This window comes from Corvus kubaryi, unplaced genomic scaffold (assembly GCF_017639235.1).
Source record: "Corvus kubaryi isolate FWS band 111438036 unplaced genomic scaffold, C.kubaryi_AGA036_p1.0 76, whole genome shotgun sequence".
Lineage (NCBI taxonomy): Eukaryota > Metazoa > Chordata > Aves > Passeriformes > Corvidae > Corvus > Corvus kubaryi.
The window spans coordinates 15,142,396-15,270,434 of NW_024582063.1; the positions used below are offsets into that span (position 1 = coordinate 15,142,396).

General features: G+C 47.1%; 1 protein-coding gene and 1 non-coding gene across 6 annotated transcripts; one reads left to right on the top strand and one right to left on the bottom strand.

Moving 5' to 3' along the window:
• Positions 1-16,380: 16,380 nt before the first annotated feature.
• TRNASTOP-UCA lies at positions 16,381-16,467 on the bottom strand. The gene has a single exon. It is a non-coding gene; the product is annotated as a tRNA-Sec (tRNA).
• A 15,168-nt stretch (positions 16,468-31,635) lies between these two features.
• LOC121675791 lies at positions 31,636-106,817 on the top strand. 5 transcript variants are annotated; one of them, XM_042051533.1, is made up of 6 exons: positions 46,335-46,537; positions 46,620-46,924; positions 65,529-65,604; positions 66,865-67,355; positions 89,811-89,864; positions 104,427-106,817. In XM_042051533.1, exons 2-6 carry the CDS (start codon positions 46,820-46,822, stop codon positions 104,553-104,555), a joined length of 855 nt encoding a protein of 284 aa, XP_041907467.1. In that variant the 5' UTR covers positions 46,335-46,537; positions 46,620-46,819; the 3' UTR covers positions 104,556-106,817. The 5 variants fall into 5 exon arrangements, with proteins under 5 accessions (XP_041907469.1, XP_041907471.1, XP_041907468.1 ...); XM_042051535.1 differs by lacking the exons at positions 46,335-46,537; positions 46,620-46,924 and adding an exon at positions 31,636-31,695; XM_042051534.1 differs by having other exon boundaries at positions 46,334-46,924; positions 89,814-89,864.
• The last annotated feature ends 21,222 nt before the right edge of the window (positions 106,818-128,039 follow it).

Here is a 128,039-nt window from a genome sequence, read left to right on the forward strand (position 1 = left end):
ATACTTCAGCAAAACAAACCCCCTGTCAAAGGAGTGCATACAGATGGACTTTTGTCTCTTCACCCTCTCTTCTCGTCCAGTACAACCACATTACCACACTACCAACTGACTCGAGCATCCTAACCATTGTTCATTCATATTTATTTCAGCTCCAAGCAGTGTTTAGTCTAGAGGCTAAGAGCTCTCTGCAAGATGGGTTCAAGTAGATACACAAAGAAAGGCAGCTGAGCAGTGGGCCTGTTTCCCTTCTAGCAGCTTTTGTTGTGATTTTAGATGTGAAATCCACTGACAGGCTGGAGACTGAACTGCCATGCTGAACTGCCTTGTTCACTGATTCGAAAATCTTCTCTCTTAAAATGAGTCAGACCAAGCCCTTATGACATTATCCCATGATCCAAAGAGTGACTTCACATTTGGTCACAAGAAGAACAGCATTTTTACTTTTTTCTAGCTACATGGAACTGGGAAGGCAGTTTCAGGCAGTGACTCTATTCAACGAATGATACACAGTCATCACTGAAGGAACTTTCCATCTCTCTGTGAATTACCAGATGAAGCAGCCTTTTCTAATCCTTGTTCTAGCCTTTAAAGTCAGGAGACTTAATTTTTTTTTAATTCTCTGCCAAAATCTATTTTTGAAGCTGTTATTGCAGTAGCTGCCAGATACAAGGAGGCAAGTACCTGCCCCCATTTGTCTAAGAGAATCAGTGAGTGGGATCACACAGGAATAGACTGAATCTCCCAAATGAGGCTCCTGAAGCACTGTGCAATCATTAGTGAGTTAAATCCTGTCTGAGTTAGTGTTAAGTCCCTTTTGCTGATGGAAGGCAGAGAAAGACAGGTACGGCAAGGGGCAAAAGGCATCTGCAAAGAGGACTTTTCTCCTTGAAGAACAAAGGGAGTGAAGGTGTGTCTTGTAGATAGTGCTTTACTCAGGTTGATGTTGTCACTAGGAGTCTTTCCATTGATCTCCTCAGTCATTGCAAACATCATAATTAGAGCCTGCTGAATAACATTGACAAACGGTGTATCTGTTCAGCTACTTACCTTCTTTGAGGTCTCTTCCAACCTAAATGATGCAATGAATCCACATACAATTCTGCTGTCAGTTTTGAGTAACTTGCTCATTAGTTTAGAGATTGCAAAATGGGAAGGGGCCAGTGATATCATTAGTCTGAGCTCCTGCAAACCATAGGCTGCAGTATCACTCTGAATTGCTTTTTCTTGGAAATGCAGAGTGACTTTCAGGGAATTTTTTTTTTTTTAATATTGCAAATGAATGGAGAAATCTACCAGAAGCCTTACATAAACTGATTAATTACTCTCACTTCTAAAATATCAAGGTTTTTCTCTAGTCAGAATTCATCCAGTTTCAGTTATCAAATCTCTGGTTTTATGTCATCACTAAGAGACTGTGACCAAGTCAACCCTTCACATGACCTCTGTTTGAGCAGATTGAGCTCCTGGAGTCTTTCACTCTAAGGCCTGCTTTCTAGTTTCTTAATCAGCCCAGTATCGCTTCTCTGTACTTTTCCCAATGTGTTACCATCCTTCTGGAATTATTCACAAATAACTTTTTCATTAGTCAAGCTGTTCTTCAGATGGTTGAATAATATTTGTCTGATGAATTTACAGTAACCTTCCTATTGGTTAGTTATATTATTTGTGAGTTGTTAATGTGGACAGCTGCAGAGGTCTCTTTTCCTACAGCTCCACTGGCCATGGAAGGCATTTTCATGCCTTGTTAGTCCTTCTTCTGGACAAGCCCCGGTGCCATCTGCCATTGATCCCAGCTGTGCTACAGGGAGACACCAACATGCTAACTTGTAAAAATGTTCCCGTGCCTCAGGATGGAAAAGGACATAAAACCCAGCTCCTCTTGGGTTAGCTCAGTTCTTTTCCTGGTTTCCAGCAGATTGCCAGAATCTTTTCATATGCAAGAAATTCTGGAAGAGATACTATACATCAACTGTACTCCTGAACTGTGGATCTCCTAAAAGGAGGGGATGTGTATCACCCCCAGAAGCTCAAATGTCTGCTTCAATGGATGCTAGTTACTGTATCTGGTGCTGTCTAACCTCTCAGTCCCAGTGATTTGTCTCAATTGCCAGGCTCCATGGTCAGTGACTGACGTGCTGGGTTATTTGTGAACAAACAGAAGGCTGGTGTGACTTCTGGGCAAAGTTTCAACACTGTAGAAGGCTGTCCTCTCCCCAGAGTGTCCTCAGCCATTCTGATTCACATTTGAAAAAGGTAGATGCCCACAAGAAAACTGTATCTATGTAACAAAGACACAAATTTTAGCTCAGCAGAGTATCCAGTCCCTCTGGATTTCAAATTAACCCGGTTCCCTTCTCCTTGGCTTGCCATCATTTGCTGCAATGAAGCAGACTCAGGAATTTCCCATTTAGCTTTTTGTTAGAAAGCCACCTGTTCAGTTTCATGTTCTAGGCTTCAGCTGAACTCTCCTTTCTTGCCAGCTTGTGTTTCCACTGAACACACAGCTTGGTGAAGAAATAGCCCCTTCCCTATCCTGTAGCCTCCCCTGACCCTGCTGCAAACAGATAGGCAATTGTGGTTGTGTTTGCTCTCGGTCTCCCTGAAGCCTTTGAGGTACTGCAGCCTCAACTCTTCCCTGCTACATGATACTCAAATCCCACCAACCTCATCCCCTCCAAATGAAAATCAAGTGATGGGAAAGCTCATATCCTTGTGGCTCTCTTCCTGAGATTTTGGACTCTTGCAAGCAGCTCTCAGTGCTGTCAGTATCATAAGAAAAAAAGCCTCTGCTACTTTGAGCTAGAAGATCAGAAAGCCACAGCCACCTTCAGGCTTTGATCTTGAGCCAAAGCCAAAGCCAACCTCCTTTATTCCCCAGACCTTTTAGTTTTGGTTTGATAGACATAAGTGCTCTTCTCTGTTCTTTCCTTCTCTCTATTCCCTGATTTCAGCCTCCTCACACTCCCCAGACCTTGGCTGGAACCTTATCATCCCTGTAGGAAAAGGTGTGTATGAACTTCTGCTCCATAGGTCACCAAGGTAATGCTGGACTGAGGGAGTCTGGGTGATTTGTCCCCAGATGTTAAGACAATGGGCTTTTCTGTCAATGTTTTCCACTACAGGAGGTGATGCACACTGTCCTGGTGACTGAAAATGCCCAAGATTTTCATCCCTTTGCTACAAGGAAAGGGCTACAGCAGACATCTGGGGCCAAAGGAGAAGCAATTTGTTAACCAAGTACAGCCATAAATCTTCATTTGGAACAAGGGGACAGCAAACTGCAAACTATTTCTAGATGATCAAAGTCAATTCAAACATGTCACCTACTGGACCGGAGCTTGGAGCATTGGGAAAGATGGGGCAGATGACACTGAAGAAACAGGAAAGATGAGCTTCCACACTCCACAAGGATCTCTTGTAAAAGATGGTCCCTCCCTCACCTCTGCTGGTGTCTGGACTTTATGGCCAGTGTCCTCAACTCTACTTTGCCAAAAGCTGAAGAGAGCAAGGCAGAGGGCCTGCAGAGCTTCCCGTTAAGCTCTGTGAGAATAGTCTTTCTTGTTTTGCTTTGAAGAAGGAAAATATTTAAAAGCAGCAAAAGTCAGGCTTTTTAATGTGGAAATCTTGACTCTGCCCTCCTCTACCACAGCCTCCATCATGGGATGCTGAGCAAATAGGGCACATGTTTAAATGTACTCCCTACTATGGGCTGCTCTAGCTTCAAATGTAGTGGCCTGCAGTTAAGAGGTTCTGAGCAACCGTCAGAGTTTCAAAATATTGAGTGGTCAGCACTTCTTGCTCTTCATGTGCCAGTTTCTTGACCTCTGAGGAAACCTTGGGAGTGATGACAGAGTGGATGGTGAGCCATTTGCCCTGGGTAGGGGAGGTGGAGAATGACTCATGATCTTACTGCACATCTCAAGGTAGTGCAAGTCACTGCTCGTGAGCTGCAAGTGAGCTGTAAGCCCTGAGGAACTTTGTGTCCTCCAGATCTGATGGAACATAAGAAGGTAGAATTGAGGGGCACATCTGAAGTGCTGCCATGAATCTCTCTGTGTCTCAGAGCTTTTTCAGTCTGTTCACCTGAAAAGGGGGCAAAAGAAACCAAAGGAAAGGAGAAACCTACCTAATACCAAGGCAGGTAAATGTTCTTTCATACTTCTTAAGTGCCACTGAAGGCAAAGTTTTATCATTGCAAAACCAGCTTCTATTTGTCTAATCCTTCCCTAACATTTATGGTAAATCACATTTACATTCCAGTTCTTCCTTCAAGCTTTGTCACAGGGATTTGGGCAGGAGTTCAAGTACCTGGCAGCTGGAACCATGCCCCTACTAAGCCACCTAAAGACTGACATTCCAGGCCTCCTCTCATGGAGAAGAGCCTTGCTCCCCTAACTGAGCTTCAGCATCCTGAGTACAAAGCCTGTCAGATTTCATTGTTAACGAGTGAAGAAATAAATTGGCTCTAATTATTCTATGAAGAGCTTAGATGGAATTTTACAGGAAAGAAGCTTTGTTCAGAGATTATAAGAGGAGACTCTGAGCCAGGATTCCCAGGTTTTATTTCTGGTTCTGCCCCTCATTCACTGAGTAACCCTGAATTCTGAATGTTATATCTTGTTTTCCCCTCATCTGTAAAAAGGGGTGGTGATATCAAACTTCCCGGTGTAAGTGTTTCTAGGCATACTTAATTAACAGCAGTGAAGCAATCTGAGTTTTCTGTTGGAAGACACCATAGTAATAATCTAAGAAATATTTCTAGCTGCTTTGGTATTTAACATTCTCATTCTTTTTCATGTGTAGAAGACAGCCCTCACAGAGAAAACAGAGCTTTCAATCTCCTAACTGGTTACTGGGCATTAAGGAAAACTAGTGTTTAATTGGGTCATAAATTCACTGAAATTGCATTTCTTCTCAGGCAGTGAAGAACAGACAGACTTTTGCTCAACTACTTGTTAGTCTAAAATTTTCAATCAATTGATTTATGCAAACAAAACTTTTTGCAAATTCTGTGACTTTTGTTTGAGTAGTTTGCAAATTCACTGTGGCTTTTGTTTGAGTAGTTTCTGCTTGCAGAATGATTGGCCAATCAGTTCACATAGTATTGTGTCTGCTCCTTAAGTGGATAATGCTCAGGCTCCCAAATACCTTACAAAACCTTCCAAATACTCAGGTTGCTTAGATTGGAAGGGACTTTGGGAGGTCTTTAGATTAACCTCTGGTTCAAAGGAGAAGGTCAAATAAAGGATGAGGATAGGTTGCTCAGGGCTTTCGACAGTTGGGTACTGAAAACCTTCAAGGATGGTGGCTGCACAACCTCTTTGGGCAGTATTTGGCTGTTCTCATGGTGAAAATGCATTTCCTTAAAGCCAGCCTAAACATCTTCCATTTTAATTAAGGTCTATTGTCTCTTGTCCTCCCACAATGCCCTATGGTGAAAAGCCTGGCTCCATCTTGTTGATAACTTCCTTGTAAAAGCTGTCAGGGTGCTGGTTGTCTCCTTCAAAGCCATCTCTTCTGAGGCCAAACAAGTCCAGTTCCCTTAGCCTCTCCTCAGAGGGCTCTTGCCCTCAAATCTCTTGGTGGTGTTTGCTGAACTTGCTCCAGTGTGTCCATGTTTTTCTCGCATTGGGGATCCAAAACTGGGTTTGGTACTCCAGTGCCATCCGAGTACCTAGGGAAGCTGGATAAACACATCTGTCACCCTCCTGGCTGTTCAGCCTTTGGCTTCTTTTGCTGCCAAGGCACACTCCTGGCTCACACCCAGTGTACTCTCTGCCTGCATACCCAGCTCCTTTTCTGGAGAGCTGCTCCTCTTCCCATCAGTCCTAGCCCGTACTGCTGCAGGGGCTCTTCCTTTCCAAGTGCAGGATTTTGCATTTATCCTTGTTGAATTTCATAAGGTCCCTCTCAGCCCATTCCTCCAGCCTGTCCAGGGCCCTCTGAATGGCAGCTCTGCACTCAAGCATATCAACTGCCCTCTAATACTTTGATGTTGTCTCCGGACTTGATGAGCAAGCACTCCACTGTCTCATCCAGACAACTGCTAAAGATATTTAAACAGGACAGGCCCCAGGACAGACCGCTACAGTACCCAGCCTGTTACCAGCCTCCAGGTAGGGCATGACATATATTTGGTCCTCTCCAAGTCTGACCATCTAAACCAGTATTTTACTGTCTGTTAGTCTACCCACCCAGACCATAACATCCAAACTTGAATACAAGAATGTTGTGGTAGGCAGCCTCAAGCCTTGCTAAGGTCATGGTAAAATGCCTGCCAAGAAATCACATATGGATAAGCACTGCATATATTATATTTACCTGTATGTGTGTGCATGTGCAGGCCCTTTTTGAAAACAGGCTTGTGAACTACTGCGTAGTCATAGTTTAAAAGTCAGTCAGCATGGTAGTGAATTGAATTTGTGTCTTAGAATTCCACTTCTTAAACATGTGCTCTGTTGTCTTTCACTTTATGGTTTTCTGGTTTACCTTTGACTGGGAATTTTTAAAGCAACCATCCTTGTCCTTACATCCAACTCCAGCTATGAGTCAAATGGGTCTCTGCATTTGAATGATGATCTACTTCTAATTGTAAGTCATTCTCTAAAGTTTTTCTTTCCCGTAACTTCAAAAGGAGTTCCAATCTTTTTAACCTCTGCATTCCCCAGTAATGTCAAACATATGGTCTACAGAAGATACAGACCACCAATAAAACCATGGGAAGCTCATGGACTGAGAGAAAGGATGTGAGTGAGACACTCCATGAGAACAGGATTGATTACTCCAAGCCTGTGTAAGCTTGTCAACATAAGCAGCATGGATCTCAGGCACTGTCCATTCTGTATATATCTAGGCTTTAAACCAGATCTCCAGCTTCGATCCTCACATCCTTGGTACTGATGTTCAGCTCTGTCCTGTGCCCATCATCTCATCTCCTGTTGTTTGGAATTGTAGCACACGGAGTTTTCCCCCACAGGTGGGAAATGGAAGCTGTGTGTGCTCATCATCATCTCTTCTTGCTAGAAACATGATTTTCTTAATGAAGTTAAGAATTTGCTCTGAGAGCTTCTGGGTGCAGAGTGAGGCCATGCATGGAGGAAGCGGAAATGTGGCCATTTTTTAACTGGTTTGGGGAGTTCAGTCCCTGTGAAAACCTTGAGCTATTGAAGGAGGATGTTGCCTAAATTAACTGCTCAGATGCAAAATTGGAGCCATCCTCTGCAGTACCTCAGTGGGTGCTGCTGAACTCGAATGCAGCCACACTCAAGACCCTTGTTAATGGACAGTGCAATGTTACTTATGCCATGCTGAGGTGTGTACTGACCTATCCCTAGCTGGAGAGATGACTTTCTGAACATCTGGTTCCTCTATTGGAGATCTCCCATCCAGGTACTGAGTGGCTAAAAAAGTTATACACAAAGGCTGGTGGTGGAGCAGCCAGGACTGGTGCCAAAAGGCAGGCCTCATCTCTCTGTACAGTAGACAAATTTCCAAAATCCCATGTTTGGGCAATTTTTCTAGCTTCCCCTCCTTGGACAGTGCTAGGTATGTAATTGTACCTTAGGCCAGATAACTTACAGGGAATTGTTTTTTCAGACTGGCCTGTCAACTCATGCCATCTTGGGCAGTGTGCTGGAGATGCACATGTCCACAAGTCAGGCAGCCCTAGAGCAATGAAATAAAGCAGGGGAAAACTACCATATGTGAAAAATGCAGAGGCTGCTATTTGTGTCTGACACAGCCAGTGCAGCTTGGGTGAGTGGACGGCTAGATGTTTTTTCTGGCTGATCTCCCGCCCAAAGTGCACAGATGACCTTTCTTTGGGAGCCACCTTCTCCCAACAGTACTCATGTGAATGTTGTGGTAATCATTATTTCCATTTGCCAAGAGGTGCAGTAACTAGCCTAACTAGCCCAAATGTGGAGGAGCCCAATCCTATGACTCCTAGACCTCTGAATTTTCTGTGCAATTAAAGACAGAAATCCTTCCTTTATCAGCTCTGTGACAGCGTTGGTGACAATCAGGCAGTTGCCTGAGTGGTGTAATGAGCCCTCTAAAGCCCCAGAGAGAATGGCTGAATTTACTGTTAGACTTTTGCGCCTTGTTTTCTGGCACAGAAAATCCATCCTCTTGTAATGATCTTAAGTGTGAATGTAGGTACCGCGGCCTGCTTTTTTATGCCAGGGTCATTTACCAAAACTAGGTCCTGTTGGAGTAGGAAGGGAGGCAGTCTCTTTGTGCAGCCTTCCTACCCATGCAAGAATGTATTTGTGTGGTGTAATCACTGTCTTGAGCCAGCTAAACCTCCTTCCCTTCCAGGATGGCATCTGCACCTCTAGGTCAGAGACATTATTTTGGCAACAGCTGAGGATGTTTCCTTGTGTGTGGGGAAAGGTCCTGCTCTTTACATGGTGGGGCCTTGTGACTGCTGTGAAGTCAATGTTGTGTACCTCTTTGGACCTGGAGTAGTGACAGCCAGGAACTCCTGAGAAGCCACAGGGCTTTGACACGCTGCGGACAGCAGCAGGCTTGGCCAGAGATGTGTCCCACATCAGGAGTGAGAAGAGCCCCTTTTGCCCCGGCTGTCGGCAGAGTGTCTGCAACACAGAGCCCAGCCAGTGTTGCCAGGGCCACACTGCTCACCCAGGACCCATGAACTCTGATCACTTCAGTGAAAATAATTTGGTGCAATCAACAGAGAAGTGGGGTTTGCAGTTACCAAACCCACCTGCACAGACACACGTGCTCCTGCAACCATGGTCTTTGTGCCACAGTTTCAGTAAGTGAGCAGACAAGCCTGCTTGCAAGACAAAGTGGCGTGTCAGCCGGTGGGGATGGCTACAAATGTGGCTTTCTCCAGCTCTGCTCAACAAGACCTCCTCCTGCTGCTTGGAACAATATGTGGTTACCACAACATGACATCTAGTTAAGAAAACAAAGCCAAGCACAATCCACCCAAACTTCAAAACTTCCCTCTCTCCTTCAACAACAGATTTTTCTTATCAGGTTCAAATTATTTGCCAGTGAGTGCTGGAAAAAGCCATTGCTCTGGTTTGGCCTGTATTTATTTGCTGCACTGAATCAATAGAAGGTGTTTCTGGGAAATGAACATCAGGGGGTGCAAGAAAATGACATTGGCCTGGCTTAATTTACTAATTAAGGCTAGCTTATTCAAGAGTTGGGCCATGGTGATGGGTATTTCGTACTACTCCATTGCAGCTCCTCTTCCTGAGCTGATGTGCCCAGGTGGCATGCTGTAATTTCTGGTTTTGGTGAACTGAGAGCAAAATCCCAAAACCCACAGGCAGCATTACCCAGCCTTTGTGGGCAGCTGGCTGGGTCACCTCTCCACATCCCAGCCCACAGGTGAGGTACACTGGGAGAGCAGAGACAGACACTTGGTGCTTGTGCTTGCTCTTACTGTTGTTTTTGAGGAAGTCTGCTACACGTTTGCAATGGAGCCAGGTAGTGGATGGATGTTGTACAGAACTTCAGTCTCCCAGTCTGTCAAGCTTGAAAGTTTTTCCAGCTTTCAATTTTGTCTAGAGTTTCCTTCTTAAGACTCCCCCCTTCTTCAAACAGAGCCTCAACTCTGGCTGGGTCCCAGAGATAGATACCAAATGGTGCTTTTTTCCCTTTCTTTTGCTCTTTCTTCCTTCTCATGAAGCTGGCAGACTCTCCAAACACACATCCAACCAACGCACAGTGCATTCGAAAACAGGCCATCTGGCTGAGCACTCCTTGAGAATGAGAAGACAAGAAAAACAACCCTCTTGGAGCTGGCAGTCGAAAGGCAGGCAGCCCGTACGTGGACTTGATCTCGTGGTGCAATCCAAGAGCTGTCCAATCCAAGGGCATTGCAAAAAAGCTCTTTCCTAATGAGCAGAATACGGCTGTCTCCAGAAGCGGCTCCAAGTCAACAATTTGAGTGGGATGCTGTAACTCTCCTCGCTGCACATGTGCTCATTAATTAAAGCCACTTTGGAAGATGCCCCGGACACCCCCGCCAGGGCTGCCAGCCTACCCTCCCCGAAATCCTGCTTGCTGCTTTGCAGCCCCCTGCTGGGCCCGGAACTGCAGAGCCCCAGGATAAGGATGGGGCCATCAGCGTCCCGCTCTTAACCGCAAAGGGGACCCGTTGCGTCACCGGTGAACAGCTGCGGGGGGAGCACAGCCCTGGGAGAGAGTTGCACTCCATTTGCTTTGCCATCATTTTTCTCCCCTGAGCCAGAGTGCTCCAGGCACAAAACCACTCTGGGCAGGTCAGCAGGCGTCAGGGTCTGAAGCGAGCTGAGCAACCAGTATTGCAATGCTTCCCTATTTTTCTGGTGGCTAAGGACTGGATTCACTAAATCAGGGTGGCTGAGATGAATGCAGAGCCATTAGAAGCCAATCCATCAGCAGCAGAACAGGGAGCACTAATTTCTTAAATTTTTTAAGTTTAAGAAATTACATCACATTAGGTAGAGAACTTCTGGAAGTTGCTGGCCTGGAAGGCTGCAGAGGCAGAGAGCATCAGTGGGCTCAAAATGGGATTAAACAAATTTGCAGGCAACAGGTCCATAAAACGACACTAAAAGGAACAGGCAAAGTGTGTAATCTAACATCCCAATCCAGTAAAGGTGAATCCTGAGAAAACAGCAAGGGGAGGGAAGTGTCCAGGTGTGTGTGTGCTCCCTGGACCCTGCCCTAGCTGGGAGCAGAGTGCTGGGTGGGGAGGACCATTACTCTGCCCCAAAGGGCCATTCTTCAGTTTTTATTGTAGGATTCAGTCCCTGTACCAGCCCAATCTGAAGGTCATATGAACAGATTGTTGCCTCTTTAAATTACCAGAAGGAAAGTAGAATCCAATTTTTCTCTGAAAGCTGAATTTGTGGAACATGTTTCCGTGAATGTTAACAGTCATAAACCCTGGCTTAATCTGTTTGCTCTCCCAGTCATTACATTTCACACAGTGACAGAATGATTCATTTGACTCTTTATCTTCTTATTTGGGATCTCCTTGTTTCTGCATCTTCCCCCCTAGTACTGATGGGAGCAAGAACAGCTCATAGCTACATCTCAGCTATGTGTGTGTGGCTTCTCAATGGCTAGTTACAGCTCTGCAGCTCCAGATGGCACTTCCTCAGGTTTCTGCCATGGCATCTTGCATGCCATTGTGTTTCCAAGGTCAGGGGCTAAAACTCTTGATCTTTTGACTTTATTAATTCAAGAGTAAGGTTCTGTAAGTGAAAAATTGCTTATCTTGAAAAATTATGAGAAAGCATGTACAGCACCAATGCAGATGCTTGGGAGCTCTGTATTTCTTGCCACTAAGTTATCAAAGACATTCAGTGCCTGTTCTTTTTATCAATATGCAATTTAGTTGTCCCCAACCAACAAAGGTGAGGTCCAAAACTGAGATTTTTGCATCATTTTCTTTCTAAACCCTCTGCTTTATGTGGTTTAACAATTACAATGACATGTTCCTAAACTGGAAAGAATAAAAACCAGGGATTTGATGAAGTCAAATATGCCCCTTCTTTGGTGCTGACTGAATTCAAACACAGGTGGTTAGTTCAGAAAAACCTGGGAGTGACAGGGGACAGGGAGCTGTACTAAATCAGAATGAAGTGCAGCAGTGCAATTGCTAAATCATACCAGAGAGAATATAAATAGTAACTGGGAAGCTTCAGCGTGGAAAATAATGGGGTAAGTGGCACGATAAATTAAAAGGGTTGTCTGTGTGATCAAATCTATTCCTTTGCTGTCATGATATCCCACAACTGATAAAGATCTGTCTTCAAACATTTGAGCTTTTTATTCCCATTGCTTTTCTTTGGAGGTTATTCTGAACTTCACTCTGCTGTTGTTTTGAAAGTTTCTGCAAGTCTGGAGCCTCAATTTATTTATGACCAGTGTATGCCCATTTTGAGATCTTTCTTTTTATAAACTCTAACCTGCTATTAGCCACATTTAGTGAAGGTTTTAGGGCATAATTAATCCCCTACAAATATGTGTGTTCTGTTATGCTAACATTGTCCCTTTTCTTTTTTATTTTTAACTTACAGGAAAGCAGAATAATATGCAAAACCAAGATGAAACATGTTTCAGGTCTACATTACAATTCAGACAGAAATTTAAATCAGCTGAAGACACCAGAATAAAATGCTCTGTAAGTGTTCTACGCTATCAGTTACTCAAGGGATACTTGCAGGTAACACGGCTTTCAGTGCACATTGCTTCCTTTGCAGCCTTTGATGTGAACTTGTGAAAGGTAGGTTCCCTTCAGGAATGTGCTCTGAGGTCTGAGGCAACTCAGCTGGAACTGTGGGAGCATGGTGTTTCCATAGACAAGGTTCCAAACTTGCTCTTGCTCTTAAAAAAGAAAGAATATCACGGTATAGTCTGGTGATACTGAGAATACAAATACCCAGTATCAATTGTGCTGTGAGAGTGTCATTTGTGCCTTATATTCCAATTAAATGAATTAAATTTTTTTCAGGTCCTTTACAAAATTAGATGTAGAGAGTGTCCAAACCATCACCAATGAAAATGATGCCAGTTGGAACACTTCTAGTGAAAAATTTGGTTTTGAGAGAACAGGTATTTTCGTTAAAAAGTGTTCACTGACCTCCAAATATGCCTTCCTTGCATAAACCCAGAAGCCTTAAAAGCAAAAGAGACTTGACTGTTGGCAGTTTGGGGATTATTCCTCTCCCTTTCCCCCAGCGTTTTCCAATGGAAAATATTCAGGGTTTGGGTTTTCAGCCCTTTGCTGAAATGTCAACATTTTCCAAAGGGTGAAGGAGGGGAAAAGAGAAGAAAAGAAAAACATGTTCTGACCAGCTCCAGTCAGAGCCAAATGGCTCAGTCCTGGATTTGGTCAGGGAAGTATGCTGGAGGGGAGAAAACGGGAGTGTCTTGGTTCCACACATAGCCTGGCTGGGCTGAGGGCTGCACATCACGATCCATTCGTGTGAGTCATTACGGTCTCCATTTCCCCAGGACAGTGTGTGGAGTAGCTTTTAAGCACTCCAGGTCAATATGTCACTCGCAAGCCACAGCCACAGCCACTTGGGCTCTCTGTGCGCATGTGGGATGCACACAGGTACACTCTGGTCAAGACCTCCAGTATTTCCATGACATCTTTAACTCACAGAGACAGTAACACCTGGCACCTATCCAGACCTGAGAATTCAGCTCTCCTCCATTCGTAAAAGAGGAGAAAGGAGAAGAATGGCATTTGCCTGTAACCATACATGATTGTCTGTGTCCTCTGCCCAGGTGACACTGTTTTGTGCTGTGCAATGCCTGGAATTTAGCCTTTGAAAGCCTGGGCCATCTGTGGACCAACTGACTCTAGGTAGGCAGAAATGCTGGAAGAGCCAAAATAAAGGCTGCTAACGTACTCGTGCACATACATGTGCCATCATCCTTCTGAGGGAAAAGGAGTGGCTTCATGCAGTCCCCACCTGCATGCTCAGCCTCTGGAAAACTCTCCCTGCAGGTGGGCACCTTCAAACCTGAGAAAGACCAGGGCCATCTCTGCAGCTGCCTCTCCAAGGTGTCTCCCACAGCTGCAGTTGGGGGAAGTGGTAGATGGATACATATTCAGGCTAGGTCTTTGTCCCCCTCTAGTGACTCAACTGCAATTCCAAGTCCTACTCCCTCCAAGCAAGATGGTAATTTTTCTAGGCCAGGATGTTTCCTTTCTGAAGGCCAGTAGGACATCTAAGCACCACTGGCAAGTCATGTATTTCTACACACTCAAACATTATCCATTGCAAATGTAAACAGTAATTTAGGAGCCTGACTTTCTGTTCTAATAGGCCACATGTGCCTGCTTCCCTCCCATGGAAGATGGCCATCACAGGCTTCACATGAGACCCCATGCCTGATCTTCCCAGGAGGAGATCCAGCTAGGACCACTGCTACCAGTGCAAAAGCACATGCTGCCAGTCTCTTGTAACCAAACCCTTGCTGAGTCACAGCCCAGTCACCCGTACGTTTAGCAAGTCGTGTCAGCCATCTGTCACCAGCACATCCTCCTCACCGTGCTGTGACTCCATGGGGAAAACAACAGGAGGCAGATTATGTTTGACTAAGGATCCAGGCTCTCGTGCATTTTGGCTTTGAGTAACCCCTGGATTGCCTTCTAACCAGTGGTGAGGCCTTTGGCTCCTCTTAATTTGGCCCTTTGTCAGGGAAGAAAGTGACATTCAGGTTCAAACACTGGAAGCTTTGCCTGACTAATAGTGACTCCAAACAAAGCTGACTCAGATGAGACATGGATGGCATTGTACAAAATGTCCCTCCTACAGACAGATCATCTACACGGGGCTCCACACTGGTGTTCTCCTCCAACCAGTGTTTAAAAAACAGCACTGAAATATAATAAAATATATATAAAATATATATAACAGCACTGTTTCCTAAGGCCCTGTCCCACCCACTGTGTCAGCTAAAGGCTGCAAGAGCAGCCTTGCCATGTCTCTTGTCCTAATGAACATCCGTGCTTCTCTGTGTTCAGCCATGTGCTAGAGGTGCAGCCCTGCAGGGCACAGCCGAAAAAGACAGGATTGCTTCCTGCTTGTGCCTGTGTAACCCACCGGATGAGGCACTGCCCAGCTACAGGAGCCAGACTGGGGGTGTGTAAGCAGTTCAGAGTAAGGAGTCACAGGGGATTTCACAAAGCTAGGTCCCTGCACTGCTTACCACAACCTCCCCAGGCAAGGCTCCCCAGCCTCTTCTCTCGTGCCTGAAAGTCTCATGCCTGGAACTCTCATGCCTGTCAGCTCCATGAGGGACAAATCACCCACACCAGCAATCTGACCATCCTACTTTTTCCTAAGGCAATGAAAGAGTACAGAGTAGATGTGGCCTTTTTGTTCTGGTGGAAAAAAAAGGGAACTCAATGCCAGGCACAGATCCCAGGCTGTATAGTTCAAATCGCGCTCAGAGCACATAATTTCCATTTGTGTTTGTGTGCACGCAGGGCAAGGGTGGGGGCTGGCGGGGGTGTGTGTGTGTGAATATAAGAATGTAATTGTCATAATTTAATCCAAAACTACTTCTTGGAAGGAAAAAAATCAGGCTGACACAAAACAGCATGTTCAGTTATAAACACCACATGAAAGAGCCGTATTATGTTCTGCTTGGTAACTGACATAGAGCGCTAACATTCTCAGCTGCCCACTACTGGGCAAAGGCCTTTCCCAGTCTCCCCCTCACCCCCAAAACAAACCCCCCCAGCCAAACTGCAGTGCAGATACCAATTTCTGAGGCCGCAGAGAAATTCCACATAGAAAGTTCATCATGGGCAGAGCAGGCTGGCTGGCAAGCAGAGCGGCACGGAGCACATAGATGGCCATCTGGGACTCGCTCCCAGCTGTGCACGCACATCTGCAAGGCCATGGAGAAGTTGGCACGCACTGTGGGAGCTTCAGAGGGGCTTTTCCCCCTAGATTTCCCGTAATGGGACAGTGTATTCCTGGAGCAACATGCCTTGCTAGCGTCAAGGCTGCTCCTCTCCAACCAGCTCAGGGGTTGCAGAAGTAGCAGCCATCAGGAACGGTCTCAGGGCTCCCAGTGCCCATCCCTTCTCCTCCTAGGTCTTCAGCTGGAGTGACTCATTCCATGTAAAGGAAGCACAGTCATTCTGGCTTAGATCCTCAGGGGTGCTTACCTACCTAACTCTGGATGGCACTGCACCCCTCAAAAAGCAACCAGGAACACGGGAGATCTGATAATTCAGTCAGTATTCTGTAATTCACCAGGCAGAATCACCCTTCTTACTTGTGGGGCCAGGAGATAATGTGAAAATGCCCTTCCAATCCTCGCTGTCCCCTGTGGTGGGGGTGGTCAGGGTGTTGTCCTAACTAGGGGCTCCACAAATCACTGACTGGAGAGTTGTCGTATCAGAATATCACAAAATAAATGCCTTCTGCTTGCAGAATATGTTTTTTAGCTTGATGGTAACCTTTATTTTTCGTGGGGCTGGGTGACATTATTAGCACCCGTGCTCACTGCTGAAGTGAAGCATCTTTGTTGCAGTGTGGGTGGGAGATGGGTTATCGTCAATATGGAGCAGATCTAGAGAATGACTTCTGTTATTTACTTCTTTTCTGTTCTTGTAGGACATGTGACACAGTTTAACAAAGATCTGCTTAGCAGAAAAATCCAATTAAAACCTGAACTGTCCTTCGGCTGTGCTTGGCACACTGTCACTTCAGCACTCGAGTGCCGTGGGAATAAGGTGGAAGAAGAGTAAAGTGGCGGCACTTGGGGATGGCGTGGCGGGCGCTGCCTTTTGCCCCTGGGGATGGTCGGTCTTGGCGTTGCCGGCCGTCTCCCGGGACAAAAGGTTTCGGCACACCAGGAGCTCCACTCCCCGCACCCCGCCCGAAAGGTGGAATTGAACCACTCTGTCGCTAGACAGCTACAGGTTTGAAGCCTGCACCCCAGACCACTGAGGGTCATCCGGGCAACTTCCTACATCTCCTCAACACCGTATATGAATTCCCGTAGGTAATTTGCCCCTAGGTAAGGGTGAGTAGTGTTTTCCCCCCAGAGCGCGCCCTCCGCCCTTTCCCAGCGCGGAAACATCCCCCACGGAGCAGAGAGCGCGGCGGCGGCGGGACAGAGGGAGGGGGCGGCTGGCGAGGCCCCGCCGCTATCCCAGAGACACCCGGGCGCTCATGCAAATACAAGGGCGCTGATTGGCTGTCCCCGAGGGAGGGGCGGGGCGCCAGGCGCTCCGGGAAGGGCCCGGGACGGCGGGTGAGTCACGGCGCTTCCCAGAAGGAGCGGGGCCGCTCCGCGCCCTTCCCGGAGCTCCGGGACCCTTACAACATCGGACGGGGCAGCTTGTGCAACAACGGGGGCGGCCCGGGCCCCGAGGTGTGATGCGAGGAGACCAGGGCACGGGCTCGGTTTGAGCAGTACCTTTTTTTTTTTTTTCTTTTTTTTTTTCCCTTTTTTTTTTTTTTTTTTTTTTCTTTTTTACCTCCAGTGGCTAATGCCAGATACTTTAGAGGATGTGAATCTCCCATGAGATACATCTCAGAACAATAATATCCTCTGGGAGGAAATTCCTCCCTGGCCCCCAGCTGAGGATCAACTTATGCCCCGAAGTATGAGGATTGAAAACACTTGTAATTTTATCCCAGTGAGTGTAACTATAGAGGCTATTTTCATAAACCCTTGAAGAATTACTCACTTATTTGCCTCGAGAGATTCCTCTGAAGCAGAGCCATTTCTGCAAATGCATGTGGTTTCCAGTGATTTTTAATTAGATAATTCTTTTTGGTGTAAGCAACAAAAAACCCCCTAGGCCCATTCCCCCTCTTGCTCGCCCTGGGGAAGCTTAGACTCAAAATTGGTACTCAGTGGAGCAGTATCACAGTAAAAGTGGTACAGAACAGAACCAGAGCCGCAGCCCAAAGCTGGGAGCAGTTTTGTAGATGTCAGCAAAAGAAAGCAGAAAGTATATGGTGGGGCAGCACCGTTCCCACTCACACCCAGGAATGCTGCTGGGCACAGCTTTGCTTTCAGTGCATGGCTTCAAGTCATGGCTTACCCTCTTGGAGCTGAACCAGCTCAGGTATGACCTGGCCTGCTGACTCCCCAGACAGACATGAGCATATTTGAGGCCTTACTGTTTGTAGTGAGCAACTTCTTTAGCAACTTAAATGGGTTTTTTTAAGAGCACCCCAACCTAGAAGCAGGGCTCTTATCAGAAGGAGATGGTTTGAGAGCTGCTTCTGTGCCTGCCAATGCAGGGCAGAAATTTTTCTTTGTTTCCTTGGTTTGTAGGAGTCACATTCCTCAGTACATTCCTATCTCTTTACCTGATACTTACCCCAGTAGCAGGTGGTGTAATTTAACAAGTGTCTTTTGTGCATAAAAATGCACGGGGTGAGGATCTCGGGGTGTGCATAGGAGGAGGTGGAGGGAAATTAGTCATGAGGAGGAAGAGAGGAAGAGGTTAGCACGGGGGTTGAGGAAATCAGGTGTCCGAACTACCCTGCAGGCTTCCAGCCAAGTCCATCCTGACGTCTGCCGGAAGAGGCACGCCAGCTCAGAGATATGCTCCTGTCAGCCCATCGGCATGTGACCCTGCTGACCGATTCAGGCTGAACGAGAATGGCTGCCAGGGGTCGGAGCAGACATTCCTAGCTTCTGTGCTTCGCGTTCAAGGCTCGGCTTGACACCACTTTCACTTTCTCTTTGCTTTCCTCTCTAGCATCAACCTTTTCTGGATCTCTTTCCCTGCAACACTTCATGGGAAGGCTTCTTAGTGTGATAGTGCTGCTTTCATCTTCTCTCTCTTGCAGCCTCCAGTATTTTTAAGCAGGGATGTCTGTCTCTCATGGCTTATGATAAATCTGCCTGTACTTTCCAGAAAAAGTATGCCAAGCACTGAAGTCCAAATTAAAAATAGTATCCAGACAAAATAAGTCCAGCCGAGGAACCAAAGGATGCACCAGAAATGCCAGCTCCTAAAACTTCCCTTATTCTGCAGTGAAGGGAGATGCGGAGATAATGAGGGCAGCAGTTGCTAAAGATCAAGCAGTAGAGGAAGGTGCCTGAGAGGGTCAGCAGCAACATAGGAAATGATGTGGACCTCGGAGATGATGGGGAAGCAGTAACAAAGCAGTTGTGAGAGTTTTCTCCTTGACCGGATGCTGGTCTGTCTAGCTTCAGGTCTGCTTCTGGAGCGGAAGCTGTGCTAGCCACTGACTTTCCCAGCAGAGGCTGAAAATAGCATTTCCAGGACCTCTGTGTGTCTGGTTTTTAGTGGCCTTTGTCACCTCTGCCCAGAAGGGACTGTGGATGACTTGCTGTGCCTGACAGAGGTGCCATTCTCCTTCTGTGAGGAATGGGGGGGGCAGGTACCTATAGGCAATACTTGGTGCAGTTACTGCAGCTGCTGCTCCCTGTGCCTGTGAGGGCCCAGGCCTGACCAGGAACTGGTGAATAGACCTGGCTGCTGGCTGCAGGTAATGGTCATCTCATAACTTCTGATTAGATTTATAAGCCTACAAGAAAGACCAATTGGTAGCTCCTAGGATTTCTGAAAGCGTGTAAATAAGTGAAGAGACCTGTTAATGCTTCTCAGCATCTGATTTGCCTTATAACATTTCGTGGAAATCCTGTAAGCATTTGGCGTCATCTTTAGATCAAGTGTCTGAAAATCTGACCCTTTGCTATTAAAAGTTATAGAACAAATTCAGTTTATCAGCTTAATGATGGAAAAGCTTGCTCTCCTCAATAATGCTCCTAATTAAAGCATTTCTCAGTGTCTTTGGACCTGATTCTCTACCTTATGCAGAGAACTACACTGTGCCAAATGGGTGCAGAGCACTGCCAATTTAGGTTTGATTCAATGCCCATTCAAGTTAATAGAAATCCTCCCACAGAAATCGACAGGATTTGGTTCAGACCCCAAAGTCAATGGGATATTGTGATTTGGCAGAACTTTATGCCCACGCTGCACCAGTATAAGCACATATTCAAGGTACAAAGCCTTGGAGAATTTGGAAGGCCATTGTAAGGGACTTCTGGGGCAGACTGTAGCCTAGGCTAGTTAGGCAATTCACAATGCCTAGGACTTTCTGACAAAGAAGCTTTAAAACAAATTAGTCTGAACTTTTCCTGTTCATTTTTTATAGCACTCTTACAGCTTAGCAATACACTTTTTATCTTTGTGTTGGGGTTTTTTTTCTGTCCTAGGCTGACAGAACATAAAAGCATCTGCAATGCTTTGCTCTTACTACTTCTTCCAACCACCAGAACCTGATTTGTGTCAGAAAAGATAAGCCTAGGTCCCTACAGTATTAAAATAATTATTTGGTGTAAGGTGGGGGATGAGGAGGGCTGTTATTCTTAGCAGCAGCAATGAAATTTCAGCAGCTGATGACGTCAGTGCTAAAATGTCAGTGTGAAACAGGCTGGAACAAATTAGGAGTGTGGTGTCGTCACTGCGAGAGCCACGCTGCCCTCCAGAGGGACTGTTGTTGGATGCTGCAGATGCAGTTCAGGAGATTTGGGGGGGGGGGGCCCCACGGACAGACGCTTGTGAGAGCTTCTCAGAAACTTACAAAAAAGGGCAACGAGCATCTCAGTACCAGAAAGGTCAAAGAAGATGCTATTCGAACACTCCTGCCCACTCAAAGCATGAGCTCACAGCAAGGGAAGGGCCACTTCTACAAACCAGATTCCAGGAACTAGAACAGAAAAAAGAAAGACAAAAACCAAAATAAAATTGGACATCTTCTACTCACTTAAAAAACTGAGCTAACTCAATCTCTGATGACACTCCTGTGACTCAAACTGAAGAGAAATTTGGCCTGAGATGACTTTTGTCATGGTGTGCTGCTTAAAAGAGGGCAATGTGCTTGGAGTAGAGGTGATCCTGAGGCATTTTATTACTTAACTGTGCTGTTGCATTTGAAGAATGCCTTCAGTCCATCCAAAAATGCTGAACTCAAGGTGCAGAGAGCTTTAATCGAAACGGGGTAAAATTCCAAATGCATTCATGCTCGTCCTCAAAGAGCCCACATTTCTTGCAGATTTCTTGGCTAGTCTCAGGTGCTATTGTTAGACCCAACCCCATGTCAGCGCAGGGCATGGAGCCTTGCTTAGAGGTCCTGATAACTCGGGGTCTTGAGGCCTGCATCTTTTTGGTCCAGCAGTTGAACTGCCATATCTGCAGAGGTTGGTGGGCTGTGGGATGTACTGTCTTGGGGGACTGACAGGGAGGGTTGGGACCATCCTGGCTTTCTTCATGGAGACCTGCAGTATTTTGTAGGAAATATGGGAAAAGTCGGTATGCCCTGCATTAGTGTTTCCAGAGTACTAGTACTGGTACCAAAGCTGCTCTGTGTTGTTTCACTCCTTTTTAGAACTGCCTGTCTTGTAGCCGCAGGGATGGATGTGGTTAGAGCAGACAGATCCATCGAGATGTGTGCTTATCTATCAATCGTACCAGCTGTTTCTGGCATGCAGCAACTGACTGACCACAGCAAGGAAACGAGGATGTAATCAGTTAGCAAAGCTCTCCTTTCTCAGCAAGGACGATAAGGATTGTTGGCAAACCCACAGAGAGTTACGGGAATAGAGGAATTGGTGTGCTGAAGTCACTTCCTATCACTTGGGAGTCCCTGTGCTCAGAGCATTGTGTTTGCTTTCCTAGTATGGGTCTCGGTGGTTGTCTGCATTAGTTCAGACATATAAGTGCACTCACCCTGTCCCAGCACACAGAAGCCCACCTGGGGAGATTGCCAACAAGTGTCGTTTACATACTTTCATGGGAAGGATTCAGACTGGCTGTGAGCAGACAGAGCGATTCTTTACACATCTTCACACCAGTAAAACACCTTGCTGCAGAGATTTTTGCAAAAACAGGCATGACTTAATCAATTCTGGGAAGAGGCATATGCCAACAGAAACACTCTTTTGCCAACACTGTGCTGCCACTAGAGGAGTATCAGCAATCCCACTCTTGTCAGTGTGGGCACTCTGCTTCACTGATTAGGTGCTGCACGGGTGGACAGCACAGGAAGTTCCCAGGTGGTGAGGTCAGTGCTGAGGTGAGCCCCTGCTCTCTCATGTCAAGAAGAAGTGGTGGCCATTTCAGCTGCACCTGTATCAACAGAGAACTTATAGAAACTGGAGGTGAGCTCCTGAACATGCAGCTGGTTGCTGTTGCAGTCTGTAGATGAGACAGTTGTCCACTGTGCTGTATGTGGTCAACACAGATCTGATGATACCTTGTGAGTTTCTGGTGTCTTCTCTGAGGTCTTGACAGCCAACTCACAGAGTTGCTCACAGCCAACTGAGAGGGGCCCCACTGCAGCCCTGCATGGAACTAGTGCCTAGCACTGAAGTTAGGAGAATGTCATTAGATCAAAGCTCCCTTACCAGGAATGCTGAAGAGCCTGGACAGGCAGGTACAATGCCAAAAAGCATTGTGTTGCCACAATGTCAGCATTTCAGGTCTAAAAATGTGACTGACAAAAGCAGGGGAGCAAAAGGTTGAGTACTACCTGTACTGCATCCTGTTTAGCCCAGATTTGCTAGAGCTTTGGGGATATAGGAATTAAATGTCCACAGAAAGAAAGAAGACTTATACTTTTCCTAGATTTATTGGGTGGGATCTGTATGAAATTGAGCTTTACTACAAATCCCCAGAAGACAGTATTTGAGACAGAATGACTTTGTTCTGGATGTGTTTGTAAATATCTGTCTATATTTTTAAGACTTACCACTGTAAGAGACCCAAGATGATCTGTGATTTCTGCAATCTCATCAGAGAGCAAGTGAGTGATTCCATGCGGTGGAGACATACAGGCCATGACTCACAGCCCTGAGTCACAGCATTGGGACACTTCAGCATTCAGAAACACTAGTAGTGACAGAAATCAGGATGATGAGCAAGCAGCTGTTACTCATTCTCAGCTGGACACTATAAGCATGTTTGTACCAGTCAGTGTGGCTCTGGCTCTTCTTTGCTTCCTCCTGCAGACCTGCAGTCATCTGGATAGCACAGTGACATAGCTCACTTAACATTTGCCTCTGGGCAAGGGATGATCAAGTCTAGTCTCTGGCTCCCAAAGTGTCCTGCTTGACTCTATTAGGCTCAGCACAGAGTTATCATGGCAATTTTCACTTTAGATTACTTCTTTCAACTCTGGAGATCAGCTCACGTTACAAACACAAATGCATTGATCATCACACAGAGTTAGAAAGTGTATCCCTATTTTCAGCTGGGGGGGCTGAGGCACCAAGCAGGTAGGCAACTTGCTCTTAGTGACAAAGGAGGTTTGTAGCAGAACCAGGACAAAACCGCAAGAGCCTTAAACTACCTCTCTTAATCTCTAACAACTGAGCCATATGCTCCATTGCATTCATCACTTCCTCATGAGGTGGCAGTTTGGATGAGAACAAGTGCCCAGGAAGTCACCCTGTTTATTCAGTCTCGGCCTCTTAATGCCTGTGGAACTTTTTATTGAATTCTTTTCATGGCCATCAACTTTGGTGCGGGAAATGATTCCAAGAGACAAAGACTCAGTTGTGTGTGCGCACGTGCATGTGTGGCTGGGAGAGTGGAAGAATAAAAAATCCATTTCCAGATGGTTGAAAGGATGCATAGCACTTTGCTATTGGCAAAAACAACCTCTTTCATTTTCAGGATGTGTAAGTCACAGAATTGCAGCTGGAAAAAACTGGGTAGAGAGGGAGGCAGTGGGGTAAAAATAAGAATGCGTTATGAAAAATAACCTGGCCAATATTTGAAAATCAAAGTGCTTAATTTTTATATAAATTGGGGGGGGGGAGGGGGCGGGGGGGTTGGAGGGGGAAATGTGCTTGCTTAGGAGGATCTGTATAAAGCAGGTCCAAATATGTATCATCTCATTTTCTTCTTAGCTTCTTTGCTTTGCATTCCCAACTGTAGCCTCACAGGAAATTCAGTCCCTGGCAAGCTTCAGCTCCAGACAGGAAACATTCTGAGGAATTTCTTCCATACAGGTACTATATTTGCTTGGAGGGTTAACATGTTGGAGATATTTACCATGGCTGGATTTAACTAGCAGGATATTATGCATGTTGATGGAGTTGCTGGGAGTGGTCTCTGTCTGCAGCCACCAGCATGCCATGTTTAAACAAATCGTGCTGCTCTGCTTGCCTGTGGGAAGATTTGCATTAGATCTGGGCCAGATTCTCCTTCCTCTGACAGCAGCATGGCCCAGCTTATGTCAAAGATATTTGCTGATGTCAGGGAATATCAGGATCAGGCCTGTGCAGCAGGTTTTTATCACACTACAAACTTGGTCTATTTGCATGTACAGATACTTGAAAACAGGCATTTTGATTGTAGTGACTGGAGCAGGGGGAGGCTTATGTGTGTGTGGAGATGAAGGAAGGTCTTTGCTCTTGCCTTTGCTCTCTGAGGGGACCAGACACTGAGAAGGGGGAACTCTGGCAGCACATGGCCTTTCAGATAAGTGGGAGGTGCTGAGTGTGGCCACCTGAGACACAAGCCTCCTGCGCCCCTTGGGATGCTTTCCTACTGTTCACTGCAAGTTCAGTGCAGGCCTGCTCTGCTTATTAGTCCAGAGGAGTCTAAAAAACAAGTGTTATACATTTGGCAGCCACTCATCAGTGAACAGTGATGTGGTGGGTTAAACAGTTCTTGATGCACCCAAGAACAACATCCCTTTCTTATCAAAACACATGAGTGCTTTCAAGTCTTTAATGCAGTTCTCAGGATACAAAGCATGAAGAGAAAAGAGTGATCAGTCTGAATCACTGTCTCCCAAGAGAAACGTGAGGGTTTTAAGTACATGGCTGGGAACAATCCTATGCTGGCAAGGAAATGGACTGCATCACCCATCTCAGAGATCTATGATTCACTGCAAATACAGAGAACAAGCAAGAAAATGTGTAGTAACATGTAGTGGTACCTTGCCTGCTATTACAGCGCAGCCTCCAGCCAGAGACAACCCAAACGCATTTACAGGTGTTCTCTGGGAACAGGCTTTTTCTGTGGGGAGCCATGAAAGACAGCAGGAATGCTTTCAAAGCCTTAAAGGTCTCTGTGACACCATGCCAAGCTGTGGAAATGTAACTGTGTGTGCAGTGCTGAAGCACAGATTTTTTTTAAGATTGTTTTTTTGGTTTCTGAGGCAGGAAGCACAAGTGCAGATCCTCCCATTTAATACTATGGGGGGAAGAAAAGATTCAGACTCCCCTGCAGTGTTGGTGAAAATGCAGCTTTGGCCTTTAGTGCCCTTTGTTACATAAATACAAGTATCGTAGACATATTAATCACCCTGCCATTGAGGGAGGAACAGAGCAGCAACCTCAAATGCCACCCACTCCCCATTCTCGCTCCCATTTGATGTTGCTATTTTAAGCCACACATTATTTCCTGCTGTGATTTTATTTTTTTTACCCAGCTTCTAATTCTGGCTCTGAGGTAAGCTGTGACATACGTATCCCTCCTCTCCCCCTCCCCGCCTTCCTCCTCCCCCTGCACCCACGTCCTCTTTATTGCTGTCTTTTAGAAATTTTCCCTCTTGTAAGCAGCCGGGTCCCAGAGGTTAGTTATTGACTGCCCACAAAACATAGGAAGAGGGTGATCTTCTTCCTGCTTTTGGATTTCAGTGCAAACAATATTGAGGTCATGGTTTACAGGACAGACTGCTTTAAGAGTGCTATTCCCCTGCTCCATCCTTCTCAGGGAGTTTAGTGTTGTAGAGAGGACACCCAGCTGGGAAGCGGCTAATGATGGGCCACGGCCAGTGTAGCCATCTAACGAGAAGGGTCGTACACCAGTGGCACGTGCTTTGTGGCATAAAGGAGACAGGACAGAGCTCAAGTACTCAACAAGGGTTTTCTCTCCTGAGCCTGCTTCTGTGTAAAGGCCATCAGCAGATTTCTAACCCCCAAGTAGTTTCCCCCACCAGCAACCACCTCATCCGGCTTGTGCCAGAGCACAACTTCAGTCTGTCTGCATCCACATGTCTTGCTGTGGCTTTCAGCTGCCACCGCCTCAGCCCTGAGGAAGGCTGTAACTGTGTCAGTCTAGGGCAGAGAAAGAATGGAGCCTGCAGTCCCAGGAAGGGCCTGGTGCACCAGGCAGTGGTGGCTCTTCCCCTGTGTGCGAGCGTGGCTGAGCACTGATAAGAGCTCTGCCGAGGTAAGTTTGAGCCCTAGGAGGAAATCTGAGGCTACCGCAATTAAGGAACATTACAGGTTTATCCTCTTCTATACCCACTCGCCCCTTCCCTCCCTGCCAAGCAACCCATCCTGAAAATCTCTTCTGACTGGATGTTTGCTGCTGCAGATGAATCCTGCTAGTATAAGAGCAGGCAGGGTGGCAGCAGGCTGCTGGCAAAACCCCAGGCCTTGCTTCTACTTCCAGGAAAATAGAGGTCTGGGCTGCCTTCAGCCAGTCCTGATGTATATATTTCACATAAACAATCTCACGCCTTTCCCTTCCTGTGAGTTGCTTTTGGAGCTGCTGCACGTGGCTCTTATCTGCGTGGTATAAGCAATAGCTGTAGGAAATCTCAGGCTGGGCATCTGCATGTTCTTTGTCCTCCCCTTTCCCAGACAGGGATTCCAGTTATGCCCTTTCTGAGGTTCCCGGAGAGTAGGAAAGGCAGAGAGTGAGAGTGAGAAGCCCTTTGCCAAGTGGTTTAATGTTAGTCACAGCCGCTGAAAGTCTTTGTTGTGCTCTCACCAGAACTGTTATTTTTATTTTCACGGTTGGGTTTCCATGTGGGTCTGCAGAAAAGGCTGGGCAGTCACATCCCTTCCCAAGAGCAGGCTGCACACCGGCTTTGCACACTTTGCCGCTGGTTTGAAGCAGCAAGGAGCACCGTGCAGCTGTCCTGTTGCAGGCCACACTGTGGCCCTCTCATCCTTGCCTGCAAAGAGCTCGCAACTGAATTGAGCAAGCTAATTTCCAGTGGATGGGAGGGAGGGAAAAAGCCAGGCTCGAGAATTGAAGTGATCACACCAGAATTAAATGACTGTTTTTCCAGCATACTATGTGCCCATGGGCAACTCTTTTAAAGTTCTGGCAGAATAACTTCTCCCACAACAGCAACACTGGAAAGTTTCCCCCTCAAGAGGGGGAGAAAAAGGACCTCAAAAAGGATGAGAATAAATTGTCATTACAGAAAATGACCCTGCTCTTGGGTGTCACACCCAGCACTGCGCAGCAGGAGCCAGCCAGCAGCTGACAGGAGTCTGGTGTCCTGTGCTGGATTAGGACAGCTCTCCAAGGACTGATGTCCACATGACAGCCAGTATCCTTGCTGGCACAGACTCACAGCATCTTGTTGGGGGTCTGTGTGGTGGAGGGAAGAGCTGACTGGGCACAGCGGCTCACAGAGGGAGAAAAATCCAGTTTATACTGGGTGTTGCCTGCTTGCCGGGACCATCCACCGGAGGTCAATGCTGGTATAGGCTCTGGTGGTCACTTGAACAATAGGAATACCGGGAAAGAGCTTGTGGTTTACAGATAAAATGGCTGTGGTGTAGGGGCAGTTTAGGGGCACTGGTGCAATAGGCCATATGTGTCACAGCATTCGAGGTATGTGATAAATAACCCATTTTCAAGTTTGGTCAGGCTGAGAATTGCATAAACAACAACAACAACACAGAAATTAAAAAGCCCAAACAATCCTGAATACCCACAGTTTGGCATCTGGGAATGGCACAAAATGGCAGAGATTCCATGCCCTGGGGACTAGCTGATACTATCCATACAACCCCGAAATCTTTCTTTCCTTGCAGAGCTGGTCTTTATGATCAGCACTGCTGTATGCTCCCTGGCATGGTAGCAACCAGAGAGGCCCAGCTCATGGGAGATGGACCTGGCAGGAGCCCTGACTGCCTGGAGAGCCCCCTTACTACTGCCATTGTTCCCTGTCCTTGCAGCTCAGAGCTCATCTAGGTCAAGAAAGGTGGCTCAGGAAGACATTCTGTGCGAGCTCTGATGAGATCTGCTCCTCCCAGGGCCATTCAGCTGGGCTTGCTCCTTTTTCTCATTCTGCACATGGTTTAAAAGACTGTTTGTAAACACCAGTCTCTGACTCTGCCTCTGGGGCTCTGGGCAGAAGGCCAGGGAGGGATCTAAGAGACAGCAGACAGTTTTAAGAGGCAGTGGCGTCCGATTGCTGCGGTGGAGAGGATACGCCTTGCAGTTAATAGCCATGGTGGCGGGAGTCACCTACAGTACCAGCAGGTCTCAACACTATTTCATGATTCCCGGAGGCTGAGCTTGGGTTTTACTGAAATGACCTCTTCACATGCCAAGGTAAATTCTGCGTATCTCAAGCCAGCTCTGCCAGAATCAGTGGGGAGTTAAGCTGCGTTGCCTCAAGTGTACATACGAGATCAGGGCCCTGTGATGATAAATACCACAGTAGACATGTGTTTGCATTTGACACAGCACTGCTAAATATTTACTCTGTTCAACCTCTCCTTCCCATAGATTGCTCCAGAGATCTTGGCCACGTACATGGTCTGGGGCACTCCTATCTAATTGGGCAGTCAAGGGCCTGCTGTGGCAGAGCACCTGCTCACTGAACACAAGACAGATGACCTACAGTCTGAGCTGCTAGCAGAGAGTCTGCCCAAGCCTCCCAGTCTCCCTTGGCTTTATTCCTTTTGAAAATTGGTTAACAAGTGCCATTGTTTGGCATTGTAACATTATGGAGCAGTGACAAAGCTCTGCTGTTGAAGGGAGGCCAGAGCTGGTGAGAGTTAGAGCTGTGCTCACCTCTTCCTGTCATCTGCAGCACTTGGTAGGCAAGGGAGGCAAGGAGAGATCTTCAAGTCTGAGCCTGTTTGTATGTCCAGAATTGCTTCTGTCCATACATTTTACCAGCAGGCATGTTTATGCACAGATTTAGATGGAACTGCAAAGCTCCTGAAAAGGTGAGAGCCAGTTCTGGGCAGAGTGGGGAGCACTAGGAGCCCAAGTATACATAGATATCTAATACAGAACTACAGCTGGGAAGCAGCCAGTGGTCCAGACAGGCTGTGCATTGACTATAGGGTTGTCCTGTCTATACCTGAGCTCACACCTCACTGCACAGATGAAACCTCTGTGCCCTGCATCCCGAAGCCCTGGAGCTGGGATGGCTCATTTTCCCCATGCAGGTACCTCTGCACTGGGCTCCCAAGGCTTCACACTGTGTGCGACAGCTTGTACCTGGGTCATGTGTTACACCTGTGCAAGGGACTCCATTGCTCCCCTTGGTGGGAACAATGTGGGAAGTCAGGCCTGGCTGGTGGGGCTGAGGGAGGAAGAGAAAAGCTGGCGGCTCCTTTAAGGGAGGAAGCCGACAGGACTGCAGAGAAGGAGCTCTGGAAGCTGTGTTTTTCTCTCAGCGCCTCAGGGGCTGGTTACTAAATTTGGTTACTGGGCTTAAATAATGCAGCGTGGCAGAGCCCAGTGGGTTTGAACATTGTCATATCCACATAATCCTCTCCTAGGTGGCAGAGATCTCTTGTTCTCTGCCGCTGCTATCTGCACAGGAGCTTGAATGTGATGTGAAACATCATCTTAAATAATTATAACTAGCAAAGAAGAGCCAAAGCTGCAAAGTCCCATCTATTTCCACTGTGCTCTGTCTATCTATGTAATTTCCAAGGTGCCAATCACCAAAGCATCCAAGCACTATCTAATCTGGATCTGAATTCCCTTGGTGCTCATGGAGGCTTGAATCTTAACATTTTGTGTGAGCCCATCTCTAGCAAGCATAGGGACAGAGCTACATACTGTGAGCGAAAAAGCCTCCTATTGTTTTGTGATTCACTGAGCAAAAGCCCATTTCGCTTGGAGGAGTCAGGACATCATGGTCAGCCCTGGCCCAGGAAGCGTTAAATCCCCTCTGTTATTCTGGCAGGAGGCAGGGCAGGTTTACCAAAGGAGGGCAGGGAGCTGTGGTGAATTGCCTACCTTCCAGGTCACACAGTGTGGAAGTAGGGGCAGAGCTGTACAGCCTGCACAGTCTGTACACCAAGGCTGCATCCAGCTTGGGGGCAAGAAGGCCCTCTGCCACCCTTCACTGCAGATCCACGCCTCCCCATGCAGGGACAAGGGATAAAAGCACAAGACAGGAGCCAGTGACCTGCTCTGCACCACGTAGGAGAAGGGGGAAGAAAATGATGCACCCAGCTGCTCTCTCAGCTGACCTATTGCCCCACACTTCCTACAGACTTTGTGAAGTAGATTAAAACCTGCCAGAAGACCACTCATAGCTAACATGAGTGCTAACAGTGGCAAAAGGACTCACTGCAGCTGCACTGAACATACTCACCTGGAGTGAAACGAGATTAAACCTTTCCTTCATTACCAGGGAAAGAGTATTTGTTTTTAGTGAGAACCTGACAGGTTCAGGCAATGCTGGAGCAGAACAATTACTTTCCATCCATTGGGCTGCTCTTAGGAAAAGGATCTCTCTCAGTCTCTGCCTATAGTCTCCCTGATTTGACATGACACTTGACAGCAGGTTTTCATGGCAGAGGATACTTAGCAGTTATTGGAGAGAGTCTTTCCAAATCCTGCTTGTTAGCATTATGTTTCAGTCTTTACAAAAGTGCAGGTCCTCTCCACCCTCCCCCATCAATCAGCCCTATCCTCCTTACTCTGCAACTGCTGGAGTATTTTTAGTGACATTGAATAAGTACATGTTAAATCTTTTTCCATTAGTGACATGTCAGAAATTAAAATGGCATTAGCTGTAAAGCGTGAAGCAAAGCCAGCTTCATCTAGGGCACTTGCACGTGGTTGCCCAAGAGGCCAGGAACAACAGTACCAGCTTTGCTTTTCCTTCAATCCATCCATATCCTCTGCACATCCTTTCTACCTTTCTTCCTCCAGAAATACTAATGGCACCTTCTGCTGCTGTTTACTCACAAACTATCCTGAACTCTGCCAAACATTATGGGTAGGAGAAGTCTCCACGTTACAACATTTCATCCTCTCCAGTCACATGTTAGGTATGTCCTCTCCAGACACCATATCAGAGATTTCTCAAGCCCCATTGTGAAAAGCAGATGAATTTTTTTGCCCTTGCTAAGGCCACTGTATAGAAACTCCAAAACTGCTTCCATAGCTGGGACTTGGCTGGCAGGAACCTAAGTATATCAATAACTTGATTTTCCATCCATATCCATGACTGCCTTTGTCCACATGATCTCCATTCTTCCATATACATTGGCTCCTCAGCTAAACTTCATGTTTGACTCTAAGCCATGCCCACTCTGACAGTCATCCCACTCCTTCATTTCAAACCTTGTTTCTTCCTAGACATCCTGCCTCTCCCCCACTGCCTTTCTTGCTTCAGCCTTCCCCTGCCATGTTTCCCCTTGTCCTTCTCCTGACTACTCATCCTATCCCCTTCCTTCCTTATTTGCTTTTTCAGTCTACCCTGCCTCCCAATCCAGTGCATCTTCTTCAGTCAGAGATGGTTTGCAGGCTCTGATGGTTCAGGCAAATGGTTTGCATCTTCTCTGAGTTGCTCAAGGCAGGAGCTTGCTCTCCTTTGTTACTACTCCTTTAGGTATGTGGTATGGATGAGCCTGGAATCCAGAGCATGAGGAAAAGTCTACACTGAGCTCACAACATGTGTAGCTTAACAGGAGGAGATCAGCTCAAAAACTCTGCCACAAAGGAGCAATGGATAATGGTTGAGGGAGAGCTCAAGGTGAAAGACGCTGAAATGCTACAGCTATCAAACAAGCCAAAATATTTATAGCTGTGATTTGCAGGGTGGCTAATTGTGCAGGGCAGGGAAAAGCCTACCATTGCCTGCCATTAAGGAAGAGGGAAATTGCAAGACAAACATCCCCTTTGGATATTTAGTAGCACGCCCAAAAGATTAACATTGATTATATCTCCCTATTAAGAAGCAAGATACTACCCTGCTTTAATTAACAAGGTGGGTTCTCAATCCTCAATTGCCTCTTTGCAAGTATCAGGTGAAACATCAGGGCTGGTATTCCCAGTGGCATGAAGTTAGACTCTTCTGGTTAGCAGGCGAATCCTGAGGCCCTGCTCTTCAAAGGTATTTAGGTTTCAGGCCGCTGATGATATTTAGATGCTTAAATCCTTTAAGGCTCCAGGCCTTTGGAGCTAAGGGGATGGCTACAAACTCCAGATTGCCTCGTTCAAGTCAAGTCTATGTAAGTCCTGACTGATAAATGTTACTGTTAGGTATCTGCATGATGTCAAATTTCTCCCTGAGGCTGGGTCATTCTGCAGTTGCCTGATGTAGCCTCTGTGTGCCTTTTTTTTTTTCTGAACAAGGGGGTGATAGCCAGCATCAGTCCTGATAATGGCTTTGATGGACCTGTGTAGAACTCAGGTTGTTCTACAGGTATTAATTCATTCAGACAAGCAAGCCTGCTGCTTGATGGGTGCTTTGTTTCACTCGGGGGGGGGCGGGGGAGAGAGCACAGGGAGAAATGGTGCCTTTCCCAGACTTGCACAATAGCAGGGCTGGAAATGGGCCCTGTGCAAATTCAATTACCCCGAGTTGCCAGCATTAACTGCTGGGCTTCTCGCTTTATTGTAGCTAGGGAAGGAGGTGCAGAGAGCAAACTGGCTGCTGTGCTTTGGATGTGATGGAAATGCTGTCAGATTTTAGCAGTTCAGTGACCTTTTCTTAACAGTTCCTGAAGTCACAGCTTTCCCAACACTTGGTAATAGATAAGGGCTGTGCACAGGTAAAGACTTTTGTTTCATGGTGCAAGAGGTCTATGGAGACAGGAGCAGGAGAGAGAGATTGAATAGATTGCTTCCTCCAGCCTTCTGCTTAATTACTGCCTGAAGAATGACATTGAACTCAGATTCTTACTCCAGGTCAAAGGCTTCCCAGAGAGAACATAGATATCTTAATGATGGTGTATACTCCTTCCCCAGACTTGCAACCAGCCTTTTGTTAATGGCAGGATCCTTCCCTCCCTCTCATTTCAGCTTTTTATCTCTCTGGAGTCAAACCAAGCTCCTCAGATCTAGGAAAGCAAAGGGACCAGTTTTCCCTAGTGAGTCTTTGAGCCAGGAGAAACAACAGCTCTGATATTCAGGCTTTTCCCATCATTTTACACCAGAAGCACTCTGCCATCAATCTGGTGAGCCAAGCTTCTGGGAGAAACCAGGCTGTATCCTTTCTGCCTCACGCATCTCATTAAAGAACTGTGGGCAGTTTGGTTGGAGATTCTTCAAGCAGGATGGGGTAAGATCACACCCCAACTACCTGGAGGCATGAAAAAGCCTGAAGTGCTATCGGGTTTTCTCATGTTTTCTGGGTTGGTCTACTTCCCCCAACCATTCAAGTGTGGAGTCTAGAGGCTCCCACTAGTCCAGTTCTCCATAGATCACAAATACAGTGGAGAAAAGGGGAACTACAGGGCCTGTTCTTAAACTGTGAGGTCTTCTCAGACAAGGAGGGGTCCTGAGGTTCCAGAAGTGCATGGAAGATGCCGAAACTGGAGCAGAATTTACTTACGGGCGATGACTGGGGCTGTGAGAGAATTTACTTACGGGCGATGACTGGGGCTGTGAGGATGACTTCTTGTAGAAAAGTTTTAGATGGGGGTAGGGGCTTTGAATCCACCTGCATTGTGTATGCTGTGCTACAGGGACGCAGAGGATTCTGAATTGTGGAGGAAGAACGGAATGTTTTAAAAGCCATTAAAAAAGCATGTCAGGGTATTGCTATGTGTGTACCTTTGCTGGAGTTACAGACAGAAGGGAGATTTCCTATTTGCTTTCCAGTTCACACAACTACAGGTACTGTGTACAGAGCTGGCTCCTTGTGAGCTCCTTTGTGAGGATACAGTGCAGCTGGCCAGCACCACTTAATTGTTCTCATGTGTTAGGTCAGTGGGGTAGAGCGACTGCCTAAAATGTGACTAAACCCTGTAACTTTTGTCTGCAGAACGCCCAGAGACAGAGAAGTCTTGGTAGGTCTAGTGGGGCAGGCAATGGTGGGGGGAGATGTGTATGGTGGATGTTGTCTCTCAGTGCTGTTGTGGGCAGGGAAAAAGCAGCACTTGCCTTAAGGGTTCAGGTAAGGCTGATGGGGAAAGCCATCCTGGGGAAAGACACCAGTTCAATAAAGGGAGCTGGCATGAACAGAAATGCCTAAAGCTTTTTTGTTGTATACAAAAACCACCCAATGCCTTGCTCCCTGGGGAAGAGCTCCAAGACAGTTGTCAGTCTGAACATGCCCAAATGGGCTAGGGGCTTTATTTTTGTATTATTGCATTATCTTCCTCCCACTCACTTTCCTCTCAGATGCCTGTGGCTGCTTTTGATACTTCTCTTCCCTGTTTTGGCCTCTCTGTTGGGCAAACTCTGTGGTTTGCCACCTTTTCTTGCCCCTTTTTCTACGTCTTTGATGGTACAAGAAAGCTTCTGGTTGTTTCTCTGTTTGCATTTCGTTCTCTGTAGGGTTATGTCTGATGTGCTATGACAAAAACATGTGAGTCCTTCTGAGTTCTATCTAGCAGGGAATGCTCAGCAAGAGAGTGAAAAGCACAGTGTAAAAAGGCTGTTCATTCCTTATATTTCTCATCATCATAAAGACTAAGATATTTCCTACTTACTTCACAATAGAGCTATTGGCCCTATTTACTTTGTTCTTATGTGACACGCTTTATCTGTCAACTTCTAAGAATCTTGCCAGTGTTATTTATATAAATAAATCTCATGTTGCTTCTGTGCAATACGCGTTTTCCTCCATTTTGCAGTTTGGGAAGCCAAGGCATTTAAAAACTAATTGGCTTATGCAAAAGTACAGAATAATCTGTCCTTAAGAAAGAGAACAAGAACTTCACAGTCCTGCCTTCCATGCCTTCATTAATGGAGTGTTCTCCACCTCTAGTTAATAGGCAGTCTGGTTTTCCTTCAGGTCACGATCATAAAAAGATCCAATTGTCGCTTTAAACATGTAATTAAAGTGCCTGCCTTTATAATGACCTTCATCAGAATGCACCAGCCACTGCGCAGGTGGGTAAGGTGGTACTATATTGAAAACTATGAGGCTCAGAGGGATTAAGAAATGTGACCAAGGATTTGGAAAATGAAAGTTCACTGTGTAGTACAGAAATTTTGACTCTTACTGTTCTGAGTCCTAGAGAATATTGTCTCCTCAGATTTTTTGGGGGTGGTTTTTTTTTGTTTATTTGTGTGGCGTTCTTTTATTTTGTTTTGTTTGGTTGGTGATGTCCCATCCTGTTGTGTGCGTCCCCCAAATTTCCTAAGGTTTGTGGGGAGGAGGAGACACTCTCTAGGCAATCTGCACACCTGCTGGCTGGTCACCATGAAGTGACAGAATTAGTGACTGGAGTGGGTTTTATATGGAGTAGGCTGGCTGGCTTGTCTGTGTCCTGGAGCTTGAACAACACAGATCCACCAAACTTTATTTATTTATTTATTTATTTATTGTCTTTCTAGTAACTTGTGTACCACCCCGTTTCAGGAGTGGAAAAGAAGCAATTTCAAGTGGCAATGACTGTGATTGTGTTATGTGCCTTTCCTGGAAAAATCCCTTTATGCGATAGGTGGCCTGAAGACACTGGTACATTTGGAGCGCAGCTTTTCCAGTAACCCAGCAGGATTTGGTGGGTGGAGGAAGGGGAAGGAACTCAGTGAGCTGTGACAATGGGAAAATCTTGGCAGGGACTTGCACACGCAGTCTTGCAATCGGCCTCAATGTCCCAACTGTTACCAGAAGGGATTGCGCCGGGATGAGGAAAGCTCAGAACAGGGTGTGTGAAGGCAGCCACAAACCCGAGCGCTGGATCCGCGCGTTGGGCGGAGGAGGCGGCCGAGGCCACGCTCCCCGTGGGCTCAGTGGCACCGCCCTGCTGTGGCGACGGGGGCCCCGGCCGCAGTCCTTCCCGGCCGCAGTCCTTCCCGGCCCCAGTCCTTCCCGGCCAGGGGAGCGCGGCCGAAGGCGGCTCTGGCCGCGCGGTGCGCGCGCCGCGGCTGCCCCCTGGCGGGAGCGGCGGGAGCGGCGCGGCCGCGCTGCGCCCGGGGCTGCGGGCACGGCTCCGCTCTGACAGAGCGCCCTGCCCGGGCCGGGCCTGCGTGTGACTGCATCCCTGCAGCACTTCCTGCAGGGATAGCTAACTGTGGGTCATTTCCTTTTGACTCAGCGGCATCAATCACGGACTGTATTGCTCCGGCTTTTGACTCAGGTCTCCAGCTGTGAGGATCTGCTCTCCCACTCACACACGAGCTGTGGGGCAGCTTGGAGACAAGCCCCGGGCTTTGCTTCTGCGGGTCCCTCAGAACCACCAACTGCGGCTGGAAGGGTGCTATTCCCCAGCCTGTCCACTATACATCCCCATGTATCTGCTGGTATAGTAACACATCCATTATATATCTGCTGGTTTAAAGGCATTGGCATGGCTGGTAGGCCTGGCAAGTCAGCTCCAGGGTCCTGCTGAGCAGACTTTCCGAGCTCAGACTGCCATACCAGCATGAAAGATCCACTGCACCGATAAACAGGCTTCTGTGAGCGTCCCAGCATTGCACACCATGGCAGTCAGGTCTTAAGGCAGCGAGTTTTAGCTCGTGCTGATTCAGACACCTCTGGTACAGTGAAACATAGCCTAAACTCAGGTATTGTCCAAACCCTTCAGAGGCTCTGCTCTGCACCTAAGATGTGTACAGTGTACAGTTTTCTATGAACAAGTACATGATGAAATTTAATGGACAAGTTGATGTGAATGAAATGTTTCCTTTCTAACAGCATGGGATTTTGACTATGTAGCTGAAACTCTTTCCTGTAAAAGTCAAGACCAGCAACTGCTCATGTGGCACTGCTGAAGCAAAATCGCTGCATGGACACAGGATGCCATCCTATTCATGGATAAGTAGAGTGGTCTGAAAGCTAAGCCTGTAAATAAATACCCTATGCCTCCACATGACTTGGCTGGACTAGTTTTAGGGAAAACCAGCTATTACTGCCAGGGGATAGTCAAGTGTGCTTTGTAATTCGGGACACGCTCAAGGCCCTATATGTGCAACAGGAATGGTCCCACAATTGCTGTGCCAATCCCACCATGCCTGTGTGTCCCGTTTGTCTCTGCGAAAGGGACATCACGTGACTGACGTCAGGCAGACAGGACAGAACAAGTGCTTTCAGCTCTGAAGAGCTGCAGGGTTGTTTACCATGAGGAGCAGGTAGAGCTGGTGGTTCAGGTTCTTCTCTGTCAAGGTGGACATGAGGTGCTCAGTCACAGTAGAGTCCTGGGCTTTACACTGGGAATTGCCAAATTATGTACAAGATAGGAGAATCTTAGAGATTCACGACCTCAGAAGCCTCAAAAAGCCAAGGCAATTTCTAAACAAACACCTCTAAGCATGGACAAATAGACAGTCCAGTTGTGAAAAACGATGTGAAAATTGCCCCCAAATGTTTCCAATTATTCAGAATAAAACTGCAGTGTCTGAGAAGCTAGAAATTCCCATTAACTGGAAGGGACACTTGGAATGAAGACACTTGAAAGGAAGGACTGCTGATAGCTGGTCAACCAGCAACATAAACACCTATATGCCACACTTTTGCCGAGAAATGCTTCCTATGCTGACCAAACTTGATACTTGTAAGTATATGGTATGAATGCAAAATATTCTACATAAATGTATATTATATAGATAGGATATAAGTATATATAAATTATGCATGTCCACACAGTAGGATTTTAGGGCTATGTCTTATCAGTAAATCTGTATCTGGGGCAGTACAACTCTGTCGTCTAGAAATTAATAGATGATTCCATTTAATTTATTCTTGCCATGGTTTTGGCCTGTGCCAGTTAACACTTTTCCAGACAATTCCCAGGCACGACTGAGGGAGTTACTGTGGGCCAGGGGCCGTTCCCAACAACCACTTGGATTCAAATGCCTTGCTTGAAGGATAAAAGAGTTTAATGTTACTGGTGCAAGCCATCCTGTGCCAGGGCTCTTGGTGCCAGAGAACAGTCCTGGGCACGTTTAATTTACTGGTATAGACATAGTCTATGAGCCCAGGGGATTAGGCAGGGTTTTAAGGGTTGCATGCCTGGACTTAGGTAGCTGATTTCTCCCAAGATCCATTTTAGGGAACCTTGGGTTTTTTTGTGGACATGGGCCTTGAGCCTTTAAATCTTCTATCACCTTAGTTAAAAAGCCTTGCCTTCTGGTGTTCATGACCCTTTATAGTGTTTTCCCTAAATAGTAAAAATCTGGTGGAAAGTAAAGTGGGTTGTAATTATGTAGTTTTATTATCACTGTCTTCATGACAGTGGCATATAACAATAGTGAGCTCTGTTTAATTAACACTTTTTTTATATTTTTAAGGAGAAAGTCACATAAAACATAGGAGATAAAAATGAAACCATACAAACCAGTAATTTTTCAAAGCCTGGCTAATTTTCATCAGACTTTGTAGAAAATAACTTCCTTTGTCTTCAGGTAAAACCTGGAGATTTTGAGATTACATTAATATTGCTGTATGAAATTATGGAGGGACTGATTACATTTTTAAAGGAACACCCCTGCGGGTGTATTCAGTTACACTGCTCCCTGTGGTACTACATCTCTTGGGAATGGTGCTCTTGAGTTTCTAGTACGTGAATGTACTTGAGCCTTGAGCTTTTCTATGTCCTCTGAAGAAGAGCACAGAAAGGTATCTGACTGACAGCAGCAAACCTGCACTGAAACGCAGGAACAAAACTCCTTTGGTCAGGACGCTAATTGCAGTGCTCCGAGTCACATACTTCTCCTGACCCATCTGTCTGGTCTAATCATAGCTCTTTCTCCTAACTCCTTCTGGCTGTCACCCACTTAGCCTGACTCTTACCACAACTTGAGTTTCATTTCTGTCAATGCAGCCACCACATTAGTGTCAGGACACACGGGCCAGGGCTGAGATGAACACTGACATAACGAGTGTCTCTTCTTATCTGTGCGGCTCCAGTCAATCTGTGGGACTGCTGCTCTACTGTGCAATATGTGACCTGAGTATCCAATCATCCCAACCACAGGCCATGTTGGGACAGCTCTGGTACTGTGCACTATGGTGACGATAGCAGCAAGGAAGTGGGCAAAAGTATACTGAAATTCCATTTATCTGTGGGTATGATGAGTGTCTGCCATATATAAGCAAATTAGGCTGGCTCTTCAGAAGTCATCCTTTGGGTTTACGAGGGAGAAAAGAGGAGGGCTGGGAACTGATGAGATGAACATCTGATCCTTTGGACCGAATCTGTCTGTCCTGGCTTTTTTGCCATTTGCTACACATGCCTCCCAGAGAAGGAGTCACCCACACCTGCTACATGTGTGGCTTTGTGATGCGTGACCAGGTTTATTCAGGGGATTTGGTGCTGTGTATCTGGGCCCATTATCCATCTAGAGGGCAGCCAGAATACATCTGAATAGATATGGCTAAGAATGAGGAGAGTTTTTTCAAAAACAGGCTCCAGAAAATGACTCATCAATACCTCTAGGAATGCTGGCTGTGGTGTGGAAACTGAGATGAAGAATTTTTCTCTGCATTGTCTCCTCCGAGTGGAGTCAGGTGTGTGACTTGGTTTGCCTTTGAGAGCTAGGAGCCTGGTGTGGGGCTGTAACTTGTGTAAGGCTCTGGTGTCCACTTCTCAAACACTCGAATGAGGAGAGGTCATCCTAGGGTGGGATTCGGAGGCAGGCCTGATCCTTTCACTCTGGTCTTCTGCGCCAAGGGGGCTGGCAGAGCCTGGGATCAGCAACCTGGCTGGATATGTGTGCAGAGTGGGAGCAGCAACGTGGCTGGCTGCGTGAGACACCCAGACCTTTGGTTACTAAAGTGCCATTTCCTGCATGAGCGTGTGCTCGCCGACATAAAGCAGCTCCTTGCTGCTCCGTGGTAATGCCGGTTGTGCCCTTAGCCCAGCCGGGAGAACACACCCTCCGGCAGAGCTGGGGCAGCCCTACATCCCTGCAGCCCTGCATCCATGCATCCCGCCGTCCCGGTTCCCGGCAGAGCGGCCGGACAGGGAGAGCCGGGACAGCGCCAAGCCGCGGTCTCCTGCGCCCCCTGGGGCCGGCCGGCCGGCAGTGCAGGCACTGAAGGAGTCGGGTCCGAGACAGGAGAGGCTTTTCACGAGCTTGGAAACAAAGAGAAATGAGGGAGTGATGGATGATAAGGCCTCCATGAAAACATCTCACCCCCCACTCTTTATCAGCCCTTTGTCTTAGCCCATCTTTTCTTGCCACCCCCTCCCCCCCACCTTTTTGACCATTTGTAGTGCTAGCGTGACTGCATGCAGAGCTCATGGTTTCTGATGCCAAATCTCATTTCCTCCCTCCCAAGGCTGTTTTCATCCTTGTTTACACAGCCTAGAGAGCTGTTTCAAGTGGAATTTCTGGTGAATTGCTTGCAAATAACTGTCCCTAGCTGTGGGAAACTGATAAAGGTTGCATCATTTGGTCTTGGCCTCTAGAAGAGGTGGGGAGGAGGTACAGGTGCAATGTGCAATCACAGAGTTTAGAAAGCAAGGAGTAAATAGCGTGCTTGTGATTTATGCTCATGTCAAAATCTTCTAAGGCTGCTCCTTGGCCAGTCTAGCAATCTGAGCCTTTGAGGCAGAGGCTTGTGAAGACAAGTTATCTTTTTCTGTTCCTCACAGTGCAGTTTTATTGAATGCTTGGACCCCTTCCATTTGCTTATGGCTGGTTTGTGGCCACAAGTCCTCAGTCATTTACAGTTATTTTAAGGGCCATGTCTTTTACCTGCAAAACTTTCTCTGAGGATTCTGCTGTGCTGTCACTCCCACAGAGGCCTCAGGCAGTGCTCCTGCTCCTCTCCCAGCTTTCCCTCCGTGCTGAGCCACAAAGCAGCACAGGTTCACACAGTGACTTCAGCAGACCTAAAACTGTCTTCCCTGCCCAGTGATGAACTGGAGCCTGGCAGCAGCTGGAGATGAGGTGCAGGGAGGCAGATGGGAGTCCTAACAGTTCTGTGAAATATCACCAGTGCTGGCTGGTGTTTTCTGCTCATCTGATGGCAGTCTGAAAGGTCTGGCCAGGCTCAAAGCGGGGTACTGTGGCCAAGAGCTGCCTAGGATGGGCCAGCCAGGGTACAGCATGGGTGTGGCTTGGTTGTTGCACTCCTTATCCGTGCCTTGTGCCCGCATTAAGGCAACAAATTCAAACATGCGTGTCCTGGAAATTCTTCCTAGAATTTCTTTCCCTGGTGATACTAACCTGGCTCTTTTTTCACTTCCCTTAGAAGCACTGAAGCTGCTCACAAATACATATCTAGATGGGGTGCCCAACTAGAGGAACTGGGAAACCTCTCTGATGTTGAAAGCTGTGTTTTATTTATACACTTGGGATAAGCCCAGAGGCTGTCTGGGCAGCCAGGAAGTTCCAGAAAGGAATTTCCCCCCATCAAACCAGGAACCACAATAATATTTTCTCCCCTCCTCTTCAGAGATTGTGTGTGCTTGTTTCCTAGCACTTTTGCTTTAGAAGTTTCCCATTTTTGCAGGACCCTAGGACCATGTTGCTGCCCTTCTAACCATTATAGTTTGAGGTTTCTTGTCTTTGACCTGAAGACCTCAAGTCTGAGGCAGCTGATGAGCTGGTAGGCTCTTTCTGTGGGGGTAGACTGGATGTTTCTTTCATCTTTGGACTGTGCTCCTGGCTACGTGGCAGGGCTCAGAAGCACTCTGTGATTCCAGCTGAGGACTGTTATTGAGAAGGCATTTGAAAAGGAAGAGATGCAAGTGAGTTGCAGGGGCTGTGTTTGAAGGAAAGAAGGTCAGATGAGACAATTCCTCTTCTCCAGGGATTAGAAAGAAGCTATCCAAAGCAGAAATCATTACTTCTCTTTGCTTGTGTTTCTGAGGAGCCAGGCTGCCTGCTACCCTGGAGTTTCTGGCTGGCCAAGCTAAACTGTGAGTGCTGTCCCAGCAGCCTGTTACCGAGTGGGTGTCATGGGGCCCTTCCAGGCCCTCTTGCAGAGGAACAAGTGTCTGCAGTACCAGCAGGAGAAGCACCGTGTAAATGGCCTGCTCTCTCTGGTTCTCGTTGTATCAGCCACATGCTGACTTTCCAAGCAATTTGCAGGGAGAGAATGGGCAGCAAGGGAATTATAACAGAGATGGGGCTGCCCAGCAGTGCTGTTAAGAGGATTGTCTCTTCTTCTAATGTATGTCACGTGGCCTGTTATCGGATGGTCATTGTTTCTCTGTTGTATAGCATCTCTTCAATTTCCTTTTCCTTCTTTTCCTCTTTTATGGCAGTCAAAACCTGCATATGCCAAAACATGTATCCTAGGTAGTTCATTGCTCAGATTAGCTTAAAAGATATGTATCTAAAAGAGAACAGATAGCTGTTACCCTCAGCCACCTCTAACCAGCCCTTCTTGATTCTCCCTGAATGTCCAAAGTGTTTGCATGACAGCAGCTGGCTCAGTTCTGGGACAGTTTGCAGCCTTTAAGGTAATGGTGGGCAGTTCTCACCTTTGGTTGCTTATAGCCTTACTGAAGGGCTCCTTCATGTGTGGGATGTGGGATGTTTCCCAGCTGCCTGTCCCATACTCCTGATATAGTCAGAGCTTGGAGAGCCCTTGTGTATGCTGCAATTTCACCCCTGCAGCGGGGTCATGGGGTGTTTGTGGTTTGTGTGGTGGGGACACAGCTTAGTTTGGCCTGTGTTAGGGCAGACATCGTGCAGAGGCCGAGTCAGAGATGATCCCTTCTGGACGAGCCCACGGGCTCAGCAGTTCACACTGGGAGGAGGAATGCTACAAGTGATTGGTGGCTGGCTCAGGGACAGAGCTTAGTGCCCTTTGTCTGCTTTGTCAGTCAAACTGTTCTGGGAACAATTCTCGTTATTTTTGTGGATTTTCCTTCTCTCCTGCTTTTACCTACATACATTGGACTGTGTTTGAATCAGCTGGCGGATGGCTCTGCTCTGGGACACCAAGATGTGCCTGGCTTTGGGTCCACATCTTCCTCCAAGCAAGCTCCAGGCTCAGCTTTCAGCCTGCTCCTGCCCTGCTATTCTCTTTTAGCATTTTCCTTGGGAGATGCGCCTTCCCTGCCTGGCACTGGCAGTACCTCCAGTGTCTGTCTTGGACATCACCCAGTTAGGGTCATAAGCAAGAGGGGATGGATGGGGTTTTTCCAGCTCATCCTTGTCTCCCTTGGTGTAATGAGGGGAGATCCCCAATAGATGGCACTTGAACCTCTTCCCTGGCTGTTTTTTTCCCTCCAACCTCGGGATGTTCAGACCAGTGTATGCACGGGTGCAGTGTAAGCCTGCTATGGCACAGTGTGTGGAAAAAGGAAACCAAAGAGCAGTTCAGTGTGTAAGAAGGGGCAAGCAGATCCCCAGGCGACTTCAAAGGGTGAAAAAACCATCTCTTTCCTTTTGAGAAGGCTTGGCCAGGCCTGCCTAATGAGGCTTTCTGCACCCACACACATTCCTGTTCTTGCACCTGGCAGTGTCAGTGGTACACCTTGGGCAGGATAAACTGCAAAAGGCATTAGCTTGTCCTCCGAGCACAGCAGGAAACACAGCCCAGAGGGAATCTGTGCATTAAACTAATCCTCACTGCATTGTCTTCACCCCTAGTGCCTTTCTTCCCATTGCACTGCTTGGTCAGGATTCCCACAGAGGAATGTCTCTAAGGGAACGTTAAGATGTGGCACAGCAGACATCCAGGGATGTCTTCCCCATGGCAGCAGCAGGCAGGAACACGTGGAAGTGACCAGCATCCTGCCTCTGCGCACAGTCCCCTGCCCTCTCCCTGTCACCTCAATGCCATGTGTTCTTGCAGGGGAAACTTGCTGCTTGCCTCCTTTCTGCTCCTGGTCTGGTCACGAGGAATTTAAAGAGATCTTCAAGAAATGCTGGAGCAGGCATGTGGGCTTATCCTAAATGTTGTGTGATGCATTTTTCATGCTTTTATCATGTGACCAGAGGAAACTTGGACTAGATTTGAGATTTGGCTTGAACCCAGTAGGCAGATCAAAACTCCAGGGGTAGAAACCCACAGGAACCAAAACCAGAACAGAGTGATCACATGAGATGCTTGGGAACAGAAACCACTGAATTTTGCATAGCTCCAGCAGTGTGATCTAGTAACAGGCTAGATTACAGTCTGGGAGCATACGGCTAGGGGCCAGGAGGTACCACTTCTATTCTTGGATCTTCCACAGCTTTCCTCAGTGACCTTCAGAAAGTCAAGTAACCTTCCTCTGACTTGGGTTTTTCCTTGGGAATAATACTATTACTTACCCCTGGAAAATATTTTGCTATCTTTGGATAGAAGTTACTTGGTAGTGTTGTGCAACCTGTATGTGGAGGAGCAACACCTCCAGGCCGCTCAGGAAGCCTTCTTTCCACTATGTGATGCAGCAGCATAACTTGTCATCTACTGGGAACCCATTTAGCATGTTGAGCCTCATCCTCAGGGCACAGATCACCTAACACAAGGGTTGCAGCAGTAGGTTGCAGCTCTGCTTTCTGTGAGGGTTTCTTGTCCTCTGGGGGGTCTGCTAAATTGCTTGTCGCTGGTTACAGCAGTGTGTCACCGTGTCTCATTCAGAGGAGATGCTGGATGCTGTGATCAACGCAGAGATTGTGATCTGTCAATCAGTTGCTGCTGGCATTGCAGTTGTGGTCCGAGAGAGAGGTCATGGTACTTCACCAGTGAGAGGTGCAAGGTTAGCTGGGGAGGAACCTGAGAGTGTGATTTTCTCCTGAGTCTGCTGGAACACAGAGATGCTCATGGATACACAGTCTGAGAAAAGAAGAATACTGGGAGAAGGTATCTATAACTAGATTTCCAGTAGAACTGGGTGTACCCAAAGTTGGTGTTTCTGGCTATTCTGGTCATACGAAATACAAAGCAAGAAAGAAACAGATGCTCTGCAGGTATTTGCTGAAACACATGTAGGTAAAGGTTGCAGAAGCAGGATTTGTAGTATTAGTTTCTCTCAAATTACAAGTGCCCCTAAAAAGCCTTATCAGCACTTGTTTTTGCTGCTTGCCCTGAAAAGGCCTGGCCCTGCAGCAGGTTAGGAGGCCTAGCAGGAACCCTCCACCAGGCTGTGGTCCCCACTGCTGTCCTGTGCCTTAGTGGGGTGGGGTGAGCTCAGGTAGAGGCTGTGATGTGTTACAACTGGGATGGCAGATTCTGCTCTTCTCTGTTCCAGGGAGCTTTTTCAGCTTCATCTGATCTGAAACAAACAACTGGGCCCTGGCATGTGCCTGTCCCAGTGCTTGAACTCTGAATGGGAAAGCAATCATACATGTTAGTTTAAGCTGACTGTGGTTTATGGGTCATATCTTACAGACCATTACGAGGACAGCCAGTGTCTCCAGAGCTGAAATAAGGAACGAATAATGGCTTGGGGAATTTTGCTTTATATGAAAAAAAAAAAAAGGAAAAAATTTTAAGAGAGTCTCAAGTGTTGGACTGTGGGATATACCTTGGTTATTGGTTAGGGACCAGGAGTAATTATTATCTAAAATTAAATATATTATTGCATATCTCTGTGGAGGATTTCTGGTTTCAATTGGCATTTTACTCCCTCCTGTTGGATGCAGCATGCCAGAGTAGCAATCTGCTCATGTGCACTATTCCCTGTTTTTTTTAATACATGCAATAAGAAAAGCAGGAGTATCTATAGCAAAGTGTGGTGGCTTAGAGTCATAAGGTTGGATTGTGATTTCAATTTGGTGTGAAATGGGGGAAAAATAGATGAAGAGCAGTCCACAGTGTGAATGCAGAACTCACAGAGCAAGTATGGTTTAACAGCTGAGACAGTTTTCTATTGCAGACTTCTTCTAAGAAGGCACTATCTGGAAAGCAGAAATTTTGTTTTCTGGCTCAGACTCTGTGCTTTTTGTACTCCTTCAAGAAAAAATACTTTGCTAACTGGAGCTGAACCGAGACCCTTTCCCCTGCAGCGAAGATGTTCTCTCTCAGTCAGCACTTTAGGAGTGCTCTTTCCTTATCTTGTTACAGGCCTGCTGGCTGAGAACTGGGAACCCATACGTTAACCAGCCTGTGCTCCTCTGGAATTTGTACACAAGCAGAGACCTCTGTAACGCTTCCTAGTTTGTCCCAGAAGGAAGGATGGGACAAAAGGCTCTGTTGACCCCAAGGGACTGGTAATGGGCAAAAGGGACCTTTCACCTAGACACGGGGAGTTTATCGCTGGCATGGAGTTGGCAGTGGGTGAAAGCCCTTTGTTGTTACTGCCGGCAAACGTGTCGGCGGCTTCCCATGGGTTCTAAGTGGCTGGGAGCCTATCAGTCAGTCCCTGATAACTTTCCTGACTGTTTTGCCAGGGAGGTGCTGGAGGACTGGCCATGGGAATGGGGCACCTTGCTTGTGCCCGAGGATAGCTGGTGCAGCAGGAGCTGGTGCTGGTCTGGCCTGCGTTTCTGTGGGGAAAGGCTGTGGCGAGCTTCCCTGCTGCCGCAGGCCCCATGCAAGCTCCCCGGGTGGCTCAAGGGACTCGAGACAGAACACACGAGCCCTCCCTGTGGATATGTGCTCTGAATCGGAGGTCAGGACAGACAGGTCAGCGCATCCTTTTCCCCTCCTGGGCTGAGCGGGTTGCAAGCCAGGATGCGGCAGCGCACAGGCAGCGGCCACTCCACTACATCCCGACCAGAGCCCGCCCGGATCGGAAACTCGGGGAACGCTGACCGGCCGCGAGGAGCCGGTGACCCTTTAAGCGGAGTCCCCGCCCCGTGCCGCCCTGTCCCGCCCCGTCGGGCCAATGTGCGCCGCGGCTGCCGCGCCGCTTGTTACAAGTTTCCCGTGGCGGCGGTGCCGGAGGGACCCCGGGGCGGCGGCGCCCGGCGGTAGCGGCGGGGCGCGATGCTCGGTGCCCGCCTGGGGCCGAGCGGGCGGGAGCGCTGCCATGAGCGGAGCCCGGTGTCCCGCCCAGGGAGCTCTGCCGTCCCGCAGTGAGCACTCTGCGCCGAGTGTCTCTGTCCCCTGCAGCACGCTGCCAGCTGGTACCTCCCTCCTTTCTGAAGCGTAACTGGGGAGGGGGTGGAAGGCAAAGGAAGTTTGGTGCTCGTTTTTTTTTTTCTGTAGGCTTTGGAGGGGGATTCCCTGTGCCTCCCAGCGCGGAGGGCTGTAGGACAGAGTGCGGCGGCGGAGGGGAAAGGGGCACAGCTGGGAGCGGCTGTGCGGAGCCGTGCCCCCACCGCCGCGTACCTGGGGTGCTGGATGCGAGCTCCGCGCAGCTCCGCCGAGCGTAGCGGCGCGGCAGATGCAGATGCGTGTGTGTGTGTATGCTTAACCCTTTCTTGGCTCCTCGGATTTGTACCATGCTGAAGATCCTCACCAAAAAGCTCAGGAACCAGAGTTTGAACGAAATTCAACCTTTCCAGCTAAAGGTAAGAAAACCCGTTTTTGTCTCGGTTGTTTTTTGTCCCCTTCAGGTAATTACTAAGGGGGCCTCGAGGAGCTGGAAGCTTGCAGTGTTTATTATGCTGGGTCGGTTTCCTCTCAGCCAGTGTGCTCAGGAGGAACTGGCCTAGGCTGTATTCCTGTTACTTAAAGTCCCATTCCTTGGCATCCAGAATTACCCTGCACAATTCAGATAATACAGAAAGGTGTATGAAGACAGATGTATCTGTCTGGTTTTTAGAATGTTTTCCTTTAGATGGGATTCACATTTAACTGTGTAGGCATTTGCCTAGATACCTTTGTATGTGTGCAATCTGTGGCCTCCCAGTCCTTGCCAGGCTAGAACCCCATAGTGCTAGGTACTGTACAAACATGATTTACCTAAAATGCCTTTCAGCTCGTTATTTGCATTTCTCTCTCTTCGGGTCCTGAAGGCCAGAATCTGAGCTGAAGTTTGCAGACTGGATCATTGCATTGACCCATGGCTTTCCAGATTCTTCTTACATCCGTTTTTAATGTTTAAAATAAAACTGAGGATCACAGATTCAGGATAAGAACTGTCTAAGCCTTTCCTGCAAAATACAAAGAGGAATTTTTGAGCCATATACCACGGGATAAAAATGGATCTGTGACGAATGAGAAAAAAATACCAGATCCTGGTTTGGCAAAATTGTTGTGAATCAAGGAATATCCCGTGAAATCAGCAGAGTTACTCTGGATTGGCACCAGTGCTGCGGGAAATGTAGCACCTGGCCCCAAATAAAAGAAGGGATCTGGGAAAAGTAGCAGCCCTCGTTGCTTGAGTTGGGGGCTGGGGATCCGTATACCAGACTCCAGTGGAGTCTTTTGTATGTGTTACACAGAGGCTCATTGCCGTGTGGCTGCACTTCTGCGCAGTCACTCTGGACAGGCTGATGGCAACTTTGATGAAACATCAGCACTGTTTCTAACAAAGTTTGCTGTACTTCTTCCCCTGGGGATTGCACGTTCTGTGGCTCTCAGGGGAGGCAGGGTTAGATTTTATTTTTGGAAGTAAAATAAGGACAATGCTTTAGGTTGTAGTGGGTTGATTCAGTGCAGAGTATCTGCAGAAGCAGTGAGGGATTTTTTTTTTAACACTGTGTTTCTTGGCCTTATGGCTGCAATCTCCTTTAGCTTTATTGTTTGTCTCTTGGAGCCTCAGGTTGTGAAACCATGAGAATCTTTGGAAGGCGCTCTCAGAGGTAGATACAGCCTTCAGGATGCTTGGAGGCATGCAGGAAAATGTGCATGAGTGGGCATCTGCAGCCATTTTGTTCATATTAGTGCCAAGGTTTTGTGCTGCAGACAGGTGGTCTGCATTTTTGCAGGCTCAATGGAGAAAGTTAAGCTTGCACTGTGCTTTGCTTGCAAGGCTAATGCATAGCCCATCAGAGCTGTCTTTGCAGCCTGCAGTGGGGAGTGGTACAATGACTGGTACACATGTGTATGGGCAGAAAGCCAGACTTGCAAACTCTGGGTTTAAATCTGTTTTGTAGGCCTTTGGGGACCATGTACAGCTGCCTGGTCTTGGTTGAGCCTTGCAGCAGCATACTAATTGCTTAATGGAGTGTGCAGTGCTCTGTCTTAGGTGTCGGACCAGAGCTCCTTGCAGGTATAGACCTCTGGGGTAGGTGTCACAGGGGGTGAGCAGTGTGGAAGCTTCTGGTGCCTGTGCTGTGCATGGACCCTGTGTCAAGGCCAAGTGTCCTGTACCATTTTGCACTACTGCCCTCCTGATGTGGGGCTGCCAGGCACTGACCAGACTTCTGCTTTCTTGGCCTTGGTCTGTGTCTATGCAGGTCTGTACGTATTCTGGTTTGTATGGTACATGCATTATTTAAAAGGTCCAGTGTGCTGTCGTTGAAGCCTAGTGAAAAGTTAGGTGAGAGCATAGAATCAGGTCTGTAGTCCTGTAAGTGGAGAACGAGCATCAAGTTTGGATAGAGTAAGAATTGATCTGCATTCACCACCCAAACCAAGAGCTTTTTGAGCTTTAATAACAGTGTGCTTAGCTGCTCTTCTCCTTCATTGCCCACTCGCTTTTGCACTTTATGACCTCTATGGGAGGTTCCCAAATTCAAGGAAAAGCAAGCTGCTGTTGTGCTTCTAGCTTACAACTGTATTGAAATCAGCCAAAGTCCCAGGAGACTGTCCTTGGGTAAACTGTCAACTCATTTTTACAAGTGTGGAAGATTTGACCAACCTTGGATTGGCAACCAGGCTCTGGCAATCTTTTCAGGATGAAATTTCTGCCCACTGTAAGGTTTTATTTTTGTATGATGTGTCCTGAATTGGTTTAGTGTGGCTGTGATAGGTCCTCCTAGTCTTTTCCCACTTGGAGAAGCTGAGAGGGTGCCATGGCCTTCTGTAAGTGAAACCAAAAAAATATGCAAGTTTTGGGTGTTGATGTAGTGGACTTCTCTTTTTCCTTACTGAAGCTTTAGGCAGTTGACAGCTAGCGCTGCTCAGAGGAGTTTGACTCAGGAGATGTGCTGGTGTCTCTCAGAAAGTGTCCCTTTATTTCCCTTTCTCCAGAAGTCACCATGGTGGGAAGGGAGGGACTGTGTGACACTTCACCTGATGTTGGGTTAGCATGCTCAGCCAGCAGTTTCTGATAAGGGTGGCTGGGCTCTCAAGTGTGATAGTTGGGGTTCAAATTTGAGCCCCTCACCTTGGAAGATAGCTGACCTTGCTGTCTTCACAGAATCCCAGAACAGGTAAGGTTGAAAGGGACCACAGTAGATCATCTGTTCCAAGCTCCCTGCTCAAGCAGGGTCATGCTAAAGCACATGGCACAGGATTGTGTCCAGATGGTTCTTGAATATCTCCAGTGAGGGAGACTCCACAACCTCTCTGGGCTTGGTCACCCACACAGTAAAGAAGTTCTTCCTCATGTTCAGGTGGAACTTCTTGTGCATCTGTTCCTGCCTGTTGCCCCTTGTCCTATTGCTCAGCACCACTGGGAAGAGCCTGGAGACATCCTGTTGACCCCTCCTCTTTAGGTATTTATATGCATTGATGAGATTCCCTCGCAGTTGCCTCTTTTTGAGACTGACCAAGCCCAGCTCCCTCAGCCTTTCCTGGTAAGAGAGATATTCCAGTCCCTTAACCATCTTTGTTACTCTCCACTGGACGTGCTCCAGCAGCTCCATGTCTCTCTTGTACTGGGGAGCCCAGAACTGGACACAGCGCTCCAGGTGTGCCTCACCAGGGCTGAACAGAGGGACAGGATCACCTCCCTGAACCTGCTGGCAGTGCTCATCCCAGTGCACCTCAGGACACCGCCGGCCTCCCTGGCCACAGGACACGCTGCTGGCTCACGGACACCTTGTCGCCCACCAGGACCCCAAGGTTGTTGTCCACAGAGCTGCTTTCCAGCAGCTGAGCCCCCAGCCTGTGCTGGTCCATGGGGTTATTCTTCCCCAGCTGCAGGACCCTGCACTTCCCTTTGTTGAATTTCAGGAGGTTCCTCTCTGCCCATCTCTCCAGCCTGTTGAGGCCCTTCTGAAGGGTCACACAGCCCTCTGGGGTATCAGCCACTCCTCCCAGATTTGTATTATCTGTGAACTAGCTGAGGAGGCGTCTGCCCCTTCATCCAAGTCATTGATGAATGAGTTAAACAATATTGGGCCCAGTATTGAACCTTGGGGGACACCACTAGTGACAGGCCTTCAACCAGACAGTGTGCCCCTGATTATGACCATCAAACAGTTGTCAATCTACCTCACTGTCCCCTCATCCAGTCCACACTTCCTGAGTTTGCCTATGAGGATGTTGTGAGAGACAGTGTTGAAAGTCTTGCTGGAGTCAGTGTAGACAGTATCCACTGCTCTCCCCTCATCCAGCCAGGTAGTTCTTTCACTGTAGAAGGCAGTCAGGTTTGTCAGGCATGACATTAGTAAATTCATGCTGACTACTCCTTGTCATCCATGTGGATACACAGGGCCTTCAGAATGAGGCACTCCATCACATTTCTAGCGATTGAGGTGATGCAGACTGGCTGGTAGTTCCCTGACTCCTAATTCTTGCCTTTTCTGAAGACTGGGGTAACATTTGTTTTCTTCCAGTTCTCAGGCACCTCTCCTGATTGCCATGACCTTTCAAAGATGATCATGAATGGCCTAGCTATGGTATTTTCCAGCTTTCTCAACATTTGTGGAAGCATCCCATCAGGGCCTGTGGACTTGTGGGTGTCAAGTTTTCCTACATGTCTTCCCACTGGGCACTTGTGCCCCTGCAGCAGGGGCAGCGTGTCCGCTCCTGAGCTCTTGTAGTTTGTAGCACAGCCTGTTAGCTTAAGAGCTTCAGCTCTTCAACCCTCAGCTTCTGTGGCTAAATCCAAGAAAGGAGAGGGTATTGCCTGGTGACTCAGTCTTTGGTCTACCTCTTGCTTCAGTGGTCTGGTGTTGCTTGCTAGAGATTAGGCCAGATTCAGGAACCTTTTTGGCTGTTTTTAAACCAGAAGCAGATCTGACTTAACAGGTTAGGGGTCATCTTTGATAACAGCTGGCAACTGGATCTGTTCCAGAGCAGTTGGGACAGGAGAAAAAGAGTGAGAAGGGGGAGTGTCCCATATTGTAGTGAAATGCTTCAAACGAGGAAAGTGAGAGGGACCTGTAACTGAGGGCCTGATTTTTTTTTTTTTTTTTTTTTTTTTTTTTTTTTTTTTTTGTGTGTGTGTTAGTTGTCCAATATTACAGTCTAGTACAGTTTTTTGTTATTTCCTTTCATAGTTTTGGACTGGTAGCCCTGAGAAACACTTTCTGAACTATAAGTCAGGCTGATCTAGGAGCTTTTAAAATGCATATCTTGGGCTTGCATGTGGGTTTGTGATGGAGTACTGATATTGAGCCCTTAGAAGTATTCTCTGACCAACTCTGTGAGCTTTCTGCAAATCAAATGTCTTGTTCATCCCCACAATTTGGGGTAGGGATTTCTCACACAAATGTGTTTCTTCCAAGTTTCTCTTTAACTCTTGTGGCTTTGCTATTTATGTAGTGGCTAAAGTGTGGGTGTCTCTTTTCTGAGCTTTGCTTGCAAGCAAGGTCCTTGGGGTATGGAGCATCTGGCTGGAACAAGTCTGTGCATTGCCAGTCAAACTAAGCCCTTAATTAGTGGCCCTAGGTGTTATCACAGTGAAACAGTTGGATTGTGGTGTGTTAAAAAATTAACTGGCTGGAACATGCAGCCAAAAAAAACTGAGCACTTTAATTTCATTCCAACTTTGCTGTTGACACAAATAACTTTGGAGGTGATACAACTGATGTTCTAGTCCACAACAGTTGTTAAATTACTTATGTACTTGGCATATTCATTTTGGTCCTGGGCAGAAGTAATTCAGACATGTTTGTCACTTCCTTGATCAATGGTATGAAGTCATATGTGAGTGTTGTGGTGACAGAGAACTGCATTTCTCTTCCACATAATTTTAGCCTTATACTTGCTTAAAGGGAATTGTGTGCTAGGCATTAACAAAGCCACTGTGTCAGCTCTCCTCATGTACCCTTGCAGCTTGTATGTGTGCATACACAGCACTGGGGACCAGAAAGTCATCTCAGTTATTTTCTACTGGCATGTGTATCTGGAATCGGCTATGAGAGTCTGGGCTGGCTGGCCAGCCCTGACGGGCAACTGGAAATCATCTTCATCCTCCTTGTATGAAGGGGATTCAGCTGGCCGTGCAAAGTGAACCTCAAGCTTGCAGGCAGTGACTCCTGAGTCACTGTCCCTGTGGTAGCTTGTTACTCTGCAGAGCCGGGCGTGTTATTTTTTTCTCCTTAGACCAAAAGAGAGTGGAGTGGTGTTGTTACTGATGCACAGTGGGTGTGCTTTCAAAGGTCTGCATAAGTGCTTGTGCTTACTATGAATGACCACAGACTGATTTCTGTCTTTCTTTGGGCTGATTGCTTGTCATGTGTCACAGGTCTTCAGCTTGGCACAGGGAAAATTTAGCTTTGTCTGCTGTGGTGTATGCAGGTTTTCTCTCCTTTCTGGAGTTTTCAACAGATCCCACCAAACAAGTTCATTCCTCTAGAGCTGGAGGACTCTGTTTTATACTGAAACTTTGCTTTTCTTCCTGTTACATCAACTGGTTGCGTTAGATGCCTCTGGTTTGTTGTAATCTCAGGAAAGACACAAGCGCACAAATCTAAGTGTGTAAGTACAGTTTTGACTTTTGGAGTATCTATGAATATGCCTGAAGTTATGTTTGTGATAATTTGGACTAAAAATATATATGTTAGTGGGTTTGAAATGCTGTGGTAGATACTTAGCTAAGGCTAAGAATAGAACAGGCAATCCCAGACACTTTAAGCTTTGGGTTTTTGAAACTTCTGCCTGAGGCATTGTAAAATAATGGCTTTGCAATTCTTTCTACTTGGCTTCGAAGGTCTGAATCTTTAAGGGTTGTCATCTTTTCTGTGCAGACATTCAGCACTGATAATCTCCTGTACAGACTTAATTCCAAAGAGTGGTACTTCAGACAAGTTGCAGATACTGCAAATACAGCATGATAGGCCATTCACTGACATTGGGGTAGTTCATTGAGACATTCAGCTTGCCTTTATGACTGATAGGAAACTATGGCCTAGCTTGAAAAAAAGTCCACCTCCCAGAGGCACAAAGAAATCTCATTACTTTTCCTTGTATTTCCCAATCTTTGAATTTTATTTGAATGAAAAACTAAATTCTGAAAAGTCAGTGCTATGTATTTAACTTTGGGATTTCAGTGAAAACTGATTATTTTTCTTTGCTGGATAGTGCAGTTCTTCATTTCCCGCTGTCATGCATTGTCCTCCAAGTTCCAAATTTGCTGCACTGTTTGGGATGCTAAACGTTTTCCTGAGCATGAAAAGAGCTCATATTTGAGGTGAAAATAGAAAGCAGAACCAGGTCATTATTTATTTTAATTATATGGCTGTCACAAAAAAGTGGGTTCACCTTTTTTTACAGCAAAAAGCAAGGCTTGCATCCGCTTAGGAGAATTCTGTGGAGTGGTGGGTGGGCAGGGCACCACTGCTGTAATGTGTCAGCCTGGCCAGCTTCTCTGTCTGTTCCTGGAGCATGCCTGAGGTCACAGAAGTGTTGTTTGGATTCCTCAGAATGGGGACCAAGGGCTGTATTCCCTTTTCAGTGGGAAGTAAGACTCCCACACACATTGTAGGCAGCACCAACCCCTCCTACCCCCGTGCCTTTATCTGTAGCTCCTGTTCTCCGGTTGAGTGGGATTCAGGTTGCTGGGTGACCCAGCTCTTCCTAGCAACCAGCATCACAGGTATGTGTGTGCTCGGGCCGTGTTCTGCGGCAGGAGCTGTTGTGCGTGGCCGTGGGCAGAGCCTGTTTGTCCTCCTGCCACCGGTGACCAGCAGTCAGCCAGCTAAGCTGTTTGTGAATAGGCACCAGCACCACCCACAAGTACTCAGCGTGAACACCCAGGCAAGGATTTCGAGAAAAGCCAATTAGTTGTGACCTTTATCTGCACTGAAAGCCTTCCCTGTGCAGTGAACTCTGCTGTGACCCAGGCCTAAAAGTCGATGTAAAGGACATACGGTCCAGCGTGACCTATGCAGAGCTGTCTCCGTGCCAGGCTGGGCACAGGGCTGCCCAAGCTGTGGGGATGCAACAAACAGGTGAAGCACAGTTCAGAGAAGGTTTCTTCTGGATCAGCGTGGTCGCTCCTTGGGGGTGGACAGCTCAGGGTGTCTCTAGGCATTTCTTCCCTCTCTTGCTATGTTCTTGGTTTTTGTGCCCATTATAACCTCCTTTCTGCCATGGGCTGGTCTGTTTGGACACAGACCTGGCATCCATATGTACCTCAGTCTATATGTCACACTGAATTGTTCAGTCCTTGTAGGATAGGTGTTTTGAGGGTGGGGCGTCTTGGGAGCTGGCTGAGGCAGAGGGAGCAGATCTTACATGGTGAGTAGTTTGGTTTTTTTTTAAATTTTTTTAATCTCCTCTGTAATCAGTGCAGCACACCACGTGCTCAGCCAGGTGAACTTTTGCTGTTATCCCGTTGAGAAGCTCTAGCACAATGGGAATGCCATAACAGAGTACCCATGTGAAGAGCTCACATGATTAGTTCTCTAGTCCATCCTTGATGGCTTCATGGAGAGTGAAATACCGTGGATGCTTCTGGAAACTTCCTGTTGGATGTGTATGTGAGAAAGTATCTTGCTTAGTAAGTTTACACTGAAGCTGCCACATGGCTGCATGTGCAGTAATCCAAATCCTGGTTCTTTCTAGTTGTTCTGTGTTAGCACAGCGGAGTGTTATCTAAGGGTGGCAGGGGCTAAAAGCCCAAAGAAGATTCTGTGTGTGCTTTACAAAGCAGCTGGTGTGGACTAGCCCCTTGTTTCTTTGTTTCCAGCCCTCTCCTCCCCTGGCACACTTCTCCAAGCAGTTCATCATCCAGGCTCAGCCTGCTGCAGAGCCACTTCAGCTTGCCAAGGCCTGAGCCGTGGTGCTGAGAGCAGATCGATGCCCGTGCTCCACTGGCATGCACCCTTCAGATGAGTGTTGTGAGCGAGGAGAGGTGGTGAAACTCGGGGAGGTATCCCTAAGGCATGGTAGACTGTGAGGCTATGGGTTACCTTCCTCAAACAGCACGACTGGGTTGGTCATTCTTTGTACCCAGCAAACACACCTGAGAAAAGCCCTCTACAGCTTTGCCTGGATTCACCTGCCCATCCTAGTTCCAGCATCAGCCCATATGAGAAGACCTATTGAAACACTTTCTGAGGAGGAAAAACCAAAGTCTAGAGTTAGGTCTCCAGAGGAGGCTTTTATTAGTCATGTCTTCCATTTCATGGATAGGTTCACCTGAGGTTTGTTGCCTGACTTCGAGGTAGATGGTCCTTACCTGAATTTAGATGTATGAAAGGATGGGAGATACCTGGTATTTGGGAGATGTCCAAATACCTTAATATTCATAAATGTCCCCAATGAGAATAGGCAGGCCTTGGTTTCTCATATTTCTAGGGACCAAACTATTGCTTGGTAGCTGATTAATTGATTTGTCTTGGCTACAAACCTGGTTTTGAGCCAGGATTTCGAGGAGATCACACAATTGGAGTTGCTGATAGCACAAAGATCCTATCCCTTCACACCTATTTTATTCAGCAATCTGTCTCATCTTACTCCTTCCTAATGGGGTCACATTGTCTCCATGATGCATGATGGTTTTTATTTAACTGATATCCTTATTTCTTGGCATGACAGGCCACAATCTGCCAAGCTCTATATGGGCATAAGATGAGAATAAAATTTCCTTTGGTTGAATGGGGAATTTCCCATCTTGGGGAAAGGTGCCAGACAGGCAGCTAGGTTCTCCAGTTTGCTGAGAGTGTCTGGATGTAAGCTGGAAAAGTTGAAAATAATCCTTCCATATCCTGTCACCTAGTTATTACACACAAAGCCAAGTGGTTGTTCCAGACAGTTGTCTGCAGCCAGACTGTTCTTGTGTGTGTTTCTTTTTTTTCTTTACTCCTATGAGTTGGTTATTCCAAGGAAATAAAGTTCTATGGCCAAAGGCTAATTAAGAGGAGAGAACAGAGGTATTTGGTGTGAAGCATATAAACTGAAGTAATTTACAAGCTTGAAAAATCAGCAGATTCCATGTACAGATTTTTGTTCTCAGAGAACCCTTTTTGTTCTGGCTTGGACAGAACCAATCACTTTTGGGAAACTGCTCAATGGTATTTTGCAGAGGGCTGCGGTGCAATGCAGCTTTTCCCATCTTGCCCCCAAACTGATATGTGGGCATGCTAGTTTAGTATTTGGTGCTTGGACACTGTCTCAGTAGCACTCTGTGGTGGGGTGAGTTGACCTGAAGGAACACTGTTACACTTTGCTCTGTGAATCTCCCTTACATTGTGACATTGTAAGTAAATGCATGGTACTCTGTGTCCCTCTTCCATGAATCGGATTTAGGAGCATCCATCCTGTGTTAGACCTACAGTTTCCCCCAGTATCCCATCTCCTGCATTAGTAATCCAGTAGGCTTCTTTTACCTAAACCTGTTCATTTTACACCACCAAATCTGTGTAGGGTATTTGCATCCAGAACATCCTGTGGCAAGTATTTCACACCTTAACTACACACTGCCAAATGATCATCTGTTGTTTATTTAGAACCTACTTCATACTAATTTAATTTTGTGCCTTCTGTGTTGTATACTGGAGAAGAGAGTGATTATTCAAATTCTGTCTTTGTGCGCTCATCTCTAGCCCATCCCTCCATGTGTGGGACGATCTGACAAACCATTTGTCAGATTTTCCCAACTAGGAACCACTTGGAATCACACAAAGTTTACCAGGAAAGAATCTGGTGCAGTGAGAGCCATTGCAAGTTATAGCATGTCCCTGTCTCTTACTTCGAAGGTGCCTGACCAGATGGATCAAAGACCTGGTCTGAAAGGATTATCCTACTGGTTTGCTCTCTGATAAAACACAAGAAGCTTGGTGTAAATCCATAGAGATGAAACAGCTCTCATCTGCTTGCACTCAGAGGGGTTAATGTGAGATTTTGAGAGGAGGAGAAGCCTGAAATGTCTCATGTGCTCCAAATGTATTTTCCAGCCTGACTGTAAGGCATTGTTCCTTGTGTTTGCAAATGCGGCTAATGTAGTTCTTTATGGCTGAGCAGAGGTGAGTGTCGAGCGAGGTCTCCTAACACAAGCAGCTTCTCCTCAGCTAAGGAAGTATCTCAGGGCAAAGGCAGTTGCCCTCTGAGTCTTTTGAGTAGGGAATGGAAAAACTGTTACCAGATGTGTTGTTTATGCCAGCTGCTGTCAGCCGTGCTTCCCTGGTTGACAGGACTCATGGAATGCTGAGGAGTTGCTGTAAACTGCCAGAGAAGTTGGCCTGTGCAAAGAAACCTTTTCCCATCACAGCAATATGGTAACTGAGCTACGCTGGTGGGGGTAGGGTATGAGTTGGGAGGAGTGTCTTTAAATCCCTGTGGCCAAGGCAGGAATGGCTGGCACTGGTGTGAGCAGTCAGCTCCCATCCTCCCTCCCTGCGTAAATGCACTACAGATAAGATCAGCTATTATAGGTGCCCTTCCAGTTCTAGGTGCCCCTAGAACTCCCTATGTCTGAGCGGATTGTCAGCCTGTGATAAATAGTTTTGCTTTTAATCTGACTATTTGGAGCTAAGGTTTAGCAGCAAATGGGCTGTAAGTTACAGATGAAGCTAAGTCACTGTATCTTAGTGCAGCATGGATGAGGCCCTGTAATGGTCTTTAATCCTTCAGGGTCCTTTTTGTCTTTCCAGATTGCTGTGCTTTGTGGTGTCAACACTGCTGAATAGCACTGCTCCTGCTGGGTGTCAGCCAGGCTTCAAGGGCTCCAAGCTGAGAGCCGTCAGGGCAGTTGACCCCCTTTGGAAAGGGATCTCTTTGCAGCCCAACTGTTGCTGCTTCTTTCTGATGGGTGCTTTCCAACGTTTTGCCACCTTTTTCTTTGTTAGTTCTCATCTGAGCTATGCTGTCTTCCCTCATAGGATGAGAAAGTGAACAGGTGAATGCCAGCCTCCATGAAAATCCTTGAAACTTGGGTAGGAATTAGCCATAATTCTCTTCATCGCATCAGCAAAGCTGTAAGTAGAGTAACAGAGCTGTTGAGAAACTCATAGTGTGGGTCCATGCAGGTGACTGCCACCTGAGGCCAGGCTGTGCTGGGTGTCTGTATGGAGCAGAAGCTGAGTGTGGGAGGAGGGTAGGAGATTTGTGGGACACTTACTGAGAAGTGGAACATCTGTGAGCTTTACCTGCAGGTAGAAGTGGAGTTGGAGTAGTGTATGGTTTCTGTCACTTGTAGGAAGAGCTATAAAACTTAACTAGCCTCTTAAGCTAACAACATAGGGATAGTTTGAGAATTTTGTGTAAGTTCCTGCTACCAGAGAGAGTGATACATATCACAGCATGGAGCTGCACTATTCCCCTGGCTCCCATACTGCAGAAGCAGTCTTACTTTGGAACACAGTAGTCTGGGAAGTCAAGAAGGAAATTGAAGGATTAAAGGCTCTATTTCTGTGGTAACACCTTTGTTACCAGACCCCATCCACCTGCTGAGTGAGTGCTGTAGTGATTTTGCTTTATCTGTATTTTTAACAAGTGAAATTTATAACCTTTGAAATCATGGCCCCAAACATGACTGCAGCTATGTTTAATCAGAGAGATTCTTGTTCTCATAGTGGCTTTGAGGATAAATAAACTGAATGGGGTTCTCTCAGATTTGGAGTATTTTGGGTGCTAAGGAACAGAGTCTGGGTGTTTTTTGCCTAGGAGGCCTTTTAAAGACTAATTTTTTAATTGATAGCATTCATGTTGTGTCTTTTGTTGTCACAGATGTGTGATGCCTGATAGGAGGAGTGTGCATCCATATGGGTGCCTATACCATTGGTAGAACTGAGTCTGTTCTAGTTTGTTTGCAAGTACTTATTTCTATTTTGTGTGGAATTTAAAAGCATGGTCTTGGTTGCACTCTTGTAACAATATTTGCCCAGAGTTTCTAAGAATAGACCAGGGTGAATAGGAGTCTCAATTGTAGGCATCAGCTGCATTCACTTCCCCAGGACAGGGAACATGGGGTATCCAGTTTCTGGTGGCTGTGGACTCCACGTATTCAAGCACCATCGGCTCACTGCTGCTGTATACATACTTTTCTGGATTAATGGTGAAGCTTCGGGACTTGCCTGGTTTCTTGGGGGTTTTTGTCTGGTTGGTTTTTATTTTGTAAACCTCCTGGTTTTTCTATCTTTAGTCTTCCCCTGCAAAATCATCTCAGCTTAGCCCTGGGAAGAGCAGGGGAAGATTTTGAGAAAGAGGTTTGCACGCTCTGTCTGCTGCAAAGAGAACCGATGTGGGGCAGATGAGAGAGTGCAGAGAGTCAGCTGTGCTCTTGTCTGCATAGAGTCCTCTGGTTTATTCCACTCGCAGATGAGGATCCCCAAGTCTAGGGTAGTGTATCTGCTTTAGTTCTAGTCAGATTTGTCCACAGGGGTAAATTCTTCCCAGAAGCTGTAGACAGTATGGTCAAAACACACGTATGTATTTGTGAAAGTGCAGGTGGATGAGGGAGACGATTTAAAACAGTAAGAGGACCAAGCATGTGCCTCCTCACACCCATGCACCACTCATATCCTCACTGTTCTTTGTAAGCCTTGTGCCTTCCTTTCAAGATCTAGGCAACCCAGTTTAAGCCCATGCTTCTGGAAATGCAGTTCGGTCATTGCTCCTCAGAGCAGAAGCTTGGTTTCCATGTTCTTTGGTTAATGACTGCTACCACCTGCACCCTGAGTGTTGCCAGTCACCATGTTTGGCAGTCTGAGAATGGTAAGCACTGAACAAAAATAATAACTGGACTATTAAAACGTTGCAGATTTGGCTACCTGGAGTGACTCTGCTTCCCTCAGATCTGTGAAACCACTGACAATTAAATACACTCTAGCTCCATTTAGAAGATGGCATTCCTACAATAGGAATTTTTCTGTCCTTGGCATGGAGCAGGCCTAGAAACAAGAGCCTCAGGGAGTGCTGTGTCCCACTGGCCCATCCCTGCTTTCATTGACTCAGCTGCTCTGTCAAGCAAGACCATGTTCAAGGGTTATGAACCCTGGGTTTGAACTGTAGCCATTTGCAAGGAAATGGGGAATAGAGTTGGAAGGCACACCTACTGTGAAAATTAAAAAGGAACATAATGTGGAAAAAATACTCTAGAAAAGCTTTTGCAAACCAGGATGATTCTGGCTGGGAGTTTAGCTGTTGAAGGACCCCAGCTGTAAATCCCAGATATAGCTTGGGTAGTCATGTCTCACATGTGCATGTTTGAAGATTGAACTGAACTTCAGCTTGGCAACTTTTCTTGAGGAGAGAACCAGCCTGTTGTACTAGCATAAATTCTCCCTGTAATACTGAGTATCTCTCAAAATTAAAGGAGATCTTGGGAAAGGAGTTGCATGTTAATTTGAAGGTCTGTTTGACTCATTCCTTCCTTCTTCCTCATGTTCCATGGCTCAAAACTGCCTTTCCATGTCTCATCATCTACCTTGTTTTCCAACTCTCTCTAATTCAGAGTTTCTTATAATTGGCAGGATGGCACCTCCCTCGTTCAAGATCAGGCAGTGTCCCATGGCAACTGCACCAGTTGTTGACCCGGAAAAATAACACTAGGGAAATTTAGTGAAATGTTTTTGCTAAAGCCAAGCAGTGGAAATTGAGAAGAGCCCTGTGCTGTAGGTTGCCCATGTCTGTAGCAGCTGCTCTGTAGGCAGTGTGGTGGGGGGGAGGTAAGTGAGCCCTAGTTTCATTTCTCCAGTCTGAAGTCTGAAGAAATGGAAATCAGTTCCCCATCACAGAGATATCAGTAGTCATTGTTGAGGTCATCCATTGCTTTCTGGTTTTGTGCCAGGAACCAGTGTGTGAGACCAACTCAGCAAAGTCTCTTTCCAGGGCTCTTGGAGGGGATTTTACGTAGTCACAGAGATTCCCTGGAGTGGCTGGCCTGAAGTTAACAAGCCTGTGTCACAAATAGCCTTATATGTGCAGCACAGCCAGTATTGGCTTCTGCCAGGAAAACCACCTCCCTGGAGGTAACTCCCTCCTTCCCTCACTCCCAGAGGGAGATTGGGAATGATGCCCTCCTGCCTGTGTGCGTTCTTCATTCAAGCTGGGAACAAGGGGTTGCCTGTGGTCAGTTGTATCTTTATATTATCTCTTCCTCATGAATACACCTCCACCACACCAAACCATGCTGTTGGTGTTTTAGGTTTTTAGGACAATGCAGCCTTTAAGTGAAGCCTGTTGGGAGAGTTTTATTCTACCTTAGAAGTGAGATTCCTTATCCTTTGTAAGCTCACAGATGATTCTTAATGTCATTACTTCTGATTGTATGATAGCAGGATAATTTCTCTTCTGGAAGCCAAACCAAGAGGAGCTCCACTTTAGCATAGTGGGACTTTTTTATTGTCTGATGCATTTCAGAGCTTTAGACTTTAAGGGCGATGTGACCCTTTAGGACCTGGGCAATTTCAACTGCAGTTAGTTATCATTACTCAGTTGACAAGTGTCAGTGTGATGAGAAAGACATATTTTTCTATCTCTAGTTTTTTCTTGTATCTGCTAGTTTGTCTTTCATGTTAAAACTGCCTCAAAGGTATAAGCTTTACACTCAAGTTTTCCTTAAATACCATCTGGTTATTTTACACAAACCCATATTTCCTTACTAGAGATGGATGAAAAATGAAATGCATGGGGAGGTTAGTGCATGTTTCCATCTGGCACGGGAGGAGTCCTTATCCTGACAGAAGGCACATCAGGTGCCATAGCTGAAGAACCCAGGTGTAACACTGAGATCCTCATCAACACGAGGCTGCTTTCTGATGTGTTTCCTGAAGAAAGACTGAAGGGTGGATGGGGCACCTGTCCTTTGGTTTTTGGCTTCTTTTGTGCCATAGTTTGCAAACATTCACACATCTATGTGAATTGAAGATTTTATTTTATTCTTTTCAATTTTGCATGTTAAGGCACAGTGTGTGTTGGACACAGTCCTGGCAACCTTTCTAGTTGTTCCAGCTTGAGCAGGAGCTTGGACTACCGTGATACCAAGAGGTGTCTTTCAGTGTAAACAGTTCTGCAATTGATGCGCTGTGAAGGAAGCCATGATCTGGTGGGACTTTTGACATGGAGTTTTTAAATTTTCTGCTATAGCCGTGCCATTTCTGAGGAAAATGGGGCTGTACTGCCTTGGACAAAAGTAAATCTGTGGCAAATATATGACAGGGACTGTGCAAGGGAGGCTGGAGGCCTGAAGGCAGTACTGCTGTGTTTAGTGAAATGTTTCTGAATGTTTAGGGGAAGGTTACTGTTAAAGCCTGGGAAGAATCAAGGGAGAGAATATATATCTCCAGCTAGTCAGAGCATTAGCCTTTGATTCCACAAATGTATAGTTTTTGGAAAGTTGTGTTATCCAGAGAGAGAATAGTTTTTTTGATCTTTCATTAATCTTTGCCTGTGTGGGGTGTCGTGGCAAGGAGTTTCAGGTATAAAATTTCAACTCTGCAAGATTAATGGTTAGCCTACTATGAATGATGGTTTTCTGTTAGGGAGCATGAAAGCTAGAGTCTCTTGTTTGAAAGAGATTTTTCTTGCAGGTGCTCTGAAGAAAGCCTCTAGCAAAGTGTTTAAGGCAACTCGCAAGGGAATTGGTCTTTGGTTGCCTGAGGGACTGTGGAGGGCTCAGTAGAGGAGAGTTACCCATATGAGACGAAGAGCTGTCAAAATTGCACTTGCACAGGGAAGAGTGAGTGTTTTGGAAGTCCAGGACTGGTAGGCACAAAGACCTTCAAATGTCAATCATTGACTCAAATCCAACTCCTATCTTAAGCATCTCAAGCCAGTGACATTGTGCAGTAGCTGTTTGACCTGCATGTGCTAGATTTCATTGCCTCTTTTTTTGGAAGCAGTGCCATGCCATGTATTGACATTGTACAAAAACTGAAGCTGCTAGGTTTCCCACGCAGAGCTGCTAAACCTCAGTGAAAACCCTGCCATGTCCAAATGAAAGGTTTTTATGTGGGAATGAGGGACAGACTAAGGTCAGTACCTCTCAAGTTAGAATGGGAGCCTTAGCTTTCGTAACAGAGACAGGACCTCTGTCTGTACAGCAGTTACACAATGGCACCTCAGTGTCAGCTGTCCCCTCTGTGAACTGCCATGGTACAAACAAGGTATTATACCTGCTCTGGGGACAACTAGAAGTCTCTGTGTTTGGCAGTGTTCCTCAGTGCCAGCTGCCTTTATTAAATGGTGCATGTGTGTGAACGCATACAAGAAAATTATAGTTGTAGTAGGAAAAACAACGTCCTGCATTTACTTCAGGAATATCTGCAGTGGGGATAAATCTGAAATCTGACTTGCCCAATTCATCATTTGACAGCTGAGAATGTAGTTTAAAGAATAGCAAGGAAGGAAAATATATTTTGATTTCTCAAAGGGCAGTGTAAATACAGAAGAGCAAAAGGTAGTTCTAAAAAAGGAGGGGAAAACAGGTGTCAACATGCTTTTGGGGGAACAAAACCCTCCAAACACAATCCTGGAGGATAATCACAAAATAGGTGTGTTGATTTAATAGCTGTCAAATTCAGTATCAATCAGAATTTCTCCACTGTTATTGTTTATCTGCATCAGCAGTGTGTCTTTCATAGACACCTAGTTAAGTGTAGCTACTCTTCTGTGTCTCTGGGTTGCTGAAACACTACAAAGACATCTCCCCAGGGTGGTGGAGGTAAAAAAGGTTCAAATCAGTGTAATGGTTGCATGCTTGCCTCATCTTCCATAAAAGTCAAGCACAGCCCATGACACTTAAAATGGAAACACAGCATGTAACATTTTGAAATGTATTGCCACTGGATTCTGTTGTGAGCAAGTAGCTTGAGCCAGCTGAGAATGACAGCAGTGTTTGTTATTCTGAATAAAAAGGTGTAAGGAATAATGAAGTTCATCTTGCAGTGATCATATTATTCCAGAACTGTTTCTTATAAAGGTTTCTTTTAAGTATTGCATCTTCCTTTGACTCATTTGGTTTTGGCTGTTGCCAGAGACACATACTAAGCTGTGTAGCTCAGAGGTTTGATCTAATAACTTCCAGGTAGGCTCTATGCAGCCAAACAAAAGTCACTTTAGGAACAAGATAGGTAGGGTTTCCTCTGTGTAGGAAACTCAGAAGCAGCGTGATCTATCTGACCTATAAAAGCTTGGTTTCAGATCTCTCAACCCTCTCGATAGGCAGCTACCAGGTTTGTTCAATGTTAGGCTTGTTTTGAGTGAGTGGTTTGAAGTCCATTGGCTGACACAGAGCAAATGTTCCTGAAAAGTCTTGATATTGACAAAATATGTGAATTGTCATTACTCTTGGAGCATTTAAGGGTGCTCAGTGGTACTGTAAATTATCTCCTGGAGGGGACAGCATAACAGTATTGTCTGCATTTCTGTGAAATCATGTTTCTTTTATTTCTATTAAATACTTCAGGGTTGTCCTGTAGGAAAGCAAGGCGAGTCTGTTCTGTGGTGGCTTATGTGTGAACTTCAAGGGGGAAGTGTGGGTACATACACAGGATGGCTAAAGTTAACGTGCCACTTCCATTTGTGGGTGCCTTGCAAGATGATAGTGCTGCTGACAGGATGTGTCTTTATCTCGGCAGTGGAGATTTTGGAGATTCAGTTATCCACGTGATGTGGATGTGGTAGGCCATGATGGTTATAAGCTACATGTCTGGGAAGCGAAAGGCAGGATATGTTCATTGTGCTTGGGAAAGAGTTGGCAGTGCAGTATGGTGGAGACAGCAGTAGGCTGTGTGTTCTGTGTTGCTGAAAGTAAGAGGATACAGTGGGAGATTGGGGTTGGGAGATGAGGACGTGTATACAGGGAGGTGCTATGGCTGGGTGTGTGTGGTTAGGTGGGGTGGATGCCTGCAGGATATGAGAGGGGGAGGGTGCGGGAAGTGGCTTGGGCAGCAGCAGGGCAATGTTCAGTGTTCTCAATGAAGCCTTTTCTTTCTCCTTGTCCCCTAGATCTCCTATCCCCCAAGTGATGAGGACAGCGATGACTCTGAGGGAGAGAACCAGGAACTTGCTCAGATCGACAGAGGTAAAGGGATGAAGATAGAAGGATCCCGGGATACTACGGCTGAAGTCAGTTTTTCTTTTCGCTTGTGCTCTTGCAAGTGCCTCCTCAGTCCCCAATGTACCACAATCAGATGCCTTAAGTCAGTCACCTTGAAGCATTTGGGACCTCACAAGGAGAGGCTGGTGTTATCAGATGCTGCAGTTGCATTTTTACCACCAGAAACAGACATTGTTAATCATGTGTTAAAGTCCCAGTGCTGCAGACATGGGGCAGAGATGGTCCACAAGTCTTCCAGCAGCAGAGCTGGGACTAAAATTTTATCTTCTATTCCATGCTTTTGCACTTGTGTCATCTTTTTTCTAGGTTTCCTCATCCTTGCTATTTTGAGTTTTAACTTTCAGTTTCTTCATTCTGCTGGACTCATTATTTATCTCTCTCCCTTCCTCCTATAATGTTGGTATTGTGCAGCTCTATTCTTGCATCTAGTGAGAGTCTTTGACAGAGAAGATACAGGTGCTCTGCTGTTGTTTTTGGACTGATATTAAGTAGCTTAGAGCTGCAGGTGAAATCTGTATTAAATGCATCTCCTGAGTTATGCTAAGCTTGCCATTAGTGCATGCCCTGTGCCCAGGTTCAAGTGGATTCTTATGCCGAGGCAGCAGAAGTTCAATTCCTGACCCACAGGACATGTCCTGTCAGAATTCAAATCCCTGCTCCATATGCTTAGCATAGAAAGAGCTCAGCAGAAGAGATAAAGCATGCCTAGCTTGTGACTGAAGACAGTCTCTCTTGTGTGACAAGTCTCATAATAGAGGATTTTTATTTCCAGAAACCAGATCTCATTTATTTGAGCCATAAAGGTGACGTTTAGAATAGCGTCACTTACTCACCTCTTCTGCCCTGAGAACTGGTCACTAGAAGTTAATGTTTTCAGCTAGAGGCAAGTGCCTTGCAACACGTTTGTAAGCTCATGTCTTCTCCACCTTGAGGAGGTGAGGTGGGTGACAGGTCCATGTTCTTTCTCTGGAACTAGACTTCCAGGTGATGGTTTGAAAGGGGATGATGACATCTAGCAGTCTGGTCTGACCAAAGGTCTGGAAACTTCCAAAGGGAAGCATTCAGCAGGGGGGTGTTTGATCTGGGGAAGAGAAGGTGGAGAAACAGCTCAGAAGTTTACTTGGGAGGAGATGAAAACAACAGGTCAGGAGAAAACAGGCCCATTTTATTAGGCTGTGGGACCCAGATCTGCTCTGCCTCTCCTCTGTCTCCTCCTCCCACTAGAGAGAAGACGGAATTGTGCCCTGACTCCTCTGGCCACCAACCAGCTCCAGAACCAGGAGAACCAATGCTGCAAGGTTCGGGCCCTCTTCCATGCCAGCCTTGACCGCCACAGCTCAGAAGAGGAGCTGGAGCGCATCAACCGAGAGTTTGCCACGGAGAAGCGGAAGTGGTCCCAGGTCAGCCGGCTGGCCTGCTGCAGTGACGGCAACAACACCTCCTCCAGCGACGAAGAAGTGAAGAACTTGTGCGCCATGTCCTTCCGGCCCGTGGCAGAGCAGGGTGATGGCCTCCACGCCAGCCCGAGCCCCGTGTCGTTCAGTGCCTCCCCTCCCAAGAGACTCCAGCCCCTGGTGCGGAGCCCAGCCTCCAGACCTTTAATCTTCACAAGTGTTGGGGCGGGCCTTGAGCAAGTCATGCCTTGTAAGAGACATCGACAAGGATACGGGGATAAGGTCAGCAGGCCCAGCCTTGACCTGGAAAAAATGCAGCAGGTAAGGCAGAACTTCACGTGAGGAAAGCAGCATCGCTTGAAAAAAGGTGCGGTAAGCAAAGACAGGAAAGGGTTATTGAGGCAAGGCTCACTTCTTGTGGTCATGTCTTCAGGGGCATACTTGCAGGGTTCTTCTGCTGTCTGTCTAGGATAGATTGGGGTAACTGTAGATACCCCTCTTGAGAGGTACAGGCACTGCTTCTTGAGTGGCTCCTGCTGCAGTTGGGCTGTTCTCTTGCTACCCCATGAGGAAGGCAGCACTTGTACTGTCCAGTTCATTGCGCGGCACAGGAACAAAATCACTGGCGTTTGCTTTCATCAGGTTACCACTGCTTCCATGATCTGACCTATATCACTTCCTCCAAAATTAATTCATCGCTTAGGGATGTATAAAAAAAGCCTTTGGTGAAAGTGGTTGGAGACTTGATGATGATAGGTGTTTCCACACTTGTTGACCTCCTTGGGCCCAGATCTCTTTATGCCTCGTAGGAGTTTTACAGGAATGTAAAACAGTGCTTTTTACCTTCTTAACACTTTACAAACAGACTGTTTACAGTTTCCTCTAGATGCAGTTACTCTTGATTTTGCAGGACTTAGTTTGGCCTGGGACTGAGGTGTGGAAATGCTAGAAGTTTGCCTTGTCTCTGCATGGCCTGGGAAATGAGGCAGGCTGCCCTGTGCAGTTCCCATCTGGTGCCTCCCTTTCAAAAGGCCTTGCTGTAGAGTTAGTATTTCAGCTCTCTTCATTATTTGTTTTTCTATTTGCACTGGTGTAGTGTCAGTTTAAAAAGATATGTGCAGACATCTGCTGGCCCTGGTACACTGCAGTAAGTTAAAACCAATTATTTTCAGTTGTGAATTTCCTCTCATTAGGGAGGAATTTCACTGCCTCTGGTTGGTTGGACGTACTAGTTTTAACCTTGCTTGCAACACTCCTTTTAAGCCTACAAGATGGACCCATTAAAAGAAAAGACTATGTATTTATTTTCTAAGATGTCTAAAAGTGAGATTTCCATTTCCCTATTACATTGCTGGTTTTTCTCAGTCCTGCTGGCAGCATACATCCCATGAATACATAATGCAGAGACTTGTGTTTTCAGTGCAGTTTTCCTCACCCCCTTTTCAACCTTCTAGCCAAGTTTCTGCTCACAGAACATTCAAAAGGCCCAGTCTTGCATTTCACATCACCCAAATCTTCTACTGATACTGACAGACTTTAATTAGTCTCACATCCTTATGAGAGGAGAAGAAAGCTAGTAAGCCTGTGCCCAGCCTTCTCTTTTTTTTTACAGTGCACATGAGTAAATGGGGAAATGTTTCTTTTGGCCCAGGTGATTTCTCTGATTTGGATCCCAGGCATAGCATCTGCCTGCTCTCCTTTAAGCTCCTTTCAGCACTGTTTTTAGGAGTGTATTGGTGAGGGTTAGGGGCTAATTTAAACAAGCTTTCCAAACTGTTGTTTTTTGTTTGAGAATAATTGGCTTCCTTGTCCATTTGCTCTCTACACTTCTGGATTAATTGTGGCAAAGATTTTTGCAAAAGCACTTAAAATCTGGAGTGGAGGTGGCAGTGTGTTATTTAAAAAACATTTTTACTGTGGATGTCATTAACATTTCAGGTTGTGGAATCCATGTTATAAAGAAAGGTTAGTCAGCTGGTGGATTTAATTTGAAAGAAAATGTACTGAGGGCACAACATGACATGACACACACATGCAAAGTGAGATGCAGCCTGAATGTTGTATTTGGTAATTTGTATTATTTTTATAATTTTAATTGGTTAGCTTTCAGCCAGTAACATCTTGAAGCTTTATGATGAGTCTTTGCTTGCTACCTGTCCTTATTTCTCCTATGAAACTCATTCAAGACCTCCATTCCCCACTTATAAAATGGGACCGGGGTGTTTGTTTTCTGGTCTGTTTCCATTTTCCAACAAAAATGGCTCTTATTAACTGCCTGGGCAGTGTGTGGCATCATGTGTTTCTTAGTCAGGTAAACAATGCATATGAGGAATGTTAATATTAAACAGGCTAGTCTGAGGCTTCATCTGGGCTCCGAACACCAAGCTATTCTTGCTTTGTGATTCTTGCCCTTGCTGTCATGTGCTTGCCCATGAGAATGCAGCTGAAACATTTATCAGATAGACCTTTTTTTTTGAGTAGCAGATGTGGCTTTCGCTCTTATCCCAGAGCCTTACTTCCCATTCCTGCAGCTCTGTGCAGCTGACAGATGACAAAGAATATCAGGGAAGATGAATTTGTGCCTGAAGCAAATGTGTTATGAGATAAGAAGACACTTTGGGGGTGTGATGTGGTATGGGTAACTCAAGGGTGGATGAAGAGATGCCAAGTGCTTTGCATCAAATTCTGTTTATGCTGGATGGTGATGGAATATTGGTGCAGAGAGTTGTGGTGTAGAGTGGCTCTGTGTTGGGATATTTAAGCAGATTTTGCTTCCTCCAATGGGTCAGTGGCAAGTGGTGTCTAAATGTCTCCTTGTATTCCAGTAATTTGGTGCCTTTTGGTAAGAAAGAGGATCAAACTTGGGAGACAGGTGGGTTGGGGGCAATCAGAGTACTTTTAAGAAGTTAGAGAATTGCTGTCCTTTCTTGGCCTGTGAATAAATGGAAATCTCCATCATCCGTGCCTTTCAGTTCAACCTCCTGCAGCAGGGAAGGCTGTACCAGGAGTAGGTTTAAAAAGTCCTGTTTTGGTTAGATGCCAGGCTATGCCTTTCCAGCTTCACCGGGCACAGTAATTCAGCCCTTTTTTGTTTCAAATGTAAGTTTGGACTGTTGGCAGATGTATTTCCCACCCTGGCTGGTCAGCTGGCCACCCAGTGTCTCCCTGTTGAGGCAGAGTGAGGATATTTCAATGCACGCTTTTCTTCACTTCTCCAAAGGACTAGAAAATTAGCTCAGAAGGCTTCTATTCTTTCCCTTAATTGGGCAGAAATACCCTGGCTTGTGCAGACACTCGCACTGCTGAAGTGAATGCCCTCTCCCAGCACCTCTTAATCACGGTCCCTGGACAGACATGTCCTTGCATGCAGGCCCTGCTGCCAACCACTTGCTGTTTAATGAAGCCTGCTGCCACCCTGCATGGCTGCTGCCACTTTAGCATATCTGGCTTTTTTGGCAATGCTGAGAGAACAAGGTCTAGGAGAGCAGGGACATCCTTTGGTTCAAGGTGAAGGTGTCAGGTTCACCTGAGGTATAAGGAAGTCCAGGGTGCCACAAAGACTTCTTGGAGCTGCTGAGCTCATTACCAGCGGACTAATTGGTCTTGGCATGTTGTGTAAACAGAGAGGAAGTAAAGGATCCTCCTGTGCTGTTCACTGGGACTGCCAGGAGCACCTCTGAAATCTACTTACGGAAGCTTGGGAAGTCAGACTGTAGCATTTGCAGGGAGAGAGATCTCTTGGAGGAGAGCAGCTTTGGGGTGGTACAACAAGCAGTCCAAATTCTTTGTGTGGGTAGGTGGCTGATATGGAAAACATAATCTAAAAGTATGAGGCAGAGAGTATGGGTACATGGGTATATTCCCAGTTATGCTGCAAAGTCACTAGATAGGTTTCACCATTTGCTCAGAGCTTTCTGCCATGGTTTGCCTGCTTGTATGAATAGACAGAATCAGAAATTAATGGAATACTTTGAGTTGGAAAGGACGCACAAGTCCAACTCCTGGCCCTGCACAGGACAGCCCCAAGAATCACACCATGTGCCTGAGAGCATTGTCCAAATGCTTTTGAACTTTGGCAGGCTTGGTGCTGTGACCGCTAACCTGGGAAGCCTGTCCCAGTGCCCAACCACCCTCTGGATGAAGAACTCTTTCTTATATCCAACCCAAACCTCCCCTGACACAACTTCAGGCCATTCCCTCAGTTCCTGTCAGTGGTCACCACAGAGAAGAGAGCAGTGCCTGCCCCTCTGCTTCCCCTCATAAGGAAGTTCTAGACTGTGATGAGGACTCCTTTCACTCTCCTCTTCCTCTCCTCTTTTTCAGACTAAACAAGCCAAGTGATCGCAGCTGCTCCTTATTTGGCTCCCTCTACAGAGTATCAATACTATTTTCTTTTGGAGTCTTAGTGCATTCTTTGAAATGCATTGAGATGCTAGGATGAAAAAGGCCATCAGAGAAGAGAAAATGCATCCCATGCTAACACATGGATTGTTTGTTGCAGGCTCTGCACCCTCTTTGGTGGGAGAGTAGTTTCAGTGCAAGACACATGAGTGGAACTTCATCTTGACTTGACACTGGAATGGCCTGGATATAGTGCCTGATGAGAGTCCTGATCTGGGCTTAGCTGTGTAATATCAAGACCTCCTTCCTTCTGCTGTATTGTTGAATACTGGTATTTTGGTTGGACTGGGCACTGGTGGGGTGATCAGCACCAAAAACTTCCTTTGAGTCAATACTGGTTGCACAGAGGCCACAGAACAGCAATTGCCACACGTGACCAAGGACCCAGTGTGTGACCCTGGGTGCACTGGGGTCTGGGCTTTGGGCTGCTAATGGCTCCAGGGTGAGATTTCCATATCCTTAGCACAGCTGGGTTTTGCCCTTGCCTGTCTCTCCAGGACTTGACAAATAGCTTCCAGATAGCTTCCACGTGTGAGCTCATGAGTCCTTTTCACCTCTTGGCCTCCCATTTGAATCCAGGCCTTTTCAGTTCCTGGGAATTGTTACCATCTGTTTGCCCATCTGAGCTTCTCTCTGTGGCAAGAGGGTGCCGGAAAATCTACTGCTGGTGCTGGTGGTAGTTTCATCACAGACTCTGCCCTGGGCCTCACTCTCCAGAGTGCCTGAGTGGAGTTCAGGGGCCTGTGCTGAGGAAATGGCTTACACCATTTCTTAAGGGGCCCAGTACCAGAACTTGTCAATCAGGTGTGGGAAGTTGGGCCATAGCAGTTCTTTGTCCCTGGGCTTGTTGAAGCAACATAGTAAAGAAAGTGTTGCAGAAACTGATTGCATCAGTACAGAATGAGAAATTCTGCTTTTGGTAACCTCCTGCAATTTCACTTTAATTTTTCACCCCCAGAAATATGCTACAGCAGCTGTTCTTCCAGCACAGAAGTGCCTGTCTGTCTCAACCCTGACAGTGTTTGGCACTGAAGTGGCCAGCAAACAAATGCTATGTGTGGCTGCTGCAAGGCAGTCCTAGCATGAGGAAGTTCAGGCCTGAACATGATTGAGATTGTCTGGTCTGCTTGCCTGCAAGGATGTAGTTCCCTGGCAGGAGGCTCTGGGAGTCTAGACCTAAGCCTGTACCATATGAGTGGGAGATGGGGCATGCTAGAGGTGTCTTGTTATTTGCATCTTTGGAGGAGCTGAGATGTTCTCCTGTGGTTTGATCTCTGTTTTAAAGACTCTGGCTCAAGGCCAGCCAGCTGATGTCCAGTTTGCTGACATCAGACATTGGTAGTCTGACAGTGGTGGAGAGAAGGAGGGTGGGGAGAAAGCGTGCTGTCTGGGAGGTGGAGAGAGACTCAATAGTGGGGGAAGGCATGAGGAACTCCACCCAGCCCCAAGGAAGTGATTATGACTGCCAGGCAGTATACCTCTGTCTCTGTGTCTCAGAAGTGTTCCCTGGATGGTTATCTAATTCATGCAAAAACATTAGGAAGTGCCTGTGTGCAGCTGCAGCTGGATGAATCGGAATGTAAGAGAGCAGTGACCCACGTAGGACTTGTCCTAGCTGCTTCCTAGAAAGCATAATGATTTCCTCTTCTTTCCTGAAGGAGGCAAGCAAGTTGACTATGTCTTCTTTTCACTGATGGTAAAGTTCATCTTGCTGCCAGCTTGTAAATGCCAAAGGCAAGGCAGGCAGGATAATCTAGTCCTGTTCCTAAACTCTCAGCATCAATCAGTATTCCAGACATTAGAGCATTCTCACAGAGTGGTTGAGGTTGCAAAGGCCCTCTGGAAGTTATACAGCCATTATGTCAACAGCTTCTCCATGAGGATCTGTGTTCTCTGTACATTGTTGAAATACAGAATTAATTTTAGTGCAAGTCCCCTCCAGTTCTGCCGTGCCCTATGGCATCTCTTGTGTTCTGTGTACTGTGTTCACCTTTCAGGTGTGCTAGCAGACTTTCATTCTGAGCACACACCTCTCTTTGCACCTCTTCTCCTGTTGCGTGAGCCCTGGTACAGAATGTGTTGTCCATTCCTAGAGCCAAGTGCTTCTGTTCTTCTCCCTTGATGTTTTCCCTCCTTGTTTTGTCTCTGCATTTTTGTTCTGGTTTTGTAACATATGCAAAGGGGCAGCAGTTCAAGGGGGAGATGGACAAATGAGCTTCTGTCTGGAAATACTTACCAGTCTTTTTCCTGGAGTATGTGGCTGTGTAATTTTGCTGCCTTTTCCCGGAAGCTTGCATGTTTGCGAATGTATCCATTTTGGACTACCAAGGGAGGGTGAACCGGTAGCTAGAATATCTGCTGAGACATCTGAAATGTGGTTCCTTGAGGTGCTGCTGCAAATCATGAAAGAGAGCAGGGATTAGGTTGGTCAGGGTCATTTGGAGAACACCAGAGAGCTTGGTTGAGCAAAAGGAAGATGGGGGGAGGAAGTTTGATGTGGCTGAAGTTTGACAGAGTACATGTTGAAGGCAGCAGAGATCTGTGGAATAGGAAGGTTAGGAATGGTGGAGACAGAGCTAGAGAGAGTATTTCTGTTGTATTAAGATTCCCAGAGGGACAATAATAGCACCTGGCACCAGTGGCAGAAAATTATAAGCCTGAGGTTAAAGCCAAGGGCTTATCATTTAGATTGGCAGGCTTGCTGACTACCTTCCCAACCCTGCTGTCTTTCTCTTTTTTCCTCAAAGCCCTAAAGCCTGGTAAGAAGGTATTAAACTAGAGCTGAGTCTTTGGCTGTAGACCAAAGAGAGGAGATCAAATGGGCATATGGGCACCACTGGCATGTGGCCTGGGGATGTGACTCAGGGAGCAGTCCTGAGCGATGCTGTGTAGGACTTAACTCTTGATCTGACTCTGAGGGTTAGGTAGGCCTGGGAGGAGCAAATTGGGAGGGAGTTAAAGCACTTCCACCTGAAAGTGTCTGCCAGAAACTCTGCATGTGAATGGACAAGGTTGGGATTTTGACCTCTAACATTTTGCTCTCAGAGCACCACACAGAATGATGCCTACTGAACTAATAGAAGGAAAAGCCCAGTCTCCCATATCTACTGGCAGTGTTTAATGGTGGGCTGCCAGCTGGCCACAGAAAACATCATTCAGCAAAACTGAGAGATCCTAACTGCAGCAACAACACAACTGGTTAAAACGTGATTGGATGTGGGGTGAGCGGCAGTCACAGAGTGGGTGCTGGGTTTGATCCCCAAGGGTGGCCATCCTGCAATATATGCGTGTTCTATCTCTTGTGTGTTGACTTCTGCAGGTCTTTTTCCAATAGGGTTTTCTGAAGGATATTTTCTTTCTTGTTTTGACACAGTACAGTGCAGGAGGATAATGCTGGCATGCTGTTTTCCAGTCCCTGAGTTCAGCCCAAGTAATCTCAAGGGCCTGACAGATTAAGAAGTTTTGCTGCAACCTGTGTATATTTTTCAAAAACACCAGCTTGGAGATGCTGCTTGGAAGGGAAGGTCAGGACCTTCTCTACAGTGCTCTCCTCTTCTGCAGTAGGGCTGGATTGTCGTCACCTCGGTGACACAGCCTTGGTGTGTCTGGACTAGAGGGGTGCCTGGGTTGGGTCCCAGTGTGGCTGTTGAATTGGCCAGATACCTCTCCCTGCCCACTCCTCCCGTAGCATGTGGCTCACTGTGATACAAATATCTCATCCTTGCCTGGGGAGAGAAGGAGTCTGCAGGCGGCTTCACCATATGCTGTCACTGCCCAAGTTGTATTTGGTCTGTGGATGAATGGATCGCTCTTCAGGCATAATAAGTTGCATCTTTTGCTTGTGGTAGCAACTTCTGAAAAGGAGAGAGCCTTACAGTTTAGTTCTTTGGAGGACCGGTGAAGTGGCTTGAGGAAACTGGAGAGGGTGAATGGCTGTTTAGAACCAGTGTGGTTATTCCTCATATAGTCCGGAGGGCATCTGATGGTGGTAGCAGTTTTCTGCTTGCTTTTCTGACTGTGTTATATAGGTTAAGAAACTGAAGTAAGCAGTAGAGATAGATTAGGGGTTTGTTTTTTCCTCTTTGTTCCTACTTTGCCACCACTAAGCATTGAATTCCCTTAGAATTCAGCAGCCACAAGATAACGGGCTGCTATTGCTTAGAGTTCAAGTTAGAGACTTGTTCAAAGCACTATACAGAAGAGATGGTAGGAGGGAATGGAAAACAAGAGCTTGTTTTTCCTTAGCTTTTCCCTGGCATTGCTTAGTGCTGTATCTATGAAGCAGGACACCTTCCTTGCCCAGCATGGCTTGGCACTGGCGTCTGAGAGGTGACATGGGTGTGCTTTGCACCCTGCAGCCTCCCATGAGGCACTGCCTGGGAGTGAGAAGGAAGGAGGGAGGAGGTAGTGTGAGTTTGGTAACAGCAGGAACAGGACAGCCGTGTGATGGTGCTGATTAACTATTAATGCCGGGCGTTTGTGCTCCAGTTTGTCACCACAGACGGAGAGCAAGCAGCTTGTCCAGGGCATGTCTGAGTCTTGAAAATGCAGCAGCCATTACTGCTCAATAGGCAGAAGCTGGCTGAGCTTTTAAGGCCCGTGACTAGAGTAAACACTCCAGGAAATGCTGTTTTTGAGACAAGCTTTGGAGTGGTAGAATAGCCAGCCTGGCTGTCAACAACACAGCTGTCCTTGGCATGGACTGGGGTTTAGCTCTGATTTTCTGCCTTAGCTCTGAATAGCCTCTCCATTGTTGGCTCACATGAGAACCGCACTGCTGGGCTCTGCTCGTGCTTTCTTTCAGCCTGTTGATGTCAATGGGAGTTTTGGGCATTGGTCCACAGCTCATCTCACAGGAGGAGGCACTCAATAGAGGCATCTACTTCTCATGTAGATGGAGACTTGAGTTAAACCAGAGCAGATTCACATGTAAAACTCCCTGCCCTTCTCCAGAGCTGTGAGCCCAGATATGCTTCTTGTTGAGCTGCAATTTGTTTTGAAGAAATGATGACCAATAAGGGAGAGACCAACCCTCCCTCTTCAAGCCAAAAAACCATGTAACAACATTTTTTCTAAATTAAAGGTTTCAAAAACATAAGTGTCCTGGTACCGCAGGTAAATTGAAAAAAAAAAAAAGCACAAATGAAGACACTTAAGAGAAACTCTATGAAACTTGCTGATTTTCCTCATTGTAAATAATCTTTTTGGTTTCCTGCTGGACTTTGACTGCTTCTGCAAAGCAGTTTTCATAGGAATGAATTTGCAAAACTGAACTTGGTCTAGAATGTTGGAAACTTAATGTAAATGAAGTCTGTGGTCAAGTCTATACTAGGATAAATTGTATTTTTAATTCAAAAACACGCTTGTGCTTTAAAATTCCGGCATATCCTTGCCAGCTGTAAGTTTACCTTCACGTGTTTGTTTATAAAAAAAAAGGTTGATAGCTGTGCAAAGGATAAAACCCTAAAATGCTTTGCAAGTTACTTTGCAATTTTATTGTAAGCATGCTCCTTTTGACAGCATAAACAAAATAAAAATTTGTCTACTTGTAGAGGCTTTAGAAACTCCCTATCTTTCCAGTCATTTCAGAGGCTCATCAAACAGTCCTATAGGCTCTGCCATGATGGTATGTGGGCATATTATAATTAAGAAACAAGGAACAGTTTTTAAAAAATCATTTTCCAAATTGCAAATCTAGTGGATCTGTGTAGTTCCTAGTATGGGTAGAAATATCTTTAAAATAGAGCTCGTCAGATGCCTGATTTTTCTGTAAACCTGTTCCTTGCTATGTTTCAAGTGATGTGGTTTGCAGCTGGGGGAACCTCCATAGGTCAGGGAATGCCCTGAGTTTGTTCAGGAAAGTTTGTTACTGGTACTGTTTGCTGTATGTGCAGGAAAGACAGACAAACCTCACACAAGAACATGGTGTACCTGCCTGGATGATAAGACCGTATATTGAGCATACTTTAAAGTAAGTCTTACTCTAAGATGCAGTGCTTTGTTCAGATCTCTGGTGGAAATAGGACAGTGAATTAATGGTATGTTTATTTTCATTGTAGTACTGAATTTGGTGTGCTATCCAATCAAGCTCTTAACTAATTTTTAACTTAATATAATTTCTTGTCATCCTCTGAATAACACAACCAACCCTATTAGTTTCTAATTATTGTTAGCGGAAAGAGTGCAATTATGAGCACTGGAAGTGGTGCTCTTGGAAAATATTTTCTAAGATTTATAGTACAACTATTTTAGTATTCTTGTATCTTTTCTTTCATAATACACCAATGTTCTATTCAAGGCTGACTGCTACAAGAAATGTGAAAGGTATTTTTGCTGTGCTAGTTCATCCCGTTTGCATTTTGCAGACTCTTACTATGGGCAGTTATGCTAAACAGCCTATGGACTCTCTCTAGAGCTGAGTGAAACGGTAAACCACAAGAGGCTGAAAAAAAATCAGATTGCTGCCTCATGATGGGGCTGCTGGTAGGGTTAGAGGTAGAAAGCAGCTGTAACTACTGCTGCCAACTGTGAGACTTGTCGCTCAGTCTGCTGTATAAAACTCTGTACTGAGTTGAGGCACTGTTTCATTTGCTTTCCAAATGCAAGTGTCCAAATAATTCAAACACCCTCAAAACTATTCATATAATGAATAAACTTGCTCTTGTTATCAACCTTTATCTGCACAGGAGATCCTAATGAACTTGGCCTTGGGACATTCTGGTCTATTTTTAATGAGTTAATCTGAGCTTTTGCCCTTCTGCAGTGTAGTGAGTAAAGGAGAACTCTTGGTCTTAGGGCATGACCATTTTCTAAGTGTGAGATGGGCCAAAATCCTGAGCTGAAAGAAGGAAACACTGAAATGATTTGTGCATTAAAATTGATGCCTGTGTTATGAACACTGGTGTTATACAGGCTCTGATACGGATCTTGCAAGCTATTGAGTTGATGGTGTATTTCCAACTGTTTGGAAAGTGGATCTTGATGCAGACAGTGGAGTGGCATGCTTGAGGGCAGCAGTTCTCCAACAAGTACTTCATGCACAGCTCTGAGGGTTGCTGTACCCTGCTAACCTGGTCAGAAGGGCAATGATCTGCTTCTGGTTTTGATGGTACCTCACTGCCCTCACACGGGAATTTTAAAAAGTTGGCAGGAGTAATGTGTATCCTGTGCTGGTACCTATGGACAAGTAGAGATGCTGAAGCTCACTAAGCTCATTGAAGTGTCCAGGGAAAAGCCCTGATTGCTGAATTGGTTGTATTCTTGCGCTGGGGATGGTTCCCTGGACCAGCTCTACGCCATCTCAAGCCTTGTGCAGCTGTGAGGATGTGAATGAAGGGATGCAAAATGGTATTAGAATCTGCAAGTGCTGATCAGCAGTGCTGAAGGGAACTGTATGCCTACTTCAGAGGAAGGACAGCACGCCAGGCAGGAGATACTGGCTCCTCTGAAGTATTTGCAAGCTGTTCACATGGGTACAGGCCTAGGCCAGCCCTTTCAAAGTTGGTAGGTTGAACCCCATCCCAAGTTCTGAGTTTAAACACTCAAGCACCACCTGAGCAAGGCCCTGTGGGCTATACAGGGTTGTGCTGTGAGGCACGTGTGGGCAGGCACTGCTGCATATGGGCATGGGAGAGCATTCTCCAAGCGCAGTCATTAGTTATGTTCTACATAAATGGATTAGCTCCCTGGAGTAAGAGGCCTTTATCCTATTAGCTGACTAGCTGCTTCAGCATGTTCCCTTGTCACTAAAGCGTAAGCAGTGTTCACTAGGGAAGAGGAGCAGGGAGACAAGTAGGTAGGTGATTGGGTGGGGAATGTGGGAACAGTTGGCTTACATCACCATTTCTCTCTGTGGTGATTAGTGTTGTTATACTCCCATTTCATGGATGTCTATTTGTAGGCAAAAAATGGTATCTTGGGTTTGTTAATCATCTTCTGGTCTCCAGTTTCTAATATAGTATTTGTTTATTTTCATGTGCTCATGCAAACACAAGAGATTTCCGAAACAGGCATAGTCATGTGAAAGGAGAATATGCTCAAATATTTTGCAGGGCAGTGCAGACATGATACGTGTGTGTGTCTTGGGAGGAGAAGGAGAGGGATTCTGTTGCCCTGTGTTCAGAGCCCAAGCAAGCCCCACAACTTGAGATGTTTGCGTCTTTGTTTAAGACAGGCTTGTTTTGGCTTTCCAAAGCTGTTTATGTAGTCAGTCCGCATTTGGCTTTTTCAAAGTTTCCCCACTGTCCATGAATCCAAGTTCTCATCTGAAGACGTGACCTTATGTGTTTTCTGCTTAAAGTTCCACTTGTAAGTGCTCCCAGCAGCACCAGATGAACCCAAAGCAAGGGTTCCCACAGAGTGATGTCCTTTGCACTCAGCTGGAGAGCGTGGGAGGCAATTCAGAGCCACCTTTTGAGGTTTCTATTGTGAAGATCCAGGCCACTGACAAATCCTTTCTTCATTTAGAGCAATGAGTATACCTCATGTTGCCCTATTTTTGAGAAGCTCCTCTAAGACCAATCCTCTGGCTAAAAATCTTATGAAAAGGTACATATTCCAGGTTCTCCTCAGAGAAACCCACTGATCTCCACTGGATGTTTTCTGTGGTGGATTAGGTAGATCTTTTTAGTGTTTTATACCTCCTGAAAAGTTCCTCGTGCAAACTTCAGGGCAGGGTTTTGGGCTGACAAACAGGCATTCAGGTCCAAGAATTTTTACTTTTTAACATAAATACTTCATATGAATATCTAAAATATTCTAGTTGTGTCAAAACCAGGAAGAAATTGGCTTAAAAATCTAGACTTGAAACTGTTTTGAGCTGGTCGTTTTGGCCTATTTTTCCTTTTGCCATCCACACATACATCTATCCTTTCATGTGGCAAACCTGTGTGAGTCTCTTCTGGAAATCTGGTGTTCCACATGCTTGGCTGTTCACTTTGTGGCTGGTGTGCATGAGGCCCTGTGGCTTGCACAGAGCATTTGGAATGTCTTGTTGTTTTTTCAGTTACCCAAGGATAGTGTAAAGGCACACACTTTTGCCCCTGTGTCCTCTGGGTTTGGAGCAGCCATCTGTGGATTCTCTTCCTCTCCATGTCCCTGTAACATCACAGATGACAAGAGTTGGTACCTTTCAGTGATTTTAGTATTTTTCATCTTCTTTCTCAGGGTATACATCTGTGTGACTTTCAGAGCTCTCTCTGTATCTCCTTGCTTAAAGGGGAACTGTGTTTACTGCCTGACTTGCGTTGATGTCTTAACCCCTTCTTGGGGCACTTGGGGACAGCATCTAAACAGTAAGTGGTGGAAGAGTCTGGGGCTGCTTGTTTAAAGCCCCCAGCGCTGCCAGCTCCCACGTGCTGCAGCAGCAGTGGTGAGGGGAATGGGATAAAGCTGCAGGAGGCAGTGTGCCTTCTGCCCTAGCTCTGCCTGAAGCAAAAGTCCATGGGGAGGGAGGGCTTTGGAGTCATGTCCGAGCCAAGGCTTCAGTTAGAAGTGAGATAAACTATAGAGACATCAGATGATATGTTAGACTAGACTGGACATTCCCTGTGGACAACTTTGGAGCCAAGGCCAGGAAGGAAGGGAGGAAACAGTCATGTTGGCTGCCCTGAATTAAAAGCTTTGTAAGCTTTTTCTCAGGAGCTGCTACCATGCCTGCCAGCTGTGAAACTAGACCCCCCTGTCCCTTTGCACCCCTCCTCCCTTCACAGACTCTAGTGAGCAGGAGGGGCAAGCCCAACATTTGAACTTTGGTAACTTTGGCATGTGCAGATGAGTGATAGGGAATTAATGAATCCTGCCCTTTCTTTACATTTTTGTTGCTCCACAGGTGCTGGAGTTTTTGGTCAGGTCTATTTCCTGCACAAATGGAGCTTTGCATTTTTTCCAGGCCTCAAAGAAAACTGAGTGAGAGATTTGGGGTTGGCATAGAGTGAATAGATGAACCATCTGATGTACCCTGCAGATCAGCAGACTCAGACTCTGCCAGACCAGCAGGGAAAGTGGCTGCTGAGCCAGAGATGCTCCATAGAGAGTGTTCACTTCCTCCATCCCCAAATTCCAATCAAAGGGCTAGTGGTAAGAGTGCCAGGGCAAATATGGCCCACTTTATCTGTTTCTAAAGGGGCAGGGCTTCTGTACAGATCCAGAGTATATTTGGAAACTGTATGCCACAAAGGAGACAGAGGAGCAGTAGAAAACCAGTCACCTACAGACAGGCAGTCAGTCTGTTTGCTTAGACCACAACTGTGTGAGTAGGTAGCTGTATTTATGTTAGCTGTGGCTCTAGTGTGATATGCAGGGAAAACTTCAAAAAGCAGCCTGTAATTTGAATAACTTAATCTGTTCTCTGGGCCTTGGGAATAGTGGGAATTCAGATGTTCTGCCAGGTGGCAGACCTTGCTGGCCAGACTTCAGCTCACTCTCTACTGTAGCAGGCATTGACCAAGCCCAGCAGCCTGGTGCTACTCTGCAGTGATCACTTACACATCGCCTTTCTGGACTGCAGTGCAACTGGGCTGTGCTTATTTAGAGAGCAGTTACTGGTGAGACTGACTTGCTGTTCTTCCAGTTTGTATTTGCTGTAGGCTCTCACCATTTCTCTTTAGCAGTGACAGCTGAGCCCCTCCCAGAAGTGCACAAAATGAGGTGATTAAAGACACTGTGTTAAAAAGGATTTTGGTGACCACAGGAATGACTTTGTTTTCGTTTTCATGGTGCACTGTTTGCTGACTGTGTGATGCTGTGCAAGTCCTTGCAGTACATCTTTTTTTGTAAGGCCTTGCCTGGCTTTTTTTAATTTGAATTTGTTCTCAATGATCACTTAGTAATCAGTATTTCCTCTGCTGCACTGTCCAGATACACTAAGTTGTCAGTGTTTACATTTTATGGAGGCTGTGGATTTTTGGCCCTTGCTGGCAGAGGTGCTGCCTGCGTAACTGAGACTCCCATCTTGATAGAGATGGGAGCCCTTTATGACAATGTTAAGAGACCAAATGTGCTGATGTTTTGAAGAAACTGCAGATGGACTGAGGAGAAATGTGGCAAAAAAAGCATGAATGACTAATTCAACTGAATATTAACTAGAAATAACTTTCAAAAGAGTTCAGAGGCTTTTCAGGATGTTCTACAGTATCACCACAGCTTAGTGTTTGGATGCTGGGGTTTGTTTTTGTGGCAGGGGACTGTTGGCCAAACCATTTGAGTTAGCCTGTATTTTAAAATGCTGTGAGGCTGTTTAACTTCTGATGGAGACGTCTGGAGGCTGTGACTGATGATAATTGTAATTTAAAGCTGTGGCTGAACTATAGCCTTCCTGTTGCTGTGCTGCTTCAGGGGCTGGGCAGGGAGCTTGTGTCTGTGTCTGGTACATGGATGTACTGGATAGTGGCGTTGCACGCCTGGGCCCAGACAGTGGGTGTTCCCCTAGCACAGGGCATCCCTGGTGATGCAATTGCAGAATACCCTCAGGTGACTGCTAGGAAGGCTTGGCCCCCTGGTTTGTCTGCCACTTTAAGTTGTGTGCCTGGGAGCCTGAGCCTGGATGGTGGTTAGTGTCGGCTGGAGTTGCTTCAGCTTAAAAGCAGTAAGGAGGAGCCTGTGACTTACTTTTTTTTTCTGTACAGTTTTTGTACTGAAGGGCTAAGAGATGATGCCCATGTCCTAGCAGCACTACTCAGTGCCAAGGAATTAAAAAAGCCATTCCAAAATCAACATACAAAATAGCTTTAAAATTTTTTTACTGGTTATTCTCCTAAATAATAAATTCTCCTAATAATAAACAAATCCTCCCCAATAAATTGGGAGGGCAGACCTGGCTTTGCCCCTTGTATAAAACCCAACACTGTGTTGGCAAAAGGACAGGAACCATGGCTCTGTTCCTTTGTGCGCTGCCACGTGGTCATGAAGTACTGCTCTCCTGGGTGGAGGATTTCTCTGAAGCAGAAGACACTGGGCTGTGATGTTTAAGCCTGAAGGTGCACAGAGCTGTTGGGTTGGGAAAACACTGAAAGCTTCCACCTTGCTACTGAACTCTGGCTGGGGCATTGCTGGGCTTTCACATCTGGCCTCTGCAAGCACTGCCTTTGGGGGTAGCCGATCCCCTTCCTTTAACTCAGCCTGTGCTCTAAAAAGGGCCTTGTTGGAATCCTCTGCTTCATCAGTAGTGTGAGGCTGCTGCTGGTTTGCCCGCATGTGCCTGCCCGCTCCAGTGGGTAGCAGCTGTGGGCCTCCCGCCCTGCGGCCCCTGGGCTGTCATGGTGCCACGAGGTGGGACGGAGGTGGCACCCGGTCAAGCAGAAGCCTGCAGCCGCAGAGTGCCGCACAATGGCCACTCTGTGCAGCCCCTGACCTCATCTGCCCACTGTGCTGCAGCTGCACCCCTGCCCTGCGCCTTAACCCTCTGCATGCTCTCCCGCCCCAGCAGTGCTGGGGCAGGGGACAGGCTCTCAGCAGCAGCTGGCTGGTGGGAAAAGCTGTTCTCCTGGCCCAAACCTGTCTCTGAGGGCTGGTAGGAAAGGAGATGGGGCAGGCCCTTTGCTCTGAAATGCCTCCCCAGGGGAGGAGGGCCATAGGGCCATGCTTCCCTGGCTGGCTCACTGTGTGTAATGGGATTGGCATCGGGCTGGAGCTCACATGTAGGCATTGCCTCTGCACCAGCATCCATTTCACTGTCCCAAGATGTGTCTTATTGCGGCCCTTTCAATCCTCTGCTTAATGGGCCATGAAACTGCCTCCCTGCCTTGCTGTGAGGCAATTTTCTCTGTGCACATTGCATCACTGGGCATGGTTTTTCCCTTTTCATCAGCCCTCTGCTGTGACTTAGAGTGCAATTGCTCCTCACACTGTACTGTTTCTTCTTTCAGTTCTTTTTTTATTTTTTTTGAACAAAGCAAGCAACATCATCAGTCTGCTTCTCTGTTTCTGTGCTAGCCATTCAAGCTTGGTCTGCCTTCTTGTTCCTAAAAGACTGGACAACTGGGAAGCTGTCTGGTAGGGTTAACAGCATGGAAGTAAAACAGGGGTTATAGAGCTGAGGAGGCTTTTTCTTAAAACTTGGACTGTTTAAACTTTGTAGCCTGTCAAGAGCCTTAAGATGTCAACAAGAAACAGAAATGTCCCTACCTTTAAAGTGCACTTGTCCTGTGGAGGGTCATAAGCAAAACTAAAGAAAGGCAGACTTCTGTCCTGCTTGCTGGTCTCTGGAAAGTCTGATCTTTGAGTCAAATCACAGCACAGTTATTGAATACAGATTTTTTTTTTTTAATTTTGAAATCTCTTTCATTAAGCAAGTGAAAATCCCTGCAGCATTCTTAAATTGTAACAAGCTGATTGTATATCAGTATGTAGCATTTGATGAAGTGTGTCATTAAATAATGAGTTATGTTGGGAAACTGAGAGTGCCTGTACTCTCTTGCATGAAATAGGCTAAACTGGTCTGAAAAAAACAGTAATAGTTAAACTGCATCCAACTCTGGACAGGCCCTTAGGTTTAAAACTAATAATAAATTAGTTAAATTAGATAATAAAATTAAATAAAAGAAATTAACCACCCCCCCAAAACACTAATGGACAAAAGAATTGCTCTGTCTTGTGGAGGTAGTGAAAATGAAACTATTCTACAACCAAAAATGTATACATAAAAAGCAGATGTAAGATGAAATGTGTTTATTAATATATATGAATGTAAAATATTTTGCATTGTATGCTGGTTTAAGAGTTTGTTCAAACTTGTATACATTTGAAAATTAAGTTGTGATGCCTGTCTTTAAACTGTGCATTGACAGAGGTTTAAATACTTAGTTTTGAACTGCTGCAGCAGTGTGACATAAATTCATTCATCTTGGGGATATCACTATTCCTAGAGTGATCTTGCATTCAGAATGCCTGTATTTTGATTGTTAATATATATTACAGTCATCTGGATGGTGCAGTTTGTATAGAATAGTTCTGTGGTAGCTTTTGTGCATGCAGGCATTCACCATTTCCTTCTGGGTGAGTTCAGAACTGCTCAAGTCAGTGTTAGAGGACTTGGAGTACTGCTGCTTAAGCAGTTGGAGATACTTGCTGAAGCAAGGCTGGACTGGAGAGCTGTGCTCAAAGAGAAGCAGGGCTGGTGGCTCATCTCTGCTCTAATTGGGGGTATTTTGATGTGGCAGTGATGTGCAGCAAAGCCACGTGTGTGGCTGATCAGGGGTTCATTACCACATTTCATTTGGTGAATATGTGACTCTATTATTTCCAGTCCTTGCAACTTCCTTTTGAATCCAGGCCCAGGACTGAGAGAGTCTCTGGGTTATGAGCAGGAGGTGAGATTGGTGGGCGGGTTCTTGGGCTGAACTGATGCTGCTGCTTTCTGGAGGATTAACCCTGAAATGTTTCAATTCAGCTTTGCTTTTAGAGTGAGGCATAACTGTTGTGTCCTCAAAAAGGCTTTAACATTTCCTTAGTCATGTCATTTCCTCCTTTTAGTAGAAGTCACAGTAGATAGCAAAATAAACTTCCCTTCATGCAAATAATAGTGCTCCTAAGCTGTATGTTTCAGCTCTGATGCCAGCAGTTCTGTCAGAGACCAGCAGGAAAGACTTTTTAATTGAAATAGGGACACTGCCTCTTTTTCTTGCATTCAATTTTCTGCAGGTGGAAGAAAGTTTTGGAAACTATACCCTATGGTTTTATTCTCAGCTCTGCTACTAATATCCTCCATGACCTTTGAGAAATCTCTGCTCTGCTCATTGTCATAACTCCCAGAAAATAGCTCAAGGAAATAAAAGTGCACTTTTACATTGGTCTAGTAGTTAGGAATGATCCCAGAGTTACTAAACTGAATATGTCACCTTCCTTATAGGCCATTTCCCCTGCTTTAGGCAACTGCAAGTCATGTAGCCAAATAAATGTTATTTCAGCTCTGCCTTGTATCTGTGTAAATAGGAGTTAACGAGTTGCTGCATCTCGTGGTTGGCTTGTGACGTGGAGGTCTCCAGAGGGAGGATGAGGAGAGGCTGCCGTGGAAAGTCCCTGGCTGTTGCTAGGCATCACTGCATTTTAGCTTCCCTGTCCGAAAGTCTGCACTCAGGTTTGGCAAGGAAAGGGAAAGCTGAGGGATGGAAAACCATTCAAAGATGGCTTGACTTACTTTTTGTAAAGCATGGCTTTACTATGCTGGGTGCAGAAAGCGTGTGGCTGCTAGTGAGGTGGAAGCAATTTGATTAAATAGAATAGCATTTGATAACTGGCCTTCCATGTATTCATTCTCAGCTTGCAGGATCATGTGGCTGGCTTGCTCTCTCTCTCTCCCTCTCTCTGTTTTGGACCTTACTGTGATGTGGGACCTGAAAGCTCTGAGAGTGCAGCACAAGTGGTCTTGCTCTGCTTTCAGTCTAAGTGGAAATAAGAGAACCTAGCAGTTTCAGAGAGCTTCCCATGCTGAGGTTTATGGTCCAGTTTAACACCCTGTGGATGAGGGGATGTCATGTTTTTATTTCTCTACTAAGTCCATCAAGAGGAACGCCAGGAACAAAAAGGAAGCACAAGAGGAACAAAAATTGTTATGTAGGGTATCTTGGTCTTGCTGCACAATGAAATCTTTGCAAACCGCAGCAGTAGCGTAAATAGTGGTAAGATTCTCATATAATTAAAGCTTATCACAACAGCATCACTAAAAATCACTTCTGTTTTCTGCCAGAAGAGTAGGACTTGGGATACAGTTGAGCACTTGAATTTCTCTTGGAAGAGTCTGGCTGGTTGTCCATCTACCTACAAGCCTTTCATTCAGTCTTTGGTGTCATCTTGTAATTTCTGTCTCTGTTGCTCCTCCCTATATATTTTAATAGAAGGCCAGGATGGGTAAATGTCTTGCTGCCTCTGCTGATTATAGTGGGGAAATAATGTCTTTTGTTGTGCCCTGATGAAGTCATGGGGGTCCAGTGGGTGTGACCATGCTAGGCATTTTTCATCCCGCTGGACTGTACTGGAAGGTGTTGTACTTGCTCCTTGGCCAACAGAGCTCTGTTTTTCCCCTTTCAGCAGAGGATTCAGTGGTGCTACTGAGACAGTAGAATTTTGTGTCACAGCCTCACTTTATCCTGGGGGTTCAGCCAAGTGCCACTAAAAAGCTCAGCTTTACAGCAGCCTGGAGAAGCTGAGGTTCTCACCTGAAGTCATGCAGCTTGTGGTCGAGTGGGATGCTGCAGGATAAGTTCTGCTCTAACAGCATTCTTCCCCTAAGGGATGGGGCTCAAAATCACAAGTCCTGATTCTCACTTCCATTGCTCAACCTCACTGTGTCTCGCACATTTTATCCCACCAGTGGGCTTGTGGCTTGAGCTATCTAGCCTGCCCTTCGTCATCCCACCCACCCACCCGCATTTCACAGCAGCTGGAAGAAAAGCTTAAGGAGAGACCACAACTTTGCAAGACCTCACAGCTCCTCACTTTGCCCTTCCCTGCACCCTGGGTTTTGTGAGCCCTACCAAGGTCTCCTTCCTTCTCTGTCTTTTTCACTGTGTGGTTGTGGGGGTCTCAAGAAAGGCAATGACCTCACAGTAAATACCAGCCTTACAGTAGCTGCCTTGCAGCCTGCCTGGGAATCAAGTCCTGCAATACTTTATAGGAATTCCCAGAGGATTACTTGTTCAGTTGGACAGCCTTGGGCTGGGCTAGTTCAGTTCAGCAGTTCCTTTTGTTGCTCCTACCTGGTTAGTGCAAAGACTGGTAGGGTCCTTTTAGGTTAGAAACCTTGGAGCTGTGCTGCCAGGTCAGACCTGGGGACAGAGCAATCCGGCATGGCTCCTGTTGAGCCCTTTGAATAATGGAGACAACAATAGGATTCACCTGCTAAAGGATTAACAGTAAAAGCTCGAAATCCTTGCAGCACCTCCCTTCTTCCCCATGCAGGCTTGGATAGTGAAATATGCTGTCCTTGAGCCCCAAACTACTCATGTGAAAGTTTCAGAGTGGGGTGTGAGTGTGCCAAGTTCTGGATTTTAGATCAAAGAGGCTGATGTGTGTAGAAATGCTGGGTGGATCGCTAACTCCCTCTCCAAGTTTTGGGTAGTAATGTGGATTGGGACTGCAAAGACGTGCTTATGGGATGTAGAGTGACAGAGGGCGGTGGAGGAATGGGACTTCTTCCCACCTCCCAGCAGTACTTTCTACTGGAAAAATAATAAATACTTTCACCTAAGTGCTGACTTCAATTTTGGGGTGGTGCTTTTTCTTCTGAATTTTTTTGGAGGTTGTATGTTTGGATTTTTTAAGCTTTTTGAGTTTCCAAGGCTCCCTGTACTGAGTTGCTTTTGTCTTGCTTTGTGCTAGAGAAAGCAGAAAGACAACAAACAAAGAGAGAAAATAGAAAAGTCTCGCTATTTACCACTCATATTGGTAAAATGGTGGGATGTCTTTCTACACTCTTTAGGAACTTCATCTGAAAAACACTTCAGTTGCTTTGCAAAAGCATGTGAGTGTGGGGAGTGTTTTCCCATACTTCACACAGCTTTCCAACTGGAGAAGTGTTAAAAACAGGAGCTGGGAAAATCTTTTCTTTCTTTCAAAAGCTGATGGAGAAGTTTCTTCCTGACATGCCTCCCTCACCAGGTTTTTCAGTATGAAAAATGTAATTGAAGTAATTTTTAAAATGGACAACTGTTCTCTTGAAGCCTTGTTTTTCCACTTGGGAGTTGTTTTGTGACAATTTTTTGAGGGGAAAGAATGATTTTATTCATTCTCCAGCTTTCAAAACACTGCCTCAAAACTGGGATAGAGCTTCAACTCACCCGTTTATTTCTGTAATTTCCCAGAATAATTGCTGGTTCGAGTATATCCTGTTTGCTAAATTGTGTGGTTCACGTTATGACAACTTTAATGACTCTTGCAGTATATGGCAAAGAGATTTAGGACTGCAGGCAGGTGCTTTTACCTTGTTTTTTTAAAATTCTGAATAAATAAGCATAATGAAAATATCTGTTAAATAATGGGAACATCCACATTTACATGAAATAGTCTATTTTCTCCTTTGTAAAGGAAGATAAATTCACCTGCTTCAGGGCAAAGTCTAACCAGTAATTGACGGAAAATAAGAAGAAACTTCCTTTCAGGCAGTTGTTCCATCTCTTTCCTTGTGAAATCTCTTGTATATTCTTTCAAAACCCAGGGTATCAGCCCCTGCCAGAGGACTCTGTGCAGGCTGTGTGAGACAGTCTCAGATTAGGATGATTACTTGCTGTCCGCCTTTGGTAATTCTTAATCTTTCATATCTCACTTAACCATCCATCCATCTTGTTTTAATGAAATGTTGATGAAAAGAGACTCCTTACAATATCCCTCTTTCTATTCCTTCATGATATTTCTACTAATCCCTGGATTCTACTTCTCTTTCAGAAGATGCTGCTCAAGAAGAATTGTGGAACGAAGACTAGAGTAATTAAAATTCGTGTAAGTTGCTCTTTTCCGGTGCGGTTCCTTTGTCTTTCCACATATTCCTAATGTGGTGATTCTCACTGAACATCTGTGTCCAGAAGATGATTTCTGGAGATTTCCTGTGGCTTGATCAGCTGCATTACAAAAGTTGCTACTGTGGAGTATAGAATGTAGTTGCAATTTAGGTTAGGTGCTGACAAGGCTCATAATATGTGGTCTTTTCCATTTTGGAGACTGTGGTTTTAAAGCTTCCTTGGAGTAAAAGCCTACATCCCATGCTATGAGCTCATACAGCATAGCTGTCCTGTAGGGTGTCATCTGGATCCTTCTTGACCAAGTGGTGTCTGGTAGGGGTGAGAGGCCTGGTAAAAAGCTGGGGAAACAGGACTATACCTGCATGGTGCACTGGTGTTTGCAGAACCAGATGGGATATGGGACTGGGTGATGGCAGATAAGAGCTGCATTGCTCAGATGGCTTTTTAGCTGGGATGATGCTGCAGTGTCCCGAGCATCTCCATGCTTAACAGCCTGCATCCCTATCAGGTGTGCTCAGGTCTCATCCTTGTAGATTTTTGCCTGCACCTCTGAGAGTTTTGTCTTTAGCAGCCTGTTCCCTGACTCATCAGCCAACCCCTGCGTCCTTTGTGGGTACCTTGCCTTTCTTTTGGTCAATGCTGTATGGTGCTGTGAGAGATGCATCCTGGGCTGAATCAAAAAGGAATGTGACAAGTAGGTTGAGGGAGGTGATTCTTCCCCTCTACTCTGCTCTGGGGAGATCCCACCTGGAGTGCTGCATCCAGCTCTGAAGTCCCCGACAGAAGAAAGACATGGAACTGTTGGAGTAAGTCCAGAGGAAGGCCATGGAGTTGTTAAGAGGGCTGGAGCACCTTCCCTACAAAGACAGGCTGAGAAAGCAGGGGCTGCTCTGCCTGGAGAAGATAAGGCTCCTAGGAGACCTTAAATCACCTTCCAGTACCTAAAGGGGGCTACAGGTGAGCTGGAGAGGGACTTTTCACAAGGATGTGTAGTGCTGGAACAAGGGGGAATGGCTTTAAGCTGAAGGACAGTAGATTTAGATTAGACTTTGTGAAGAAATTCTTTACAGTGAGGGTGATGGATGCACTGGAACAGATTGCCCAGAGAAATTGTGGCTTTCCCATCTCTGGAAGAAGAATTGTGGCCAGGTTGGATGGGGCTCTGAGCAACTTGGTCTAGTGGAAGGTGTCCCTGTCATGGCAGAGGGTTGGAACTGGATCATCTTGAAGGTCCCTTCCAACGCAAAACATTCTATGATTCTGTTTGCTTGTGACCTTACATGTTGTCACCAAAGCAGGTGTACCTCCCCCCATGATCCTCCATGTTTGTGATACACAGGCAAAAAAAGATTAGGGTGAAGAAAACAAACATCCTTCATGATAAAGCTGCTATTTTCACTGCAGTATTTTTATGGCCTTGCAAGAGGGATGAATGACAGACCTGGATCCTTTCAAGGTTTTTACCTTGCCCAGCGGGCAGTATGAATGATGCCTTTGTGCACCCAGAAGCTGTTGATAAGCACGCTGTTGGATGCCCTTGCCCATCACTGCTCTGGAAATGAATTTGGTATCTGAGAGGAGGAGGAGCAGGTAGAGCTGGCTAGAGCCTTGTGCAGAGCTGGGGGTGGTATTTTTCTGACTTCTCACATGTCTTCTGCCAGGGCTCTTCAATCCTGTCTCCAGCAGCCCCACAGGGACCCGGTACTTCTGACTGCACAATTAATCCTGATTTCTTATGTGCTCTCATGTGCTTCTGCCTGGATTGTTTTCAGTATAGCTGTGTCCTCCTGTGCCCCATGAGCTCTTCCCAGACTGTGCCTGTCCTTCAGACCTACCAGCTGTCTAATCCTGCTGCAATGTTTTAGCACATCTTGTTTATCACCTTCCTTTATGCCTGCCCCGTGCTCTTTCACTGGGTTTTTTCTGGGTGTCTGTCCCCAGACACCAGCTATTTCCAGTGGTGCTTGATGATGGTTCTCCAGTCCCTTGGGTTTCAGTGATACCTCACTGAGGTGGTTTCCTGACATCTTAAGCTCATTATTGTGGCTTACTATTGTGCCCCTGGAGAATCTGAAAGGAGAATTATCCCTTTGCTCCTTAAGCCCACATCAGCTTGCACTAAAATAAACAGCAGAAACTGAGAGCACGCTTTTCTGACAGGTGGCACAAAATCCACTCTTCTCTGGCCGGCTTTGCCAAGCTGGGACAGTGCCTCTCCACCTGAGGCACTCGTGGCTTCCATGGTAATAGCATATGATACTTCACAGCCTCTTGCTGGTCTGTTGTGGTGGCAGAGCTGTTAAGTAAAGGTGCATTTTTGCTTCCATTTTTCAAGTGATTGTAAGTGCCCACTTTTTTGTAACCAGCTGAGAAAGGAGGCAGCAGGTCCCTGGCAGAACTCTTTGCTGAAGTGCCTCAGCTCTGGAAGCAGCTGAGAGAGGTCAATACTTCTGAAAGACAGTGCCGTGCTCTCATCATATAAAGGGAAACCTCAATCCAGCCAGCAGGACATTCTTGGCATGGTGTTCCTTCTCAGTGTTGCCCAGCAGCAGAACAAGAGGTAATGGGCACAAGTCGAAATGTAAGATATTCAGGTTGCCCAGAGAAATTGTGGAATCTGTCCATGGAGAGAGTCATAATGTGCCAGGATGCAGTCCTGGGCAACAAGCTCCTGCTGACCCTGCTCAGAGGAGGGGGTTTGAACTCAGCTATCTCTAGAGGTGCCTGCCAACCTCAGCCCTTCTGTGATTTCTGGGTCTTGTCGAACATTCAGTAATGGAGTCAGAGCACACCAGGGACCTAAGTTCTCTTGGAAGGGCTATTCTGAGGGCCTACTGAATGTGGCCTTCTGCCAAGAGTGATAGCAGGAGGCAAAGCGAGAGGCTTGGCCCTCTGTTGCTGAGGGTCTGGTGGCACAGGTTCATTGTTGGACCTGTCCATTGTGGTGAGGGTAGAAGAAATGAAGACAGATCTCATAGTGATGGGTTGATGAGCTGTTACAGGAGGAACCAGGCAGCTGTCTGCATGTCTGAACAGGAAACATCACCATGTGAACCACTTTGTTTGTGTCACTGTAGCACTGATGCACAAGTGTTCCTGTTTCAGATCAGGTAGTCTCTTTCTGAACTGAGATGCCACAGATAGCCAGACAGCGTGCAGCTGGATGAAGATGTAGTGAGTGAACTGATCTGAGGAACAGGCAGGATATCTAACAGCTTGTGCCAGGGATTTGAAGGAAGGATCCTTGCTTTATCCCTTCAGTTTTCCTGCTGCTGAATAACTCATAGGAGAAGGGATTGTTCTTATTCTGTCTTGTGTGAGGACAAGGATGACAGTGACCATCTAATATCATCAGTGAAGCATTTTCATCTTGTTCTTGCTGAGATCAGTGTCTCGTGGTTGTGAGATGATGTCTGCTTTTAAAAAAACTTTTCCTCCTGGCTGTTGCTTTGGTTGGGTTGACATCTTGGGGCTTTGCTGGCATGTCAGGGTGCAAGGTGTTGTGCTCTCATGCATCATTACAGCTATGCCTTCCTCCCTCTTCTGCTGGAGGAGTCTCCCATGGGAAGGTGAGATGGAGGGGCAGTGTCTTTGCCCTCTGGCATGGAAACACAGCTATAGCCTTTGGAAATGTTTGTGGTCCTTGGGAGTCTTTCTTAAGCAGGTGACCTGGGTTGGGTTTTGCTGCTGTTTTAACACTAAGGTGTCACCTTGCTGTTGTTTCCTGTATTTAAGTTTCCCATGGGCCAGCTTGGGTGGTGATCAGCTACAGCCTTTCCACTCACTCAGTGGTTCTTTAGTGGGATGATGAATAGTGATGTGACTAGTTTAAGAACCTAGACAGATTATGGGAGAGAGATTAATAACCTTTTCTAACATGCAGCAGCTTAGTCAGTTTGGAATGTTTTCAGGAATAGCAGCTGTGAGAGGTGGCAGCCTACAGTGAAGAGCAAATAATATTAAGAAAAGAAAAAAAAAAATCTTGCTTCTCTTCCCACCCAATAAAGGATAATGGAACAGAAGAATCAGCCCCTGTGGGCAGGTGAGCAGAGATAAATTAGAGGTGACAGCATGTACATGAACTATGGATTTGTACATAATAGCTACACGTAGCAAAGCACGTGTCACTGCAAGGTCAGGGGCAGGCGTTGGCCTATGTGGGTGTTGCACGTGAGGTGGGCAGTGTGAGTGTGCAGTCCTGGTCACTGGTGCCCCAAAGTGTCAGCCAGTGCCATGTCTGTAACTGGAAGCAAGACACTGGAAGTGGGAGAGGGGCACATGCGTGTGTGAGTATTTTACTGTCTAGAGTGTGTTTGCGGGGTGAGGTGGGTGTTGCAATGGAGATGCTTCCTTGGCGCTGGAAGGAGGATGACCGTGACCATGTGCTCGTGGGGTGTAACTGCCTCTGCCCTAGGCCAGGCTTGGCCAGCTCTGAATGCAGAGACCTGTCTACCAGTGTGTCTGTATACCACCAGTCTTCAATTCTCCAGGCCATTTTGGGATGAGGGTTAAAAGTCTGTAATTTATTCCTGTTTTTGTTCTTCCTTCACAAACTTCTACATGCAATCTCGGAATGGGATTAGTGGAGCTGAGCTTTTCTTAAGAGCAGTAGGTAACCCAGGGGCTTACCAGTTGTGTCTCAAGGATCTTTTGGGGCTGGCAGAAAGGAAGGAAGGATTTCAAGGCCAATCTGATAACCTGGCTGATCAGAGAGATGTTTTCTGCTATGTAAAAATAAGAATTTTAAATTGGAACATAAACCTCTTGTGCTCTTGCCTTGATCTTATCAATGTTGAGAACGCCCTCTGCTTGGACAGGGGCCAGATCCCTCGAATGACTTCCCTGTCTCTTATCTCTTACTCTACATCCTAAAAGGCCACTGCAGAAACATGCTGGCTTTTCTTCTCCTAAAACAAGGGACCTTTTCAGTGTGGAGCTGAGCAGGAGATGTGTTGGCCAGAACCTCCTGGGCAGATGCCTGAGCTATTAACAAATGCAAGGCATACCAGGTGACAGAGCAATATTGGTGCAAACCTCTGGTTCTGGCTGCACAGCACAAAGTAAAGATTTCTAAAAAGCCAGAAGGTTCTGTGTGTATATGCATGTATATAAAATACAGATGTTGCCCCTTCTATCACAGGCTCCCAAGGAGCTGTGCAAGCATTTAGCATTGGATGCATATAAATACACAGATAAATACCATGACTACAATTTCAGAGTGAGTTATACTGAGAAACCTGCAGAAAGTGTGACTCACCTGAAGAAGGACAGGGTGAGGAGAACTTCAAGCCGTGTTCCTGGAGCTGTGTCCTTATTCATACCATATCATGAGTATAAACAGCTCGGGCATCTCAGGCAGCAGAAATCCCAAACTGCAGCTTGCTAACAGTTTCCCAAACCTTCCTGGTTGTTTTCAGTATGTGACTGAGTGTCTAAACCTGACCCTGACCTTAGAATCAACAAGAGAGACTCACCTCCTTGGCCAGTCACAACCTTGGATTACTTGCTGCTCAGAAGCCCCTCATGGAGATTTTGGCATTACAGTTCCCCAAGTGGTGTCTTGTCTGCAGCTGATGGGCATGCCTCTGCTGAGCAAAGTGGAGAAGGGCCTCTGCTAAGTGGGAGCATGAACATCCCTTTGGGTATCCTACACTCCTCCCAGCCCAGCCACTGAACTTCCTGCTGAAGATGATAGTTGGTCCTGGAGAACCCCAGCTCTTGTTCTGAATAATTCCTGACAAAAGACTTTTTCCAGAGTTTGCTCAGTGTGGGGAAGGGTCCAGTGTAGCCAAGGGGGGAATGCCTCTGTCTGTTTAGAAATGATTCCAAATATCTGGCTTTTACTGGATTTCATGGCAAAGGCTAGCCAGCCTTTAGCCTGCCTACAGCAGTAAAAATGGGACTGTCATGTCTCTCTTCTGTTTCCTTAAGGACAAGAACTTTTATTGCTTCCTGCTTTTCATAAATTCCTGCCATGTATGCCCTCACACCTGTTGAATCATGTAAGTGCCCACAGAATAGACTTTGTGAAATAGCCGAGAGCTCTGTAATCCACTCAGCATCATGAAAGTAGCGAGTGGCTGGTGAGTGAGGAGGCTGACTTCCTATTTTCAGTGCTGTTCTTGCCTTGTGGTCTGATGTGGGTTGTGGGTCTGGTTTAAGAATAGGGGGAGGTGGGGAGTGGTGGAAAGGAGGTGCAGCCCAGTTGCTCCTGGGACAGCCTTGTGTGTCAGTGGCGGCTATGGCTAGTGGCACCGTGGTTCAAGGGACTGGAAAGTGGCAAGGCATGTTTCACAGAGAGAGGGTCAGATTTAATGATTTCTGGGTCATACCTGGGTGATGGAGCAGAGAGAGAGATGTAGGGGATGGCACAGGGTGACAGAGAGCCACTGTTCTCTGCTAGAGCTTAAAGTCCAAGATGGCTGATTAGGCACATCTATTCACTGCATCCAGGCCCACTGCAGTGGTTCCCGGCTCCCTTTTGTTTGCTGTTTCTTGGCTGTGGGAACCTGGCACCTCCCAGTCCCTAGAGCTGTAATCCTCTTTTCCCACACACCTCTCCCATAATACACCCACTTCCTGTGCTTGGCTTCCACAGCTGGGGCGGTTTGTCCAGGGGCAAGCACACTATGTCAGCATGTGTTCGCAGCCTGCTCATGCCAGGCTAATTAATCCTCACTTTGCAGGTTTAATTTGTGTACCCTTCAAGTTGAAAGCAGCATGCTGCTCTGTGCCAGCCTGCCTGGCCAGAGGGAATCTGCTTGCCCTGGCCTCATGCAAACTGGAAGCTGCACATGCCCAAGTACACACCACGTGCCGGCTCTGGGAAGCATGGTACCTGGGGTTCCTGGCCCCAAGGGAGGAGGACTGAGAGGCAGCTGGTGTGATCTCTCTGAGAGGAGGGTGTTCCTGCTACACAGCAAGAGCTGGAACGGGGAGGGTGGAGAGGAAGGAAAGGATGAGGTAGTGTCACTTGTGTACAGACCAAAACTAAGGACTCAGATGCACTTGGAGATTTAGGGCCAGATTGTGCCTTGTCTGTGTCTGTGTTTGTTTGGAGCTACTCTTGTGCCTGCCTCTCCTCCTGCTCAGGCATATGCAGACCCTGTAGTAGTTGCAGGAACTGCAGGAATGCAGGAACCACAGGCAATTCCTTATCACAAGGTAAAAAGTGGGTGCAAGACACAGCTCACTAGTAGGGAAACATGGGTTCATTCACTTGTTCTTAAGAGATTTGTTTTGCCTTCAGAGCATGACCTTTACTGGGATCCTGGAGTGACGAGTTCCCCAGCTTGGCCAGGGAGCACCAACAGACTGCCCCTCTGAATGACCCATCTGTCCCTTTTATTCGTGCAGCCTCTTTCCTTCAGGTTGTCAGGCAGGCAGAATCAAAGCTTGCAGTCAGCTTTGTCAAAAACGCATCTAAAGATGTGTGAAAGAGGGAAGAAGAAAGGCCTATCCTGCTGGTGCCAGCAGGGACCCATAGCTGAAACTGGCTGTTTCTGCTTTTGGGCAAGTGACCAACAAGCATCTGCTAGGCCCTTTGAAGTACCTTCCAAAAAGGTTCAGTGTTGTCTGTCTGGTGGCACCTCTGTAAGTCTGGTAGTTGCCACCTGACAACTCTGCACACAGATTTGCAAATGTTTGATATTTTTAAAATTTTTTTTTAACCTTTCTAAGAGGAACTGGGATGTGTTTGTAAACCACTGAACTGCTCTTTGCAATGGGGTGGTATAGAAGGACATAGGTGTTAGGCAGCCTTATGTTGGTGATGGAAGACAGGTCTTTCAGTCTTTTAGGGGAGGGTAATGAAAAGCGTAAGGAAACTGTGCTAACTGCAAAGTTTTGGGTTCCTTGTCAGAACAACATTTGGAGATGGCGTTTTCTTGGAAAAGAAAGGAACAGAGTAGTCATAAAATGGAGTTCTGTCATGGTCTATCTTTTAACTATTCCTTGAAATAAAATTCTCTATGAACCTGGGGGTGGAGGACAGACTTTCAGGAGGCAAGGAGTTTGCCTGTGAAAAGTTACTCTTTGAGCTGCTCCAGGTCTGTGACTGGAATAAAGTGTCAGAGGCCCTATCGGAGTTAATGAATAAGCAGTTAAATGTGAATTGTTGCTCCACTGGAGGAGCTGGTCCTGTTTGCCAGCGACTACTTCTTGAAAACTGCCTGAAGCAAGACTGTAAATGAAAAGAAATCACCTCTCATCAGAAGGCTGAAACACCTAGAAGTTAATTAGTTCATCCTGGCTGCCTGGCTGTGGTGTACTGTCGTGACTTAACCCCATGATGAAGTTGCTAACTTGCTACCCCCGTGGGATGGGGGAGAGAGTTGGGAGGGTAAATGTGAGATAGCTTGTGGGGAGAGATAAAGACAGGTTAATAGGGAAAGCAAAAGCTGTGCAAGCAAGCAAAGCAGAACAGGGAATTCATTCACCGCTTCCCCTGGGCAGGTAGGTGTTCAGCCATCTCCAGGAAAGGAGGGCTGCATCATGGTTACTTGGGAAGGTGAAACAACAGCTTATGCCATCATATGGTATGGAAAAGTCCTTTGTCCAGTTTGAGTCAGATATCCTGGCTGTTCCCTTCCCAACGTCTCATGCCCTTCCAAACCTTCTCACTGTCATGGCATGAGAGGCTGAGAAGTCCTTAACGTAGTATAAACATTGCTTAACAGACTGATATTTTTAGTTATTGCTGTCAGCATTATTCTCATCCTAAATCTAAACCTTCAAACAGGATACAGCAGCTACTAGGAAGAAAATCAATTTTATCCCAGCAGAAACCAGAACATGTAGGTACTATGCATTGGAGAAACTGAGGCAGAGATGATGGGAAGTGGCCTGGTCAGAGCCATGTTTGGAATTACAGATGTACCTAGGAGCAGGTGTGTGGGTCCCCTTCCCTTGCTCACTGCTGATGGCTTCATATATCAAAGGTGAAGTGTGAAGAAGTTTCTTTTCTAACACTTAGCAGGGGTGAGAGGAAGGAGGACAAAGTGGAGTTGAATCAGTGTACCTGTAAATGTTCCTCTGTGGAGTCTGACAGCCTTTACTTTTTCTGTGCGCTCTCTGAACATTGGTGCTACCTCTGGCTCTGCCCACTCCACGGCAAGGCAGCTGTCTCACAAACAGGCAGCATCTCAGGCAGGAATCTGTCCTTGCCAAAGCTATTCTGGGGATTTATTCCTTTCCACACAGGGTGGTGGTGGGAATCGGATGCGCCTTTACAACTTGCAATTACATGGTGCCTTTCATCCCTAAGGACTTTTAACAAGTGAGTCTACAGACTGCAAAGGGATCATTCACCCACCACTGGAAGGCAGCATCCTTTAAAAGGAGCTCAGCAGCATTTCCCAACCACTGGGGGCCAAGAGTAGGAAAGAAGGGACTCCTGTGCTGGATTGGCCTTGAGTAGGGGTGAGTTGGCAGAGTGCACAAGCTGATCTGGTTTTGAATCCCACCAGGATACTAGGGCTCTTAAGAAAGAGGACCAAAGAGTCCTCTTAATTTTCCATCACCCTTAGCACACCACTCTCTTCGGAGACATTGTTGTGTTGGGTAACTGCATTCCCCCCCTCCTGAGGGCATTGTAATTTCCACAACTGAAAGCTCACTTGGACCTGTGCTCACTTTGGCTTTGTCCAAAGAGGAGAATCATGATTCTGTGGAATCATGACACCAAAATTATGTTACAGTCTGCATTTGGGATATTTTCCCAGACTTCATAGAAGTAAGGGACTTGTTTCTAGGAGGAATATGGCTTCATATTAATAGATTTAGCTTTACATGTTTATCTTCTTCCTGTGTACTCTTTCCTTGCTGAAATACACAATTATGTTACAGATGGGTTTATGGAACAGTTGTGCATTTGTCTGTTTTCTGAGAGCTGCTGATATGATTGAAATCAGCATTTCTGCTGAGATGTTTACTCTTACTGGTCTTCTTTGAGGCAATTCCTTCCACTCACTGTCTTTAGGTGTGCTTCTTTGTTAATGCACTTCAGATATGTTTCAAACCTGGTTGCTTATTTGCCCCCCTGTATTTGAAGGTGATACTGCTACTGATGACAACAGTGCATGTTGGCAAGAGTGTACATGTAGGCACATGTACATGGGTGAAGAGGCATTCTTGACCAAGGTGGTCTGTGCATAGTTGCTTGAAATGTATTTAAGACAAGTTTACCTCCCTTAGGAGCTCATCTAACTCAAAAAAGGTGTGCAGTGGGGCAGCATGGGTATCTTCAGGTGCTGGACCTACCTTGTGTTCTGAGCAGTGATGAGCTGTGGTGCCTTAGCCCATCCCCTGGATGCTGTGAAGTTCCAGCCCTGCATGGCTTGAGTTACTTTAGGAGCAGGCAAGATTTGTATGAGCGGAACAGCTCTCCTTGTGATTTCCAAGTCAGGAGGAGTCTCTGTGCACAGAAGGATGTGGGCAAGTGACCAGGGAAGCCCATGTGTATTGGGGAGAACCTGAGGCATGTGAGGGCAGGTGAGTGTGTGCAAGTGAGCACGTGTGTGTGACAGCATGTATGTCAGCCTGTGTGCTCTCCTGTGGCAGCTGAGTGAACCTGACTCGGGCCACTCTCCAGCTGTGTAAATACATTGCTTAGCAAATTGAGGGCTCTGGTTAATGATTTCCATTAGCACAGGGCCCATATTAGGCTCCGTTTTGTGAGCGGTACCCAGCTGTCCGAATGCCATTAGAGTGAACACATGAGCCTTTAATGTCAAGTGTGGATTGTTTGCACTCTGAGGAGCCTCTGCAGGAGCTGGCCTGGGGTTGCTCACCAGGGGCTGTCAGGCAGGTTTATGGCAAACTCCTTGGGGACCTGCTGCAGCAGCAACGACTCCTAAGACCCTTCCCTAGTCAAAGCAAAGTCCCAGGCATGGTATGCCCAAGGAGAAGGGCAGGCTGGCTAGGACGTTTGCCCAGACTACAGGGAGGCAGCTGGCCCAAGCAACAGAGTGGCAGGAACATGTTCCCCTCTCTGGCAGCTGGCTCTTTCCATTTTCTTTCTGGAAATACATCTACAGAACTTTGCCTTGTGCTACTCATCAGGAGCAGACCACCACATGCTGTGATCCCAAATGGTGTCTTGGACTAAGCCAGATCAGGTCTGGTGATCCCTAGGGCTGGATATGAACTACAATCTAAAAATGCTCCTCTGCAAGAAGAGAGTCGAGGGATTTGGAGGTTTCTTACCTCCAGCAAGGTCAGTAGCAGAGGTGCTGCCCTGTCAGTCAGGGAGTAGGTGCATGAGGATTCTGTATTGCTTGGGGTTATAAAGGAGTGCAGATTGGTCAGGGTGTTGCTATGGGTGAGGGCAGTCAGGTTACTGTCTCTCCTGTTACTGCCTGCAGCTGGGCACAGGCCCCTTCTCACTCTGCCCTTGTCTGCTGTTGTTGAAAGCCAGCGGTCATCTTGTGGCTGCTTGAGAGGTGCCATGATGAAAAGGCAGGATTGGGTGCATTTTGAGCCTCGCAGCTGCCTGGCCACCTGCGAATCTCTGCATCCTCCTGTGTCTTCTCACATCCCTGACCTTCACCTCAACCTTTGTTCTGTGCCCATCATTCTGGCAGTGCCCTGGAAAGGCTCTCTGCCCCACACATTGGCCCCATAAGAAGGCCCAGAGAGAAATCATAGCGCAACTTCCCACCCAAAGTTGGTGAGTTTTGTAGATGACTTTTGTCTGTCCTTTGGGCCCATCTTTCCCCAGCCTCTTCATCTGCCGTCTGCCAGAAATGAACAGATTCAGCTGCCTTCCCTAATCCTGTCTGGCATTTCAAAATGGAGGGGACTGCCAGGTTCTTTGTTCCCATTCCCTCTTGGCACTGGCAGGGGACCTTCTCTGCTCTGGAGAAGGACAAATGTGCTGATTTATTCTGCCCCTTAGCTTTGAATAGGGGTTGCTATGTTACCCTCCAGCTCTGAGGCCTGCCAGAGCATACACCATATATAACCCCACAGCAGGTGGCTATTGAGTAAAGGCCCTTAAATCTGCCTCTCTTGTTTCTTATGCTGCTGGCCAAGGTGTCAGGGGGATGTAGCAGGGCACGATTGTCTGGCTGAAACTCCACGCACAGCTGATGCCAAGCACCACATTGGCATTTTCCATTCTCAAGTGCCCATCTTAATTTGCAGGAGAGATACCAACTAGGCAGGAACAAGCTGCCCACACTGGTTTTAGAGGTTGTTCCTGACATGAAGGATGCTGCCCCATGGGGCTGAGCTGTGACCAAGAGCCTGGAGACAGAGGCTTCCAGATCCTGCTGCAGTTACTGCAGCACTCAGGGCCTGGGCTTGGACACTTCCTTAGCTCACTCTGATCTGCTATGTCTGGGTGAGACAAACCATTTAAGCAGGGATATTTCTATGTGCTTGTCTTGTGATGACAAGTTAAAACCCAGGCAGAACAGAGGTGGAGGCAGCAAGACATCACCTTGCCGTGCTCTTATGTGGTTGCAGCTGTCTGACAGACCTGAATTTGAAGTGCTAAAATGAACCTTTGTCTTCTGTGAGACAGCAGAGTTGGTAATTGTTCCTAAAAAGCCTAATTCTTTGACGAACAGTCCCCACAGTGCAGGCTGAGCAAAGGAAACCATGGTTCTAGTTCGGAAAGGCCTAGAAAAGGAACAGGGAGTCACATAACACCAGAGCCCAGTCTGAATCACATAGAATGTTAAGGGTTGGCAGTGACCTTGAAGACCATCTAGTTGCAATCCCACCTGCCATGGGCAGGGACACCTCCCATCAGACCAGGCTGCTCAAGGCCTTATTCAACCTCCCCTTGAGCACTGCCAAGGTTGGGGCATTCATGACCTCCCTGGGCAACCTGTTCCAGTGTCTCACCACCGTCACAGGAAAGAAGTTCTTTCTAATATCTAGACTAAATTTTACCTCTTCCCATTTGTACCCATAACACCTTGTCCTGTCACTACAGTTCTTGCAGAAGAGTGTCTCTCTCTGGCTTCCCTGTAAGATCCCTTTCAGGCACTGGAAGGTTCCTGTGAGGTCTCCATGCTACCTTTTTCTCTCCAGGCTGAACAGCCCCAACTTTCTCAGCCTGTCTTCATCAGGGAGGTGCTCCAGTCCTCTTAACAACTTCATGGTCCTCCTCTGAAGTTGCTCCAACAGTTTCATGTCCTCCTTATGTTGGGGACTCCACAAGTGGATGCAGCACTCCAGGTGGGTTATCACCAAGAGCAGAATAGAGGAAGAGAAACACTTCCTTCGACCTGCTGGCCACACTGCTTTTGATGCAGCCCAGGATTCCACTAGCTCTCTGAGCTGTGAGTGCACAATGCCAGCTCACAATGAGTTTTTCATCAACCACCACTCCCAAGTCCTTTTCTGCAGGGCTGCTCTCAATCACTTCCCTGCCCAACCTGTAGGTTTTTGGGTTTTTTCTAACCTGTTTCTCACTGGTTTTTTTTCCTAACCTGTGTGAAAGTAATGGTAAAGCTCTTCCCAAGAGTGATGGAAGTGAGATGAGAGTAGGGGACATTTGCATGAGTTTCTGAGCTGCTGAACATCCCACCTATTCCTTGGGAACTAACTAGGCAGAATCATGATTAAACACTTTCCTGGCCCATAGAGCAGTTTGACCTCTCCTGGCCAAAAAGTATCAGTGAAGTAGCTGCCCCACTACTCTTTATGCTTGCATAAGGAAAGAAACAAAACAAAGTTCCTGAAAAGTGAAAAAGAAAGCTCTTCACATTTAACAGAGTAGAATCACTTCTTTGGCACTTTAATTTCTCTGGGATCCACACATCCCAGCACAGCCTAGTGGAGAACAGCATTTTTGTCCTGTCACACAGTGCAGGGAGTCCATGGGGGTTTCTGGCCTACTTACTCTGGAGCTGCTCTGACCGTGCTCTGAATACTGGGAGTCAAAGGCGGGAGAATGGTCTTTAGTGGTCATGGTAGAAACCAGTCTGTAAGGCCTTGGGGGTTGGATCTTCTCTGCATATCTCTCAGCCATTCCTTGTCAAACTGTGGAGTTTGGAACCAAAACCCGGGAGAGTTTCAGCATGCCTGGACTTCAAGAAAGGATGGTTTGTAAATCCTTATTGGAGAATTGTTTTAAAATGGAGCTGAAGAAAGAGTTTTCAGAGTTGGCTTGGTTTGTCTCCATGCTCTAAAAGTGTTATTAGGTCTTACTTCAAGGCCAAGTGAATTTAGTTTTTCCATGTGACACCTTTTGACCTTTCTGACTCTGGTACTCTAAATGCTTCATGGATATCCTGTTTCACTTAGTGGCTACAGGTGCCATGGGCCCTAGTCATGTGGATCCTAGGGACCTCAGAACTGGAGGAAGGAGGTGTGCCAGCTTTTTACCTTGAAGGGTAGGAGCAAGGATGTGAGCAAAGTGCTTCCGCTGCTTATATTAATGCCATATGCTTTAATTGCAAGCATGACCACCCATTCAAGGAGGTGTAATTGTATCAGAGAGGGGGAGGACAAATCACTCAAGGCAAGAACTTCACTGTTTGCAGCTGATACGAGCACTGACTTCATGCCTGTTTTTATTCCCCTGCAGAGCATCAGCGGAGGCTGCCCGCCGCCCCACTTTATGTATGATCCCTCCACTTTTGCCTTCCGTTCCCTCAGCACCTTGAAGCCGCTGAGCCCGATAGCTCCAGTGGAAGAACCGTCGTGTGCCTACTGAAGGAGTTTCTCCAAAAATCCTCAGGAACTATCAACCAATGTCCTGCCTGGCAGGGAGAAGGGGAGGTGGTGATATCCAAGGGGAGGGGTGGGAGAAGAAGGGGCAATGACACATCTTTGCAATGCAGCTGCTCTGGCAGGAGGAAGTGAATGGCTTGGCAGCAGTGCCTGTTCCCATACCACTGATGTATTTGAGCAGTGGCAAAGGGAGTGAGTTTTGCATTTCAGGGCAAAGCAAACCAGTCAGGTCCACAAACTGCAAGAGCTGCCACCAAGGCAGTGTCAAACATGAGGATGGTGGTAATTGAAGATACACATGAGGCGTTCAGGGGTCAGAGTGTCCTGCATGGCAGCAGGGATGAGTGATCAGGGTGTGAAACCAAATCCAGTCAGTTTCCCAAGGATACCTGGGTCAACAGTGCTTTGCTGTAGACCTGACACTTCTCCCACTCAGAAGTGAGCTCAGGATTGGAGAAAGAGGCTATACAGAGCTGCTTGCAAAACAAGAAAATCCCTCTCTGAGATTGTTATAATTGCATTCACATCAAGCTCTCTTAAGTGGAAAACCCTAGGACAGGGAGACACGTGGAGGAGAAACTGGCACATCTAGCTGTGCATTCCAGATGATCTGCTGGCAGTTCAGTGATACTGTCCAAAAAGAGATTGAAATGGGAGAGTGAGACATCCATATGTAGGTCAGGTTAGAATAAAATTCTAGAGTGGAAGGTCTGTGTTAAGCCACACAGCACCCACCTTCACTACACTCCTCATCATCAAAGAGAAGAACTTGGGGGTGACTGTGTGTTCATGGGTCTCCTCTCTGCTGAGGCAGTCTGTGTTCTGGGGTATGCAACACTTCTCCTTAGTATTGTCCCACTACATGATGGTGGAGGTAACTGGTACTACCAAACTCAACCCAATTTAATGTCTCCAGCAAGCTTTCCACACCCCTTGTTCATGCTAGCTAAATTCAGGTAGACCCCTCTGGTATAATATGCTCAGATGAAGCAAGGAGTGGGAAGAAGCAGTCAGTTTTGTGGCTGTTGGTGGAAATAACAGGAGTTCGGGTGAAGGTGGGGGACATTTCTCCATAGACAGTTCTGAGGCTGTTAGGACCATGCTCGGCCTTGCTGCCACTGGTGTTTGACTGGGATCTCTCTTCGAGGCGTGTGTGTTTTGTGCACAAGGCAGGAGTTCATAGAACAAGCTCCCACCTCTCCTGTTGAGGCAGAGCAAGGACTTTCCTCTTGCTGCACCTAGTGGAGAGAGTAACCTCTTTGTGTAGGCATTCCCCACCATGAGCCTGTATCTGAGTGCAAGGGAAAGCAGGTAGTTTACTGTTTGTCCAGATCAAGAGGAGCAACTGTGAGTAATACAGAATAATTCTTGGTTTTTCAAATCTGCCTTAGTGTGGAGGTCTTTGATGCTGCTCTTTGGTTGACACCAATGGTCAGTCCAGCTGCCAGTAGGAGGCTACTGAGTGAACTGGCCTGGGCCCTTCACTGAGACCCCTGGGGAAAGGCTGCAGGCTTGGGGACCTGAATCCCAACCCCCCCCCCCCCCCTAACGCCTGTCATTCAGGCAGGCAGAGCAGCTGGGCAAGGTGGTGAGGGGATGTCTGTCCTGATGCTGTCCCAGCTCTGCCTGCTCTTTGGCTCCAGACTGTTACAGCTGGGCCACCCCCTGCACCAGCACCACCTCCAAGAGGTCACTTGTGTTTACTGGTGAGGAACCTCTGGCAGACCATCATGGTTCCCTGCAAGTCCCTTTTTCCAAGAGAGCCTAATTCCTCTGCTAATTCCTCCTGCCCCTGTAGAAATTCTGCTTGTCTTGTTTTGATGGCACGCTTCAGCTTTTTAACTGCTGCCAGATCAAGCTGACCAGTGCAGGACAGGAAGCGTTGCTCCTTTGGACCAAATCCCTGTGCTCAGGAGATGGGACAGCCATAGCCTGGTACCCGTCTAAGAGGCACATTCCTTGTGCAAAAGGCTGGGGTGGCAGCCCCTGCATGGCCCTGCAGCCTCAGGCTTTGCTCAGCAAGAGCTGCCGAGGTGCTGGCACCCAGCGGTGTGTTCCTGCCAGCCAGCAGGTGGGGCAGGCTGCCTTGCCCGGGTAGGAGCAGGGAACAGGGATGTCCTGCCGATATTGTTGCCTTTTACTACTTTTGTAACTTTTCTCTGTCTTTTCTTTTTCAATCAGAAGGAAAAAAGAAAAAAAAATTAAAACCCCACAGTGAAATAAAGTGTAACAGCTGCTATATTCACATCTCTGGTGGGTCTCGTGCATCTGCTGTCTCCTGGGTGTTTGTGGGCAGGGGTGCAGGAGGAGGTGGAGTAGAGTGAGCTATGACACAGTGCAGCCAGTCCCAAGCACTCCACAATACAAGGAGGCCACGTCTGCGAGTGAATGGCTTTGAAAATGAAGAGCTTTTGCAAAATGAATGCCAGGTTCTTTGCATGTGCAGCTGCTCCATGTGAGGTATGGTGTACTGGTGTGGTATATTGTCCCTCACTGGTGCTTCCCTCACCAAGACAGTGCTTTGGATTTTGAGTGCCTTGCCTATTGCTTGGGGATCAGATGTAGCGTGACTGGAGGTTTCCAGCCCCGCAAAACAGAAGGGTGGGTAACCACCCAGCTGGTCTTTGGCTTGTAATTTTAACTTCCGGAAGTCTTGCATCTCTCCTGAGATTTTCTACAGCCCTTTTGTTTACAGCCAGAGCATTTTTTCTTCTCCATAATTTAGCTATAGTTCACCCCTTCCTCTGGATCTTGCTCTAAAAACTCCATCTCAGGTGCTTCTAATGTGCATTCCCCACCCCCAGCTACCTACTTGAGCTAATTCCTGTCTCTCCCCCACTCCTAACTCTGTATCTTCACCAGCATCTCACAAAGCTATTACCTATATCCCCTTTTCCAAGGCCTCCTGAGAGATATTAGCATAAATTCCCTTAGCAGTCCTACTTAGATTCATTCCCAGGAGGCCTTTTCCATTCTTCCCTCCAAGCTCTGATCTCCTCTAGGCTTCTTGCCATCTCTCTTATCTTGAAATCCTCCCCTCTCTGTCAGCTGCAGCTTGTTAATTGGCCTTGGCCAATTTTGCAAGGGTTGGATGGTGACTTGCTGGCTCCCCCGAGCCCTTGCTCTTGTACCTCCCTTACAGAATGCCTTTCTCTGGGATGTTTCTTCCAGCACAGCCCAATTGCTCAGCACACCCACCTTTGGGGCGCCAGATGCCGTTGAAAACTGTGGTGGTGGCTGTGACTCCACAAATGCTGATCATCTCTAGGCATCTGCCAGGTCAAGCTCGTTACAAGTCCGTTTTGTACACTCATAGAGAGGGATGCACTCACCTTGTATCCGCTAAGCTGGTGGTGCGGACACGTAGCGCTCCGAAGGCAGGGTACAGCTGGTGAAGGGTGGGAAGCTGGCATACAGCTTGGCAGTGCACAGCCAGCTCATGGACCAGGATCAGCTGGGGGTAGAGCTGCTGCTGCTGCCCCCGGGGCTGTTGTCTAGGCCCCCAGCATGTGTTTGGGTTTAGTTAACTCAGGCCCACCCATCACCTCTCCCTGCAGGCTGGGCCTCCAGGTTAACAACAAAACAGGGCAGTTTTTGTGGTGAAGCATGATGATAAACTGCAATATGGCATCAACTCTGAAGCTCAAAGAAGGCAGGCTGGTGGTATTCATGAAGATCTTACAGGGTACTTTCAGCTATAGTTACCAATGTTACTGACAAAGGAGAGTGAGGATGCTGGCCTCCTTTGGATGCCAGACCCTGGCATATGGGAGCAGTTTCCCAACGCCCACTGCAGGAGCTATCAGCAGAAACCAGGGAAATGAGAGCTGAGCTGTGGTCTTTGGAGCGCCGTTCCTTGCTGTAGCCACTGCCCCCTTTTGCTGCTTCTGGCATCCATCAGTGCAGAGCTGTTCACCTCTGTGGCTTCCACACCAGCTTGTGCAAACACTCCCTCCTTTGCCAGAGCAGGCAGGGATGATGGCTGAGGTCTGAGCAAAGCACTGTGAGCATGGTCAGCTTGGCGCGGGTCCCTCAGGACCTCTGCTTTGCTGGAACTCTGGGCTCCAGTGTTAGGCTTCCCACCAGGTTTGGTGCAGGGGAGCCTGTAACTTCTAAGCTGAGTCCTTTCTCTGCTCTGAGCCATCTTGTTTGGAGACGTGCAGGTGTTTCCCTTCAGAGCAGAAAACACTCTGTGAAGAGAGCAGGGCTCTTGTGCCAAAGTGCAGCTCAGCTGTGTTAACCATCTGCAGGAGGGTGAATGGGGACAAGCAGCTGTTTGAAGAGCTTGGCTACGGCTTCTCTACTATTTAAGTGGGACCATTTAAGCTAATACTGTTCTCCAATTAAAGTAAATTAATTAGGTTAATGCTATGGCCTTATAAAAATAACACAGAGGAACCAAGATCACAGCAGTGGCAAAGTGGGTTGTTATATGTGTACCTCGGTGTCCCTTTGCAGCCAGCACCCAGGATCATCTCTTCTTTGTTTTATTCAAACATTTTCTTACCTATATGTATGTACTTGCATGCTCACATGTGAGATATGTATATCTATATATTTCTGCCTGTGTGTTTCATTTGTGCAGAAATCTCTGTCCCCTTACAGTCACCCACAAGCAGGGTGCCCTGTGCTTACTTGGGTCAGTCTTTGGCAGGGCTCCATCTGTGGCACACTCACCACCTCTATGCTGCGAAGCACAGTGGTGCTCGGAAAACCCACCCACCACCCTGCTTCCAGCTGTGTGCTGAGTGTTGACCCATCAGCCTACCTATGGGATTGACCAGGAAAATGGGCAAAGCTGGCAGTGCTGCTGGGGCCAGGGTTCTCACCCCAGACTTGATGGAGGCCACTGAAACATGGCTTGGCACAGGAAAAACTGAGAAGCAGAATTTCCAGCTGGACAGACCATGTCCTTCAAACAGCTTTGGGCTTTCCCTTGCTCTTCCTGAAGCTGCATAGCATGTTGTGGCAAGGTGTGGGATGTGAGAATGCATTCAAGGATGTCTATCAAGTTAGGATTGAATGGGGTATGTGCTGATACAGCATGGGTGTAAAGACACAGTGCATTTACAGTGGCATTTATGTGCCTGTGGCGTTTGTATTTATGGCATATTAGTTATATTTTAAGTGGAAGGATGTCTTGGAGGAGTAAAGGTAAAGGGGCATGCCTGCATGCAAGTGTGGTTCTGGAAGGATGGGTGCTGGTGGATGTGCATCTGGAGCAGGGGCAGAAGGGCCCATGCAGGGGAGGGAGGGGCATGAATGAGGCTGTGTGTTCACAGGTGTCTGCAGGCAATGATGCATGGAGGACATACAGATGGGTTACATATGCCAAGGCGAGGGTAATGAGTATTCCTTTCCTGTTTCTGCACTCTCATCCCTTAGTGGTAATAACTGGCAGACTTTTGCAGTGCATCACACCAGCAATGATTGGAAAAGTGGAGAAAAAATTGCAAATGCCTGATCTGTGCCCTTGAGGCACTTGGGAGCTTTCACCATTGAATTAGAAAGAAGCAGGCACCTGAACACCAGCGACTCAAGACAAAGCAACCTCAATACAAATTAGAGTATGATTGTATTCTGTTGCTTCTCAGACAAGAACTTCAGAGACATCAAATAAAAGTAGCAGGTGGCAGGTTCAAAGCAAACAACCGGAGGTAGATCTGCACAGAGTGCAGGGTTGCACTGGGGAACCCTGTGCCACAGGACGCTGTGGCTGCTTGGTATTTACGTGGCTACAGACTTGAAAGAAAGAAGAAAAAATAAAAAGTACTCCCTAGGAAACTACATTCACAAATGCCACCTCTGGCTGAGGAGGGTGGTGACATGGGGGCAGTTTCTGGGGTTGGTTATTGTGTGCCAGTGCCATCTCCTGTGCCTCTTCAGTGGCAGGGTCTACTCCTGCCAGCGTTCAAGGTGGGCCAGTAGCTCCAAACAGGCACATGCACCAGCAACCAGCCATTCCAGCACTGCCTTTTATGCATGTTCATTGCCGTTACACTTCCAAGAATTTCTGCATGTGGAAGCCTCAGTGGTGACTTGGCCCTCATGTGTTTGATGGTGAGCCCAGGGGTGACCCCGTTCACCTACTGCACTGCTACTCAGGGAGTGCCTGAAATCTGGGCTGCTTGCTGATCTATCTGCATGGCTGCACATGGGCAACCTACAGATCCTCTCTGCCCTCAGAGTGTGGGTGCTGGGGCCTCCTGGGAGAACCCTGGGCCATCAGGGCTGTCTGGCATCCATCATGTCCCTTGGCACAGCTAGGCTGAGCCTGAATCATCCATGGTCGCTGTGTGCAGAGGTTGGTCACAAAGGCATAGCTCAGGCTCAGGTTTCTGAAGTGTGTGAGGTCTGTCCTGGGTGGCAGGCAGTGTTGATGTGTCATAGGAACAAAGTGAGTTTGGTTTGAGCACTGCTGCAGGCTTATGATGGGTATATTATGCATGTAATTATCTTTCAAAATTTAGGAACGTGTTAGGAAAGCAAGGGCAAGCGTCCTCCAGTGATTTGTAACCCTCACATGGTAAACCTCAACCCAGCAAGCCAAAGAGGATGCAGCTGAAGCAGCAAGGCTCTGCAGAAGTAACATCAGTGATGACGAGAACATTTAAGCATGTTGGTATCTCACCATTTCCTGAGCTAAATTTCAGTGGGCTTATTCAAGCAAAGGGGTGAGGAAACAGAAGTTGTAGATGCTTTGAGAGCATCTGTAGCTGCATGCCAGCCTGGCAGGACCTGACCACATGTTTTCAGTTAACCTGGGGCAGGATGTGCAGGCAGCTCCGGACAGACGAGGAGCCCGAAGTTCTGTTTGCTTTTGTGGCTGCTTACATCAGTGCCTGCTGTAATAATAGCTGGGTCTGTTAGTGGGTTGGCCAGCATTGATTGCATGTTCCTGTCTGACATGCTCACAGCAGAGTAGCTCCGAGGCTGGATGAGTGGAGGAACCGAAAGTGCCATGGGAGCTGGATGCCAAGTGGGGAAGTGAAGGGAGACAACAAAGCCCCTTTGAAAGGAAAGTGGTTGCCGTCTGCACAGGGAGGAAAGTTGTTTTCTACCAAAGGGTCCCCTAGGAGCAATGCCTGCCTTGCCCTGGCATGTGCTGTAGACACTCCAAGGCAGGCTGGTCAGCATCTGTCCTTGCTCTAGTGGCCTGGGAGCATGTTGGCAGGCTACAGCAGGGGTGTCACAGGCCTTTGCTCCCCACTGAGGGACGGTGAGTATTGCTGGTGTAAGACCTGTCCTGGTGTGCCTACAGCTCTCCTGTTTGTGATGCTCCTGCAAGTGCTTAAAGCATCTTTGCCAAGTTTTTCCAAAGTGGGTTGCCAGAGTGTTCTGCCCTGGGTGGTTTCATTGCCAGTGGGTGACATTTGGCAGTATGTTGGTCAGGGTCTTGCCCAAGGGCAGGCTTCTCAGCAAACCTGGCCTTGGCAGTGCCACCAAGCCAAACACATCAGGGCCAAACCTCAATCATATACAGCTCTTGTGAATCCTGAAAGCCTTTTTCAGATCTTCACCACAGACCCTCCATGGGCCCTGTTTTGAACAGAGATGTTTTGTCCTTTCTTGGCTTTAAACAGTTCCCCAAAATAAACCCTCTGCTATTTACCAGCATTGTTTTCTTTCTGGTGTTGAATGCTGATAAATAATCAGACCCATTATATTGTGTTCATGTCTGCCCTGGTAGCAAATAATCACTACAATTACTACCAAATCAAAATGCTTCTGTTTCTCCTGGTGTCATTAGCATGTCCCAAACATTTTGTTCTTGTGGTTTAAGGTGCAGTAATAACATACTCCAAGTGCAACACCCATTTGAGCGGAGCTTCCCAGCACAGCAAGCTTCCCAGCCATGATTGCCTCTGAGATGCTGCTAATTTTCAATCACAGTGTCAGATCCTCTTCTACCGCAGGGAGAGCAACTGCTTAGCCTGTGATTTACCCAATTTATTCCTGTAATAGCCGGGCTGGCTGTGTAGCCATCTGTCTGCTTTCTGTGCTCCTCCTGCCCCCCACCCTCCGCCACCACACAGACTGAGCTGTGCCTCTGTCCTTGTGGCAGCAGAGGGAAGGCACCGCTTTGCCCAGGCCATGAAGCAGGTCTGTGTGCACCAAGAGGGTACAAATGTTCCTCCCCCTCTCTGCTGACCTCTGGATGCCAGGGCTGCCAGCAGTGGGGCCTGCTGTGGGTATTTCCACCATGCAGGGCAGGAAAGGTCCCTTTTCAGATAGGGCAGGGTGGATTATCAAGGTTTTGGCAGCACTTTGGCCCAAGTGAGGGGAGCTATGACCAGTTTGTGAGGGGGAAACGGAGGCAGGGGGCAGCTGAGGCAAGGACCCCACACGAAGATAGGGGAAAGATACACATTAGCCTGAAACTAAATCCACAGATATGAAAACCATTGTGGTCACATGGCTCTGTGAAGAAAAACATTGTATTGACTGGATCATTATAAAGCCTCTAACTGAAGATCAGAGTCCTCTCTGCCCTGTGTAATGTTACTCAAACAGACCTGCACACAACTCCTTCAAAGCAGATGTCAGCCAGGGTACAGCCCTAGATCAACAGTCATTCAGGATCAGTATTGCTTGAAACCACTGGGTAAAATCAAATATAAATAGAGCAGAGAGCATTTGAAGCAATTAGGGTCTCGGGGGAGATTCATTCCCCATAATGAAGCCAAGGAAAGGGGAGATGATGCATCATGTCTGTAATGCAGCGAGGACAAGCAGAAGCTGGATTACTCAGAAAACTTGGAGCAGCACGTATGGTTCCTATTAAATCACCTGACCTTTCCATCTCCAGTGGTATTTCTGGGGCTTTCATTATTTTGGTGCTCTACAAACTGTAATCTAATGATTGCCCCTGGGAGACAGCACAATGTTTGTGGTAAATAGGATTTTACTTGTGCACACCAAATTTACTTGTGCATACTGAATTTTCCAGCTATTTTTGAATCTCACAGGTCCTGCACAGAGGAAAGATCCTCTCTTTGGAGCTGAAATGCAGAACAGAGTAAGCAAATAGTTTAGGTCCTTAGAGAAACTGTTAGCTGGGGCTGAAATGGAAAGGGAAGCAGGTGGCAGAAGTGTCCCCGCTAACCGGAGTACTTGAGGTAGATACTGCAGAGTGGTTAACCACCACAATTGATCCCAGGTGATTGAGATCCTCTGAAGCACCAGTTAAAAGAAGAACATGTTCTATAATTTGGGGCCATGGGAATCCAATCTCTTTGTGCCTTGGCCCACAGGCAGTGCTGTCTAAACACCATGAACAAGGTATTTAGAGAGGCTTCACACTTCCCATTGCTCCTTCAACGAGCTTTGTCCATGTGCCAAAGGGTGTTACAGCTGTTCTTCAGCAGAGTGAGGAGCTGGGGTGGTTGAGTGGCTTTGCCCAGTGCTCGGTTGGGCCATAGGAACCAGGACTGCAACCCTGTCCAGGGTGTGCAGGATGAGACCTGAGAGTCCCTCCATACCTCTCCAGCCCCAGTCAGGAGGGAACAGAGGCCAGGAGAGAGCAAGAGCTGCTCCATCATGCTCCTATGTTCCAGACCCAGGACTTCAGGGAAGCCCACAGAAGGCACCTCCTGAGCTGGGGATGCTACCAAGGGCTTCCTGCATGACCAGGCCTTTTCTCTGTGAGTGATGCTGCTGCTCTGTGGAGGTGAGGCTGACCAAGGCTCTTGGGCTGATTTTAGTGTGCCTGGAAATGCTCTGGACATGAGCCAGAGACTTCAGGCTTCTCAGCTGCGGTCACTTGCTGCGTGGTTGCTTGCCACTGTAAGAGGCTGGGTGCCATAGACTGGGTAACTCCTCATCTCACCTTCCCACAGCATCTGGCAGCTTCCTGGCAAAGTTTTAGCCCTTTCCTTACAACAGCCGCTCAGAAACTGTACAAGTTCTCTAAGACTTGTACAGGTTGGAAGCCTCTGGAGAGCCATCAGGCTTTGGAGATGCCAGCGCTGCCTCTGCTTGATGGCTGAGCTCACTGGTGGCCCGGCTTTGACAATCCTGAATCAGGAGAACAACACATTTTGTTGTGGTGCTGGCGCTGCCAAACGATTTACTTACTGCAAAGGTGCAGTATTTTTTTTCTGCCTGAGAAATGAAAAGTTTCTTGATCTCTGAATCACTCCATTGCCTCCTCTGTATCACGCAAATAATTTGAGCTTCCTGGGCTTGTGACAGGAAGAGCAGGGATAGAAATAGACAGGGTGTATCTCATGTCATCGTTTCATGTCATGATCTTGGCTGGGCCAGGCTGTTGGGGATGTGCAGCTGTGGTGGGGGCTCCCGTTATGGCAGGGACAGAGGGAAGGTTCAATTTCTCTTTGATGCTGTGTCCAGGTGTCCCACCACAGCTGCCAGCAGAGATGTGCCCCTGTATCTGTGAACAGCAGAAAGACCCTGAGACCAATGCCAGGCAGATGGGGATGTGCCTGAGCTGATGTGACCCTGAACCCAAGATGTCCCTTGAAGATGGTGGAACATGCAGAGCTGCCTTCCAGTCAGCAGATCCCCATGGTGCCTGCAGGCAACATGAGCCTCCTGCTTCTCAGGGACTTACCTGGAGCAGCCACTTTGCTGATTCTGGGGTGAAATAGGGGCAGGGAGGAGGGTGGCACTGGCCAGGCTGACAAACTGCTGTTCCCATTGTGTAATCAGTTCCTGAAGAGAAAAAGCAAACAGCAAAGATCTGCTTGATTTCTCTTTCCTTTGTTCCCTTTGATAAGCCAAGAGAAAGAGTGGCAGCAGATACCCATTTGCAGCTCAGGGGCGTGCAGCAAAGAAGTGCCTGCAGCCAAAAGCAGGACTGGTGGTGCCCGAGAGGAAGAAGAGGTTCTTCTCCCTGTGGGTTTAAAAACTCTTGGCTCACAAAACAGGAGGACAAAGTGCATTGCCAAAACGGCATCGTGCTTGATGTCTGGGTCAGAGAAGCTCCAGCTGAGCCTGGGCAGCCCCTTCCACTTCCCCACCCCTTGAGAGCCCGCCAGCAGCCGGGCTAGGCTGGCACCTCACCCTCAGCACTGATGGGAAGGTGAAGGAACCGTGGGAAAACCTGGCTCTGGCCACTGCTGTCAGCCTGGCAGCAGTTGCAGTATGGAGAATATTTCTCTGCCCACATGCCCTCCCCACCCTGCCATGGTCTGCCTCAGCAGGATGAAGGCAGCAGTACCTGGCTGTCCCAATGGACAGGGGACTGATGGATGAACCAGCCAACCTGAGTGCCTGACTGCTGGACATGAGGACCAGCTACTGACAGATGATGGGAATTACAGCTGGGTAATCTCAATACTGTGTTAACCCCATGGAGCATGAGCAGGTCCCAATTGCATGGGCACACAAAGCAAAGCTCTGTCCCATCCTCTGCCAAGGCAGTGCCTGGCACTACTGGGGCTGTCCTCAGGGGTGATAATGCAAAGCCATCCCTCACCTTCACTCTGTCTTGTCCAGGGCCCCAGACACCCTGCCATAAAAGCAGCCTCTCCCCACGTGCCCCCTGCGCCTTGCCGTTTATTACACTGCAAGGGGAAAAGGTGGGCCTGGCACTTCAGGATTTGATGCTGGGTAGCCAATGGGATGGGCTCAGACATTGGCAGCACTAGGGAGACTGGAAATCTCCCATGGTACAGTACCCTATGTGTAATAAAAAGTCAGCAGTCCATTTTGGTCAACGCAAACAGTGCCCTTTGGAAAAGCCTGCTGTAGGAGGACATGCTGTTCCCAGAGCATCCCACAGCCCCTGATGGTGCCGCAGTTGGTGTCAGTGCACACAGTTAACTGCTACAGTATTAGCAGCCCTAGAGATTTCAAAATATCAAAGAAGGCCTCAAATCTCACAGCCCTGGCTTTAAAAATAGATTAAAAAACTGTGCGATTTGAACTCTGGTCACTCTGGGTTTTGAAAACTTTTGGGTTTAGCTGGGCTGCACTTTCAGGTACCCTTTGCACTGCAATGGCAAGGTCACAATAATTACAGCAGAGAGGGAGTTTATTTCTTGAAGGAAACTGAGATTATCATATATTTATATTTACAGGGAGGGGGCTTTAAAAGTTCTGTAGGCTCTGAGTCTGTTAAAAATTGCTATGGCCCCTGACAGGATAGTAGATTAACCTCAGACCAATTTATCTGTGTGGTTACTTATACTTTATCTGTGTGGTTACTGCTCTAAATGACCAAATAGTGGACTTACCTTTTCAAGGAAATCTACATGTTTGCAGATGTGCTGACAAAGCATCATTTACACTGGAAACATTGGCAAGGAGGAGGGAGAAAGTGAAGTGAATCTCAATGCCCAGGAAGGCAGAAAGGCAGGCTGATAAATAATCAGGTGGTGAAAACGAGCTACTCGGCAATAAGTGGCAATAACTGGTGAGGCAATTGCAGTGCAATAAAGGCCAATAAGAAAATATGATGTCACGTATGGCTCTGCTTGGCCAAAGTGTGCCACTCCCTGCAGAAAATAGCAAAGAACTGTAAAAATAAAATACATTCGTGTTTCAGCTGGAAACGGAGGCAATAATCATGATGGTGAAGTAGCAACCAAGCTTTTGGTGGGACATTTAATTTCTTCTCCCAAGGAAGACTCCACGCATTGGCTGGGGAGGCTGGAAGCTGGGACACAAAGTGAACGTTGGCTGCCTCTTTATGTGCTCCAGCCTCTGTCTGTGAGGCTGGAGCAAACTTAGAGGGATGCCCTGAGGGTGTGTTCCACAGGAGCCACAGCCTTGTGTGTAATGGTCCTTTCTCCTCTCCAAGCTCGTCCATATCAAACAGGAGAGTGAACCATCAGGAGATAGAAAAATAGAAATATACAGGGTTTAGAGCCCTGTGTAATGGTTGTGTGTGGGGAGGAACAGTGCAACTGAAGGCAGGGAAATTCTTCCCAGTATCCTTGCAGGGAGATCCGTCAGAAGGCCAGACTCGCCACGAAAATGAAAACCAGGGAGTGAGGCTTGCAAGTCCCTGCTCCCATGGTCTTTGCTCCTGATTTTGAAGGTACCTATTGCTGCACAGCAATCCCTGTGCCAACAGTATTTCTTACTGGGCATCCTCAAAAGCAAAGCCCCTAAAATTGCCAGCCTCTAGCAGTGCTTCCACTTGTCCCAAATTTCTGCTGAGTGACCCATGGAAGCTGCCAAGGCTCCACCCTGGAAACAGCCACTCTTCATAGGGGAGATAGGGTCAGGTCTGCTCAATACTTGTGGAACAGTTTGAGGTGAATTACAGAAATAGGATTCCTTTGATTCTGGGGAATATTTCCCAAACCTCCTCACTGATCCAGTCCAACTTCAACTCCACTTCTGCCTGTCAATCAGCACCAGGCTGCTGCTGACAGTGGGGTGACAGGGCTTGCCCGTCTTTGCCACTCAGGTTAAAAAAGAAAATCAGGCCCTTTAAAAAGAAAAAAAATCCAAAGAAGAAGACAAAGGACCCAGCAGCCCATGTTGGAGATGTTATGAATTGCTTTTGAAGGTGCTTGTTTGCCTTCGTAAGGACAGAAGTACCTTCCTCTAGCAATGCTGCAGAAAAAAACACCGTCCCCCAAGGTTGGGGTGCTCTGGAGGGCAGCCATGCTGGAATTGTGATTAAGTGTTTTGGGCCATGCCTTTCACTGCAGCCTGCCAGATAAATATTTACAGCTGACCATGGGGAAGCAGGGGGGGAAGGAGAGGAGAGACATCTGTAAATTCTTTGGAGCTTGCTGCGTTTTAATTTTAATTTAGTTCTTTTTTTTATTGTTTTTCCATCCACACATCATTGTCTCTTTCTCTGAACCCACAGACAGCTAAAGAAAAGGGTTTTGAGAGAAAGAGGTTATTTCTAAAACCTCAGGGAACAGATCCTGCTTGCAGTGACCGTGGCATAAAATCTGGAGCTGTGATAAACCAGTGCTGCGGAGCGCAGACCACAACCTTTGGTTTACTAACTGGCGTAAATCTAATGTAACATTATTGATCTCTGTGGATTTACTCTCAGCCTCATTGCCTCCTCCCTTGTTTTCTTCAGAGCTCTCCTTATCCATGCGAAGTCACTGCCTCTGTGGCTGCAATATGCCAGTAAATTGCAGTGTTACACCCACTTCTCAATGGTATAAATGATTCCCTCTGTTTGGCCTCTGTTCTCAAAAGAAAGCAATTCTCTGTGCCCAGTGGGAAAGCATCAGCCACAGCATCGGCCAGAGCATCTCCTCCAACTGACCCCAGCCTGCAAGGTGTCCGTAGCTGAGCCCTCCAAAGAGGGGACAACCTGGAATGACATATAAAAAATGAGGGTCCTCAACCCTGGGGGCTCTCTGCATTCTGATCTATGAGCATATATGTCCTGCTCAGAAACATATGCAGGAATCTGTAGCTATAAAAGCCACTGCACCACCCCGTAATCCAGCCCAGATGTGCCTCTCCTTTCATGGCGTGCTCAAGGGACCCCTCCAAGCTAAGGCAGGCAGGGATGGAAAGCATTGTTGAGGTTCTCTCACCCCAATGAAAAGTGACCCTTGCAGAGGTCCAGAGCAAGAAGGCTGGTGGGGACAACCGACTTTGGGATGGGGATTGGAGCATGAGTCAACTGATGCTGGTCCTGATGCACAAGCCAGGAGGCTGGCGAGCTCCGGCCTCTCTGAGAGTCAAACACCAACGTGTGCAGTGCAAACCTTGGTCTCCCTTGAGCTCCCAGAGCTTGGTGCAGAGATTGTACAGGCAGCTGAGCCTCCAGTGATAATGTGGTGGGGCTACTCACCTCCTTAAAGGCTTCAAACTTGGGAGACAGAGGCCAAGTAATGAGACTCTGGGGGGGAATGTCATGCTGATCCATCTGGGAGAACACGGGAAAGAGTTCATGCTTTGTTGAAGGTCATATTTGCAAGTGAGCTACCAGGATCTCCTCCTCCCCATGAGACAGCAGCTTGGGCTTGAGACTTATCCCTGCTCTTATTGGTGACCTTCTGAGTAGCCAAAAAAGTAGCATTTCAAGAAACTTCTGGGATGGCTGCAAAGTCATCTGGGAAGTTACTCTTTCTGTTAGTGTCATAAAGCTGCATGGCCCTAAATAGAAAGTGCGGAGGCAAAGGTCTTGTCCCCAGGGCTTTGCAGTCTCAGCGCAAAGAGCGCGGTTATAAAGCAAGTCACGGAGTCCAGGAAGGAAATTTATGGCTCGGAAGATGGATAAATAATACGCCAAGATCAACAGCAGTGGTAATGTTGAATTGTACTGAGTGGAGCTGCTCTGCTATTACGGGGCTGTAACAGGCTTGGAACCTTGCACTGCAATGAGCCAACTGCCGGGGAGCTGCTGCAGCACTGAGGCCCTGGCATGGGCACCACCAACACCTGACAACCTCAAGAGGCTGTTTGGATGGCAGAGAGCAGTGCCACTTACCGGGGACGTGTCTTCCCCAACACGATCTTACTCCTGGGGTCAGCGCTGGCTTGTGACGAAGACGGGGGTTTACAGTCACGGTCTCATGCATCACCTCCCGGGGTGATGTGACCTCATGCGGTGCTGACGTGGCTCTGACTCTTCTTTTGTCAACCGGCTGGAAGCCTTTCGAGCCCCCAGATGTAGTGAGAGGAGGATTGGGGTTTGTTTAGCTCTTGGAGGGTGGAAGGAGACAAAATTCAAAATCTTGGCAGTTTTTTGTAGCTCCTCTCAGCTTTCCCATCCATCTCCTTACTTCTGTTTGACTTTCTTCTCTTCTCTCATCCTGGAAAGTAAAGTCACCCCAGGGTTTACTTTCTCTGTTCCCTGCCTAAATTAAACATGTCCTAGGTCACCCCTGCTAATGGATGGAAGAGTGGTGGAAATCCATTGGTGGATGTATCTCAAAGGAGAGGTTGGGAAAACATGTCAGAAGCAGTGCAGCAATAGCTGATGCACTCTTGGGACTGGTGATGGACTCAACAGCCTCCTGTAGGCTTTTCCAGCCCTAATTTCTGAGCTCCTCTGACCCCTAAATTCTAAGCTGTACAGAGCGTGTAACCAGTGTTTAGTCCCATACTTATTCTCCTTGTGAACTGTCTGAAAGCAGAATGAATTGTTTGGGGGAACATCCCAGCCACCCCCACCCGCTCACAGGCACTGGACAACCAGCCCCTGTGTGTGATCTGAGACACCAGAGACAAATTTACTCCCTCTCCTCGGGGTCTGCCATTTGAATACTCTTGAAGCTCCAGCTCCTGGAGTGCTGTGCTTACACGTGGCTCTCATCTCTCACGTCCTCAAAGCAATGACAACAGGCCTCCTGAGGGGAGAGGAAAGCTTGCGTGTAGCCTTCACAGCAAGAAAGCAAACCGAAGACCTCAACCCTTTAAAAAGAAATCTTACTTTTTAAGAAGGATCTTCTGATTTTGGTTGGGAGAATTGCCTGAAGCTTGGCTTTGACAATCCTCATGGTTAGAAGACCTAGTGTGAGAGGGGCCTGGGAGGCAGCTGGAGAACAAGCTCTTCTAAGATGGCTAAAAGGAGCCTGGAAAATTATTATGGGGGGATCCATAGTGGGCAGCGGAGGATCAGCGTTTTCCTCAGTCCTTCTGCCTGTGACACAGACCTGCATCTGTCCAAACACTGGCGCTTCCCTCCGCTTGCCGACTCAAACCGATGAGGGGCAGCACAGTTCGCATCCGTCTCCTGCAGGGATGGAGAGCTTCCCGGTTCCCTCCGTGTCCGGCTGACTCACTGCAGCTTGCACCGGGTCGGGTTTCAGGGTCTGGGCTCTGCGTGTGTGCACTCGCGTGTGCTTTTAACTCACTCTGAAGTCTTTGCAGGAAATTAATTTGTGTCAAACGATTGGGTTTTGTCCTCCCTTTGGTTTCTGGAGTGCAGGGGCTGGAGGATGCTGTTGATTCAATATGCTGCAGCTACTGCCCTGCTCTTCTGGCCCCACAGCTGCATGTGCCTGGTGCAGCTCTTCCCCAGAATCAATTAAGTGAGGGGACACCTCCTGGTGACAGCTCAACCATTTTGGGCATACATGTCAGGAATGAATCCAAAAAAGCAGTAGAAGTTGGTATTCTGGAGTTTGAATTGATGCTTCCACAATGGCAGGGTAGTAAGTGGCTGGATTATCCAGAAAATGAGTAAGAATGACAGGCAGCAACCTTCTGTCTGTTCCCCAGGATCTCCAACATACACATCACACAGCAAATGCTGTAGCTGATCTGTTTGCAGCATCGGTGACACGTTCATGGATCTCCTCGCTCCTACCATGATCGTGCCAGTTCATGTAAGTCAAAAACGTTTGATCCAGGTTGGCCCTTGGTTGAGAGTCCTCCGAGAAGAGGCCAGGTTGTCTCCACATGTGACCACCTCTTTTCTGGCTCAGTGGGACTGATCTCCCTAGCCTATTGTGACAGAGCTCTGTGAGCACTGACCCTGGAGACTGAGCTGATGAAACAGGGCCTTCACATTTCTGTGACCAGGAAATATGAGCCTAGGCCACGCACGCCTCTCACAGCCAGATTTCACTCTCTTTCTTTGAGCTGTGATTTTTTAATTTCTTGCCCCAAATTGCTGTGCTTAGAGATCCCATTTTCTCGCTAATCTACAACAATTTTGCTGTCCCAGGGGAGCTGTATTTGGGAATTAAGTGGGTCTTGCACTGGTGAGTAACGTGCAGTTCATAAACACTCTGCATCCTTTCAGCTCAATGGCTGTGGGAGGCCATAGTGGACTCAGCTATAGAGCCACTAGAGTGGTGAAGTGATCAGTGCCTCATTATTTTTCCACTGTCAACAGTTGTCTGTGAACCCCACAGGCGAAGTGTCCAGTGCAGGCTTACACAAAGGATGACAAATAGCTATTGCCCTCACTAACTCTGCTAGTTCAGGGCTGAAGGCTGCAAAGCAGATCTCATGGACGTGACCCTGCTGAGGTTCCTGTGGGTACAAGGAAGATATCATGCAATAAAGTTCCTTTCCTCTTCTCTCACTGTGCTTTAAAAAGAAACAAACCCTATTGCTTATAACCACTTCCTGCCCCTACCATTGAACAATTAATTCTGCCACTGTGACCTTAAATTCTGTTGTTTACCAGCGTTGGAGTGGTCACCGCTCCGACGGTGTCCTTTTACCAAAAGAGCTTTGCTCACATGTGCATCTCTGAGCGGGTGCACATTGTGTGTTACAGCCATCCATGACCTCTCTCATGTCCACCACCAGCGGTGGGGGAACAACCTCCCATGGCATGGTGGGTTCAGCAGGACATGCACGTGCGTCGGGGTGTGCACACGCATGCAGTGGGGGTACCATGCTGCAGATCAAAGGGAAAATGAATCTCTAAAATGTTTAGTTTATTAAGTGTATTGTTTTTGCACTGCCGCCCAAGGTCTTCAAAGGGCCCCAGATTTATTGTCTCAGCACAGTTCAGAGATATTTGTTGTAGATTAAAAATGGAAGAAATAGGAAGGTGGCCAGGCATGTAGATTACTGAGTAAAAATAGAAGTTCTTACATTTGTTTGCTGTATGAATTTGGGTTTTGTTGCTTTCTTTGCCCTGCTAGTTCTTTCCTCCCCTCCCCCTTACATTTGTTCCTAAGAGCCAAGGGGTCACGTCTGTGTTTTCTTGTGTGGCCGCATGCAGTATGTCCTGACAGCTCTGCTATCTCTTAGGTAGAAACTGAGATTATCCAGGCGCAGCTTTTGGAAAGGAAAACTCACTACAGGCAAATCTGCTTCGCTTTTAGGACTGGAGGTACCGTTTAATCTCAGCCCCTGACTGTTTCTCTTCCCGCAGCTCCTCTGCTTGGAGGAAATTCATCAACTCAACACATGACAAAGAAATTAACTCTCCTTTGTGGCCACAGATTTTAAAGAGAAGAGCAGTCATTTAGATCCTGCTCAGCTGGTCATATAACGCAGCCCAGAGAGCCTGGGCTGTGGTGTCCAGCTTACTGGCATGGCGAGGTTGGCATGTCCCTGGCAGGATCTGACCTGGCACTAGCCGTGATGGTGCTGTGGGCAGGCACAGAATGCACCTACACTGCCTGGGCCCATGCAGGGGCTTTGTCTAGAGCTTCTGCCCTTACTTACTACTTACATACTGACCTTCCCCACCAAATCCCTTGACTGAGGCTGGAGGAGGACATCCCAACCAGGCAGTCTCCAGTCACTCCTTTCTGCAGTGTAGTTGGGGTGCTGGTGGGAGATGGCAGGGAAAAGCATGGGCTGTGAGGTGGAGAGATGAAAATCATGAAAACACAACTTCTTTTCACCTTTACTTGCCTGCATTTAGCTCTTTCTCCCAGTTCCAGTGGGAAAATGGAGGTTTGTTCCCACCATCATGATCTGACTTTGCCATGGAATGGGGCAGGGTTGTCCACATTCACAACTGAGGGAAAATATAAGATCTCAAATACTTCTCACCACCTCTTACTGATTATCTCCTGGGCTAAATGTGCTGGATATGTCCTCACTGGGGCACTGGCTATGGCTTGTTAGGCAAGCTCTGGGTCAAGCATTCGGTATCAACTGAGCGCCTTTCTCCAAAAGTTTACACTGCAGGTTGAGAAGACAGCACAAGGAGGGAGATACAAATCCAGAGAGGGAAAGTGCTGAAAGCTTTTGAGCCAAAGATGGTATCGAGTACCATGTGTTTGATTTGTGGTTCTGGTTCTCCAGAAAGATTTACTCCAAATGGTAAATTCCCCCATGCAATTCTGAGCCCTACCTAGCAGGCCTAGACAAATTTAAAGGGCTAAGATTTGGCATCCTACATCCTATCACTTGAGTGGAGCATAATCTTCCTGCTAAGTGTGAGCCCTAGCTGAATCTTACAGCCACAGCCATAAGGATAAATACTTCATCCATCTTATGACTCTGCTGGGAGACAGAGCATCCCAAATAAGTCTCCTGCTGGTGCCCATCTTTCAGGGATTCCAGCTAGCCATCCAGTAGTTTTCAGCTGAAGAGCTGAGAACTGTGCCCATCTTGCTGGATACCAGGAACCCCACTCAGCTGTGTTTGTGGTGTTGGGTAATCTTATGAGTGCTCACCCCACATCCATCTTGTCACCTTTTACCTCTGCATCCTGCTGTCCATTGCAAAGGCTGCCATGCATTAAAAAATCTGTCTCCAGTGAGGTTTAGGTACAGATTTTAATATCATAATTACAGCATGTAAACAAAATACCACTTGATTATTGAAACCATATTCAGTGAAGCTCAGCTCCCATGCAAGAGATACATATGCATTTAATTGCTGTTAAACCTCTGCAAATGTACTTTCAGTAAGGCACTGGTGTTATTTAACACACAGATCAAAACAACTACTGGAATCTAGAGCCGATGCTGGAGATTAATCAATGTGGGCTTTGGCCATTTCACTGTACAACTGGTTGTTTGTGTTACACTTCCTTCATTTTGGTAGCTGGTAGGACAATGTCATGCCCATGACATCTAGCTCCAGCCATTGCTCAGACCCAACCAAGTGGTTTCCCTTGAGCTCCCCTCCTTGTGGGAGAGCAGATGAGACATAGATGCCCTTAACAACAGTGGCCAGGCTGTCTTTCAAACCAGCAGGGTCAGCACTGAGAATAGGCTTGTGAATACCAACAGAGCTGGCTGCTGCCGTGGGGACAGTGAGGGCGATGCCACCTTTGCTGGTTTAGCCCCTGGCTGGGCAGTGTGTCCATGACATCCCTCTCCTGTGGCTGCTCTGTCGGCTGCAGCTTGACTGCTCCCTTCTGCTGCTGACATCTGGAGCAACAACGTATACAAAAGTCTTTACAAAGCAAAAACATACACAGAAGTACGAGATTAGGTTCTTTTGAGCCTCTTCCAGGCCCAGCCTCCCCCAGAGCTCTTCGCTATGTTTTGCTTTGTACACTGGGAGGAGAAGCGCTTGGGTAGAGAAAAAAGGACATTTTACAGATTAATGAAGCCTAGATTTGATCCAGGTGTTGCTTCCCGGGTCTTTTCAAACTCTGGTGACGATTGAAGATGTTTTGCAGAGCCCAGAGGGTGGTGGGGAAGCTTGGGACAGCTTACAGATGTGTGCTTTCCCTGGCCTTTCCAGCCTGACAACCCAGCAATGGCTGTCTTGGGCTCATTGCATCAAGACCTCTGCAGAAGCAGCGAGCCACCTGAGGCAGAGGCCTTGTGGCTTGTGAGCACTGACAGGAAGTGCTCTGGGTGGCAGGGCAGCAGCGGTGGTGGCACAGAGCCTCCTGCGCTAGTCCTGGCTGGGGAGCACCTGGTGAAGGAGAGCAGTGCCCATCTGTGTCTGCCAGTGCTGCCCACCTCACCAGGCAGAGCTTCTGTCACCTCAGAAATACCTTCCGTAACATCTGAGGTGCTGTTAGTCTCATTTTACATACAGATCGTCAAAAATGTTTAGACGTCCAATTTCCTGTTAAATTGAGAACTCAGTGCCTAAATGCCTACTTGGATCTAGGTGATCTGCTGATAACATGTTGTAAATGAAATTTTGACCTTCCAAACCATATGCTGGTGGCCTTACCCTGAGGCATCTGTTTCTGCCAGAGTACAGGTCCCCGCTGCCACACGAGGCAGCCAAACAGCTTGTGGCTTCTTGGCGGGGCTCGCCTCTGCCTCCAGCCCAGTTGGTGCTCTCCTGTGGCACTGGGAGGGCCTGAGAGTCTGTGGGGATGGGCCGTGCTCAGAGGAGATAGGACATCAAAGTCCTGGCTACACACAGCAGGAGATATTCTACAGCTTCTCCCCCGCTCCTCCGCCCTCCCAGCAATGGGGTGCCACCCTGTTGTTTTTGGCAGTTCCCAGTGGGAATAATTACATTGTGCATGCCTTAAATTCCCTCTTTTGCAATGACAACTGGATGCAATTTCCTTAGGAGTCTCACAAATGAAGCTCTCACATTGTTGGAAGCCATTCAGTGAGTGCTGCAATATGTTCAGAGGTGGCTGCTTCTCAGCAGGACCCCAAGTGATTTCTAGAAACCTTTCCGTAGCCTGTCGTGCACTGTGGGACCCACTCAGTGGGTGATACAGGGGAGCAGGGTCTTTCAGCTAAATGCAAGCTTGTTATTGCCATACTGCAGAATGCCGAGATAGCCTGGTTGGAGGCACACACTCACATGAGAGAGAGTGTGAAATGCAAACCTGAAGGTTTAAAGATTTCATATGTTGTTGGGATTTTGCTCAGGAAATGCCAAACCAGAACTGAAACCTGCACTTGATGTTTGATTCTCATTCATGCTTAATATAAATATTAGTCTTGCTAACCAAACATTCCCCAGAACAGTTCCATGGAGCTAAGGGTGAGTCTCTGCAGAGGACTTTATGGCCTAGTTTTGGCCTTTGCCTGTGACAGCAAAGGACTAGATACAGCCCAGGTCTCTTTCGTTCTTGTGCCCTGTGATGAAAGAGGGAGACTCACCAGAGCAGGCTGCTCAGGGAAGTGACTTTTCAGACAAAATGCGTGTGCGTTAAGATGTTCTGTTTGGCAGGAGGGGAGATAGTCCTTTTGATATGGAGACATGAAGGAAACAAAAAATATTTCCCCCAGAAAAAGGCTGGAGGACATGGAGGAAAATGCTCTTCTGACAATGGAAAGCACCATATCCCTCCTGCCTGCACACTGCACTGTGCTGAAGACGGCCAGCATCAGGCCATCGTGCTCAGCACCAAGTCAGACTCTGGAGCAGCCTGAGCTAGTTGGAGATGTCCCTGCTTACTGCAAGGGGGTCAGAATAGGTGACCTTTAAAGGTCCCTGCCTGTTGTAACCCTGGGTTCAGAGAATTTAGGTTTCTGGGATATAGTAATATACATGCAACAAGATGGAGGACTTCGGGTGTAGGTCAGTTCTTCTTCTTTCTTCTTCCTTCTTCTTCACAAGCCTGGGTGATCTGGTATTGGTTCAAAAAACCCGCAGTGCAGAACATGAATGATTAGTTACTGGATTATAAGTAAAAATAAATTAGTTGGCATTCCATAATTGGGTAATTTGGGCTTTAAAAGACCTTGGCAGGTAGAACTCTGGGGCCATTTCCACCTTGTTAACTTAGAGGCACATTCCGTGCAGCTGTGCTATAGATAAGAAATAATAAACATCTGAGTCCGAAGAGAAGCTCCGTGTCTCCTGCGTTTTAATCTGAACTCTGAGTAAAAGAAACAGAGGCGGAGAAAGATAAAAAGAAGAGAAACAGAAAATTTAATACCTGCCAACCCAGACATTCTGTGATTTGGTGCTCCTTTCCAACTTCTCCTGTTGACTTGCGAAGGCTTTCTTACCAACACCCCACCAAAGTGCTTGACCACTGAAGGATGGCCTACAATGCCCTTCCAGAATGTTCTCCAGGCAGCTCATGAAAGAGCATGATAACTCTAGAGGCCTGATGAACACCATCTCCTGCCTGTGTGGGCAGATGATTTGTGCAATGTACATCAGGAGAAAAGAGGAGAGAAAAGGAGAGGAGAGAAGAGGAGAGGAGAGGAGAGGAGAGGAGAGGAGAGGAGAGGAGAGGAGAGGAGAGGAGAGGAGAGGAGAG

Excerpts from the sequence above, each read along its gene's own strand:
- LOC121675791 (XM_042051533.1), top strand. The coding sequence starts at position 46,820 with ATGCTTAACCCTTTCTTGGCTCCTCGGATTTGTACCATGCTGAAGATC. Across the intron at positions 67,356-89,810 it reads ACCTGGAAAAAATGCAGCAG|AAGATGCTGCTCAAGAAGAA; the intron begins GTAAGGCAGAAC and ends CTTCTCTTTCAG. Across the intron at positions 89,865-104,426 it reads CTAGAGTAATTAAAATTCGT|AGCATCAGCGGAGGCTGCCC; the intron begins GTAAGTTGCTCT and ends ATTCCCCTGCAG.